The 128,459-nt window shown below is 45.6% G+C and overlaps 2 protein-coding genes and 1 long non-coding RNA gene across 7 annotated transcripts; 1 reads left to right on the plus strand and 2 right to left on the minus strand.

Annotated features, from left to right (window-relative positions):
- Nucleotides 1–17,273: 17,273 nt before the first annotated feature.
- Nucleotides 17,274–84,786, minus strand: Psi (P-element somatic inhibitor). 5 transcript variants are annotated; one of them, XM_055064059.2, is made up of 20 exons: nucleotides 84,652–84,786; nucleotides 83,525–83,621; nucleotides 79,836–79,877; nucleotides 79,063–79,099; nucleotides 78,849–78,916; nucleotides 73,615–73,729; nucleotides 71,873–72,023; nucleotides 71,172–71,270; nucleotides 67,159–67,206; nucleotides 65,577–65,927; nucleotides 51,749–51,799; nucleotides 47,361–47,547; nucleotides 43,518–43,675; nucleotides 40,744–40,808; nucleotides 40,562–40,659; nucleotides 32,513–32,701; nucleotides 27,840–27,949; nucleotides 27,500–27,523; nucleotides 24,287–24,578; nucleotides 17,274–18,035 (listed from the first exon to the last, which is right to left on the minus strand). In XM_055064059.2, exons 1-19 carry the CDS (start codon nucleotides 84,748–84,750, stop codon nucleotides 24,309–24,311), a joined length of 2,259 nt encoding a protein of 752 aa, XP_054920034.1. In that variant the 5' UTR covers nucleotides 84,751–84,786; the 3' UTR covers nucleotides 17,274–18,035; nucleotides 24,287–24,308. The 5 variants fall into 5 exon arrangements, with proteins under 5 accessions (XP_054920034.1, XP_054920032.1, XP_054920033.1 ...); XM_055064057.2 differs by having other exon boundaries at nucleotides 73,615–73,744; XM_055064058.2 differs by having other exon boundaries at nucleotides 73,615–73,736; nucleotides 78,847–78,916.
- Nucleotides 84,787–85,028: 242 nt separating this feature from the next.
- On the plus strand, nucleotides 85,029–98,117 carry LOC126516886 (uncharacterized). The gene is made up of 3 exons (XR_008609447.2): nucleotides 85,029–85,107; nucleotides 86,386–86,521; nucleotides 98,028–98,117. It is a non-coding gene; the product is annotated as an uncharacterized lncRNA (long non-coding RNA).
- Nucleotides 97,454–109,246, minus strand: LOC126516878 (uncharacterized). Its single transcript, XM_050166966.3, has 3 exons — nucleotides 108,849–109,246; nucleotides 105,853–106,065; nucleotides 97,454–98,531 (listed from the first exon to the last, which is right to left on the minus strand). The coding sequence occupies exons 1-3, from the start codon at nucleotides 108,862–108,864 to the stop codon at nucleotides 97,669–97,671; spliced, it is 1,092 nt and encodes a 363-aa protein (XP_050022923.1). The 5' UTR covers nucleotides 108,865–109,246; the 3' UTR covers nucleotides 97,454–97,668.
- Nucleotides 109,247–128,459: the final 19,213 nt, after the last annotated feature.

A 128,459-nucleotide genomic window follows, 5' to 3' on the forward strand; every position in this document is an offset into this window, starting at 1 on the left:
AAATCTCTCTCAAAAGCTGTGGACAATCGTTACCCAAGCCTTCCCCTTCCAGAATATCCCACAAAATGTTGCGGTCTACGTTGTCGTAGGCTCCTGTAATGTCCAAAAAGGCCGCATACAACGGTCTGCTTTCTGCTTCTGATATTTCAATACACTGAGTAAGAACAAACAAGTTACCATCCAAACGCCTACCTATTCTAAAGCCATTCTGAAGCTCTCCCAAAATGCCATTATTCTCTGCCCATGCTTGAAGCTTTAATTTGATTGCCTGCATTGCTAGCCTGTATATTACCGATGTAATGGTCAACGGTCCATACGAGTCAATTCTTTCTCCCCCTTACCTTTATAAATTAAATTCATTCTACTTTGTCGCCAACTGTCTGGTATTCGTCTATCTTTTAAAGTTTTTTCCACTGCTTTCACCAGAGCTTCCTTACTTTTTGGTCCCAATTCATTTATCAGCCTAACGGTAACCTCGTCTAGCCCTGTGGCTGTGCGCTTAGGAATTTTCTCTTCCGCTTTCTTCCAGTCTAAATTTGTCAGCACCAGCTCCTTTTCCACTTGGGTCTCTTTCATGCTCTTTTTTTCTTCAAATACAACCTCGTCCTTGCCTTGGAAAGAGTCGGCTGTTACTTTTCGGATGTAATTTATTGCCGCTTCTCCTTCCAGTCTGTTTTCATCTTCGTCTAGGATATGTTGTTGTATTGTTGTTGAGTTCCTGCCGAATAATTTTATGTGATTCCAAAATATTCTAGGTGCGGCCTTCTTTTTCTCACGTATTTCTGACAACCAACGTTCATTTTCACCTTTTAATTTTGCTTGCACCAGTATTAGAACCACAGACTTTTTCTCCCGGTATATTTCCCACTTACTGGTTAGTTCATCCTGTGGCAACTGCGCCTTCTTTGCCTGCCTGTGCTCTCGAGATGCCTTCTGTCGTTCGGCGATCGCTTCTCGTATCTCCTTGTTCCACCAGCTTTTCGGTTTCTTTTTTCCTTTCCAACGAACATGTTGTTTCTCTTTCCGTATTTTTGTCGTTATTACACTTAGAAGCTCACCATATTCCCACTCCTTACTTGGCCACTTGCCAAGTTCTTCCTCAGCTCTAGTGACTATATTTGCTATTTGTTCAGCGTTCAAAGTTGGACTGGCCATTGTGCTTTCCTTGCTCTCTTTCCCAACTACACATCCCATTTTCAAAATGGTGCGTTTATGGTCACTCCCTATGCTGTTAAACCCTTCCTCATCGATGACCATTTCTCTCAACTTATCATGAATTCCTTCTGTCATCAGACAGTAATCAATGGTCGATTGCCGGTTTCCCACTTCCCACGTGATCTGTCCTTCACACTTAGCCCCTGTATTCACGATCACGAGGTTATGTTCGCAAAGGTCTAGCATTGACTTCCCGTTATTGTCGGTATAGCCATCTAAATCCTGTATGTGGCCATTCATGTCACCTAATAGGTTAATCTCAGCACCATTCCCGAAACCCTTAATATCAGCGCTTGTGCATTCCACTAACTCTTTATTATTCTCTGTGCAATTTTTTCCGGTCCACAAATACGTTACTCCTAGCCAAGTTTCTTTCCCACTCATTGTACCTGATAACCAAAGATGCTCTTGACATTGTGAATTTACTCTTTTCCATTTGGCTCCCTGATGGATGAGCATTCCAACTCCCCCTCCCTTTCTTTCAGACTTAGTTCTGTTGCACCCTCCCCATACATAATTCTCAATAACTGGCGGCTCTTCCGAGTCTCTAAGGTGCGTTTCTGTAACCGCATACACCCCTATTTGTTCTCTATATAACTGCTCCTCAATCTCTGCCCACTTTTCCTTTCTTCTGCCGCCCTGCATGTTTATGTAGCCTATCGCATGGCGAGCTCGTTTTCTTGCTTTCCTCCTTTTTCTGTTATCGACGGCGATGCTCTTCTGATGTTCCCCTAGGGGACCTTCTTCATTACTATCTACTCTGACCTCCTGAGCGCCCGCGGGCCCTCTAAAAGAGCAACAGCGCGACCCCCAAGTCGCCAGCCCACTTCTCGTGCTAGCCTGTAATTGAAGCGGCACACTGCATGGCGACGCCATCTACAGGCGGCATCTGGAATCAACATGCCTGCAGATAATAAAGGGCACCCATTGGCTGTCTCGATCCCAGATGCTGCCTGTAGATGGCGTTGCGATGCAGCTTGCCGTAAAATCCCTCAATAATTCCAAAGTACGGACAGGCTTTGATCTAGCCGACGACGCCAGCGATAGGCTGATCGGTGACATGTGACCTTGCTCCGCCCCTTTGCCGCCATGAAAGTTCTTGCGTGCCGGGCGAAGTGCGCGTGTTTCGCCTGTTGTGCTATGTACATTGCTGCGATAATTTCATTCCGGGAGGGCCGAATTGCCTTGTTGCTTTGCGGTTGGGTGCCGAAACCGGACGAACGATGGCAAGAAGTTATTTTCCATCCCGCGCGGCAACCAGAACCTAACCAGAAGAAAAGTATGGTTGCACAGAATTGGACGGAAGGACTTTGAACTGCCGGTAACTGCGCGGTTATGCGACGCAAGAAACACAGAACGATACAAAGGTACGATAGAAAGTATACACGTGCATGCGTCGAGCTGTGATAGTATTTCACTCGCGCGCATGAATGCTGATGGCCGAAGTTTGTGGATATTATTTATTTTAGTTCGTTATGAGCCCTCTGAACAGCTCAGTATGACCTAGGATGCAAAGGACCGAAACGCCTTGTTGCTGTGCGGGTGAGTGCCGAGATCAGACGGAGGACGGCAAGAAGTTATTTTGCATTCCGCGCGGCAAACAAAACCTAATAACCAGAAGGTAAATGTGGTCACATAGAATCGGACGGGAAGACAGAACCGTCGGTAACTGCACGACTATACGAGGAAAGTAACGTAGAGCGATACGAAGGTGCGAGAGAAAGCATACACGTGTGTGTGCAGAGCTGCGATAGTATTTCATTCACGCGCATGAATGTTGACGGCAGAAGTTTGTGGAGATTATTAATTTTAGTGCATTATGAGCCCGTTGACTTAGCAAGTGCAGTATGACCTAGCATGCAAGTAAATAGTGGGGCAGAAACGCATTAACTCGCTGACAAATATCCGCATTGCGTTACGTGCGATAAAAAAATAAATTTCAGCAGCGAATTCTACTTTCACACTTTCCTGTGTTTGCGCGCGTTGTTAACTGCGCTTTACAATATGTCCAAAAAGTCATTTCCAACTGTGCATATCCTAATCGTTTTTTTGTGCATTGCATATGTGAATAAATATATTCATAAGTGCCTGCATTACTCTGCTTTTAAAAACAAATACTGCATAGCCACTGCTACTGGCCATCAAATAATAAAGTGTAACAGTATAATACAATTAATCAAAGTACATTACATACAGCTGCGAGCTCGTTCCTTCCAAGTTTTCCTTACACTCGAAGAAGTTTCAGTAATCGGCGATGCCATTTTACTGATGAAAAACACGCAACTGCAAATTAGCATAAGAAAAACGCCAGAAGCGATACACGGATCGCCAGCAAAACACAGTGCAGTAATAGCTAGGCCAATCCGCGTGCGTTTCGTATAAGGGCGCCCTAATTCTTACGGGGCTTTATGTGCACGGAGGCGAAAAGGCATAAACACAACAATGCGCGTCATGATTCAAGTTTACGTGGCGACGTCGCACGGTTCACGAGAACAGTCAACCGCATTCACACACGCGCACACACTACGCCCGATGTTTGTGTGCCGCGACATTACATCGCGCTGGCAGCCCGAACACGATCGAGGAGACTCGCTGACGTGATCCATACCGCCGCTTTAGAATGTCACGACAGTTGCACTGGCTCGTAGCACTGAACCACAAAACAAAACAGTCGTCGTGTAATCGCTACACGACAAACACACTCAGCGGCAAGAAGACTGTTGGCGCACTCGTTTCCACACACATGCAGGATGTTGTTTAGTTGCCGTGAGGGCCGCATGTTTCAGCGACGTTATGTCGAAACTTTTCGGTCCAAGCCACTGTCAGCCTTCTTTTTTTTTTTCCCGAATTCTTCGTTCAAAGTAACCGCTGTGTGTACGCAGCACACTTACGATCAAAAGAATTCACAGAGCAAACAGGATTAAGCGCAAGCAATCGTCAAGGCTCGCGCGGTGATTGAGCGCAAACAAACGAAAGGTAAACATGCGGAATCGCGAGGCGATCACGCGCTCGTTCCGCTATCTTGAGCGTTTTTCTTTCAGCGCTCATTTCAAATTAAAGGACTAGACTGAGCAGTTCGGGCCCTTCTTTTGTTTTTCGCCACAGTCAGGCAACAGTAGCGTTTCATTTCCGCGCGTGTGCAGATATTTTTTCACCTCACGAATGCCGCGGCGCCGCGGTTTAGCTTGGGCGCCGTCTGCTACAGGAACTTCCTAGGGGGCGCGCGCGGCAGATGTCGCTACCTTGTTATAGAGGGACCTTAGTTTGCCGTAGCATCACTGGAAAAAATTTCGGGGTACCGCAAAGGTCAGGATTTGACTGGCAACACTGAGCGGCCACCGCCATATACCTTCCAAGCCGACTGCGTCGCGGGAAGGCAGCCGTGTTGGAAGAGCTTGATATTCGGTGACACATCGGGTTGAGTGTTAACTGAAGTACAAATAGTTTGTGCCCGGAGATAATGGTTGCTAAGAACGAAAATGCAATGTTATTTTGTGCGAAGTAATGCAGCCGGTGGTGGTTTTGCACGCCGATCGTGCCTACTGCTGGAACTGTGCTACGATTGTGGGCAGCAGCTTAGCGCTGCTATCGGGAGCTTATGCACGCGTTTTTCTTCCCCTTCCGCGGAGCGAGCTACGAAGGAAACATTTCGTCACTTCGAGCCGGAATGAGGCAAGCTTGTGCTTTTGGGCATGAACACCGTGGACCACCGTCGGCTTCTATTGAATGTTTCCAATCAGGAAACATTCAATAGACAGTGTCACAGGCACGTACGTTCATTGTATGATTACACAAGCTAAATTGGATAAGAATAATTTAGTTTGTAAACGGATACCGCGCGTTCTCGATTCCGCCGGGCCACTTCATCCGCCGTATACGCACGACACACTGCGACTGCCGTGTGCGCACCGGTGTTTGCGCCGTGATTGTAACACGATCTGTGCACAGCAGGCGTAAAAACCAACTTCGATGACCATTTTGCGCACTAAATCTTGGGGAAGGCCAATATGAGCCATTTGCGTGATTGCAGCAGCGTACATGTACTTCTGTACACAGATTACGAGCGAGAGTTCGCTACATTGCGATTTATGAACGCGGCTGTCTAGTGCGTTCCATGAGCGGCTACTCCTCTCAACTCATTTATGACTGTTTTCTTAGACTGCCAAGATTTGCTGCCTGTGTAAAAAAAAAAAAAAACTGGAACGCCCGCTCCTGACTCAGCAAATTTTTTTTTTTCAAAGTTACACAGGCAATGTATAAAATTCTGGTGCTTTTAGCGCGGTTTACGTAACATTCATAGTGACAGAGTGAAACTAAAGCTACTGGGCGTTCTGTTTTGTATTTCTTGTTATGCATCAAGCACAACATTATTTGGGTATGCACCGTAGCATTTCAACATAAAACATGTATGCTGACTTCAGTTCATTGCATCTGCTCGGCTTACAAGCTCAAAATTTGAAGCATGTGTTGTTAATATCACCTGGCCATTGGTTTCAAGCTCGAAATGCGTATGTATGAATGAGTAAAGGATAAGTGGAAAAAAGGGAAGTATCATGGGCCTCGTATTGACGAAGTTTTTATTGACTGCGATCGTCACGATCTGCGAAAAGCAAGTGCCATATGGCTCGAGTGACACGAGGCGAGAGCGCGCTCACGTGCGCGGAGAAATCATGCGAGTGCCTGTGGCACGCGAGGACGCGGAATTCTCGCGCAACAAGTGAGCCTTCGCGTGCCACGAGCACGCAATAACCGCGTGTCGAGTAAAACGCGTACCCGTGTGCCCGCGTCAAACGTGCAAGACGCGAACGATCCCTGCAATGAACTCCTATTTTCGTAGCATCGCTAACACCGCGTGCACTTCGCTTAAATATCTTCTAAATCAGTGCCGAAAAGCACAAGCAAAGTGTACCTCGCACACGCAGGTGTTTTTTGTAGGCTTGAAGTTTTCCCGGCCAATTCTGTGCAACTGCGCAGAACGACGCCCTCGGTCATTTTTCCCGGTCGGAATCTAGAAAGAAAGTCTTTACAGACTCAGTTCGGTTACTGCATCCGAAGGCGCAGCAGCCAGGCACGATTTCCTTGCAGTCGAACGCGAGCGCGACAATCGGAACACCAAAAAACGTAGGGAACCTGCGCTGCCTGCGCTCTAAACTCGGCCGGCCCGCCCGGCGCTTGGAAGTCACGTGGTACGGTTGGGCCAATGAACGCGGCGGCGGCGCGGGGAAAACGAATGCGGTACTCTCAAATTTTTTACCAGAGACTAGTTTGCCGTAGGCTCCCGCTGCGTGGAGTATACCACTTTTGTTGGCGCCTGTACCTTAACTTATGCTCTCAAATACACATGAATCTCGGAGACAACGCACGAGGAAACAAGTCTTCAACGGTCAGCGTGTTCCGATTCCATCGCCATAAATCGTGGCGATTGCAATTTAGTCATTGACTCTATTGCCAGTGGCCCGTCCCTTGGAGATGCCCCTTCAAGCCTACGTCCACATTTTGAACTGTCGCAAGATTTCTCTTAAATCTACAGGAACGCTAGCCCGCCATCAATTGGACATGAAAGGCCTGTTCGATTAGCCTGCACCACTCAAGTTCACGAGAAGTTTAGGAATTGTGTAGTCGCTTTTTTTTTTTTTTTTTTTTTTTTTTTTTTTTTTTTTTTTTGCCCAGACTAATGGGCAGGTGTGCGCAAGTTTGGGAAGTCTCTAACTTCTGGCATCATGGCGCATCATCCTTTTCAGTCTCGAATTCTCCTTAGTAGTGCTTTCAGCCAATGAGCGTTGCATACGACTCTGACAGACTGCGACTCAGGTTTGACAATAGAAGATGGCCATTGTGCAGCACCCCGTGAACTAGTCCAGGAGGTGCAGGCGAACCCAACGTACCTGAAGCTGCAAGAGGGGGGAACACTGCAAACCACGGAGAACTGCGACGCCAATGCTTACGCAGGCTGCCATATGGAAGGTGCAAGCAGGGCAGCCAGAATGGGAATGATGGGTAGTACACGGCTCTGCCTTAACTTCCCTATGGCTACAGCTAGCTTCGAGACTGCGAACCATGCGGCTTTTGTCTCGAAAGAACCATCATTTCGCATTCCCTTGTAACGCTGCGAGACCTGCACTTGCATGTCACGAATGGCACGCGCGTTATCCGCGTGACGCAGCATTCTCGACAGCAAAGCAGCGAGCGCAATATTTCAAGAAACGCAACGCGGACTACTTTCGCTGCGGGACAATTGTCCCACGCCAGGCTACACCTCTAGGAGATAAGCCCGATGTTGAAATCATTGTGCCACGGACAAGCCGAACCGGTGCAATTAGTAGCGGTTCGGCTTGTCCGTGTTAGGCGTGTTCAACGCATAGTACTTCTGCAAGCTGCAACTTATCTCTGAAACGGCATGGGGCCCGTCAAATTTCGGCCAGCATGGAAATGCACCAAAGAACACTCGCATCTACTAGAAAACCAATCCCAGTATGGGAAACAGAAGTGCCATTCCACAGCACTGCGATTACGTCAGTACCACGTTGAATTTACACACTGCCATTCGTCATCTGTACGCTCCATACTGTACACATGCAGACACCCATACTACTCACCATTGCAGTTACGCATTGCGCTCCAAGGACGGCGAAATCTCGGGGTCAAAGGTAACAGCACCCAAGAAAATAGCGAAAAGTGAATAACTGGTCCCAATCCCATTCAGCTCAACCCACGTTCAAAAAACACGACCAGAGTATCAGATCAACTCGTTTATTCGGTATATCAAAACATCACTCATCCAGAGCCCATCCCATATGCACAGTACCCCAAGGAAACTTCCACCCTTTAAATAAAAGCTTTCTGCTCGACAACTTACTGCCACGTGCTCGAAACGCAGCCAACCCGTTCCTGTCGAGTCACTTCTGGCTCCGATTAGTCTCGTGTGCCTAAATCCTTTCACAAAATAAACATGGATGCATAAGGTGCGCCCTCAATGCCAGAATGGTCACACGGAAAACACACAAACGGACCTTCCAACAGGGTGATATTTAAAGCAAAATAAGCTTCCTTCGAAGAAAAAACTGCGTGCGCGTGTGGCGCTAGTAGCTAGGCGTCGCCACGCCATTGCCACGAGTAACAATACGTCAGCTGCAAAAGAAAAAGGAAAAAAGCTAGGAAATAACGTGTATACACAGGGAAGGTCCTTCAATTAGCTGGGGGAAAAAAATTAAATGGCAAATAACCATCTACGCAAATCAAGACACTTAAAATATTAGAGGGAAGGTCATTTTTTGATAAGCCGCGGTAATTGCCATTTGGTACTTTCGGGGATAAAAAATCGCCCATTCCCACCTGCACTTTTCTGCCACACTACCTACGGCAGACACGATTGCTATAAATGTGACATGGGGCGAAACGATGGCAGTCGGGTACCTTGGCGCTCTCCCGTTACTCAAAAAACACCCCTCACCCCTCCCACCCAAGCTCCCAATTCTCCCACTCACACTTCACCAAAGGCACTGGCATGTGAAATACCATCCTCAAAATGACATGCCCGGCATTACACAACCAAGACATGGAAACTAAGCTACAGCTGGCATCCTCTATGTGAGCGTATAAAACGCTACCCACACCAGAGCTATTTTACACGTCTCAACCCCTTACGCACCCGCGCTTTAGGCTGGCTAGAAGGCTCACACGTGAAGGAAACACTGTCGTGGGCCTGCCTACCACACGGCTCACGGCAAACTTTTTACTCCACCCGACTTAAAGGGCCCCTCACCAGGCCACAGCGTATTTTCGTTATACGCCGGCAACTGTCACGTGTCTTCTAGAGCTAAGCCGCAATAATTTTAAAAGTACATTACTAGTAACGTATATTGAAACATTTGAAGTGGCGCGAACCCACAATTTCACGAGGCGCGCGCGTCACCGCAGACAAACTCTCTCCTTGCCTCCGCAAACGAAACTCTTGCCCGCCTCCGCAAACGAAATTCCTTCCCAGCGTCCTGCCACACCGGAAGATCCCATGACGTCAGGGATGTGTGAGCACGATGTGAGAGCATCATGAAAGAGGATGATCGCGGCGCTGGAACACGGCAGAGTTTCGTTCTGTGCGCGCGACTGCACGTCGTCTGGGAAAACGCAAGCAGACGAACTGGTAGTGCATCTCCGAATGCATGCGCATGTTTGTCTCGACCTCAATTCGTCTAATGAAGCTACAGGTTACAGCAATGATCTTGCCCAGCAATTCTCGCAGCCACGTTACGCTACGAGTGACGTGACAGCACTGCCATGTACGTAGGCGCACTTGCGATATTGACGCGGACTCTATGGCTGGGAGCGCAGCGCCCGCGAGGAAAAACTGCGTTTGGTTTGGAAGTCGCCCTTTCCGCGGCGCCTAGCATGCAACAGATAGTTATAGCTCGGCGAGCCAGCGGGCCCGCGCGTAGATTCCACTGCGTATGTGGTACCGCACATGCGCACTGGCTTCTACGCTGAGCCGAGTACAGAGCTATAACCCAGCGTGTTTACGGACCAGCGGAGACGGCAGCTCAGCGCCGCACGAAAGGAAGTTTTCGCTCAGCGATCACTCGCTCGGGCGAGCGCTTTGTTGCTTGCGCCACCTGACAAAAAAGGGTTGGAGTTAATATTACGAAGCGGCAGCTCGCGGCCAAGCTCTCGCTTCCGGTTTCCCACCGCAGCCATCCATCTCAAATCGTCGCTCATCGGCCTCGTTGCTGAAACACATCTGACGGTTTATCGCCTGCAGGCGAGCCAGCGCCGCAGACGAGATGCTGCTGTTCGTGCGCATGGTCGCCATTCGCTTCGCGATACGCTGGTCCGCTGAGCGCGCTCCGCTGGAGGGAAGGACATCGGCAAGCTAGCTACGCTCTCCGTAGAAACGCTCGCCGCTCAAGCGTACCGCACATGCGCAATGGCGTCTACGCTGGCCCGCTGAGCTCTCTTAGCAGACACGATCATTAGCGAGCATTGTATGCACTGCGCTAGCTAATAAGTTGAAAATGGCCGTACCTGGCAAGGTGCCCTTTAAGGAATGTGCAAAACTTATCCTATCTCTCATTCCTAGCAATCAGAAATCCGCAACTTCACGACTGGGCTCATTTGCAAGTTTGGACTAGCATTAACGAAGAGTCGAGTCCGAGCATTTGACATAAGCTGGTCCAACAGTTTTTAGTCTGTGGCTACATAAAGCCTAGCATCTCAAAACCAAATGACATTTACTAACAGAAGGCGACAAAGTAAAATTGCTGGCATCCCAATTCTCAAGAAATAAAGCGAAACCGTCACTTCGCACTTAAAGCTTTCCTAGCACTAGTCAACCCTACATAAAAACCTACTAGCAATAATGTATCCTCAAGCTATATAGGTAGCGAATAAAAGCAAGCATGCAGCTGTTTGCACTACGTGGCCATCGTTAAGAGACTTTTTCCTACATAACATTTTAGGGGGGACTCTCACTAGTGTCTATGGGGAACTGCAAGCATGGCGGTTCAGCCAGCACGGGAATGGTCGTTACACGGATTCGCCTAACCTTTGTTCTTGCTTCATACGGCACGACTGCAAATTTAACATCGTTAAACAAATACTGTTATAATCAATTCTGAATGAATTTACATGTGCATCGGCTTATTCCATTTTTCGTCAAAAATTAACTTCGGGAGTTTCATACGTGCCAAAACCACGATTTGATTATGGCGAACGGCGTAACGGCCGACTCCGCCGATTTCGACCACCTGGGGATATTTAACGTGCCCCCCCCCCCCCCTCCCAAGTACAGCACACTGGCGTTTTTACATTTCGCCCACACCTAATTGCGGCCAGGATCAGAACGCGCGACCTCGTGCCCAGCAGCGCAACACCACAGCCGCTAAGCCACCACGTCAGGAATAGCTAAATAAACTACAGCTTGGCCTAATCCATGTACTGCCATTCCCATGGCAGCTGAATCATCACTGCTAGAGTTGCCTCCTGGAATTTTAGTAGTAAACTCTACAATCATAAACCTGAAAAACTAGCTCAATTCATTGGTGGGTTCTAATAGAAATTATATATTAAAAAGCTGACAAATTTACGCAAAGCTGCAAAACCTAGCTTCCGACTGTCATGTTACACTGGTCCACATAAATCATGGGGATGTCTTGGCCCGTGTAAGCATCACCACAAAAGCTGCAGGCTTGCAACATAAATTTTCAAGCACATACAAGTTGAAATTGAATCCACTGGCTTGCAAGAAATAACTTACGAAATAACTTAAGTATGTCTCACAGTGGGGAGGTGAACTCGAAGAAACATCCGCCGCATAGTAACCCATCACCCACTTCATGGCTTTCAAGGTGATCCCACCGTTGGCCATCTTCAGCCGTGTATTGCAGTGTTCAATATTTCTTCGTGTCTTCAAAAAATTCTGGCGTCATCTTGAACACGCCACGTCGCACTACTATAGATTCCCCCCAGAGTCCCTTCATGATGAGCATCAGCATGGCAGTTAAGCAACACAGCTGCAATGAACGCATCACATGCTGGCACAAATTGTGACCCAATGATTACACCCCAAAAGCAGAATGAGAGGCAATCACTCCCAGCCAATGATGCAATGAGCAATACTAAATCCAAGCCACAATTAAAAATTCTCCACAGTAAATTTACAACTACAAACAAAGTACTTATTGAGATATTTACAGGTAACCCATTTAGCTGAGAAAATATGGTCCCAAAACAAGGCGATGCGATTAACACGAAATATCAGTATTAAAAAAATTTGGAAACTGCAACGTCAACATAAATTCAAGTGTCCACGTTACATCTGAGCAGACAATGAACAAATCGAGAAGCATACTACAGCACTAACTTTTCAAGCACAAAACTGTACAGGCTGTAAAACCATTGCAGCGAGAGCCACTTTTGTTCAATCTCAAAGCAACACACAAAAATGTATGTAGCAGCTTCAAGTCTAGCAAACATGGTTTTGTTCCGACAGCCATTTCAAAAATTTCCTCCTTGCACCTCATTGTGTCCATGTTTGCGTTGACAACTCTGCTCCACAATTTGATGTGCTTGAAAAAGTTAGTCCAACAGAAAAGCAAGAGGTGCAGATGAAAAGGTCAAATACAGAAACCCTCACCAATGCCAGGCAGGCAATAGCCTTCCACAGTGAATGCATATTAGCTAGTTGGAAAACAGTAAAAGCAGAAATCCATGCTCAGCGCAGGAGTAGGGCTATCATTACACTATGCTACACGAAAATGTTCACAGAAAAACATTGACAAACAAAATGAAGCAAACTAAACCACAAGATATATCTCAGCCTAATCCCTAAGATTAGCTCACAATCAGTAAACATGAAACAATGAGATCATGTAACAGGTGCACCTTACTCTGTTCTTGGCTGTTAAGCTCCTTGCCACCTATAAAGCACATTTAAAGACACGAGTCGGCAATAGCATAAAAGCACGAGATCGCTGTTTTCCCAAAAAACTTCTATAAATCCCAAAACCCAGTAATACATTTAAAGGGCCCCTAAACCACCCGGTTGAAATTTAGTTGTGGTGTTGCAGCAGTGCACGAGTCTACAACCAACTTGTAGTCGGGAGAATTTCTCGAAACAGTGCCGTAATAGCTGCTACGCGCTTGATCGAAACGCAGCTTTCACTCGTTTCGCTCCGCTACGCTCAGTTTGTCGGCTGATCTCGGCTTCACTGAGTGCTCCTCCAAATGACACGTGACGTAAGTCACTGCTAATCCTGTTTTCTAAACTGTCCACTTCCGGTTACCGCAACTCTGACCTTCTCGGCAACCCGCTGCTGCTGCCGCGCCAGCCCATGCTTCTGCGAAGTGTGCCGCTATCTACACTCTGTAGCATGCCAAGCATACCACAAGGCATCCTCATGAGGCAGCCAGTGTCACGTCATTTCATTTTTTTCCATTCGGCGATTTTGCAGCCAAGCACCGCAGACGGATGCCTTCAAGTCATCGGACTCTGTTCTCGCTACTACATTGACTACGAGTGCATTGGAGCGAGAGATTTGACACGTGCTGTGGGCCACAGTTACCGATTCGCAAGTGCGCACACGAGAGAAACAGGGAGCTCGTTCACCTACTAGCAGACTAAACTGAAGTTGTAGGCTCTTGGTTCAACCAATAAACAGTGTCTGCTCCTGGCGACATCGCCTTAAGCACCCTGGTGACGTTACGAGCGATGGCGACACCGTAAAGGCCTGAGGAGCACGGGATTTTGGTTGGCATCGTTCATCTTAACGGCATTCTGAACTCAATGCGCAGCATGTTTACAAATATCGGAGGTAGTTTAGGGGCCCTTTTGGAAGCAAGCACCAACCCTATACTAATAGCTGTTAATGTCACAGCTGCTGCTCTGGAAACGTAAACATGCTAACGCAAATATGAAGATAACGGCGGCACTGGAACCACGCAAAAAGCATTTCAACGACAGGCAGCTAGTTAAGCTTGTCTGCTGAGCAACTGGAGCTGACCAACAAGGAACATCTTAATCCGAGATTCAACCCTCGCAGCAAGAATCAAACCAAAAACCAGATCAAGCAAATGAATCATGTCAGGTGACAAATAAAATCTGGCAGTTATCATACAAACGCAACACAAACGGATATTTAGTCCCTGCCCTGCGCAGGAAAAACTTTGCAAAAACCAGACAAATCGGCCATTGACAATTGTTGCTCAAAATGCAAAGGCCAAGCACTCAAAGCTTGAATAGATCCTTCGTAGCGAATAATGTAACTAGCAAAAACGCCATTAAATAACATCACACACATTCCGATCAGATGGTAAGAACGTATGAATTAGCCGATTCCTCTGCACACAAATAAAAATGACATACCTGGTGTGAAAACGCTGTAAAGGCACTGAAGTTCTAGAATTGGTGAATGCCATTCTTTTGTGTCGACGATTGAAAAAAAAAAAACCCATTACCCAACTCCCAAGATCTTGCCTCCTAAGGATGGCTCCTAAAAATGGCAAACATGACCAGCACTTTGCGCAATTTGGTTCACTTTCCTATTGATGAGAACTGTACAGCACTTCACTTTGCCAGGCTGCACATTACAAGTGCATATCCTAGAATGGAGAAAAGCCAAAGCTCACTAAAACCAGCGAACACTATACTCTGGACCCTTAAATACCCACCCTGTGAGCCAAAAGCAACCAAATCTTGCATTACACCAGCCATTCAGCTTTCGTGATACATTACATACTGCACAAGCTGTTAGCATGTACTATCTTTTCTATCTTTTGCCACAAGTTCTCCAATCAATGTAACTTATCGAAGCATTTAGTTAGGTTAGGGTAATGGAGCTGCACTGCCGATACAATCCTGGCAGTCTCGGTGGCTTAAGAATTTTGAAGACCTGTACAACAGTGGTTAGTAGCCTACTGTCCAACCTATATTTAACCTTTGCATGTGTCATTGCATATATTTACATAAAGCAATACGTTCGCTATATTTTGCACATACAAGTTTACTAAAATAAATATGTTTGGTATTTTATCGATCTGTGCAAGAGCAACGCATGCAGAAGTGAGAAAAATGCATTCCTGCACCATTTTGTAGCCAACCGTGCATTCCAATGAAGCTCTGAGGCACCCTAACAAACAAGTACATTTTGATCCAACAGTGTCTGCTTAATCTGGCTGTTTGTTGTCCCACACCTGGGCATATTTTCATGCACTAATGTGGGCACAGACGACTTATGAACGCAGATGTGCTCACTCTATTGCTACCTTTGCAGAGAAAAGTTGCGACAGCAACCGTCTTTCAAGCTTGGCATTAGCAATTGATCTAATCAAGATGCAGCACAAATAGTTATGAGGCGAGCAACGAAACAGGCTATGTGTATCGCATACAAGACAAAACAGTGCAAGCACGCAAACAGAAGCTTAGTGCTCTATTTTTGTCAAGTCCCAAGTACTCGGCTCTTTGCAAACTGGTTATCATTTCTATGGAGATAAGTCACTTGTATGGTTGGAATGAATGCTTCGTTTGTCAGTTTGCGTTAGCATCTATACGCACGAATTACATCACTGTAGTACTATTACTATGTTTTGATGGGCACAAGCATCATGGCTTGATTTGGCTTAAGTCACTGTCTTTGGAATTTCAATTGCAGCATCCATATTGCGAGACCTCAAGTTCATGCCATGGCAACAATGCACAACTATACCTGCAACTAACATGGCTACAACAGGTTGAGGGTGGTCACTTCAGTCAATTATTGCCACAAACTGCCATAAATTACCCAGAAACTTACAAAAAGGTGTTCACTGTGATCTGCAATTTTGAAATACGTAACCTGAAGAACACCTTTGTGAAATGGAGTAATTATTCAACTTGAGAGCAAGTGACAAATACTCCGTTTCATTTAGATATCAGGCACCGCTATGAAGGCTAGCAAGACCTCTTGCAATTGGTAGACGCTAAGTGTGAGACTTTAATGTCAAAACATACTGCAATTATTAAATGAAAGGTATCTGATGTTAATCTATTGGTGTCACATTTTTGCAGCCAGCAGCCATTGCATCACCCACAGACGACCACATCACAGTATGTCATCTATACTGGAAGCTCAAATTTGACGTAAACTTGCGCCCACAAGTTGTAGCTGCGATATATGAAGTAGACCTTCTATACAAAATGTTGCCGGTCAGGAAATTGCCTGGCAAAGTGCGCAAGGCAAGGACCCCACTCGCACAGCTTCCACAGCGTTGCCTACAACTGATGAAACGGAGTATAAATGACTCAAAACAGCTATCAACTTCACTGCACGCAATTACCGATCAAAATAAGAGTGAAACTGCTCAGCGTTGGTGTGCACGGCACTTGGTACAATGGAATTGTTTAAATATGATAACTGCGTAAGCATTCAGTCTAGTTCAAGAAGTCACTAGAAGTGCACAGCATAAAGGTATTGACCAGAGTCACAACATGCACTTGAAGTACTGTAGCCTTTAAAATCATTGCATTCACTGTGATATCTCATACTCCAAAGTAGTTTGGTCCTAATTATTCCTTAAATGTTTCGCACACACATGCTAACTTTGGGACTGCCATCCACAAAACAAATACCCCTTGCAAGAACGTATATACCAATAACATCAGTTTTCGAAAGATAGTGGAAGCTGCAGACAAATTGTAAAAAAAGGTTGCCTTTAAGAGAGAGGACGTCAACGTAGCAAAGCACGAAGAAAAGGGGGCAAAGAATTCCACTGAACCCACGCAAAAATTGCAACAGTCTCTTAAGCACAGTACCCTAACTAATGCACTGCATTGTAATGGGCAAAAACAAATAAAGCACTGCACGTCATTCATAACAGGGCCAAGAATTCATGTCAGAGCTCTCAACGCAATTTCATGTTCATGAAGGTCATGAATATAAGTGCACTATTTAATTTGCTGCATTGAATGATAAAAATATAAAGAGCACTTCAAAAAGGTAGTCAGTTGCATCAAAGAGCATCAATCACGTTAGCAGCAATGGTATGCAAGTGAAAAAAAAAATATGGTCACAGACGGCAGAGCAGTGGCCCAGGAGGGGGACGTATCACCTGATTGTGCTATTTTGCGAGGGTTCCTTGCGAAGGAGAAGAGTGAATGGCACCCCCTAGAACATAAAGACGGGAAAACGTGAATGCAAGCCGCATCAGAATGAGAAGAGCAAAGTGCTTGCCATGAAGAATGCGCATCCAATGGAGTTCATTCACCAATATCTCCCCAACTGTCCTCAACGCAGCATTACCCTAGACATTAGCCGGAAACACGAACCCACACCCATATATACCTGAAGATCGCCACTAACTACAGGATGCCTTATCACTCCCTATCTACTTCAAATCGCAACTACAAGTGCCTCATATTTCTTAATGTCTGGCAGAAATCAAGCTGCACAGCTCACACATCCTGCCTATTCAGTGCTTAAGGTACTACAGAGTCATTTCAGCAGTCAGGTGATTGCCTTATTTCCACTTTGGTGCCCGTGCCCCAAAAACATCACACACATGCACACACACTGCTGCACAGAGAAAAAAAGCACTTCTCACATACAAGTTTATTCCACAGAGTACAAAATGGGAACAGGAGCATACGGAAGGGGAGAAACAGAAAACCCCAATGGCCATTCTAGTTGCGTGGCAAAATTATATGAGATGGCGCAGAGAGTCTATGAACTGTACAATAAAAGTGTGTGAAGAGGTAATGAACAAAGAAAAAAGATGGCTCAGCTATTGTGTTGCCTGAAGAAGCAGTGTTACTGAAGCTTTTGGAGAATTGTGTGAGCATTAAAAAAAAAAATGACATGCCAGATGTGTTGAATTTAATGCGCACATGCAGTGTTACACAATCATACTTTGTCCGCACCGAGACACCGTCGAAGGAAGCCACAATCACTTGCCCTGCAAGAGCAACATGTCGGAATGTGTCTGCCGCTGTGTTGCCCGCTACGTGCCTGCCTGCTCTCTTACGCCCAAACCTTACGATTCCTTTTTTTTTTCCACGATGGCGAGAACTAAAAACAAGCGAGGCCATTGGAGCTGTGCACTAAGGGTGTGGTGAAGAGCACAATAACGCAATCCAGCAGCAGAGGAGGACTTCACAATGCCAATTTCTTGATAGCAATGATTTCTCTTATGTTATTTTTCTCTCTCAGGGGCCTGCTCTGCATTGTGCCACACCGCCCCGGAGCGTGAACATTCCCAAAGCATCATCCCGACCATCAAGATCATCATCATCAAGAGGACCAAGGGCAAGTAGGCAAGAGGGTAGTAGTAGCACACTTCTAGGGCAGACAGCTCAAAATCTGCAAGAGACACAAGGGGGGAGAAAAAAAAGACAACACAACACACAAGGTAACCTGAGTGATTGGACCTTTACACGTCAGTTATGGAGCAACAGAAAGTGGGCAATGACTCACCTGAACTCACCTGCAGTACACCAGCCCTTCGTACTTCAGTCATTTACATAAGCATACCCCCACCTGTCCCCAAAAGTATAAACTGCTATCTAGCATGCACAGCTTGCAACTTCAAGCCAAAGCCCAGATTCTCTTAACGCTGGAATTACCTATTCACCCTCATCGAATGCGGCCCTATCAGCCAGAATTTGATCCTGCGACCTCAGGCTTATCAGTGCAGCACCAAAGCCACTACGCCACCGTGGCATGTGCGTTTTAAACATGGATGTTTGCATAAAAACAGGTGTTGCAAGGATAGTATTAATAATACAACTGCAGCCTTTTGAAAAAATGACTTAAGCCTGCTTTTGTGCTTCAGTTTACACTTACAAGAGTTCACTTTTTTATTTTTTTTATTACAGAAATGCAAAGCCAGCCAATTCATAATCACAGATTCTACTATAATTTATATGAATTCAATGTGCCCCTAAATACAGTACAACTTCGCCAATTCAAATTTCACAAAGCCAGACGATATTTTTTTTGACCAATTCAATCACGAAAACAAGTTCACTGCAGCAGCATGCATTGTCACGTTTATTAGCTTTACTTTTGTTTCCACAACACTGAAATCAAGTAAATTTTGTGCTATGTCCCTGGTACGTGCTTTTAAGGGTGCGAGTGACAGCTCTTAACATTTTTCTTCATCTGAATACACTCAAAGTTAAACTACGTTTTGCGAACCTGCCATATTAGTGACCTTGCGCATGTACAGGTCATGCCAAAAAAATGAGGTACTGTTGGTAACGAATGGTACAAAGATGTTTTGCCAAGATCCGTAAATAGAGCAGTCTCAAGAGCACAGAGTACCCCCTTCAACTGCCGCAGCGTAGCTAGACACTCAAGCAAGCAGAAACATTGTTCACAATCCCTCACAATTGTCAAGACTAATGCTGCGGAGATATCCGTTGCGTGCAGCGACACAACCGCCCACACTCAGTCATGACAACTCTGTCCCGTGTGCATTAAGAGAGTACTCTTCGCTTTTGCAGTTGTGAGCTAGCAAATGCACGAATTCTGGCAAAAAGTGGCTGCTTGAGTATGGGAAAGGAGCCTTCAAACACTTAACCGCAATACGAAAACGTTGCTGATCTCTACACAAAGATCCATATACACATGAGCCAAATATTTTTGCTCTGCATGCAGCAGAAAATTGTCAATCCAGTGTCAAAAACATTGACAATTGCCCTTTCCTCTACAATGTCACCAATGCTACGTAGCAAGTGGGCCTAAAAGGTATTGGGGGATTTCATGATCATGAGAACATTTTCAGTATGCTATCACTAATTCTTGGTTAAAGGAACTGACAACAGATTTTTAATGTCCTAGTTTTTTATGCCACAATGCCTCAGTAGTGTTTACACCTGCAGCAGTTGCTTCCAAAGGCGCCTGGATGTTTTGCAAGCAGAATTTTTTTTATCTGAGTAGCCTCTATGTAAGAGACCCTCTTCGAGCAACACTGCGAAGTGAGAGCGATGTCGATAGCCAACGTCGTAAATTGTGAAAACCACCCATCGTTCTGCTTTCACAGGAGTGTAACTATGGCTAACCACCTAAATTTTGGCCTTTTCAACTACTTTTGAAAATAAAAAGCTGATGCAATAAGTTCACATTGTTGTACAGACGGTTCTTGTATTTTGTCGATACCCGTTATTTTGTCGATAGACGAGCCAAGCCAACTTGTTGGCACTGCCACTTTTCTACTCACTACGAACAAAGGCCAATCTGTAGATAATAAATTAGGGAGAAAAAAAAACTCAGAACAAAAAAAGTGTGCTGCATTTCAATACTAATAAAAAAAAACCAGGAACTGTGTAGACTCATATAACAGAACCTCGATATATCAAATAGCGCAGTGAACACGTAACAGCTCGATATAGCGAAAATTCAATATATAAAATCACGTAAAAAATGCATCAAAAATTTGTACGAATCAACGAACGAACCAATCGCGGTGCTGTAAATACACCCCCCGTCAACAATGGCAACGATGATCAAGGAACGAGAAACGATCATGAAGTTGCTTCCATCGAGTCACAGCTTGCTCCCTCAAGAAAACACTTGCGGCTTGGCAATTACAGTAAAACCTCGTTAAACCATACTTGCTTAAACAGTAGTTTCGTTTTAAAAGTAGTAAATCCCCAACTCAGCGGCCATTGAACCATCATTGCCTCTGTTGTTGCCGAAGTGTCGACTAGCGACAGTGATGAGGACGACATGGAAAGTGACAGCACGGGCTATTCAGGCCCGACTGGCAGAAGCTGCGCGTTACGCCAGCCTCATGAATGCAATATTCGCAACGAGAACCGGGGCGCGATAACGTAACTATTGCAAACGAAAAGTTTTCCGAACTCCGGCACCCGGCAATGAAAAAGGCGCCCCGGGACTTATGCAGCACTACTGCGCGCGTGCACAGAGAATACCCCCCCTCCTCTCCGCGCGAGTGTTTGCGGAGAGGAGGGGGGGTCGGCTGAGAAGCTGGCACGCAGCTTCAGTAATTTTGAGGCCGCTGTCGTCGTGCTAGGCCGCCGCAGCATCAAACAAAAATAACACTTACGTCACGTGAAGTCTATACAGTGAAAGCTCGCTAATTCGGAAAATTGGATAATTTGACCTTCGCGCCTGGTCCCTACAATTATAGATAGGAGTCGATGGGACGAAACTCTCGTTAATTCGGACGGATTCCAGCCCACCTCGGATAAGTCTGACGATTTCGGGCAGCCACCAAGCTCAAAAACGAAAATACGGCAAACGCAGCACAAAAGTGATACCCAAACCAACGCCTCGTTGCCCAAACGCAGCATCGCCATTGACATCAAGTGGCTGAAACTTGGCCAACCCAATCTAATTGGCTCGACTTGTGGCTGGATGGGTGCTTTTCCTTGTTTTTGCATGTGTCGGCGTTATCGACGGGGCCACTTTGTCGCTTTGTTGCTGCTGGTGCGCTACATCCTTGCACGCTGTTTTGCAGAGGACCGCTGGATTTAGCGCAGCTCAGTTATTTAACTTTATTGGAGCTTTTCTGTTGTACACCCGTGTCACTGCATTCTCCGCCGATGGCAACGCCAGCGAAGCGGCCGAAATACAAGGCGAAGGACGGCTACCAAGGTGGAAATTTTGCGGGCCCTGAAGGACGGACTCTCACGACAAGAAGCCATGAAGAAGTACGACGTGAAAAGAAGTACCTTGAGCACGTATGTGAAAAATGAAGACCAGATTCTTCAGGCGTCCGAAAGCGAGAAGTTTCGAGCGTCACAAAAGCGTCTGCGAACAGCAGCTCATCCAGAGTTGGAAGAGTCTTTGCTTCGGTGGGTGGTCCACTCGCGTAATGCAAATCTGCCATTGAGTGGACCCCTCATCAGGGCGCAAGCCGAGGTTTGCACCGACGATGCATATCGATGCATTCAAGGCATCAGAAGGGTGGTGTGCGCGCTTCAGAGCGACATGGCCTCGTTTTTAAGACTGTGTGCGGCGAAAGAGGCGCTGTCAACGAAGACACTGCCAACAACTGGAAGAACGCTCAGCTGCTCGAGCACATCGCCGCCTACGATCCAAATGACGTATTTAACGCTGATGAAACAGCACTTTTCTTTAAGGAGGTCTATGAAAGGAGATCCGTGCATCGGTGGCAGAAGATCCAAGGAACGCGTCACCATTCTTTTAGCCGCCAACATGACAGGAACAGGGCACTTGCCGCTTGTCGTCATTTGAAAGGCACAAAAGCCACGGTGCTTTAAGAACATACCTGCTCTTCCGGTGGAATACCGAGCGAATAAAAAGGCCTGGAAGACGTCCGAAATTTTCGTGGCTGGATGCAGAAGTTAGACCGTCAGTTTTCCGCAAAGAACCGCAAAGTGTTAATGGTGCTGGACAATTCTAGTGCGCATAACAGTGTCACCGGACACTGTTGAGAAGTTAGACCGACAGTTTTCCGCAAAGAACCGCAAAGTGTTAATGGTGCTGGACAATTGTAGTGCGCATAACAGTGTCACCGGACTGGACAACATAAAAGTTGTTTTCTTGCCGCCGAACACAACATCGGCCCTCCAACCGATGGACCAAGGCATGGTTCAGTATGTCAAGACCAAATACCGTAGGCGCGTGCTGGAACGGATGCTCCTGTGCCATGAAGTCGGCAAGCAGTACGACGTGAATCTTTTGAGCGCGGTCAACATTCTTGCCTACGTTTGGCACAACACGCCCGCGCACGTCGTCGCCAACTGTTTTAGACACAGTGGCTTCGTTGTGCGTGAGCCTGGCGATGATGCAGTGGTCGAAGTGTCGCTAGATGACAATGGAGATGACTGCGAGGATTTTGGAGTTCTGCCGGATGCGGTGACACTCGCTGATTACGTCGGCATTGATGACGGCGTTGTTACAGCCGGCTCGCTTACCGAAGAAGAAATTGTCAGGGACGTGCTGCACGGCGAAGATTCAGAGGAGGAAGAGGAGCCGCGAGAGGAAAGGCCTCGGCCCCCTCGCACTGTGAAGGAAGCCGCGGAGGCCCTCGCTGTGTTGGAATTTTGTTAGGACACTGCAGACAGCATGCGAGCTGCTAAGCACCAGGAAGGACTTCGTAAAATAGTATCCGCGCGGGTTTCTGCTCGAAAGCAGACGAGCATCCTCGATTACTTTGCGCAGTAAAGGTTTGTTGATGAAAGTCGTGCATTTATTGTTTTTGTTGTCCGCTCGATCATTCGGACATTCGGTTAATTCGGACATAATTTACGGTGCCTAGAAGTCCGAATTAACGAGCTTTTACTGTAAATACTGCACGTTTTTTCCCCTTTCATCGCACCCTCTCTGAGTTCCGTTTTCGACAGGTAAGTGGACGATCTCATGCGATTTCGCTTAAACAGTACTACCGTTTAGTACGTACTTTTTCCGAGCTCCGGTCGACTACAGTTTAACGAGGTTTCACTGTACTACCGTTTAGAACATACTTTTTCCGAGCTCTGGCCAACTGCGGTTTAACGAGGCTTCACTGTACCAGAACGTACACGCCGTTTCCAACAAACTGTTTCCAGCTCGGATGTTTTAATTTTTTCCAGAAAAGACGCAATCACTCCTCGGGCACTGTAAAGATGTCCCCGATGACATTCAGAGGAAGGTTTAGGATGTGCAGACTTCTTCAAGCAATAAATTGTAGTTAAGCTGCGCACAGCATTCTCTATTATTATTTACGTACAAACACGCGCATCTGCTTCAAAGGTATGCAATTTTCGTTGTTGCGTTACATTACTGACATGAAAATATTGATTTTTCAGTACTCCGATAATTCAAATTAACTAATTAAATTCAGCGGTCCTGCGAAGTTCGTTGTAACGAGATTCTACTGTATATATGCAATAATGCGATAAATCCGTGTTCAACATATTGAGGCTTGACGGCAGAAGGTCTGTGATAGGGCTCATACAACTTCATGTTATTGCCCCATAGAGCGAAAAAGGTCATCTTTCGCGACTTTTAGAAGAATAAAAAATATACATCTACGTTTAATCAGAAAAACATGGGTGATTTTAACCTCTACGACAGGCAATCTTTCAATCAGCAGGTATATCTCGATTGGTGTTCAGAGTGGTTGTCTGTCCCTTTAAATGAATGCAATATACACATCGCTAATTTCAAAAAGACAAAAGTATACGATCTTTCGACTTCCAGTCTATACACGACAGTTGCGCATAGCTGTGTGCATGCCGAGATTGCATCAGCATGCTGCACAACAGATATCGCGACGAGCACACTCGCCAGCAAAACGCTTCGGAAACCATGTGCTACGATTAGCCACATGCCCGCAGGTATGCATGAGCAGACGCGAGAAAGCCAAAGTGCCCATTTTACATCGAGAGTATGCCCAGTAAGCCTGCACCGTTATCTCCAGTGTAGTTTCCAGTTTCTCAAGTGTAAGTGTTCAGTCTCAAGACCTCGTTCAGCACTTGCATTCTACAGAATAAAGTTACTGTAGGCAAAGAAAAAAACAAAGAAAATAGCACAACACTTATAGCAATCTGACAGAGCTGCCAAGACTGAGTGCAAATGGCAGTATAACTACAGAACATGCATGCGCGCAAGTATACACGAACGCAAGGGGAGCTCACCAATCATCCGGCAGAAAGGCCACTACTGGGGAGCACCCCCATAGCCTGGATAGCTGTAACCTGGGTATTGTGCTGTGGCAGCTGCAGCTCCACCAGGGGGAGCCCCGTACGAGGGCTGACCAGCAGGGGGAGCCCCTGCAGGGGGCCCCTGCTGCCCAGAGTAGGGGTAGCCCTGCGCCGGTGGAGGGGCACCTGCCGCCCCCGGCTGGCCTGGTGCTGCACCAGCACCTTGGCCTGGCTGCTGCTGGGCCCCAGGACCACTGCTACCCGGAGGGAATGCACCGGTCTGTCCCTGCAGGCAGACAAAACATCACTGAACATACTCCCTCGCCTAAGCATATGCATAGGGTAAAGTATACAGCAATGCTTCTGCTACACTGCAAGGGCCCTGCAACATCTATCAGAACCGATGCACACACCATGGGTCTGGCATTTAATGGGCCCCTCACCAGGTCTGGCCATTTTGAGCAGATGAGTGCAGAGCATTTAAATTTCAAACCTGATGCCGTTTGTCTTCGCAGCAGCCGCGCTGCAAGCCAAAGGGTATTAGTAATGGGCCAATTAGAAAAATTTTAGCAGCAGAACGCTTCCTAGAGGACACGTAACAACTTCCAGCATATAACCAAAATTTGCTATGGGGCTTTGAGGGGCCTTAAAGGGAAGAAAGAAGAATTTTTGTTTCCTTCTTGACAGGATGCTGAAAATCTGTTCATGCAACTTGAGCCTGTTGTCATAAATGCAATCATTTTGGTAGCTGCTCCGACCTAATTTTTGTGCATGGTGACACGCATTGAACGTGGTTTAGTGCAAATTTTGTTTATTACAAATCACAATGTTAATGCACCCTAGGTGATATTTTAAAATGTTTTTTTTTTTACTGAATTTTTCAGTCACTTGTGGAACAGAGCATAACCGCAGTCCTGGAGCTGGATTGCTTAAGGGAGGACGCGGCCCTCGAAAACCAAAATGTCGTGAAGTCCATTTTTAAAAAACAATAGCTTTGTGTTGTATATCTCATAAACTACCTGTTCTGTAATTATCAGCACCTAATTCAACTGCAAAGTACAAAAAAAGCTACTTTTGAGGCCACCGCAGCCCGCAAAACACACGCAAACACCGAAATGAAGTCAAACTTCGCGCGGGCGCCATTCCCGGCCCATGCAGCTTGGTGTCGTTTTGACCGCGAATTCTTTATCTGTTTTATCGCCTTGCAAAGTGGCATCGTCGGCGCGGTTGAGGCGCTAGTGGAGTTTACCCGCAATCCGGAGCGCTGATTGGTCAGAGCAGCGCGTTCAAATCCCGTGGGCTAAAGCGCGCCTGCTCCTTTTAATGCCACGCCCGCCCAGCGCCCTCTAGGCTGGCCCGTCGCGCTCGCGTCGTTGGCCCTTGCTCAGTCCGCCTCAACAGACGCTTGCGAGCTGCTCATCGCCTTGCGCTATCTTTTAGATCATTTTCACAGCCTTTTTTTTTTTTTTTTTTTTTTAGCTAGTTCTTTGCTGCACGAGATGCCGGCAAAGCCCAAGACAGTGCAGATGTTCGGCGCGCGGGAGCGTGATATGGGCGTCTTGTACGAGCATCGAACTTCCTATCTTCCGCAGAGAGTGCCGACTGCATAGACTTTTCAGCGGCGGAACTGTGCTATTGGCTGCCACCAGTCGAAAATCCAACACATTGAGTGTGCCTGGAGCCGCAAGAGCTAATTAGAAGCTCCCCAGGAGCTTTCCAATAAAAAACGTGTTCAACTTTAAGGCCCGTTTTCTCGGAATGGACTTTTTCGCTGGCAGTGGTGCTGGGGAAGGCGATATCTCAAGAACCGCTCTTTAGTTTTGTATGCCGTTTTTTTTACTCTGTTCCTGAATGACTTTGCAAGACGGTAATAGGCTTTCTTTTTTTTTTGAAAGCTGGTGAAGTTAATTCATAAGCAAATATTTGATGAATGTGGACATTACTGGTTAAATCAAATTCAAAGTTGTATTAAAATTTTTTGGAGGGAAATTAAAGAGAAGGGCTCTGTAGGCCCCTGGGATATCTATCAAGGGATCATCACAGTGAATTTCAGCCTTCTACGATGTCCTGGCATTTCTCCAGGCTCTTCCTCAAGCATATACATGCAGTTCCTCATAGCTCGGTGGTGTGAATGTACCCAGAAAGTTTCATCCGGATATCATAAAAAATAAGAAAGTTTAGTCTCCAGGATAGACTCCCCCCTTAAAGCAATGAACATGCACTATAATTCGAGATGCAGAATGAATAATTAACTCAGTACAGCACATATTGCAATTTACGAATTGTAAACTGTTTATACTGTTGTACTAAAGAGATAGCAAAATATTTTTCACTTAATGTAGTGAAGCAACACAAAGTCAGGTTAAAAATGTTCCACACCATAAACAAAAACGCACAAGTAAGACTGAACATCCAAGGGCTTAGATGCCCATTGGCAAACTGAGGCCAAAAAAATACAGGTGATGGCTGCATACGTTTCAGGCGGCATGGGCATGGAGACAGCTCACCGCAATAACACGTGCAAGCAGTCGGTGAAGCATAGATTGCTGTTGCGAAGCCCTCCTGCACACTAGCAGCAAAGCATGAGAACAAGGGGTGCCCATAATACATGTTTAGCAGTGCGAGAGAGAAGCACATACTGTTCAGCGCATGCAGAGGCAGCACTGTGCAGAGAACACAGGAGCCCTGTGTAAACATGCTACATACACATGCACACAAGAGGAAGCACTTCCAGGAAAGCCACCAACTTAAGACGAGACCAAGGGGAGATTATATTTTTCTGGTACACTATGCAGTTATTGCATGAAGACAGCACAGGGTGCACAGCAATTTCAGTGGTGTGGTGGCAGCTAATCGTACTCCTGCCCGTAAATGGGGTACCGCTAGTGCACACAAAACGAGGGTCGAAACTTCAGCCGCTTTGAAAAGAGAGCGGGTGATCACACACAACTGTATGCTCCCTGCTTAAACTACAGGAATACAAGTCACCTTCAGACATTACGGTGTCAATAGAGGGCAGGTGCACTGCTGCAGGGGCCCTTTAAGTTCAATGTTTGTTTGAGCAAACCATATGTTGTCAAGCTTGGTTTGCAGCAGTGCTTTGCAACTGCTGGACTCATCGGTTTGGCAATCAAACTACTTTTAACGGAATGTTACCCTCGTTTCCTACATCACACAAAATTGCATGCAGCAGAAAGAAATACTTGCCTTATTCAATGGTTCAGTAGTCTTCTAGAGAGGGGGAAAACAAAGGACATATATGCAGAGTCTTAAATTCAGGGCAGAGGAGGCCACAAGAATGACAAGAAAAGCAGCAGCATCCGTGAACCGCACTAGCACGTGACAGCATGCATAACAAAATTACACCGAAGCCCATGCATTATAAGTGCACTCTCACCAAACGATTCTATAAGTATGGCTGAATAAAGGTGCAACACATCCGAATAATGCATGCCCACAAACAAGGGGCCGCGGAGGATATGGGAGCTGTCAATGCAGCCAAGGCAACAGCAGCAAACAGCATCACCACTAGAGCAGTCATCCTCACCTGCTGGGTTTGATTACCCCGAGTTTGCTGCTCAATCATCTCTGCTTCTCGGAACATCCCTAAGGACCGGTAGTACTCTATCCAGGCTTGGCTGTAGTCAGGTTGTGCACCTGTTAACCAAACAGAAGGCACGAGCCACAGGTCAGCAAGCACTGAAAGCAAGACTATTACAACAGTGAAGGCCCAAAACAGGCATTCCAAGGAAATTAACAGCTTTTATCATCTTGCTACTGTGAAACACCATTGCCTAACCATGGCTACTAGAGGTGATCTCACTTATAGCGGTACAGTGAACTCTCGTTAAGACGAACAAGGTTAAGGCAAAATTCTCGCATAGCACGAAAATGGGAACATTTGTTTGGTTTTCCATAGACTGAATGCAAAAAATAAAAAATCCACTTACAACAAACCGCCTCAGGCGTGCTTTTCAGTTAGGACGGACACTCAAAGTCACTCAAAGACACCCACTACTCAAAGACACCCGCTACCGATCCTGGTGGCTAGGGTGCCTCGATGCGCACCCAACGGCGGCACACATCGAGGCACCCTACTAGAGGGCTTGCGGCACACACCGCCCATGGACAGAGGCGAAAACAGGCGGATGAAAGAAAAAAAGTTGGCAACGCTTCACTTTGTGATCACGGGTGACGCACAGGCATATGGGTGCTATAGCGCACACAATGCTATAGGCCCTCGATGCACCTATATGCCTACACTGTTATCATCGCAGATCTTACTCAAGACATGGCTCGTGCAGCCGCACCAACGCAGCATTCGCCAGAGTAGAACACCTTATAAACATTCACTTAGTAGCTAAATTAACAGACATGGTGTCAGCGCACGCAGGCAAACATGGGCACTCGATGACCGCGGACACTCCGTCGAAACACTGCCGTGAGGAATCTCAGCAGCAGCATCGAGCGAAGTGACCCTCGTGGTGTATATCGCTTTAACACAAATAGAAAAAAAGAAATAGTTTTCCGTGCCAAAATCACAATCTGATTATAAGGCACACCACAGTGGGGGAGTCTAAATTTGAACCACCTGGGGTTCTTTAACGTGCACCTAAGTACACGGGTGTTTTCGCATTTTCCTTCCATTGAAATGCAGCCGCCGTAGCCGAGATTCGATCCCGCAACCTCATGCTTAGCAGTCCAACACCATAGCCACTAGGCAACCACAGTGGGTTGCTACAAGCCATCAGCCCACCTCGAATGTGCCCCTCAAGCAGATTCAAAATAAAACCCACACGACCAATGTACAATGCCCCCTCCTCCCCCGGTGCCCTTCCCCCTTTTCCTCCCTTGCGCTCAAGAGATTTAGCCGCCATTGTCGGCTCACCATCGCACGCTTTCCCTGGCACATACAGCGTAGATAGAGCGCAGGAATATGAGTATGTCCGTATCGCAAACAAAACCTCTGGCGGACCCGATTACATAGGCACAGGGGCACGATTACGTTACGGTCTGGCTTGGAGTGCGGCGGCCGTGAGTAAAGGCGGCGTTCGAATCGAAATTTTATATCTGTACCCGACACGGAGCGATGCAATACTCTGCAGCCACAATTCGTATCACGCAATGTATACTCTGCACTTGTCAGCTAAATATGGCCAGACCTGGTGAGGGGCCTTGAAAACCGAAAAATCGCGAAAAGGTCGATTTTTGAAAAACCATATTTTTGGGTTGTATGTCTCATAAACTACCTGTTCCGTAATTATCAGCACCTAATTCAACCGTAAAGTACCAAAAATAACGCTACCTTTGAGGCCACCGTGGCCCAAAAAACACGCGCAAATGCCGAAGTGAAGTCAAACTTCGCGCACGTGCCATTCCCGGCCCATGCGGCCTGCCCGCGCCATCTTGGTGTCGTTTTAACCGTGGATTCTTTGTCTCTATTTTGCAGCCTTGCAAAATGGCATCGTCGGCGCGGTTGAGGCGCTATTGGCGTTTTCCCGCTATGTGATGCGGAGCGCTGATTGGCCGGAGCAGCGCGTTCAAATCTCGCGGGCTAAAGCGCGCCTGCCATTGGCTGCTGCGCAAGCGGCGGCGGCTGCTCCCTTTGATGCCGCGCTTGCGTCGCTGTTGCCCCTTGCTCCGTCCGCCTCAACATGAGCTTGCGCGCTGCTCATCGCCTTGCGCTATCTTTTAGATTATTTGCTCAGCGTCTTGTTTTTTTTTTGCTAGTTCTTCGCTGCACGCTATGCCGGCAAAGCCCAAGACAGTGCAGATGTTCGGTGCACGAGAGCGCGATGTACGTCTTGTACGAGCATCGAACTTCCGATCTTCCGCAGCGAGTGCCGACTGCGTAGACGCTTTTCAGCGGCGGAACTGTGCTTTCGGCTGACGCCAGTTGAAAATCCGACACACTGAGTGTGCCTGGAGCCGCAAGAGCTAATTAGAAGCTCCGCAGGAGCTTTCTAATAAAAAAACACATGGGTTCAACTGTAAGGCCTGTTTTCTCGGAATGGATTTTTTCGCTGGTGGTGGTGCTGGGGAAGGCGATCTCAAGAACCGCTCTTCAGATTTGTATGCAGTTTTTTTTTTTTTTTATTCTGTTCCTGAATGACTTTGCCAGGGAGTAACAGGCTTCTTTTTTTGAAAGCTGGTGCAGTTAATTTATAATAAGCAATTAATTTTTGATGAATGTGGTCATTACTGGCTACATCAAATTCAAAGTTGTCTTAAAATTTTTTGGAGGGGAAATTAAAGAAAAGGGCTCTTTAGCCCCCTGGGATATCTATCAAGGGATCATCACAGTGAATTTCAGCTTCCTACAATGACCTGGCATTTCTCCAGGCTTTTCCTCAGGCATATACATGAATCACCTAGTTAGACCTCAGTAATTCTGGAACAGCACCGAGGAGGAGTCGGTGCGGCAAATGTAATGCGCCGTTGACATTATCCAGGAGGCATTGCATTGTCAACTAGCCAGGCCAACGCGTGCATACGCCGCTACATTCAAATGACGCCCTCGGTGCGATAGCAAGTCAGGAATGCCCATCGCGCTACTGCTATCTTCGAGGGTGTTGTGGGAAAGCTCACTGCCTGTGAACAGAGCGCAGATGGCCTTTTATAGCGGAGTTCAATATATCCATGTTACGTCCTAATCCATTTGAAATAAAAAATTAAAAAATGCAACAAAATTTTCCAGTTGATATAGAAAGTCTTCGATATACGCAGCAATTAGATTATATATATATCCGTGTTCGATATATTAAGGTTTTACTGTTAAGAAGCTTGTACTTCATCCCAGACTAGTATGCTTCACCATTCCACTTCCTATACACAAAAGCTTGGATTTAAGGGGGGACGCGGCTTTCACATCATGAAAAATTCCCGAGAAATAGATTTTTTGAAAATCACATTTTCAGTTTGTATAACCCTTTTTCTACCCGATACTTAAATATCACTGTAAACCATTTAGAAGTGCTCTAAAACATTCGTTTTGCCAGCCAAGGTGGCAAAAAATCTCGCAGAAATCAAGAAAGAACAGCGCTTTCAAACCGCAATATCTCAGGAACGGCGCGACCGAAGCCATAATCTTGGTCTCGTTGGAAAGCGCACTTCTGCGTTTTCAAATTTGCTGCTTCAGCGATCTCCTCCATACGGAAACAAGCGCACAAAAAGCAAATGATTGAAGGTCGTGCCAGAGTCTGCGATTGGCCACGCCCGCCACGGCTGCTGCGGGTACAGGCTGCCTGAATGTACACTGGAACTATATTCATGCCCACACAGAGTTATGCAGGTCACTTGGTTTGAAACCTAGGCACCATGCTCTTTGTAGAGCAGCAGCAGCAGCAAAGAATGCCCTATAAAAAGAAAAAGGGGGAGGGGGAAACCATACGAGACCAGAGGCCACATGTACAAGAAGCCCCACATCACAAAATCCCCCAAAGACCACAAATTGGGTGCCTTCTAGAGAACTGAGGAGAAGGTGAAACTTTGAGAACCGTTTTCTCCAAACTGTTTTTCTGCTCAGTTTCTGCAGCTGATTTCTTAATTACCGTTCAACATATTCCGACTCCAATTTTATTTCCCCATTCCTTGGGCAGCAGTGCAGGTCGTGGCATTCTCGCTTTCTTATCTTGATCTTTTGCAAGTTTACAATATTTCTATTCGTCTACACTGAAAGTGTGCTTGATGTGAAGGTAACATAAAATATGGCACTCCAAAAAACTTGTGTGGCGAAAAAAAAAATACTAGAGTGTCACGACCTTCAGCACGCACTTAGCTATGCAGTCAATACTTAACAAGCAATCTACAACGTTTTTTGAGTTCTCCAGGCCCTCCAGAAAGTAAGAGGGAGAAAAATTCTGCTCAATGAAATTGAATAAAATGTCCTCAAGATATCTCTCTGAAACTTTCATGGAAGCATCAGGGAGACATTCTAAACATTTGTGCCAATTTTCATCAAAATCCATGAAGAAATAAGGAAGTTGATTTTCAAAGCCACGTCCCCCCTTAATCTGGTTTCAGCTAGCTGCCTAAGGCATAATGGCAATTATGATGCAACAGTGGTGTAACGGATGTGTTAGTAGGTTTGGGGCAGTTTTTCTAGAAATTTTTGCCCGCATCCACAGGGCCTGGAGAATCTGTCATAATTTGGGAGTGTCCCGAATAAATTGGGAGAGTTGGCAGGTGTGTATGTGCATGCACAAAAAAAGAAGGACCAACCTGCAGGTGCCCCTGCTTGTGGAGGCTGCTGCTGCGGCTGCTGCTGCGGGGCTGCTTGATTCGGCATTGCTGGAGCAGTGCCTCCTTGTGGAGGCTGGGGTGTCTGTGGAGGCTGGCCACCCTGCTGCCCATAGTATTGTGCATAATATGCAGCCCAGGCCGCTGCATTGGCATCAGCGGCTGCTTTGGCTGAAATGAACAGTGGGTTCACTTATTTTTGGACCATTGTGGATGTGCGAAAATGCACGTTTTCTTTTTTTTAGTTAGAAGTTAGCAATATTACGTTCCCCATAGCAACAATCTTGTTAAGCTACGAGTAGTCTAACAAATTGCAGTGCCTGGTTTGGCTTGCACAAAATTTTCCGACAGAAGTACAAATTCCCAGTTCTCCCCTAATATTTTTACCCTATTCAAGATTGCTGAAAATTCGCCGTTTTCCCAGTTGGTAGACACCCTGAACTATTGTTGACATTTACGCAATGCAAAGCGTCACGCAGATAGCCGAAGCGAAACATGATGCCCACATGGTGTTGCCTGCAGCAGGGAACAGCGGCGCGCTTGGATTATCACCTACAAAAAGCGTGCAGTACGCTACCAATGGCACTAAGGACCACACATTGTAGAGCAGGTCGGTGAAGATGCTTATCACAATTAGCGGCGAGAAGTTGAGTGCCCCTCTCGCAAGTGATGTGACAGACAGGACGCCATTTGCTTGGCTGCCGCACACGCTGGTTTATTTCGTGCATGCTTGGGCGATCGGTGGCTCGAGCCTACTTATTGATGGATATGTCGGCATTTTTTTCCGCTGCAGTGCCTGAACCGCAGTTTCTTGTTCAAAAGCACGCAAATCGAGAAAACTTGCAGCTTAAGTATTGGAAGCTATATGGCATTGAAGGGGTCTACTGGTTTTGCAATGCATCTATGGGCTGTGCCTGTCCACAAATATAGCGTAAAAAAAATCTGAATTCAACACGCCAAGTTGTGTATGATGCTCGGCTAAACACTTAATAGGAACATATCGAGGTTCTATTGTATTCTAAATAGGGGGGGGGGGGGTATTCTGTTTTTCTGATTATTCTGGTTATTTCGGCCGCTGCTGATTGGCTAGGGCCTCTCGTACAGCTGCATCCACTCAGCAGCAGCCGAAATGGAAAGTCCACTAAGTGGACTCTTACAGAACACACTCCCTGCTATTCAGTTTTTTTAACACCACAAGCTTATACCAATTTTTAGATCACAAGCTCATACCAATTTTTAGGTAACGAATTCAAACTAGTACATATAACTCACTGAATTCTGTGTCAAAAATCCTTGACACCATAATGACACCAGCACAGCCACATGCACTAAGGCAAAAAACTACTGTCACCCTGCCATGAATCTGTCACCAGATTGGCTGGAGCAGGGATTAAAACAGGGCTTTTTTCTGTAGCCTGAACCAGGATTGAATGCGAGGATTTAGTGACATCCCCCATTCTGCCCAAACTGGTAGGCATGAATATGCACATTCCATAGCCCATACAAGATACCAAAAACATTCATGAGTGGCTATGTAGAGAAATCGAGAACCACCTTGTTAAGAGGAGAAGATGCTCATCGAAAAGAACTATTCACCTAGGATACCTTGAAATTTTGGTCACTAGTGGAAATTGTGATGCTGATTTCAAAGCTAATTAGTTTGATTGTATCTGTAATAGTTCCCAAATTGCAACATCTGCAGGAACAAAATATAGGGTTTTTTATGGGCACATATTAGCTTAAAACTTTTCACAGAGCATCATGCCCCAACTCATTTTGCTGTAAAGTCTTGTGTGTAGAAATGTGCGAGTGCAACAAGCTATAGAAAATGTGCAAATAACACTACGTTTTCAGCAAAAAATCAACAGTACCAGATGTATAGTTTATGTTCCAATATCAGCGTTTGTAGCGGGCATCAATATTTTAGATACTTGCACTCTACATTGTCTGGACACAAACTAAATTACGTTAAGATCTCACAACTTTAAGTGCATGCAAGTTTCCATGCTACTTGTCAAAACTGCCTCTAAATGCAAATTGAGAAGAATACATTTGAAAGTAGTATACATCGGTAGGAAAGTAGGAAACAAGTGAAACTAAGCTCCGTTTTCTCAGTTTTCATTTTTTTGCAGTTGCTTTCAGTCATCCCAGTGCCATTTCCAGCAAATGAAGACAAAATGATTCTGTCTTTAGCACTTCAATCTTGAAGCATTGATGAGTGCAATAAAGCTGTCCATTTTTAACAGCTCCTCAAAAAAATTCATGGGTTTTTGCAAAAGTTGTTAGTAAGACAATATGCATAGGAAAGCTAAAAAAATCTTTTATGCTCATTTTGGCATTTAAAAAATAAACCAATAGCTTAATTGCAGAGAATGGGCCTTTGTGAGAATGCGGATGTGAAAATCTTAGTGAACTTAGGTGTAATTAATTTGAGAATGAACGTTAGAGGCTGTCAATTGTAACTCGAAAACTATAATTGCACAGAACTACTGTATTTACTTGCATAATGATCACACTTTTATGTCAAAAAAATTGACGCAAATTCAGGGGTGCAAAAAAAAACTATTTTCATCCTGCGTTTGCTCCGGGATGAGAACAGGTCAACAAATAGGCAGCCGGCGGAGCACGCCAAACGCGACGAACGCCATCTTTTTTCTTCGAGAGTACATTTCGTGCATTGAACAAGTTTCTTCCTATCAGTAATAATATAGCTAATATCGGCAAGTTTGCAGCAATAACGTAGCCGTGTCCACTCTGAGGGCACAGAAACAGATGGGTGCACCTAGTTGCCACTGGCAGAAACAGATGATGGCCACGCTGCGGAAACTGCAGCATTTGTCTTCACTACAGTGCAGTCCACTTATAACGATACCACATATAACGATATATCGGTTATAACGATGGGTCGACATGAGAGTGTCATTTTATGCATTAGGTCTATGGGGAAAAAAACCATTTATAACGATAGCTTATTCACCGCATATCGGATATAACGATCAAAATTTTGCAGTCTGGACGGCGTTTTCAGTGCCAAATAATCGTAACGTTTGCGTTGCTTAGTTCCCTGAAACGAACGATGTCGAGACGAGGCGATGCTTACCTCCGTAAGTTCGTATCTGCCGCCATTACCGCGCAGCGCGTCTCGCCCCGCCCGCGCACGAGTAGGCGCAGCCAACGTTGGCGCAGTGCGCCACAAGATGGCGCTAGCTGCTTCATGCGCATACATGCGCATCGGCCACAGTTGCTCCGATAGAGAGAGAAAGAAAAAAAGAAGCGACAAGCAAAGCGGCGCGGTGGCGCCCGTCCCGCGTCTCTCTCGCGATAGCAGGCTGACGCCACCGAAGCAGCGTGCAACAAACGGTTCAACCCAGTTCGAAGATGGCGCCGACAAAGCGCAAAGCTGTGTCGCTTGACACGAAGATTGATATTTTGCAGGACTCTCGATGCGGCTTCAAGGTGAGCGCCCTCGTGAAGAAGTATGAGCTTGTTCAGTTGACGATATCAACCATCTTGAAAACCGGGAGCACCGCGATTGTGAAGGCAGGAGCTATCAGCGGCCATTCCGATCAGCGGAAAAGGGGTTAGAGACTCTTTGTACGCCGATGTTGAAGAGGCGCTTTACCAGTGGTTCATCACCAATTGCTTCAAGAAGGCGGGCTTTGTCCGTAAGGACGAACTTCCCCAACCCGCTGAGACCGACCCGGTGGAATTCGCTGACATAACCGAGCTCTGGGAGCTCGTTCCTACTGGTGACACAGGTGGTGTGTCGAAGGAGGAGTTTTTGACTGCAGACAGTGCTGCCTCGTTCTGCGATGAGGTCACCGACGAGGCGATCGCCGAAGATGTGCTGTTTCGACAGACGCAAAGTTGTGCGACGGTGGCGACGGCATCAGCGACAGTGACAACGAGATTGACAGTGGCTCCTTGACCCCGACCACGATGTCCACGCAAAGTGCACTGTCGTCGATCGACTCCTTAATTGATTTTATGCATGCTAAAGGATTGCCGCCAGTGTTCGCGCAGCAGCTGGAATCCATGCACACCGCGATTGTGAAGCTGAAGCTGCCGCAAAAGCAAGTGCAGATTTCGGACTATTTCGGCGCGCCTAATCCTTGACACGGTCATTGGTGCTAGAAATAAAGTGTTTTTCACGGCCTACTGTATACATCATCTATTCTTTAGAGCAAGTAGCGAATTCGAGTTCAGAGCTGCAAAGGTAAAGAGCGCAAACGAGTTAAAATTTTTTTTTTCTTTTGGTAACTGCAGTCCAGATATAGCGATCATCGGTTATAACGATCATATTTTTCGTCTTTCTCGATATCGTTATAAGTGGACTGCACTGTACTATCCTAATATGGCATGTTTCCTCTAAGGGTGAGTGAATATCTTAGCTGTGTTACAAACGACGGCGTATGAATAGGGTACACTTCTAACGTATCAGTGTAAACGTGGCTACTATCGTTGCCACTTGCGATTTGTTGCGTGTCCACGAATGCAGACGAGAGGAATCGGAAGGCGCCTTTTTTTGTTGTTGACCACAACCATTACAAAGCCTACAAATAACAAAGCCAAGGCAATTTCGGTTGTAGCTATTTTTTTTTATGGAAGTACAGAAAGTGGTGAAAGGAATGAACTGGGGCATCTGCTTAAGAATCTGTTCGGTGCATGCAGAACACTTGGTATGTCTTTAAGAGTCATTTGTGTAGCGTTTGACAGATGGTAAGCGCGACCAGCATTAGCTAGACTTTGCAGACAACATATTGCTGCGGCTGCTGTGTTCACTACACGGGAAATTCTTAAAAAATTGAATTTTGATGACAATATTCAGGGGTGCGTTCATTATGCAAGTAAATACAGTAATTTCAGTTCCGATATCAGCATAACAATCTCAATTTCTCTATTCGACAGAAATACGAAACTTGAAGGCGCCTCGTCTACAAGAATAAGGCGTTCTCAACCTCTCCAAACTGCAATGATCGGCAGAGCTGAGGTTCCAAGAGGCGGGCATTCAAAGATAGCCGACAAGCACATAAATTTGTGGTTTCAATAGCCACCACAACCGATTCAGATTTTTCACTAATTTCTTGTTTGAATTCAGCCTTCATGTTTTAGGAAAGTAAGAATTAAATGACTAAGGATATGAACTGAAAACTGAGAAATCTTGCAAAACCACTTTTTCTAGGACCATCTCCTTTTAATTCGGATTTCATGAGACTTAAGGGGAGACGCGGGTCTTGAAATGTCAAAAAATCGCAAAAGAGTCGATTTTCGGAAAAGTGCGTTTTCGCTACGTTTATACATTCAAGAATCCCTCCGCGAAATCTAAAACCTAAATTTAATCGGAAAATAATAAAAAAACACACTTATACGGGCCAGGGTGGCCGCGGAATTAGCAAAAAATCGCCAAAAATGTTCGAACTTCGCGCCGTCGTTATTTGCGAACGCGTTGGCCGGCGGGCGCCATCTTGAGCTTGTTTGGAAGCTGCTTTCTTTGTGCGTATTTTGCGCCGGTTCAATATGGCGTAGGTGAGAAGGAACCGACGCTATCGCGTCATTTCTGAAGGATGCGCCCGTGCCGCTGATTGTCCAAAGCACGCACGCCCCCCGCGCGCCTCGCTCCTATTGGTCCGGCGCCGTTTGAGTGCCGATTCCCGCGTTCCCGACAGGCTGGTCGCTCTCGTGCGCGCTGCGTGTTTGTGTCTTTTCATCGCGCCGCTGTGAATGTTCGGCCGCTCGCTTCTCGACAACGTTCGATAAAGTGTCTTTTTCGCTGCCCGAAAGGCTGGAGGAGACCGTCGTATGAAGACAACTACGCGTCAAGCGTTCGGCAAGGCGCGAAGGCGGCCGTGGAATGCGCGACGGAAGACGGATGCTGTCGTGTACCCGGAGTTGCCGGCTGCTGGTCTGCCTGAAGATTCTGCCGGATGGAGTTGCGAGCTGCAACCCAGTACGTCTAGCATCAACACTTCGTCCACCCACGCCTCGCGTGTTGGCGCAGACCGCGTAGATACCGTTTTCTTCACGACCGAAGAAAGAAGCAAGCGCGCAGCGATCGCCGATAAGGCGAAAACGCGCCTGGCGTCGCAGTCTGCAACGGAGCGAAAGTTTGAGCTGCTGGGTGTTGACACGAAAGAGGACGTCAGCGACAGCGGAACGGAACTTGCGATCGTGGATTTATACGTGGTGCAAGACTTTTTTGGACTTATACCGTGTCCCGTGTGCGCCAAGAACACGCTGATGCTTTCGAAGGACCTCACCAAGGTGTACGGGCTCTGTGCCAAGCTTGTGCTGGAGTGCTCCACGTGGGGCATGCGCGAAAGGATCGCCGGAGGCTTCACATGTCCAACAAGGATCACACAAACAGAAATGCTTTGATAAACAAGCTTTCAAAGAGGCACAAGCCACCAACAGACTCTGCCTACACTCCTGGGCTTTTATAGGTATAGGTGTGACCTTTTGCTGAATGCACAATTGTGAGAGTGTGCAAGAGATAATTTTTTTTTTTAAATTTGAGTTCTGGGATTTTAAGTTCCAAAACCGTGATATGATCCTGGACCAATTTTGACCACTTGGGAAGCGCTACAACACAAGCAAAGGAACTTTTTTGCATTTCAGCTCCATTGAAATATGGCGACCACCACTGGGATTTGATCCAAATTTTTTGTTGTAGCCATAAATTTTGTGGAAGGGACATATTTTGTTGTGGCCATGAACTCTGGGCAACCTTATTTGCATAGGGATGCCATTTGTATGCCTTCTGTACAACAAGGAACTAAAATAGGAATGTGAAGCTTGTGGTGCTAGCTTCCTGGCATTGCTTTCAATGACTATGCATGATTTTGCAACCAATATCTCAATGTTATTTTTTCAAAATGGCCATAATGTCATGAACTTGTTGCTGAAAGACAGGGCTACATGGTGGTGCAATTTATATTGCCATATTGTTAGTCCATTAGAAGTTATAGTGAACTGAAAGTTCAAACTCTTTTTTCTCAGCTTCATTTTTTTGGACACCGCACACTGCCTTAGGGGGATCTTCATATGTTCTAAGTACCAGCAAAATGTTTGGTATCAATATATTTGTGTCGAATGGATCTAGCCGGTGATGCTATTTATTTAGTTCTAAAGTTGCCAGCTAAATTTTAATTGCCACTAAATACAAATTAAAATTAGCAAAAATATTGAAATTATGTTTACAGCTGGTATTTTTGCATTATAATTGCACTGAGAACAATAAAAATAGCATCACCGGCTAGAGCTACTCTCTGGCGTTCTGGCCGTAGACTGTTTTTCCTTTTGACAAAGTTAAGTTTTTGAAAAGTCCCGTAAGAAATTGATTGAATTTCTGTATTAAAAACTTTGCATCATTTGTTCTACCGAAGATATACAAAATCTAATTAGATATGTGCAATCAGCAGAAAAAGCTGAACAATACTGTTAAATCCCATTCACACTAAAATTAACAAAGTTGGTTTTAGGACCCACGTCTCCCCTTAAAAACGTCCAATTTAACCGAACGTACAATAGAACCTGTGCCAGCGGAAACGGCAGGCGTTCTGATGTGACATGGGCGGGCAAGCACTGCGGATAAGCTGCTGCAGCAGGTGGCTACTGTTCTCCGCAGCATGTGCCTCACCCCTTTTCATGGAAAGCATATCATACAACCGCAGTTTGGCAATGTACTCATGTTAGTGCGGAGAGACGCATTTTCCGGCAACATATCAATTGCAAAGAACTGTAGCTGTATCTAGTCGTATTTTTGTGTTGTGTTTTCCGAGCCGAGAAACAGTGGCATGATGAGCACCGCCTTTCCATGCAAGCGAAAGGCAGCTTCCATTTAACAAGATTTCACTACTTTTACAAGGCATGAAGAGACATTTATCAAGCAACATAAAATTCCTAAATAAAAGTATAGAACGAGGCACAAGTACCAGGCATGCGTGTTGCAATGCACTTAAAGCAAAAGAATGCCCATGGCATGCAACCCAGAGAATGGCCCAAGTGTGCTTCTCAGGGGTGGCAAGTACTCACAGGGGTCATTTGGTGGCGCACTCTGGTTCTGCCAGTGCTGATAAGCATTTCCCCAGCCCTGCGGTGCATATGGCTGGTTGGGAGGCGGAGGCTGTTGGCTGAAAGAGAAACAATGGGAACACATTCTAAGTACATGCAGTCTTGCAACACTTGCAACCAAAGTACGTGTGCAGAGTACTTACTAAGGCTGTGGGTACTGTGTCGGGTAATTAGGGGGACCCTGTCCATTGGCCGCTCCTGGAGGAGGCTGTAGAAGGAAACATGCAAATTTATGCACGCTGTGATCACTTTGGAAAGGATGGCACAAAATTCCATAAGTCAAGCATGGAATCTTGCCGTCATATTTCCCAATAAGCCAAAAGTTTAAAAGCAATGACCTATATATATTCAAAATGATAGAGTGGGAAGAATCCAATTGTATTGTAAATGAGCGTTTTCAACAAGCACCAATCGGATGCTAGAAATGCAAATAAGAATAGAATTTTTCGGCTCCAGACACTTCAATTTTTCACTCACCGTATTTACTCAGGCAATAAGCGTACCCCCAGATTAGTAACCAAAAATGAATTTTTTTGTGTCCTCACAGAATGAACGCACCCCCAACTTTGCTACTGTGCAGTCCCCCAGGATCGAATGGCCGTGCTGTAGTAAAATGAAATGCTGGGGTAACATGAAATGCACAAGTCGGCGCGACCAAACGACTGCACGGGCTGTCACACGCGTGGAAAAAGTTTTTTTTTTTTTGTTTTTACTGAAACTTTGGCTCGTATCTAGACGTCACTGTTGCCTAAAATTAGAAATTTATGCAGGCTCAAATACAGCCAAAGCCTAGCCGAATCCACACAACGGCTGCTGGCTCAATCCTCACTAGAACACTGGTGCGCCTGTGACTCACCATGCGAGCTCTGACCTGTCTTTATTTCTTTTGTGTGTTTTCTTGTCTACTACCGCCACAAAACAAACGAAAAGTTTCTTTCACTGGAGCAGAAGGCTCAAATTCACTGCCAATAAGCGGACGGAGCCAGCGGTGGTGGGCAAATGACGGTGGTGGGGGTAAAATGAAATACACAAGTAACTCAAATTATTGCCGTGGCAGCAGCAGGAAGATAAAAGAAGCATTGCCGAAGATTGTCAATGATACGCAAGTCTGAAGCGGGCCTCTCAAACGTACTAGTGTCAGGCACGTCCACGCACACAAGAAAACGACCCAGCCCATCCGTGAAGACCTTGAGAAGGCAGTTCATGCGTGGTATTGCGACACAAGGGGAAAGAAGATCCCGATCAGTGGTGGTACGATACAGTAGAAGGTGCTGAACTACGCCTGCGTTTTAGACATTTGTGACAATTTCAGTGCTGAGTGGTTGAACTAGCTAAGGAACACTACGAGATCGCCCGCAAAATGTGCCGGAAGTTCGCTTGTGCAGACTACGAAAGTCAGTCATCGACAGACACGGCTTATGCACAAAGGCTCACCGAAAGACCGATCACCACGCGTGGCTGCACTGAACATGACACCACACAATATACTCATGTCATGTCAAGCACATTTTGTGATAAATTTATGAAGTTCGCAGGCAGGCAGGCACACTGTAGGCTTCTGTGCCAACTAATGCAACGAAACTGCCCCCCCCTTCCCCTTGCACACACACTTCTACAGCAGCCAAGCATGAGGAACCTGCATCAATGTCACCCTGACATGAATCTGTCACCAGATGGGCTGGAGCAGGGATTAACACAGGGTTTTTATTGTTGCCATGACCAGGATTGAATCAAGGAAGTGTACGACATCCCCAATTCTGCCCAAACTGGTAGGCGCAAAACTTATGCACAGTAACTCCCTGAAGGGAAGAACACAGAAATTGAAATCAAACAAAATGTCCAAAATGTACAGCAATTGTCCAAAGATTGAAAGTAGGGTGAGAGGGCAACATCGAGTATGCACTTTACATGTTATTTAGGTAGCCCCCATCAACTATGCTAAACAATGTGCAGAAGGATATTATTCGAGGCTTCTTTTTCATCTGGCAGAATCCTTGAGCAACCTGTGCCACAGTAGTACAAGGAGTATCGAACTGCACCCTAAACAGCACCAAACAACCACAAAACTACAGTACATTGCAACCTCAGCAATGGAGGAACATCCGATGTGGGCGCGCCATTGACTTTGTGGGGATGCACGACTCTCACGCGTCCCCTGATATGTTGGTTTTCCCGCACGGCTCGCGTGGCCTGGCGCCCGCGTCAGTCGGAGTGGTTGCAGCGCAGTACGAGAGATGGCACAAGTGTTGCGCTGCTAACGCCGCCGAAAGACAAGGCGGTTGCTCTTCTTGAGTTCGGGACAGCAAGCAGTACGGACGTGCCGTGCTGCGCCGATCCATGCTTCTGCGAGACCGTCTCGCGTGGCCGCCTTGGAACGCGCCACCGTTCGCGTGACCGTACATGCGAACGACCAGGCGTTGGGATCCAGCATGGAGCGAACATATTCGCTCGCTATCCGGTCGCGGTGAGTCGGACTTCTAGATTTGTCGCGCATTCATTGGCATGTTTTGGGGATAGCAACTCGGCTAGCAGGCATTGATCTATGAAAGGTGCAATAAATGCCCTTGCGATTGTTTGCACTACTGTGTTGTCCTTCCTTTGTCCCAAGAGTACGGGAGGAGAACCCCACAACTTCCAGGATGACAATAACGGGCTTTAAGCTTTCGTTTCAATTTTACCAGCACTGCAGCATCAATGACTGTAAGTCGACGTCCCAGTTCAGATTTTCAAAATTTTAAATATAGGTCGACTTACAATCCTGTAAATACGGTAGCTGTTTCCACTACTGCGTTTTTTTTTTTTCCAAGTAAAATTTTACACTCAGATTCTCATGAGCAGAGCTAAAATAAAAGCGCACAAGTTGCAGAGCTACTGCACTCGACCTATTTCCTGCTAACCGCAAAAAAACTCCACTTACCCCACCTATCCGCTCATTGATAAGTTGTTGAGCATGCTCTATCTGCTGAGGATTTCCCCGAATGATGAAGACTTTTTCCACGGGGTTTGGTGGGGGCGCCCTTGAGAGTTCCACATGGGCACCAGACTGCTGGTTGATCTGACGGATGGCCTCTCCACCTGGACAATGGAAAAGCACACATTGTTCATGTGATGCCTCATTATTGTGTGTACTTCTCAAATGCGGCTCAGTCACATGCATGGCACCCTGTATTTTGTTGCACTGCACGCTCCTGCTTTAACCCAAAATGGCTCTTTTGAGGGACTAGTACAGTTATTCAGGTCAACAAGTTATAGCCCTTGTGCTGCAGTTCATGTGCTAGTTGTATGTCAAACTTGCACTTCTATAGCATCAAATCTCACTACCCAAACTGACCTGCCCAGACTTTTCATTCTTAAGCACCCCACTTATTCAAGCATTTCAACACCAACCAAAATGTCCACTCTGGAGCCACCCTCCAAGTTGGCACACTCGCCATTTCAGGGGGGACATGGGGATCAAAGCTAACTTTTTTATTTACCAGCAGATTTTGATGAAATTTTGCACAGGTGTTAATAACATCACATAAACAAAACTGTGAAAATATGGCTGCAATATTTGAAGTACTTTTTCGTTTACAAAATTTTTCTGCTTTCATTTTTGCAATATGCCTGCACACCTGTATATTGATGCTAGGAGTTCAAGCCAACATTGATAGCACTCCTATATGTATCCTCCACACAGTGACATTCCTGAAATTTTTTTAGCCTAACAGATTTTTTTTTATATTCTCATTCTTTGGTAGCTACTTCATCTGCATGAAAATCTCGACTGTGAAAACAAAAGATAAATTATTGAAGCAACTATTTTGAAAACAAAACATGTCACTGTGTGCAGTGGTGCACAATGAGTGTAACAAAACAAACGGTGTAAAAATATTCATAACAGTGGCTGAGATATTGGCTTTGCAAGTTGACCTTGGTGGTAGAAAAATGTTTTGAGAAAAAGGTGTTCAAAGTTTTGGGCCATGTTTATTCGAGTAGAAACCACTGTCCTTGTAGGTGCAGGTGTCAGGTTGATCTCTTAGCTTCTTGGATCTTTTATGCTTGCTTTCATGTGCTTTTTGTGCCCTCTTCTTGCTCAAGGCATCTTTCTCAGCCGCTCGACTCGCTTGAGTCCGTCGCCACCGAGCATGCTCCTCCCGCCGTAAACCCTATCTTCCGTTCGGTTGCCGGCACAGTACCAAGTGACGCGCGAACAGTGGCGGCGGTCATATTCAACACCTCCGACAAGATGAATTGTGACTCAGGATGCGACTGTATGGTGCGACCGTTGCTGATGCACGGTTCGTCTTCACGGCCGGCAGACGCACGCGCTTGGACCGCACTTTCGTCGCTCATCTCGGTGACGGCGGTGGCACAATCGGGGTACGTCGCGGAGTATTTACGCGACGTCGCAGGCCCGGAAGCATCGGAAAAGGCCGTTATTAGTTCGGTATCATCACCACTGGAGCTCAAGGCTGCAACAGCCTGCGAACTGCCCGGCAATGCGTCGACAGTCTCTCTCGCAAGCTAGCGCGCGGACACATCTCTGCTAGGACTACTTATCGTTCGGATGTTCGGCGGCTTGCGCTTGCGGCTGCCGAAGCAGTGCTTGGTCGCGTATTTCGTCGTCCACGTCCGCCCAGTCATGCTCGAAATCACAAAATGAAATAGAAAACTCAAATCCGAATAAAGCGATGAAGCGGCGGTGTACCTCGAATATCCAACACGTAAAGAAAGGGGCAGCAGCCAGCGCGCGAAGAAACAGGAGAAGCAGACGCCGCAGCAGCTCGCTTCCAGAACCGGCCAATGGGGCGGCTCATAGAACGCACGTGACGGAGCAAGCCAATCGGCGGCCGTAACAAGCAGCTCCGCGACCTTCAGACTTTTTATGTTTTTGTGCTTGCTCTTCTCTCTATCAGGAAATGAAAGAAGGGCGTCAAAAGGCGAAGAGGCGCGCTTTTCAACGGTACCAGCATGGCCGCGCCGCGTACTGCCGTTCCGGAGCTAGGGGCGCTCGAAAACCGCGACTTTTCCGCCGATTTTCACGAAATTTTCGCTGTATTGCCTGATGTACATATTTATTTATGGTGCTTAGCAGTTGTTTTCAGCGGAAATACTTGGAAAACTTGTAGAAAAGGGGTCAAAGATTCGAAATCTGCAACTTTCTAAAAAGTGATTTTTGGGTCGTTTTTCCATGGTTGATCCCCGCGTCCCCCCTTAACAGGCAAGGGCAGTACGCAAATGCAATGACAGCAGTGTCAGCAATGTAAACTCATTCAGTAATTTTTTAAACAGGGACAAGGCCACAAATACCCTAATTATCAGGCACCTCTAAAAACTAATTTCAGCAGTAAAATGAATCCTCGTCTTTTGCAACAGCAGCACCACAAAAAACAGAAGCTTTGCCCGTTTTTTTACTTAATTGAAGATCTCCATTTGAAATTCATGATGGTTCAAGTAGAAATTCTGAATATTTCGCCTTGACAGCACACAGCCCTCTTTTGCACATGTTCACTTTGCAGCTTTATGCCCACAGGCAAGCTTATGCTGCTCCAACCAATAAAAGGACAGAACATCAAACTGCACTCTTCAGCTTCAAGCCTAAGACTCTAGCATTAGCCTTACATTATGAATTATTGAGGACAACAATACACAAGTCAATATACACTAGGCTTAACCTTGAAGCAGTAGACACCACACATGCCGCTGTTTTAGAATTATTCATTACAATCTACTGGCACCAAAACCATCAGCATACTTTCCTATGTACTTAAATAACTCGCTACTCACTCTACACATACTGTACAAAGCATCAACCATGGTAACTCCTACAGAAGGAGCCACCCTTCTCATTGCTCTGCACTTTGCTGTAGCACAGGATTCCTTGCCCTCAAGCCCAACAAAAACCAATGGCCTGGGGTACGAGACTGTGCAAGCTATAAACGCACAACACTAAATAGCACGAGTTGTATGTAGAACCTGATCTGCCTTACAGATCAGTTAAGGAGCGACACTGCTATTGAAATAATGTTCGCCAGCTTTTTCATCGCAAATGAACTTTTTAAGATATTTGTGCCGACTTCAAATATATATTTAGTTTTGCCTTGCGCTATCTTTTAGATTTTCTCAGCTTTTTTTTTTTTCGCTAGTTCTTTGCTGCACGCGATGCCGGCAAAACCCAAGACAGTGCAGATGTTCGGTGCGCGGGAGTGCGATATGGGCGTCTTGTATGACATCGAACTTCCTATCTTCCGCAGCGAGTGTCGACTGCGTAGACGCTTTTCAGCGGCGTAACTCTGCCGTCGGCTGTTTTTTATTCTGTTCGTGAATGACTTTGCAAGGGGGCAACACTTTTTTTTTTTTTTTTGAAAGCTGGTGCAGTTAATTTATAGTAAGCAAATATTTTTGATGAATGTGGTCATTACTGGCTACATCAAATTCAAAGTTGTATTAAAATTTTTTGGAGGGAAATTAAAAGAAAGGGCTTGTAGGCCCCTGGGATATCTAACAAGGGATCATCACAGTGAATTTCAGCTTCCTACGATGTCCTGGCATTTCTCCAGGCTCTTCCTCAGGCATATACATGAATCACCTAGTTAGACCTCAATAACTCCGCAACTCGTAAACACATCTTCATGAAACTAGAGTTCCTCATCGTTTGGTGGTGTGAACGTGCCGTGAAAGTTTCATCCGGATATCCTAAAAAATAAAAAGTTCGGTCTCCAGGGTGCCAAGATGATAGGCCTATAGTAAGCAAAGCGAGCACTAGTTATCTACTCACCTTTACCAATGACCAAGCCACACTTGTTGGCAGGCACAGTGTACTGAACCTCGTGAACGTCGTCTCCACCAGGGCCACGGCCCCGACCGCCACGACCCATGCCAGGACCTCCTGGTGGCCCAAACCCACCATCAAAGCCCCCTCTACCTCGACCCCTTCCACGGCCCATGTTTTGCTGGTCTCTTGCCTGCAGGTGAAGAAAAAATAATGATTACACTTGTGCACAGGTGTTGGTCTTGCACAGAGAAGTCGCTCAATACTGCAGAAAATCAAGACCAAGGTTCAGGACCAGACACACAATTTCATCTTGCGGCAAGAGAGACAGAAGGAGAGAGGCAGGGAGGTTTACCAGAAGGGAAGATCCGGTTTGCTACCCTATGCTTGGGTAGAAAGGAGAGAAAGAGAAAGCGCAGCAAGATACACAGTCACAGTCTGTCACTGCATACAGTAGCACAGCACAGTAGCACTTGTAAATGTTAGTGCAGGCTGCAAAACTTAAATTTGGAGTAATTAACAGTTAATTAGATAATTAATTTGTGGTAACTGCTAAATGGACTAGTGATGGTATGCAGCACGCACTACCAAGGTTACAAACGAAAAAGCCCATCAGTCAATGAAAGAAATGGGCCTGTATAAATGACCACTGTTCTTGCAAGAACAGATGAACTACACTTCTCCAGATAGTAGATCGATCTCACTTTACATATGACCAATTGAGTTATGTAAAACAGATGCTTTAATGTCTGAGAAAATGCTATAGGAGCCTACAAGTCAAGCACAATACTTCTCAAACTGACGCAAAGCATCGGACAAAAGATTAGTGCAATGGCATGTTGAGAACTCAGGGTCCTAAATGGAACCCATTTGACGGGTCTATAACTGTGGGTTCAGTCCACAAGCATGAAAAATACTTCTGTACATGCTGGCAGAATCAATGCTGTAAATAGTAGGCCAGATGCATGGGGTAACAGCTTAAATAGGATTTGGAGCAACTTTTGCAGCAGGTTATGGGGAAAAGAAACACCATTCTGAAGTACAAAATTCCAAATTAGGAACAGACAAATTATGCAGAAACCATGGCGAATGATTGTCAATGCAACAAAAAGCCCTAACAAATGGCAGAGCAAGCCTTAGTGTACGATTTGTAATACCCATTTATTAGAAACCACTTCGATATTGTTCCAGCATGTATGCTACGACTGACGTACACAAAAAAATATCGAGGTGTACCGTCAATAATGCAAAAAAATCTAACGTCAGCTGTATTAAACACTAGTTGTACACTCCCAACCACCAGATGCACCTTCGAACATGCCAGTCCTGGCAGAAATTTCTAAAAATAACAAACAGCTTATTGCATGCCAATCAGACACCTCCTCGAAATTGAAACGTTTGCCCATGTTTTAAGCAACTACACGATCCAGAGCAACTTCTTTAGGTAGGTTGGAGTTGGCTATGTTTGCACTCGTGAGGGCAGATTCAGAAAGCACCAGACAAGTGTTCCCAAGTGACCTAGCATGATTCGGCTATCACAGCTCAACTTTGGTTACAATGCCAGGGAATGAAGATTCAGTGCATGCATCGGCTATTTTCATCTGTCTGTTGCAATAGCACAACTATGGTTGAGATTCAGACTGACCAGGTCACAAGCAAGCAAAACTTTGGCTACGTTCTCAAGCCATCCCATTCAAGGATGCTTTCACTTTGATGTCACCAAATGCGTAGACGGGCAACAGACGGTGTCCGTGACACTGTGCCAAGAATGCCACCACTCATAAGACGTCAATGCGTTGAGCGCTAGTTGTGCAGAAGTGAATTTTGCCCGGAAAGAGATTATCCACAAGTATGTCACCTTTTCCGGCCACTTGTGAAATAGTGAAATAGGTCCCTTTTGTCTGCTAAATCCCAATATTTCAAACCACGCCTTTTAGGCAAATATGAATCCTTCAGAGGACAAGCTGTTTATAGTATGTTGTGTTTCACAGGACGTTCACATTTTATAACGTGTTTCCCAGGTATTACGTATATTTTTCTTCTCACGGTCCCAGGAAAAACGCATTAGAGGGGTTCTGTGTATTTGGGTGCACCAGTGAAGCAACTAATCCCAAGATGATGTACACTACAGCATAAATTCTGTGCCTTGCTACATGGGGAGAACACAAAATTAATGTCACACTCTAGCATTATTGAACCATTAATTGCTTTACCATTTATTTTCCCAATTACGTTAACCTGTTGTGCACACACACTGGGCACCCAACGACTGTGGGAAACACCACTTACCGAGCAGAGAGCACGCATAGGCTGCGGAACCTAGGAATTAAAACACCACCTTCCAATATATACAATAACGTGCCTACATTCTAACAGATACATTTGGATTGATAGTGCGTGAACATACTAACGAATTTGAACTTCTCTGCCTTGCAAAGACCAAATCAATTCCTACAATCGAAATGGTGTACAATTACCACCATGCAATCAAAAGAAAGCCTGTCCACACCCTATCATCAAGTATCAAATTATAACTATGACCCAGTTTACCACTTATCAGTGGATCAGTGCTTATGTAGCACTAGGAAAATTCAGTCACTAAGAATTCTGCAACTTGTACGTGTGCGACATCTTGATACAAGAGCAGAACCGCGAATATTGAATTACGTTCCGCAAAGCAAAATGGCTGTTCCCAAAGGGCCCGTGTTGAATGGCACTACTGAAGTTTAAGACCATTATACATGGTCCACAGCATCTTGGCAGCCATTACAACACTGTCAAACCTAAACAACCATATCTATGAGCTTACAAAAACCATATATCCATCATATCATAAGAAGCCGACAAACACCGACACCATATATGCACATATATGCATCAATGAGATCAGTGTTCTGAAACGGCAATGACAGTGCACAGAATTGTGTGAACAAATGCTGTGGCTTTAGCATGTGAACATATTGTACATGCAAAGTGTTACAAGTTATGCTGCACTGCAAGATAGTCAACTTCCATTCATTAAACATTGTAGTTGTGATACACACTAAAGCAGAAAAGGTGGCCACACTATTACAAGAAAAACTTATTCTAAATTTTCATGGGCACCAGTTAATTTACAGCAGATAATATTGCAAGCTGGTTAATTAGCAATAATGGTCATACAAAGGGCACAGATTTTCGTTTTCACTATGATGCCTACAGCAATAACTTTCTAAATCAACCATCCTATTATTAATAAGAAAAAAAGTCTTACATAACTAACCAAGACAAACACCAAGGAGGTACTGTAGTGAAAGAGTTAAAAAACTACTGAAGATGTTCAAAAAATTGAAATTATGTATTCATTGAATTCAATGACATCTGAAACCATTTCTCAGCATGCCATATCGGTAGAAGTAATGGAAGTTGACTATAACATTCACAGAGAATTAGCATAACAAAGAACCACATATGTTACCAAGGCCTCCCATTTTCACACAGCAATAGACAATCTGCCAGAATGAGGTGTTAGTCAAGTGCACCATGTTCCAGGTAAATAAACACTGGCGCTGCCTTCAAGTGACCAGTATAATGATCCAACACACTGCAAGCAAATTTGTACTACTGAACAGACACCTGTTAGAAACTTAAGCACTGTGCATCATATGCCAGCATCGGGTCCATGTGACAAGTGCATGCAAAGAGAACAAAAAAAAAGTTGGTAAAAAACGAGTGGACAATTCATGCGCCTGACAGCCAAGGTACACACAATGCATGCCAAAGCAAAGCACACAACACCAGCCACTCAAAAGCCCTCTTCTACCAGAATCATGAACTGTCCACAGGCAAACATAAGCCCATCATGCAAAGGCATGCATTTAAACAAAGCCAAATGAAGGTACTGTCCAATGCAAAAACCATGCACCCTTAAACGGCATGCATAACAGCTAACATACCATAATCCATTCGACTGCTACAGTATTAGGGGAAGTGTACTATCTAGAGGTGCTATAAGAATTGCTGGTTAAGTAAACAGAAAACCAATATTAAAGGGTACTATAACAAGTACACCAATGTTTATTGAAAAATATGTTTTTACTTTGGGGACCAGTAGCAGGTTTAGAAAAACTTGCTGCACAGCAGCAGTGCAAATACGGCAGGGTCTCACTTGAACTTGCCCAGCAGCCAACACTAGTGGCCAGGGTTATGCACTCTACCAGTTGGTGCTTCACTTTTTACAATGGTGCCTCCTAAAGTCTTCATGAAGCTGCCACAGCCTTTGAGGTTCCAAAAACGGAGGCAACTTTCAGTACTTAACAAAAGTGCACCCTTCACCAAGCGCTCTCCCCTCCCCCAAGAACAGGCCTCCGTTGAGAGAGAAAAATAGAATGCCCACGGCGAAAGGCTCGACTCACGAAAGGTGGCGGAAATCCAAATTGTCTGTGCGGAGCGAATCCGCTGCGGTTCTGTGGCGGACAGAAACGAACAACACACACACAGAGGCAGAGGCACACAATTAGAGGAAGGCGCCACCACCGTATTTGCACCGCACTGCAGCCCCCTACAATTGCACTACGCTTCTCTCTGGCCAGTCAACGTCCCCCTCACACTGCCACGTACGACAGAACTGTGGAACCTACTCGCTACACATGCACTAGCACACAGCAACACAAGGCAAAGCTTCAGCACATCACACAGACTGATCACAGTCGAGAACCACTGCAAAGGACACCTCTACAACGAAATGGCCTGTATAACAAAGGAATAATTGCACCCTGGTCCTATTGTGAGCGGTGCATGAGCTCTACAACTAAGTGAGCTGTATAAGGAATCATTTTGGAGGCCCCAAGCACTTCATTATAAAGGCGTTAAACTGTGTAGCTGTCCCAGAAATTTACCTGGCCCACTGATAACCACACCAGACCTCATGCCCGCCGGCGCAAAATCTCTTGTGACCACACCCTGCGCTGCATTGTGCACAAGTTGTGCCATTTAGGCTCATATGGTGTACCTTCCAAAACATCACATCCGTCCGTACGAAATGCACGCACATTAATCAATTTCAAAAGTGAAAAGATCTGGAAGCAACGGTGAACTGTCAGTGGCTGTGCAGCTATTTGCATTTAGAACCACTGCTGGATTTTGGCTGTCGGTGTTAATGTAAATTAAGAGAGTTGATAGAAATTTGCGTAAAAATTATATACTTAATTCGAGTTTGTGGCCGAAACCTGAAATACCACGAGCATTAGCAAGAATGGCAACACTCATCCTTCCCGCTAACCACGATTCTGCCGTCATTGAGCTGCACATCACACTCGACAAATGCCACCACACTGGCCTTTGCCCTCTTGTGCATCCAGCATTGGCCACAAACTGTGGGACGAGACACCACTATCAGTGGGTTAAATTCCGGGGTCCTGAAATTACACAGCGAGTTATAAGCAACATTACTATTCTGAACAACTGAACCGAACATGCAACTAAATCTAAGTACACAAGTGTTTCTTAGATTTCGCCCCATTAAACAAAGACCTGGTTTTTAGAGACACAAATTACACAAAAAATGTCGGAAATGTTATTTTTGGATTCTACAGCAACTAATGCCCTACTTTGGAAACTTTGAACGTCTTGAGTAAGTATTTTAATTGAAATAGCATTTTGTCAGGCTGGTTAGCTTAATATTTACTGATGAACTGCAATAATAGTCTTTCCTCACTGTGCAGCTGGTGTTGAAGTCTCCCATTGCAGCCTTTTTGGCCACTATCGCCTTTCTCTGCCACTGGCTGTTCATGCTCACCGACTTTCTAGAAAGACACACCATCCGAGCAGCACCAACACGCAACACACGACTGTTTGTTAGGCACACATGATGGCAGGGTACCACCAGACTGGCCAAGCAGTGTTACTCTGCTGCACAGTTGGGTGTATGCCATGCTATCTTGGCGCAGTCACTACTTCCACACTAAGCGCAATGGACAGCAGCTGTATGCCACGCACGGCACAAATTTTGCAGCCACATCGGCTAAAACATAGAGAAGCGAGACCACAGAATATGTATGCTCTGGCAATGGAACGAGAACGAAACTTTCTTACAGAATGCACAGACACCGTGTAACTTCCATGCACCACAACAATGTTAACCACTGCACGTTTGAGGGCAGTGAGAGCATTGCTAGTGGTTGCAAATTGAAAGATATAGGACAAAGTAAATAGGGGCAAGGTAAACAGAGGAATGACGTTGCCATTCAGCTTGTGTGTGCAGCTTATGAGGAGACGTCAGTGCAAGACTGGCAATCAGTGCTAAGCGACTAACAAGCATCAGGCATCCCGACTTCACGCATACATGGCAGGTGTGTGAAACCCACCGCTAGTTTACAATGCATAATTGGTAAGGATCAGCATTATTTTGTGGAATCGGCAGCAAGAGTGTCCACCGAAAATAGGCAACGGGACTTGAAAAAGCGGCACATGGATGTAGACAGTCAACAAGGCTATAGGTCTAATGTGCACATTCTTTTTTATATCTTATCAGAATTTTTTTTTTAATGATTGCTTTCGACCATGCTGATAATTTGCTGCAGTGGCATACCTGGACTTGGGTTAGCAGTGCAAAAAGCAGATTCAATTCTCAGAGTCAAAATGTGTAATTTCGACATTTTTGCTGCTCCTTCATTGTGCTGTAAAAGCAGCACTGATGAATTCTAGTATGAATTCATGATATAACTCTCAGAAGGTTATATTATTGATTGAGCAACCAATACAGGGCAATTATTCATCTAGGAAACTACTTTTAATTGGATGTTTAAATGAAGCAGTAGAAACTGAACAAGCCTGTGTAGTCTATGAAAGTTGGTAAAGAAATAAAATACTTCCATAACCCATGGACCCCCAGTAACATGTGGCAGCCATGCCAGGGCAACCTCATGCCCAATAGCAGATTGCCTCAGTCATTGAGCCACAATGGATCATTAAAACAAGCTTTCACTGTAATGGCTTATTAGTGTTTTATTGTTAACAACATTGAAGATTGTTCTATACATTGTTGAAAAAAATGTATATGTTGCTGAAGAAAGCGAATGTAACCAAAAAAGATCATTTTACTTATGTTCCAAGGCTAGTGACCAACAAAAAAAATTGAAAACCTCAATCGTAACGCGCACCCGTTTTCCATGACAAAAGAGAGACAAAGTACAATAACGCACACCTTGTGCTTTCATATAGGAATACAATTTTCTCTCATTTGGAAAAAACTGATTTATTACCAATACACTAAAGTTGCGATGAATAAAAACAAATAGAAGCGGCGTACCTTGCCACAAAGATTTTCAGTGCGCTGGTGTGAGTTGCGTGGGCCAATAGATATAGATTGTAGTCGCTATCAGACAAGTCCTTATCGCTATCAACAGACCAAAGCATTTCATCCTCGGTGCCATCCATGGCAATCGAAACCTCGCCCTTTTTATAGGTGGGGGGGGGGGGGGGGGGGGGCCTGAGCCTCGAGCACTACCATTATTGATATTGCTGCTAGAGGAATGAAATTTGTAGGTAATATGTACCGTAAAAACGGGAATATAAGTAGAACTTTTTTTAAAAAAACCATTGCGAAAAGTCGACCCTCGTCTTTATATACCGGACATTGGCAGAAAAACTACGGAAGTCTTGCAACAATGGGCAGATGAAGTAAAGAGCCGCCTTTGCCATCAGCAGCAGCGCAGCATGGCGACATTGTGGCACCGCCAATTTGCGTTTACATTGTCACAAAGTTATATTGGTTAAAGGCTGCTTTTTCACATCTTGTTTTAAAATGAGCGGAAGCCGATGGCAATTCACCGTCACCTTCAAGAAAAAGGCAATTGAGTGCGCGGAAGCCCACAGCAACCTCGCGGCACAGCACGAATTTGGAGTACCCGAAAAGAGCATTCAGTACTGGCAGAGGCAGAAAACCAACAGAAAACGTCATTTAGTGGGCGGACCGCAGAACTGGAAGACAAGGTTGCGGAGTTCGTCCGGGAGATGCGTGGAAGATCCCTGCCTGCGACTGCCAAATGCATCCGTATGAAAGCGGTAGAGACCGCACGCGCCTCTGGACTGGGCAGCGAGAAGCACTCGTCATCCGACTAGTTCGAACGACTCTGATTCGGAGTAGCCCTTGCGCACTTCCTGCCCTTTTGTGTACTGTACACCCTTTTGTGTACTGTACTGTACAATTTTTAACAGTATCGCGCGACCATCGACCCGTGTGTTTGTCAGCACCTTACACGGCACAGAGCGGCGAAATAGCGAAAGTAAGCGCACGTGTACACATGCTCGTATCTCGTTTGTTGCGCCGCTCAGCACCATTAATAAGGTGCTGACAAGCACGCGGATCGATGGTCGCGCATTACTGTTAAATATTGGCCGGTTGCACATGCGAGCAGCATTTAAATAAATACTGTCACTATTGTGCATGACTTGCATTTTTTTTAAGATGGGCGCGCTTAGCTGCCAGTGACAGAAACCCATTTTTAACAGTATCGCGCGACCATCGACCCGTGTGTTTGTCAGCACCTTACACGGCACAGAGCGGCGAAATAGCGAAAGTAAGCGCACGTGTACACATGCTCGTATCTCGTTTGTTGCGCCGCTCAGCACCATTAATAAGGTGCTGACAAGCACGCAGATCGATGGTCGCGCATTACTGTTAAATATTGGCCGGTTGCACATGCGAGCAGCATTTAAATAAATACTGTCACTATTGTGCATGACTTGCATTTTTTTCAAGATGGGCGCGCTTAGCTGCCAGTGACAGAAACCCATGGCGGCCACTCTGCGGAAACTGCAGCATTTGTCCTCACTACTATCTTAATACGGCACGCTTCCTCTATGGGTGGGCGCGTATCTTAGCTGTGTTACAAGCGTCGGCGTATGAATAGGGTACACTTCTAACATGTCAGTGTAAACATGGCTAAAAAAAGATTTTTCATTTTTAGAATTCATTATTTGGGGGATCGACCTATATTCCGGTCCGACCTATAGTCCAGTTTTTACGGTAATTTAATGTGCTTGTTGCAAATACGTAATTAGTTTTTCTCTATATAATGAGAAAAATATTTTATACAATCTTTCCTGTTCCCATGTTTCGGGATGATTGGCAGAAAATGTTTTGCAGTAAAAAATGCAAAAGTATTGTGAAAATATTCCTGAACGCTGAAGGATTGCAGTACGCATTGTCTCGTGTTTCTACCTTTGTTCTATATAAAGTTACAAAAGTTCAGTTGTAACTTGACATGCAATATATATTTTTATCTAACTCAAAATTTCAGTATGTCAAGGTGCAGAAATGTGGTGTTATAGACTTATTGCACTCCCTGGGAGCGTAGCTATCAGATAAAGTAAAAATTATTCAAATTGGATGATTAGGCAAGTAACTATGCCTCCTGGAAAATTGCTGATTACCAAAAAAAGCGTGTGAAAAGAAGTGTGCGAGAAAAGTGAAAAAAAAAAAAACTAGCCACCATGTGAAAAAAGCATTTTATTCTCCTGGATGCATGAAATTGTCATAGCCAATGGCTCGGACGGCTCTGGATGGGGATTTCCTCGCTGCCTCTGCTTTACAGCTGCTTGAAAAGCTGCCGAGGACATTCGCTTGCTCTCCACGCTAACAACGCGACGACAGTTTTTCAGGGGGGACACTGCTGATATAACATTCATTTCTTCACCAATGTTCACTGAACTTTCCAACCTTACTAAGATTCTTGTGATGATTTTGAATATGTGATTCTTTTTCCAATAGGTCCTTTACTTCTCAAGATAAATGAAATTCATTATTCATCATTTGCAGAAACAAGAGAAGAATACCCGCACTACAAATATTACTACTAAGATGTGTTTCGCTATTTTTTCGCCTCAAGAGCCATGTCCCCCTTACCTAAAAGAGGAACAAATGCCAGCTGCAAAAGTACAACCTTCAGATTTGGCAGCTTGGGTGCAGTTGGTGCATTGTCGATAAATTAAGGGGGGAGGCTACCCTTGAGACCGAACTTTTTTATTTTTTAAGATATCCAGATGAAACTTTCAGGGTACGTTCACACCACCGAACTATGAGGAACTGCAAAGTTTCATGAAGATATGTTTACTAGTTCCACAGTTATTGAGGTCTAACTAGGTGATTCATGTATATGCCTGAGGAAGAGCCTGGAGAAATGCCAGCACATCGTAGGAAGCTGAAATTCACTATGATGATCCCTCGATATATATCCCAGGGGGCTAAAGAGCCCTTTTCTTTAATTTCCCCTCCAAAAAATTTTAAGACAACTTTGAATTTGATGTAGCCAGTAATGACCACATTCATCAAAAATTAATTGCTTATTATAAATTAACTGCACCAGCTTTCAAAAAAAGAAGCCTGTTACCCCCTGGCAAAGTCATTCAGGAACAGAATAAAAAAAACGGCATACAAATCTGATGAGCGGTTCTTGAGATATCGCCTTCCCCAGCACCACTACTAGCGAAAAAATCCATTCCGAGAAAACAGGCCTTAAAGTTGAACACGTGTTTGTTTATTAGAAAGCTCCTGCGGAGCTTCTAATTAGCTCGATCTTGCGGCTCCAGGCACATCAGTGTGTCGGATTTTCGACTGGCGACAGCCGAAAGCACAGTTCCACCGCTGAAAAGCGTCTACGCAGTCAGCACTCGCTACGGAAGATCGGAAGTTCGATGCTCGTACAAGACTCATATCGCGCTCCCGCGCACTGAACATCTGCACTGTCTTGGGCTTTGCCGGCATCGCGTGCAGCGAAGAACTAGCGAAATAAAAAAAAACTGAGCAAATAATCTAAAAGATAGCGCAAGGCGATGAGCAGCTCGCAAGTTCATGTTGAGGCGGACGGAGCAAGGGGCAACAACGACGCGAGCGCGGCGGGCGCGCCATCAAAAGGAGCAGCCGCCGCCGCCCGCGCAGCAGCCAATGGCGGGCGCGCTTTAGCCCGCGGGATTTGAACGCGCTGCTCCGGCCAATCAGCGCTCCGCATCACATCGCGGGAAAACGCCAATAGCGCCTCAACCGCGCCGACGATGCCATTTTGCAAGGCGGCAAAATAGAGACAAAGAATTCACGGTCAAAACGACACCAATATGGCGCGGGCAGGCCGCATGGGCCGGGAATGGCGCGCGCGCGAAGTGTGACTTCATTTCGGCATTTGCGCGTGTTTTGTGGGCCGCGGTGGCCTCGAAAGTAGTTTTTTTTTTTTTGTACTTTACGGTTGAATTACCGTATTTATTCGCGTATAACCCGCACCAAAATGTGAAAAAACGCGGTTAAAAAGTGGGGGTGCGGGTTATCTGCGAATTTTTTCCTTGGGAGGGGGGGGGGGGGGGGTCGGCTTCACCGCAATGTGCGGCGGCCTCCCCGTGTAGTCCGCCATCCCCATCGTCATCGACGCTTGTCAAGCCGATGAAGGGCCAACGAAAGGCCAGCATTGTTGAGCCTCGCGTTAGGCGCTGTTTAGTGTACTTACCCCAGTTTGCACTGTTTGCCTGCTTTGTTTTGGCATCATGAGTGCGACTCGACGGCAGTGTTTCACAGCGAAAGAGAAGCTAAAGATTATAGCCGCTGCCGAAGAAATCGGCAACAGAGCTGCTGCAAGACAGCATGACGTCGACGAGTCGTGCATTCGCTACTGGAGGAAGAAAAAAGAGTCTCGAAGCAACGAACCGGGACAGGCGAGCGTTTCGGGGTCCGAAGACTGGCGCGTAGCCCCACCTCGAGACACAGCTTGCGAAGTTCATTGAGGAGCAGAGAAGTCGTGGCCACGTTGTTTCGACTGAGATGGCGCAAATGGAAGCCCTGAAGTTGGCCCGGGAATTGAACATTCCACGTGAGTTTCGTGCAAGCCGTGGATGGCTTCAGCGCTTCATGCGAAGACATGGATTTTTCTATGCGGCGGCGAACAACCATGTGCCAGCGGCTTCCTGAAGCCTACGAGGAAAAGTTGTTCTTTCAACGATATGTGATCGCACTTCGGAAGGAGCACAGCTATTTGCTGTCTCAGGTGGGAAATGCTGACCAAACACCTGTGTACTTTGAGATGCCGATGGACACGACCATTGAAAAAAAGGGCTCCAAATCAGTCAGCGTGCTGACCGGCGGAAATGCCAAGCTGCGCTGCACAGTCATGCTATGCGCTTTGGCTGACTGCACGAAACTGCGCCCGTATGTCATTTTCAAACGCAAGACGCTACCTAGCATTCCACTGCCCCCAGGAATCGTTGTGCGTGCGGAAGAAAATTCGTGGATGAACAGTGGCCTAGTCGGTGACTGGCTTCGAGTAATCTGGGAGCGAAGACCAGGTGCCTTGCTGGCACGCCGGTCGATGCTCGTACTAGATTCCTTCAGAGGCCACTGCACTGATGCGGTGAAGGCTCGCCTTGCCGAGACCAGCACCGACCTCGTCATAATACCTGGCGGCATGACGTCCATGGCTACAGCCACTCGACGTGTGCCTGAACAAGCCGTTCAAGGCACACGTGAAGCGGCTGTATGCCCAGTGGATGGCCGACGGCATTTACGCCCTCACACCGACGGGACGCGTGCGAAGGCCTGATATTCCATTGCTGTGCCAGTGGATCGTGGATGCGTGGAAAGCGATACCGGCCGATTTGGTGCGCAAAAGCTTTAAAAAATGTGCGATCAGTAATAGTTTGGATGGTTCCGAGGACGACTACGTCTTTGAGAGTGGCGATGAAGCCTCGGATGGCAGTAGTGAGAGCGGCGACGATTAAGAATCGGATAACCAGTGACGTGGTGGCGGTCGTTTGAATAAATGTTCTGAAAACGAAATAATCACCGAGTGTGAGTTGCATCTTTCAGTTGCATCTTTCTAGCGCTCATTTTTTTTTTCAGGTAAACGTGCGGGTTATACGCGAGTTTTTTTTTTTTTTTTTTCCGCCGAGTTCAAAGTTAGGGGTGCGGGTTATACGCAGGGGCGGGTTATACGCGGGTAAATACGGTAGGTGCTGATAATTACAGAACAGGTAGTTTATGAGACATACAACCCAAAAATAAGGTTTTTTAAATATCGGCTTTCTCGCGATTTTTCGGTTTTCAAGGGCCGCGTCCCCCCTTAAGCTATTGCCATCCATAGCTAATAGCACCCTTGAATAGTTCAGTGTCGAGGAGGCACTGGCAACATAATAAATGCAGTGCTCTTTCAGTTTGTCTCCATAGCATATGGTAATGCGGGCAGAGTCTGAAATATAGAATGATGCACCTTAAGGGGGGACCTGGGCCTTGAGCAATACCATTATTGATATTGCTGCTATAGGAATGAAATTTGTAGGTAATATGTAATTTAATGTGCTTGATGCAAATATGTAATTAGTTTTTCTCTATATAACGAGAGAAATATTTTATACAATTTTTCCTGTTCCAATGTTTTGGGATGACTGGCAGAAATTTTTTTCCAGTAAGAAATGTAAAAGTTATGTGAAAGTATTCGTGAATGTTCAAGGAGTGCAGTAAGCATTGTCTCATGTTTCTACCTCTGTTCTATCCAAAGTTACAAAAGTTAGAAGTTGTAACTTCACATGCGATACATATATTTTTTTACTTTCCTCAAAATTTCAATATGTTTCAAGGTGCAGAAATGTGGTATTATAGACTTACTGCACTCCCTGGGAGCCTAGCTATCAGATAAAGCAAAAATTATTAAAATTGGATGATTAGGCAAGTAACTATGCCTCCCGCAAAATTGCTAATTACCAAAAAAAACGTATTGAGAAAAGTGGAAAAAACTAGCCACCATGTGAAAAAAGCATTTCATTACCCTGGATGCATGAAATTGTCATAGCCAATGGCTCAGAAGGCTCTAGGGGAATAATCTGGATGGGGATTTCCTCGCTGCCTCCGCTTTGCAGCTGCTTGAAAAGCTGCCAAGGACATTCGCTTTCTCTCCACACTAACAACGCGACAACAGTCCTTTTCAGGGGGGACACTGCTATTGATATAATATTCATTTTTTCATCAATATTAATGAAACTTTGGAACCTTATTAAGATTCTTGTGATGATCTCAAATGTGTAATTATTTTTACCATAGGCCAATTACTTCTAAAGATAAATGAGATTCATTGTTCATCATTTGCAGAAACGAGAATACTACCCACACTACAAAAATTCATATTGCCACATGCCTAGTACTAGAAAACATAGGAAACACAATGGTAGGAGTACCTTTTTGATATAACTAATATTAGTAACTCTATAGCAATTCAATATCCACTGTTCCAAATGTGAGTTCCCCACTGTGATCTAAAGCAGAACTGAAAAAGCTTAAAGCATAAATTCCAATATCTGTTCCTACCATTGTGTACTTTGCACACTCAGCAACAAATAAGCCACAACAAAAACTATGGCTCTGTCTGCCTTGAAGGCACAGATATCGCTGCTGCAAATCAGTACAAATCAGCAAGTAAAAAATCTGTGTTTTGGGAAAACGAGAAAAAAAGAAATACATGCACTTTTAACCAAAAGTGCAGAAATAATTGTGCACTATTTTGCAGTGAAAGTGGCTAAAAGCCACCAGGAATGTAGTCACTCTGACCGCGGCCACCCAAATGTGCCAAAAACATCGTTTAGCGCCGTTCGCCGATTCCCGGTGGCTTGCATCGCGCACGCGGCAAGGTTGCCGTTCACGCGGGTCGAGCTCCACGCCGACGCGATATCGCCGCAGCACGCGCACATGATAACAATCTTTATGGCGAGGCCATATTCCCGTTCGCTTTTGCCTACTGCGACGTTACCGCCGCACACCCTGTGCTTGAGAAACGATTAGTGCGTTCACGGGGTCCTACTCATGATAGCGTCGACTGGTGGGGCTGCAGTGCCGTCGGCGCGAGTGAGCAAATCCAACTTCCGCTTTGACGCTGGCGTTGACGCAAGAACTTGAAGTTTTTTTGAACATTCATCTCCCTCTGCAGCAAATCCGCACGCTGTAACACTGCAGTGTCACGCCGAACGCGGCCGCTGTCCGGTCACTCGTAGGCGAGCTACCTAGGCCTACTTCGGCATCGTTCGCGGCTACGACATCACTTGCGGATAGCGGCGGACGATTATCGATGGTTCTCTGAAGAAATGGAACGCATTTGAAAGTTATAAGCTAAACGCTTCTTTTTTGTCGTAGTTGTGCCTCCTGGCGAACTTTTCCAGTGGATCGGTCATCGTTCCGCATTCGTCACAAACCTACGAGACGCGCCGTCGCGTCGCCTGCGGCATGGAGCAGACGACAGGAACCTCGCGCAGCCAACCACAGCACGCGTTTCTGATCACGCGCGCTAGTCGACGAATGGGATCGCACGTTCGGACTTTTTTTCTTCGCGGATTTTAACGTCACCAGCGAGCCGACGGAGTTACTTTTGGCGGGAAATTGAAGAAGAAAGGCTCCTCTTTCCAACGAGACCAAGATGGCTGCGATCGCGCGCGTAGGAAAAGGGCTACGCGCCGCGACAAAAAGGGTCATTTTTGCGTGGAATTCAGTTCACAGGGATGTTTTAAATTGATATTGCGGGCAAAATACTCTTCCGCGAGATGTGAAACTTGGTGAAATAAAGGAACAGTAGTTGTAGGTACTGAAAATGTTATTTTCAAAAAATCGATTTTTTTCGCGATTTTTTCGCCTCAAGACCCGTGTCCCCCCTTAAGGAGTCCGAAATGTCAGTCGTTAACACCAATTTAACAAGTGGCAGTGCATGGAAACTGTACGAACAACCAACAACATCCAAAGTATAATTCGGCTGTAGTTAATCTATAGTTCACTTGGAACAATATCAAAAAGAGCAAAACCAATTGTTATAACCAATCATTGCTATATCTGGAATGCCCTAAAAAGAAGCTGTCGAATACCTCTGTGGCTGCAAACCCAATTTGCCACTTATGCTAAAGAATTGACGCTGTAGAAGTATAGAACATTTAGTTGTACCTCGAAACAGCATGTCAGGAGTTAGGAGCGCCGATTTAAAATCTGCAGTTTCAGGTTTACAACCATGGTGTGAATCACGTCCACCCACAGCACCATTAGCGTGCATGAAATCAGTGAGCGACTGTCGTCGAGTCTGTCAAGGCCATCTCTTTACAGAATGAGGCAGCACTACCCGCACTCAGAAACTCCTCCACCGAAGCAATACCCGTTTTATTGTCAGTAGCGACATACTCCCAAAGCTCGGTAATGCGCGCAGCTTCCACCGTGCTGGTTTGACTGTCATGGGGGGTTTCGGTTGGGCACGCAACGCCCTCCTTTACGAGTTGTTTACAGTGGAAAACGGTCCCTAACTTGTTTACATTGACCAGTATTGCTACTGGCTCCCCCACCTTCATGATCGCAGGCGCGTTTAGTTTTAAGAATCATAAATACAGTGCTCGTGCGCCTTCCGACTACAAGCGATAGTTCATACCTTGACATCATCTTTTACAAACTGAACTGGACGTGTACTGCACATATCTACAGTTGAGCGCCTCTACAACATGACCTGTATAATGGACTAATCTCCCAGTTTTATTGTGAGCAGTGGAATGAATGACCTTCAAAACAAATAATTAAGGAGGCAAGCATTTCGTTACAAAGGCATTTGACTGTAATATGCGATAACCCATACGCACTGCTCGTTCCTTGTGCAGGCAGCGCGATGCGAAAGTCTAGTTTTGCTCTAGCAGCATAAAATCCAGGCATGGCCAACTACCGTATTTACTTGCATAATGATCGCACTCACGTAATGATCACACCCCTGAATTTTGTCAAAATTCGATTCGATTTTTCCCTTTCCCGTGTTATGATCGCACCCCGAACTTGCAGCAGTGGTGTGTTGTGTGCCAAGTCTAGCTAATGATGATCGCGCTTACCATCTGTCGAATGCTACCAAATGCTATGCAAACAACTCTTCAAGACATACGAAGTGGTCTGCACGCACCAAATATTCTTAAGCAGATGGCCCATTTTATTCCTTTCACTTTCCACACTTCCATTAAAAAAAACTATAACCAAACTTGCCTTGGCTTTATTATTTGTAGGCTTTATAATGGTTGTAGTAAACAACAAAAAAGGTGCCTTTCGATTCTTCTTGTCTGCACTCAACAAATCGTGAGCGGCACCGATAGTAGCCACGTTTACACTGACATGTTAGAAGTGTACCCTATTCATACGCCGACGCTTGTAACACAGCTAAGATACACGCCCACCCATAGCGGAAGCGTGCCGTATTAAGATAGTAGTGAGGACAAATGCTGCAGTTTCCGCAGAGTGGCTGCCATGGGTTTCTGTCACTGGCAGCTAAGCGCGCCCATCTCTGTTTCTGTCCCCTCACAGTGGTCAAGGCTCCGTTATTGTCGCAAACTTGCCGACATTAACGATATTATTCATTACTGACACGAAAGAAACTGTTTCAATGCGCGCAACATACTCGTGAGATGAAAAAAAATCGCATTCGGCCCGCTCCGCCGGCCGCCATTTTTGTGTTGGTGTCCCTCACTGTTACAGCGGCAAGCGCCTATTTGTTGACCTGTTGTCATCCTGCAGCAAACGCAGGATGAAAAAAGTTTTCTTTCAGCGGAAAATTTAACCCGCGTAATGATCTAAAGAAGCTGCTGACTTGGGTCAAATTTTAAGGACATATGCTCGAAGTCTAAAACAATATGTATCCTGGGCCCTAACCAGCTTGGCACATGTCGGCAGCTTGTGTTGCAACAATTTGTGCAACGCTTTACATCTTGTAATGTCAACTAGAATTGAGTGATAAATTTTTCATTAAATTCAGATTGCGAGTTCTTGCAGGTAGTACATTTCTGTCCGTCTTTTTAAAGCTTATGAACAAGGTACTACTATACTCATGCATAACACCTTAGTCTATGCCACAACAATCATAAATCCAGTACAAAAGTTACTTGAATTGAAATGTGCAAAACCAAAATGTAGCTAACACTTAAGTTCGATGGCCATGTGTGAATGTATGCTGCATTCCTAAGTGTTCGCAGCACTCACGCATGCTTACAGAAGCAATGTGGGGTAAGGTAGTATACATTGTCGGCATTTTTCCAGTGTGAATGTTGGCCGAGATCATGTACACTGTCAATCACAGCCATAGTGTGATCTAGCTCCAACTACACCAACACCATTTCTTTGAAGTCATTATTGGGCTACCAAGGTGCCTCGCTTCTTGTTACAAAGCCTTGCACAGCACCAGAGATAAGACATCCCCCACAGTCACACCCTCCACTCACCAGGACACTCTGGATGAGCTCGCCAATGAACGAGGCAGCGTGGTGCACTTGGTCAGGACCGCCAGTGAGCAGACAGACGCGGTCAGGGGCATTGTCATCTTGTGGCTGCTGGAACTGGACACGGGCCCCAGTCTCCTGCTGGATGCGTTTGATCATGTCCCCCTGCTTTCCAATCACCACGCCTACTGCCTGCTTGGGCACCAGAACTTCTTGGGAAGCACCGCCAGGGCCTCCTCCGCCAGGACCACCTCCAGGGGGCCCACCATATTCGCCGCCGCCGCCGCCTCCGCCGCCGCCACCACCACCACCGGGTCCACCAGGGCCTCCCCCACCATAGCCTCGGCGCACATTCTGAGGAACCGCCAGAACGAAATAGCCCGGACATTTAAAATCCTCCTGTTCACCGATTATGCTGGCTCCTGCCCATTCTGAACTATGTGCAATAAAAAGATTCAGCCCTAAACAAACTGGCAAATTCAATATTCAGGGAGACATGGCAATTCTCGCTAACTATCCTCAGATCTTTATGTTCAGCAATATTAAGAAGAAATAAATTACAACTATTTAGAGTGTTTTTGAAAACTGGACAAGGAAGTGCAGTTTCAAAGCTGACAACTTTTCCAATGATGCAGCACCACCATCTTAGTACAGCTGTAAACAGTAGATTGATCCTTCAGATAGCTGCAGCGCCATATTTCCTAATGCGAAAAACGGCGAGCAAAAGGAACGCTACGCAACACTGGTTAATGCAGTGAAGTGGCACACAAAAAATGCTTTTACTAGTCGACACAGATGTCACCATTGAAACGCTTGTTTCAAACCTATTTGGGCAGTGGGAAGTTCAGGGTCCCTACAGAATATTACTCAAAATGAAAGGACAATTCAAATATTTCAAGGATGCCGAAGCCCCAAAATTCATGAACGGTAAACAAACCTTAACTGTGCACAACTGGAAAATTGTGAAATCTCCTTCGCCTTAGACAATTTAACAGCTGCAGAGTTGTACACATGCTTCAAGCTCTACAGGTGGTTTTTCAAAGTTTAATTTCCCTTTGTAATGATTTCAATGGCCTTCTAACATGACGGTTAGTGGTGTCCAGCCTCAGTCAGATACTGTGGTAAAGCCAAATGGCTGAAAGTGACTCAGCGAAGGGCGGGCGCCACTTCGCTTCATGTTTTTTTTTTTTGCTCTCCTCACGCCTAGCTCGATTGCGAGCAACGCGGACACGAGGCGGCTGGCGCCACCTTGAGGCACTATCATAACGTGCTATCATGAGATAAAACCAAAAGTGATAACGAGATCATATCAAAAGTGCTACCATAACGAGTAAACACAGTAGTTAAGACAACATGACCTTTATTGGGGCTGCTAAAATAAGCCCATGTGGCACAGGGTTTTAGTGTGCCCCGCAATACTTTCAGGCTGAGCACACAGACCATGCCCTGTGGCTGCAAATGCTGTACCTTCCCTTGTCAGGGAACAGGGAAAGCACACCACTGATCCCTAAAGATGGAAAGGGGGGGGGTACATCTGGAGGAACAATGCTCCTGCGTGGAAAGTAAGAGAAAAGCTGAGACTTACTTCCAGCTCCTTTTCTGTGATGAGGTCCAGCACAAGGCGCTTGGCGTACTGGAACAGAGTACAAAGACACTCTTGAGGGCACAACTCTTGGTATGCACATGGCGATGAAAGCTAGCTTCAATATTTATGGAACTAATTTAATAAACTGATATCACATCTGATATTTTTGTGCTATCTGTTATAGCTTTTAATTTACGACAGCTGACACCCTCTGAATTGCGAGACCATAAGTAAGGGGGGACTCTGCCCTCGAAAACGGAAAAATCACCATTTTTGATAAAACAATATTTTGGGTTGTATGTCTCAAACTACCTGTTCTGTAATTATCAGCACTTAATTCAACCGCAACGCAAAAAGAAGCGCTACTTTTGAGGCCACCGCAGCGCACAAAACATGCGCAAATGCCAAAATGAAGTCAAACTTCGCGCGTGCGCACGCCATTTCCGGCCCGTACGGCCTGCCTGCTCAATCTTGGTGTCGTTTTGACCATGCATTCTTTGTTTTGCTGCCTTCAAATCAGCGCATTCAAATACCATGGGCTAAAGTGCGCCTGAAATTGGCTGCTGTGCAGGTGGCAGCGGCTGCTCCCATTGATGCCCCGTCCGCCGCGCTCGCGTCGTTGCCTCTTGCTTCGTCCACCTCAACAGGCACCCGCTTGCAAGCTGCTCATCGCCTTGCGCTCAAGCTTTTCTCTGCTATTTTCTCAGTTTGTTTTTTTTCGCTAGTTCTTTGCTGCACGCGATGCCGGCAACGAAGCCCAATACAGTGCGGGTGTTCGGTGCGTGGAAGCACAATCGAAAAGCCAGTCGAAAATCCGACACATTGGACGTGCCTGGAGCCGTAAGGGCTAATTAGAAGCTCTGCAGGAGTTTTTTCATAAAAAACACGCAAGTTCAACTTGAAGGTCTGTTTTCGCGGAATAGATGCTCGACAAAGCCAGTTGCATGTCTGGATGGGTACTATCTAACTCCCTTCATGGGGCACGAATGGGGCCCTTGGGGCGTCAGCGAAATCCTCCAACTCATTATTATAGCACTTCGTCAACACCTCCCAGCTCTGAAATGCTGCTGGAAGGTTATGGATAAGTGCAGGGAACAAGTAAGTGACCGTCATAGTTATGCGAATTCTAATGGGTGAAAACGGCCAACAATTCGAATGCACAAGTATTTGTGACAGTTAAATCAAACAGTATTGAGTTCCGAAAATGCTCTCGGCAGCACGCCAAATCATGCGACGCTACCTCCAACCAGAATTCCTTTGACCCCGCCATAGAGGAAGAGCTTAGGAGACCCCCCACCCTCTCAACGCTGCGCGCGAAGAAAAAAAAACGTGGCAGAAGTTTCAGCACAGGCATGGGCAGGTGCGCATTACGGACTAGTTCTGTTAGTAATAGGTGTCCTGTACCGCGAACGACCGATTTCCAAAAGCCGCAGTTTTTCGAACATGCCCGATAATTCAGACGCCTTCACAACACTGCCATGTACAGTAGAACCCCGCTGTTACGTTCCTCACTGCTGCGTTTTCCCGGCTTCTACGTGCTTCCATAGGGTCCAATGTATAAGGAACCCCGCTGTTACGTCGTAGCTGTGAAAACATTCCCGCATGATGCGTCGCAACCCGAACCCGCCTGGGCTAAAGTAGGCAACGCACTCCAACCGCCATTTTGGCTTTCGACGAGTTTTGGCCGGGCTTGGCTATGGAACTGGCTGCGAAAGCCGCACGGCAGTTTGAGAGGCCGCCACTAGGTGGCCATTCGTGAAAAATACTTTCACTATCATCACTGTGATTACGGTCACCGCATGGTTTGTTGGACGGGTCGACTCACGGAGGAAGGAAACTTGGGAGAGGCCCTGACGTCACTCTTTGTGAAGCTATAGCTAAAGGGAAGTCGGAAGTTGGCGTTGCTCATGGCATTGCTCCGCCTATCAGGCCAGCTCTCCTCTCTTGTTTACATTTCTCGCGAAACCACGCCGCACTGCGCGCAACCGGGCTGCTCGAACGCGCGCGCTCCGCAGCAATACTAAATAATCGTTAGCACGTTAGCATGATTACGCCAAAGAGGGCAACATTTCCCGCAGATATTCCTTCGTCCGTTGCTATTGTCGTGGCGCGGTGACGACGAGGAGCACGAGCCGCATGATGCCGGGGAGTTGCCAAATTCTAGCTTTGGAGAAGCCGTCGCGGCTCTGGACCTCCTCCGCAGGTATGTCGCACCTCTCAGCGACGCTGACAGCAATGCGGCCTTCCAGGCTATTGAGAAACGTGTGGTGATTTCTAGCGAGCGAAAGAAACGGCAAGCCACCATTCCAGACTTTTTTGTGGAAATAAATAGTCTATAGTTGAAGCTGCACTTTTTTCATTCATTTTCGGAGCATTCCTCACTGTTGTGTTTTCCCGGCTGTTACGTTTTTTTTCCTCGGTCCGGTGAAAAACGTATGAACGGGGTTCCACTGTACATCATAGTCAGTAAAAGGAAGTCTTAAATTTCGGATGCAATAAGCCTTAGCGATACAATTTTCTGGACTTTTTACCATGATCACAGGTCCGAAACAGCATTAATTGAAGCCACCACCACCGACATTTTAGTTATCGTTTAGTGTAGAATATAGGTCGAGGTCTTTTCCAAAAGATAGCACTAAAAAGACACCCCTCAACGTATATACCGGCCCTTAGCACAACCTGAATAGTCTTGCAACATGTGAGAGCCACAGCGTTATCGCTTGCATGTTGAACAACGCGGCCCAACTTTGACGCAGACCACGCAGTTGGACCGACGACATCTTCCCTTTTTCTGCAGCAATTTTAATGTTCATATATTACGCAGTACATTGTTCAATATGACCAGTTTAAAGTCACAAAGCCATTTTAAGCCAAAAGGACGAAGTTTAGGCAAATCCATGTAGTACTTCCATAATTCCCATGCTGGCACAACCGCTCTCGCTGCAGCTCTCGTAGGCACTAGCACCAGAGTTCCCTCTAGTAATTATTGTAAGAAACTGTGTGCTGGTACTGACTTCAGTTCACCGCGTTTAAAAAGTGATCAAATACACTGAAGTGAATGGGATGGGATCATGTTCTTGCAGAACAAGCTTTCGCAGACATTGTATCGGCGCACAGTGCAACTCAACACTGGCAGAAATACAGGTGCACTTCGGTTGCACATAAGCGGAAGTGCATGCAACAATGCCTCAACCACTTCTTCCTTGCACACGGGCCTTACGACCTAAATAAAGTGATCTGTTTCGGTAACATTCGTTTCTTCAGACAGTCAAACGTAAATAAACTTTCCTAGTAGAGTCCAAATGATCGCTCGTCAACTGTGTTTTGGAGCCTGCTAGCCTTGCGCGAATAGGTAATATGCAGGGTTACTTTCCTGCAAATTTTGCAGACATCTCGTCGCGAGATACGAAATGCACAGAATCCTATGGGCATTATTCGCCAGGGATATAAAAATATTTCGTTGTTGCAGGATTTCGTTATCACAAGTTTCAACTTTCAACGCCATAACGCTCTCTGGCACGGTGCCGAAATGATGACGTTGACGTGGCTTTACGCACAAGTGCACAGGGCGCTTGGAGGCCGCTCTCATCTCCGAGGCTTTTTGTTCTGCCAGGAGACGATGGAGAGGATATATCGCAGCGTTTGAGCGACGAACAGTGGAAACGCTACGTGTTAAGAGATGCGTACGCAATAAGCTGGTATGGTTTATGCGGATACCAAACACATTATGTTCAATGGCCGCTAAATCTGGGATTTGCCCTTACTACACTTACAACGAAACTACTGTTTAAGCGGGTACGGTTTAACGACGTTTTACTGTAGTATGGGCTTTGATGACGTGCAATTTTTTTATCAGGCTTATATATGTATATTTAGCAGGCCCTATATCGAACTGACAGGAGTTCATTTGCAAGTCCGATATGACTGGGTTTGACTGTAGAACACTTCTGAAGATGGGTTACAGCTGTATTCTGCACAACCAAAGATTGGTACAAAAGAACAGCCCTACTCACCTCGCATTTGCTCTTTTCGCCGGTTATGCGGAGGGGCTTGTCCATCATAGACTGCTGGGGGCCATCTTGGATCATCACCATCTTCACATTGGCTCGCTCCTGCACAGGGCACCCAAGTTTTAATCGTACTCTCATTTTTCAGTATTTGTGGCTAGAGTGATTGCATGCTGTACGACATTGGCAGGGAAAATTTAAAGTAACATGAGGCACATCTGCAAAACTTTCCATACACTACAAGTATGTTAAGCCGCAATGCACTTCACATAATGCAAGAGCTGGATTACAGAATTATGGAGATGACAACAAACCATTTCCGAGCTTAGCTTTTTAGAGCTGCGGCCCTTTTCAGTTCACAATGCACAATCTGCATTAAGAATTTTACAGTTGGCATTTTGCTTGTAAAGTGAGTGCTAAGTGCACTTTATTTCTGGCCATGGGAGACACTTCCAATATGCTGCGCTTCTGTACCAAAACCTAATATGCTACAGCTCACAGGCAAGCTGCAGGTGCCAGTTAAGTTTGGTAGCTGAGCAGCCTGCTTTTGCATCCTTGTTTCACCTTCAGAGATGGAGCACCGCAGAAGGCTCAAGTGGACGCACTTCGAGCAGTCCCACCGACTGTGGGACTGCTCCACCCATTTAACAGAGCTCCAGGGGAGCAATTCAGCGATACTGCACAATGTTCAAGTGCTAGCATCATACCTGCAGCCCCCGGATGGTCTCGCCGCCCTTGCCGATGACCAGGCCCACCCGGGGCCCCGGCACCATGAGTTCCACTACGACGTGGCCATCATTTAGCTGGCTTGGATCCCCTCCACGGCTTATTATTTGGTTGATCATTTCTTTCGCCTTCCTGCACAAAGACACACCAGCAATGACTTGCCTGTTAGACAGCACCATCTGCCTACATTTCTTAACATGGCTATAAGCTAGCCACAAGCAATTTATAACTTCACAAAGCCAGAAAAAAGAAAGATAAGCCTGGACTCTCAATCTTGAGTTGAAGTTTACAAAACATCTATTTGCACTAATGGCTCTAAACACAGAAGAGATCCATTACCTCCCTATCCTTTGTATCTCATAGATAACAGGCATACATTCGCAAGTATGCATCATCACTTTGGGTGTAAATACTTTAAGGGGGGACCCTGCAGTTCAAAACTTTTCAAAATCTTGGATCGATTTTGATAAAACTCACAAAGTTGATTTCGATGTGCTAGCTTTAACTATACATCCAGTTTTCTTCCAGAGTAAATAACCTTCCAGAAATTGAAGAAATTCAGCTTTATTGCATAATTTGCTTGGAGGTGAGTGATCTACCAAACTATACATGACATAATAAATATCAACATATGAAAATGATGTGGAACTAACAAAGAGTGCAAATAAGCAAGTATCATGTTCTAACTCAATGTTATATCAAATGAGAACTTTGCAAACATCAGTGAGAGAAATTATCTAACTGCCAACAAAAAAAGTTTTTTTCATTTTTTAATACATGCAACGTTATTTCGCTTATTTGCACACTACATAGCTTTGCCTTTCTGGGAAAAAAAAGAATCACAGTGATAGCACAGAACGCACCTCCAATACAGCATCAGCACCAAAATTGTGGTTTTGGGAAAACAATGAAATACATTTGACAACTGATATATTGAAATAAAGTTTGAAAAAAAGTATACCAGTAGGCACTAGGTATAATACATGGACATTTGGCCATTGCCGGTCGACGACATAGCATGCACTGAGAGTACGTTCAGTTTAGAGAGACCGTAATCTTGATCACTCCGCAAAGCTACAAAGAACCACCGCAAGAATTACACGAGAAAATGCCGAGTCACTGCTGCACGTCCAAGAACAACGTACGAAGTAGTTGTGTTTAACCAAGTTACGGAGACAGGCACAGAAACAAAAGCATCACATCCCCCTCTTGATAGCAGCACGATGAAACAATTTAAAGTGTGTTTAGCAGTATCACAGGAGTCCCTATCAATAGTGACTCGTCTCATTTGCCAAGTCTTTCTACAGCACACACCTGAAACCATAATTGCCATTTGTTGCAGCTGCCCTTCCACGATTGCTGAAGACAACACAGAACAAAAATATGTAAAGAATTCCTGCTTTGTTCCTAAAGTAATAATTTCAAACAGCACACTGCACCTACTGCCAAATTATGTCCAATTTAACAGATAATTACTAGTACCATGCAGTCTTGGCATGTTAAACTTACTTGTCTGCCTTGACTGCATTGAATAACTAGAAAAGTGAGACACTACAAGCGAAACTACAGCAGCTCAGAATTGAAGGCAACAATCCCACAACAGAACTTCCGAGATGAGTAGTCTTACCACTGGTGTCTGCTACACAAAAAGCATTACTTTTTGCAAACCCATAATCAATATGCTAGTAAAGGTCACATCAGAGCTTTCGAAAGACCGACTTACTCAATGGCATGCCGTGGTCCAGTCAGGGTGCAGGGTCGCTCTGACATAGCCCCACAATCGGGGGCCATCTGGATCTTGCACCCAGACTCCGCTTGCAGCCGGCTGATCTGCTCGCCTCCCCGACCAATGACTGCACATCAGCAACACAGTAGGCTGGCTTGACTAAGCCACAAGAACTAACACTACCACTTCAATGTGCACAATAAAACCTGGACAGTAAGCAGCATGAATGCAGTCAAAGGCCGAGTGCAATGAAATTTCATTTTGACCAAAATGGTTATGAGTAGTCTATACAGTCGACTCTCGTTCCAACAGACTGATAATCCGACATAAAACATCCGTTTTATCCGAAGTCCATACCGTACTTACTCGCATAATGATCGCACTCGCGTAATGATCGCACCCCTGAATTTTGTCGTCAAAATTCGATTTTTTTTATTTCCCGTGTAATGATCGCACCCTGAACTTGCCGCAGCGATATGTCGTGTGCCAAGTCTAGCTAATAATGATCGCGCTTACCATCTGTCGAATGCTACGCGAACGACTCGTCTGCACGCACAAAACATTCTTAAGTAGATGCCTCATTTCATTACTTTCATCACTTTCCGCACTTCCATGGCAAAAAGACGTACAACCAAACTTGCCTTTATTATGGGTAGGCTTTGTAATGGTTGTGGTCAACAAAAACAAAAAGGCGCCTTTCGATTCTTTTCATCTGCACTCGTGAGCACGCAACAAATCGCGCGCGGCAATGATAGTAGCCACGTTTACACTGATACGTTAAAAGTGTACCCTATTCATACGCCGACGCTTTTAACACAGCTAAGATATTCGCCTACCCTTAGCGGAAACGTGCCGTGTTAGGATAGTAGTGAAGACAGATGCCGCAGTTTCCGCAGCACGCCGGCCATGCGTTTCTATGTCACGGGCAGCTAAGCATGCCCATCTCTGTTTCTGTCCCCTCAAAGTGGACATGGCTACGTTATTGCCGCCAACTTGCCGATATTAACGATATTATTCATCACTGATACGGAAGAAACTGTTTCAATGCACGTAATGTACTCACGAGAAGAAATGAAAAGATCGCGTTCGGCGCGTTCGGCTTGCTCCGCCGGCCGCCATTTTTGTTTTGGTGTCCCGCACCCGCAGCAAACGCGGGACGAAAAAAAATTTTTTTTTTCTCGCGGGAAATTTAACCCGCGTAATGATCGCACCCCTGAATTTGCGTCAATTTTTCTGAGAAAAAAGTGCGATCATTATGCGAGTAAATACGGTAATATCCGAGACTCCTCACTTCCAAAACTTCCGTCGCTATGTCTAACTTTATTGTAAAAAGTGAGCGATGACCGTTTCGCCCAAAAGGCTAAGCATCGATCACGATAGCAAATAAAGCAAGCGAGGCAGCAGCCGCGAGTAAACTGACCTGCATGCTGTCTCTTGCTTCTACGTGAATGTCAAAAGCATAGCGCATACGAAGCGAGCGGAACTGGCCGCATTTTGTCCACATCACAGATGGCCTTCAAGGCCGCCGCGCTGTAGGCGGCAGCAGCCAAAACCTCCCCCCACCTCTTCGCGCACAAGAAACGACTGCGTTCCAGCCTGCCTTCCTCCCTCGCGCTCTCGATTCTGCACTCATCGGGTGACCCTCGCAAGTCGGTCGTCAGCTCGTGTCGACACGGCAAAAGTATGTTTTGAGCACCCGATTTTGAACATATAGGAGACAAGGTAGTAGCACCCGAGCTATAGCTTCCTCTTAAGCAGATGCCCCATTTTACTCCTTTGATCAATCTCCATACTTGCATGGAAAAAAAAAAAAGCTACAGCCAAACTTGTCTGGGCTTTATAATGGCTGTGGACAACAACGAAAAAAAAGGAGCCTTTCGATTCTTGTCTGCACTCGTGGGCACGCAACAGATTGCGAGCGGCAACGATAGTAGCCACGTTTACACTGATATGTTAGAAGTGTACCCCATTCATACGCCGACGCTTGTAACACAGCTAAGACATTCATTCGCCCACCCTTAGTGGAAATGTGCTGTATTAGGATAGTAGTGAAGACAAATGTTGCAGTTTCCGCAGCATACCCGCCATGTGTTTATGTCACTGGCAGCTAAGCACGCCCATCTCTGTTTCTGTCCCCTCAAAGTGGACATGGCTAGGTTATTGCCACACTTGTTGATAATAACAATATTACATTCATTACTGATACAAAAGTAACTGTTCCAATGCGCGTAATTACTCACGAAAAGAAAATCTCATTTGCCACGTTCGGCTTGCTTCGCCGGCCGACATTTTTGTTTTGGTGTCCCGCACTATTACAGCGGCAGTCTCCTGTTTGCAGACTTGTCATCCCGTGGCTAATGCCGGATGAAAACATTTTTGCCTTTTCGCGGGAAATTTAACCCACGTAATGATTGAGAGCCTGAATTTACAGCAATTTTTTTTACAAAAAGTGCGATCATTATGAGAGTAGATACAGTAGATCAATTCAACGTTGCATAGCTTGTGATATCCAAGCCGGAAATTTTCGACTCACACACTTTTGAAGAAGGAACTGCAGTTCAGGGATGGTGGCAGGAAGAAGCCAACACATCTTTCAATAAGTACGGCTCAAGCCACCCACACCTCAAGCATGCATGAAGGGAATGAGCGCAAGCGGCAGCCGAGCGAGCCGGAGCAAGCTTGCTAGGTTTGAGCGGAGGACCCCGCATTTTTTTTTGCCTTTCATAATACAGGATTCCACAGAACTGATTTGCCATTATTTAAAATATTTTTTTTTGCGTTGTCGCCGAGCAGCCGCACAAACAAAAGGAGGCTCTGTGCATCTCACAGGAGGTCTCCAGCTACAAAGCTGCCTCATATTAGGCCTCTGTTTTGACACCTTTAACATGGTTTGAAGTTTTTTCAATTTAAGATTTTGTTCCACCGCATGTTACACAAACTTTTACAACTATTTTTAATGAACATATTGATACGAAATACATATTGCGCACATGTGCACTCATCTCCCAGAGATATATGCAACTAGAACAAAAAAAACATACAATTTTTGCATTTACAGTTCATTTTGCAAACAAATTTGGTGAAAATTGACAATTTTTTCACTTTTCTTAGTTTTGAGCTATTCCTTTAATATTTACTACATTGCATTCATCCTACTTCATTGCACAGGTCTGCCACTTGGCTACATGAATGCCAAACCTCCACTCCATTCAGCAATTGATTAGAGCACTGTTCGTGTGAGTAGAACTTTCATCACACTTTATTACAAAAATTACTTGCTAAAAATAAAATGAACCATTTTCTGTAAACAGTTGAATAAGCTAAATAAGACATGCTTATTCAGAAGTGAATCCTGGCTCCTCATATTAAGAAAATTTCTTTGTTTTTCAGTGACCTACCACCTAAAGTACCCAAGAACAATTTCAACACCCCCTCCTCCCCCTCAACAAGGAACGCTTAGAAGTTGCACCTCAACATCCCCATCGTCACTCCCCCTGAAAGAGGAGCAGAGTTTGTTCTAAAACGTTTGGAAAAGAAACTTTTTGGTTGGAGCCACTAGAAAGTCAATTAATGCTACAGGCAAAGTCTGTCAATATGTTTAGCTTCAAATCTCACTCAAGCCATTGCAGTCCTTGAACAGGCATACGGTGACAGCACTGGTAGACACGGGCACACTTGGTTGCACATAAGCCTAAGTATGTGCAGCAACGTATCGACCATTCTTTCCTGGCACATGTCCTTAAAACAATTTTTTCACTACATTCAATAGTTTGGACTTATTTACGTTCCCCGTGGGGTCCGAATTATTGATCTGCTCTACTTGTAGTCTCTGCTGAGAAATACAAAAATTAGCTAATACAAAAATTATTGAACTGCACCTAGAGAAAAACGCACACTGACATTAACTGCAAGTCTAAATTATGGGTTTGCTTATCAAAGTATACGTTGCATGCCAGACAATGTACACATTTTGCATGCAAAGCATGTTCTGCTCCAAGAAGTCACCATGGCGGCTACCGTAAAAACCGGAATATAGGTTAAATTTTTTTTCAAAATACCATTGCAAAGTTTACCCTCGTCTTACATACCAGACATTGGCGGAAAAACTACAGAAGTCTTGCAACAATGGGCAGACTAAGTAAACAGCCACCATCGCCATCAGTAGCAGTGTGGAGACATTGTGGCACCGCCATTTTGAGTTTCCATTGTCGCAAAGTTATGTTGGTTAAAGGCTGCTTTTTCACATTGTTTTAAAATGAGTGGAAGTCGGCAGCAATTCACCGTCGCCTTCAAGAAAAAGGCGATTGAGTACGCGGAAGCCCACGGCAACTTGGCGGCACGGCGCGAATTTGGAGTATCCTATAAGAGCATTCGGTACTGGCGGAGGCTAAAGCAGCATATTACAATTTGCAGCAACCAAAAGAAAAAGTCATTTCGGGGGCGGACCGCAGAACTGAAAGACAAGGTTTCGGAGTTCGTCCGGGAGTAGCGTGCAAGATCACTGCCACTTGCAGCAACCAAAAGAAAAAGTCATTTCGGGGGCGGACCGCAGAACTGGAAGGTTTCGGAGTTCGTCCGGAAGTAGCGTGCAAGATCGCTGCCTGTGACTGCCGAATGCATCTGTTTGAAAGCGGTAGAGATTGCACGCGTCTCTGAACTGGGCAGCGAGAAGCACTCGTCATCCGACTAGTTCGGACGGCTCTGATCAAAGGCGTTGCTCTGACTGAGTAGCGCTTGCGCACTTCGTGCCTTTCTGTGTACTGTACACCCGGCCAATTTTTAACAATATTGCGCGATCATAGACCCGCGTGTTTGTCAGCGCCTTATCACGGCACGGAGCAGCAAAATAGCGAAAGTAAGCGCATGTGTACACATGCACGTATCTGTTTCGCTGCTCAGCTCTGTTAATAAGGTGCTGACAAGCACGCAGATCGATGGTTGCGCGATACTGTTAAACACTTGGCCAGGTGCACATGCGAGCAGCACTTAAATACTGTCACCATTGTACAACCGGCTGAGTCACATTTGTTTCAAGGCAAGGGTGTCTTTTGGTACTTCTGCCATTGAAAAGGATTTTTTTCCATTTTTAGAATTTGTTAGTTGGGGATCGACCTATATTCCTGTCCGACCTATAGTCCGGTTTTTACGGTAATCTGCAGCAACCACAGAGCTGCTTTTAACGAAGGATCAACAATGACAGTGTAGGACACTACGCAACAAGGGTCACTCACTTAGTCCAACCATTTTGTCAGGTACACTCCACTCTTCAACAGCCGGTGCAGCGTTTGCTAGGGAACCCCTGAAATGGAAAGTCGGTTTCTGAGGCAACAGTGCACAAAGCATCAGCCAGATGTGTCGCTATGCACAACACTATGAAGATAGAAAAGGAACGTCAACCAGACAGCATGAATTGGACCTTAAAAAACGCAAAGGACAGTCTCTTACCTCTGTTGAGCCAGTGCCGCTAGCTGTGCTCCAAAGGCTGCAACAAAACAGCAATATGCTGAGCATTCCCTCAAAACCACAGTACACATCACTTTCTTAACCCAAATGCCTTCCCTCAAGGTATTACACTTGCAGAGCCTGATAATCCGAACACTATAGGATAAACAATATGCAAAGTGTACCACTTAACTCTTTTCATGCCACACTACTGTCCCAAATACAGACGAAAAATGACTCATTTTTAAGGTCTCCACTTGCCAACATCTTGCTCCACTTTACTGCCTCAGAAAGAATAGTATCACTTCCACTTGCACTATTCCGTCAATTGTGTGATGCCATCTACCAAAAGCATGACTAAGCACCAAGGTAATACTAGGCTTGTCCATAGCATTGCTAGGAAATGTAGAGTACGGCTGATGCGCTGATCTCATCCTTGGCAATTTTTATGAGAAACACATGGACGAATCCAGTTCATCCAAGGCATGGAAGAGGTTAATATTCTAAGGCTCTGTGCAGCCAGTAGATTTCAAGTACAAGTGCCCTGCCGCAATAAGAAGGTTCCCACTGCAGGAAAATTTGAGACTCGAAAAAATATCTTCATGATCACTGCCATTACAACTGCACATCATGCATAAATAGAGAACTAGTGTACACAGAAAAAAGTTAACCATGCTTTGTGTGAAGAAATGCCTTCTTGGCAAACCCCAATTTTTTTTTACATTATTCCCATTTTTCAGACATGAAGGCAAAAATAGTGACCAAAGAAAACTTACGGTCATTCACGGCGGCCAGTTTCTTGGCGTCTGGTGAGCCATCTTAAACAGAAACAAAGAAGAGATGTCCACAAATGCGCACATATACTGTCTAGAAACAGGAGACTTCACAGAATACCTCAACCCTAAAGCTGAAATACCTTGCCTTGTTGGAGCATCCATTTAAACCCTTCCACAAGCCAAAGGCCCTCAGGGTTATGCAAGGATGCACAAGCAGTGCTTTGGCACTGTTTTTACACCCTCCAGTTGGAATAAAGTCACTGGAGGGCTCTAGCCAGTGCACCAAGCCAGAATAAACCAATGAGTTATTTCCCTTGTCGAGCCTCGTTCAGTGGTTGAAGCAAACCACCCACCCACATTACCATCTGAATCAGATGATCAAAATGAAATGTCAAGGTTTAGCGCCCCAATTGAGCACTGCCACCACGAGATGTATAATATAGAGTGCTCTGAATTTTGACCACCTGCGTTTCTTTAATGCTCACCTAACCCTAAGCACTTTTGCATTTCACTTTCATCAAAATGTGGCTGTCGCACTAAAGAATAGAAAGGACTCCTTGTATTATATTGGCCCAGCATTCAGTGTCTGGAGAAGCGGCTTAGTGTTAATGCTGCACACTTGCCGGTGACGCCAAACGCGTTCCACTTAAGCTTTGAAGATTACTGGCAGAGAAGCCCTTGTTTTATAGTTGCCCTGTAGCTTAATATGTGCAGTCTCGCTATGGGAAAATTACTCAGTTCGGATTCCATGGCGTGTATGAATTCCTTCAAACAAAAAAAGCCCAGCACCTGGGAGAAGATTTGAAAGTTTGCTCTACGACATTTTTTAGGTAAATGCTAAAAACTTCAGAGTATCGTTACAGCAGCATGGGATTTAAGGTCAGTTGAAGGAAGCTGCATGTTTGTAGCCTGGTTGCTCAAAGCTGCATAAACACAGTAAAATGTTTCTGTTCTATATATATGTAGTTGAATTATGTTGATTTCCAACCATTTGTTACCAGCTTTTGGAGTTTTAAAGAGGGCAAAACCGCTCCTTCCTAATGCAACTACAGCACAGTGAACTGAGCGCTATAAAGCTTACAGTAGCACTTTCACAACCATTCCGACCTAAAGCCAGAGTTCAGATAAATATGCGTGTAAAGATAATGCTGGAAGTACAAAATCTTAACAGACCTTATTAAATTTTACTGGCATGTTTAACAAATGAAACTGTAGGATGGTTTCCAATTATCTTCAGAGCTAACTATAGGACGGTTTTCAATTATCTTCAGAGCTTGTGATGACCGGGAACCTTTAAAATTTTGCACGATTCCACGAAAGAAGCTTTCAGATGGGGCGGTGCGAACAGGCGTCCGAACATTGAGCCCACTCGCAGCCCCCCAGCATGTATACAAGTTTCTCAAAAGTATAGGTACACGTATAAAAGAGAGCATGCTTACTTAAAAGCAGCTCTCATGAACTACCTGCAACGTGCATACCAAGCATGATGAAAACATGAGAACACACTGGCCAACAAACCCTGCATGTAAGCACCGTTGCACCAAAATGCATGTTGAAATTTTGCTAAAACACATAACACAGCATTTAATTTGTTCTCTACTAACAAAAGAAGCAACTTGCAAACAAACTACTTTGCCAGTCAAGGAAGTTGTAAATAGAACTGAGCTATTGTAGCTCCCGGGCACGGCTCACAAAAGCAGTTTACATTCACCCAATTATTGCACAGTAAATAGAAAATCAAATGGCCTGTAGTACAAGAATTAGCTGCAGGATTTAGAACACGAAGGCTAGCCCGCCATTGCCAGAAATTGGTGGGCTGGCCTTCTGCGAGATAAAATGTACCTTTTACACAAGTAGCAAACAAACAAGTTGCATAAACCTATGCTAGCTGCTGGCTAGCCTTGATGACCATGTCTTTAGTGAATACATGTTCGTTGTTCCCATTCAGTTTTGTCACACCTTGAATACAGGCACAAAAATCAAACCGCCAAAAAGCAACAAAGGAGCCCTTGAAAAATGAACTTTAAAGGGGCCCTGAAACACTTAAAATAATCATAGAACGGCTTCATCTGTAAAGTACATCATCCCACAAATGTGCCAGAAAAAAATTTTCTGATTGTTTAACTAAAAGGAGTTACTGCAGCAATACCAAGCTTTCTTTTCGTCTCCGCTAGCATGCCGGAAAGCTGTACAGCGGAGAACACCACTGCCGTCTCAGATGCCAAGCTCAGCAGACACAGCTAGGTGCAGTGCAAAGATGCGACGATTTTTCCATCGTTGAGATCGCAGACTAACTAAAAATTAGCAATTATGTATAACTGAGAAAGTTCTCACAATCACGAAATTAGCCAAGGGCACTGGCTGACCAACTGCTTTTGACATGTTACTGTAAATTCAATGCTGCATGCGGCGCAATATTTGGCTCGCATGTTCACAGGAGCCTCAATACCTGCTGCAGCTGCAAAGTAGGCTACAGTGTCTGATGCTTGTACCGAGCTTTAGCATATGAAACTTGTTCCATCACTCAGTTTTACTCATTCAGGACATCTAGATTGGGTCAAACCAATGTAGAAGTTTGTTATTTGCAACACACACTAAAGCCTACAGGAAATTCCCCTTTATCTTGCACCTTCTGCTAGATATTTTGACTAAGTCAAAGGTGCAAAAATAGGCAAAGGTAGCAGATAGAAACAGAAAGTAGGCCTCAACCCGAAGCAACATTTTGAGAAGTTTCCTTGACCTTGTCAAACACTGATGAAGACAAGACACCTTGTTGAAAGGTTGGCTCCGCATTGAGCACTTTATACAACCATACAGATAAATAACTAATATGGAGTGCAGTTGACACCCTAGAAGTACATTAACAGCAATTGTTACACTGATTCACGCACTAGTTGAGGACCAACACTACAATAAACGCATCACAGTCATTCTCTAGAGCAGATATACATAGTTAAAACCAACATCTCAAGTCACACCAAAAGTTTATACTTTACCCAATTATACTGCATGTGTACCACACATGGCAGCCAAATTTCCTGCACTGCAGTTATAGATGAAAGAATGAGTTCTCAAATTATTTGTCAAGGCAGAAGTGTGCCCGCACATTTTACCTATATGCATACAAATTTCATGCTCATTTGATCACAACTGTACTATCGGTGTTCCAGAAATAAGATGTCACGCATTTAAAAATCGTACCGCTTGCAAGAAAAGCCAGTTACAGAGAAGCAGTACAGTGACACTGAATTCACTGCCTGCAACTGCAGTGACCATAGGATTCTAGTGCACAGTGGCAATGAACACAGGGAATCAAAGGCAGTCACGTCAATTATCCAGGTCAAATCGTAAGGCTTCTAAAGAATGCGTGTATCATCTGCTCACGCCATAAGACGACTATAGACGCATTTCAACCAGAACTTTTTCATCTATCAGATCAAATGCAAGTTCTAGCTTAATATTCAGCTGCTCATCTTTTCGCCCTACTTTAAAATCAATGCGTGTAAATGCACACATTACTACACCAGGACGCCGCGCTGTGCACGCGTGTGCATCAACACAAAGGCCGCCACGTGGCACGAGCTGGTGGTACCGGCGTCGTCGTCCAGGCAGCCATTTTGAAGGCACGGATAAAGCGAAAAACGTGCACAACTCAATAAAACGCAGCAAGCGTAAACGGGCAGGCTTACCATTCCTGTCCATGCTATCCTCTAGAGGCCGCTTGGTTCCACCGCCAGGTATAGCGCCCGCTTCGGAATTTGATGGAGGGTTAATCTTTGCAGCGATCTGCACATAACACCGGCATCGCCGTTCATAAAAGAATCCGACAGACAGGCAGTCGAGCATAACTACGGCAGGGCTCCGTGCGAAAAAACTTTAAAATACGCGACCGAGATCCACTTAAACGAACGACCCATTCTACACGCCGCCCGGTATCACAAAAGGTCGCGTAGGTTACTGCTCTACAATAAAAAATCGCGCAGGTTAATGCTCCGCAATAAAAAAAAATCCTATAAAAACAGACGTGGTACGTTATCATGCTACTTTATCCGTTATATTTTGCGAGCGCCAACTAGTTGCGGTCGCCCATGGTTCAAAATTGTGATGTGATCCGATCTCAGATATGGGCCTCCGTTTTAGGCCTCATTAGCCGCGCTCCAAAGAGGAAGGATAATCACCTAAAGACCAATATTTGCCAGTTAGCTTATTAAAAGCAATACAATCACTTTTTCAGCCCACTAACCATTCTCTTTCGGCTCGGGGAAAAACGCCGGTACGGCAACAATGTCGTTTGCTGTACACGCGTTCGGCTTAGCTCCCACAGCATGCCATCTCCTATCTAGCAACAATATGCCGGTCATCACTAAATCATCCGAGTACAAAACAAAGAAGTTTCAGCAGACCAGCCTTCATGCAGAGCGTATACAGTCGTCTATATCTGTCTACGCGACCGACATAAGTTCGAATACTTTGTCTAGTGCACGGCAAAAAGCTTGAGTTGTGACGCCGCACAATAACCGACCACACCATTAGGCTTAGTAATGCAGACCAACTATATCTTGCGCTGCCCGTACAAGACGTAACTTGAACAGAATATTTCTGCAGTACTTTACTCATTTGAACACAGCGGCAGCGCAAAGATGCAGGCATGACGTTATTTTTCACTGCTAGCTGCTGAGGCCAAGGTGCCGGTACGCCACGATGCCATCAACAGCACGTAGACAATGAGCCGACCCCCCTCTCGAACGCCAACATCAGTAACGTAGTCTTTAACCTGATATAACTCATAATCGGCCAAAATTGTAATTGTACTCACCTGTCGCGCTCTTTGCACAGCATCCGCGAACGCTGCACTAGGATCGTACCCACTAGAAATATTTGATTGTGGCGGCGCAACCGCGGTAAAATCCGACATGCTGCAAGACCTCAAAATGGCGGTTGCACATTTGTCACGTGATACAATGCTCCACGTCGCAGGAAAACCCGAGAGAGAAAAGACGAGAAGCGATCAAGGCTCTGATTGGTCGTCTTGCAACGGCACGCAAAAAAAATAATAAGTTCTTAATTTTGCTTGCCAGCTTGCTGAATATCACAATTCTTGCATTGTATTGTTTTATTTCTTTAAATTTTGATTTTATTCAATGTTTTGTTTACTAAACTTTTGAAGTCGTTTATTATGTGTGCCGTAGCGGGTTTTCTTCGATATCAGCGTCGTCTGGTACAGAAGCATGCCGCTGTGGACATGCTGTAAATCTATATTTGTGTTAAACGAGTGAGTGTCAATTTCAAGTGCGAATTTTGTTTTCTGGAGCTGTCGCATATATATGCAAGTACTGTGCGAAACTCGGCGCTGAAGGGGGTGACATGAGACGTCTGTAGTTCACAATAGTAATGTTCCCGTGTTGTCGGAAACCATTGGTTCAAGGTATATAATCAATGGTATAATGCTCGATGGTGTTTCAGGAATATTGAGCATATAGGGAATGAGTAATCGCAAGTGCTTCAATACTAATTGTCTTCGTTGTGTAACTGTTTGACCCCGCTTGGCTGCTTCGTTCGACCCTCCATGTCACATTAACCATCCTGTACATCCGATTGATTCATCAAGCTTAATGTCTCATGACAACTGCTACGGAAAGGAGGTCTGGGGCTTGTGATTAATGATGGCCACCCGGAGTTTTTTAACCTTGACGAAAATCTAAGTGCACGTTTGTTTTTGCATCCTCCCACTATCGGAACCTAGTGGTTGACATTGTTTGCAAGTTTGAATAAATGCATTGCTAATAGGCCCATGTTATTCAAAATCAAATGCTTAATACTTCCCCTGCCTGAAGGCCTGAAGCCGATGTACGTGTGTATCTGGGACCTCCTGTTTACTGTATTGTTCTTAATATACAAAATGTTAGGCGGGGCGCGTGCTTTTGCCACCCCATCGGAACGTAATATATATTTATATATATAATGAAGAGATCAATTGCGCGGCTAGGTGTTCGACACGTGGACGTTCTGCATCAAAACAGCGTACAACAGATAATAGAAACCAGTAAATGGTAAGAAAAATTAGTGGTTGGAGTTATAGCCAAAACAAAAAGTTGTACCCTCTGTGCCGAAAATGCTCGTGAGAGATTTGATAGACGACATGTTTTGCTGTCTAGTTTCCCTGTACTAAAGGCTTTAAACCCTAATTGACACTCTTGTGATGGCATATATTGTTCACAGTTGTGCGTGCACATTTCTGTGTTATGTCTACGACTGTTCATGTCCACAACTGTTGTAACAACATAATGCGTAGGCATTACACATCTATCAGAGGGAGTGAGAGAGAGAGACTAAACTTTATAGAAAAGAGCACATGAGCGTGGGTAGCTCTTCCGTTGTGGAGTGGGTGGTCCTCTCAGTCCAGGAGTTCAGTGGCCTTAGCTGCCCTTCTCGCTCGGTTTACCAGGTTGAGCAGAATTTTGTTAATGTCATCACTCATAGGACATAAAGTGGGATACAGTGGTATTTGCGACAAATGAGGGGCAGAAGTTGACAATGCTTCTTTTTACAGGGCATTTGTCAGGAACACGAGGTGTGGAAGTAGGACAATGTGCATTTTCGTCCTGGAAAAAAGATAAAGTAGGAATACTTCCATGGTCAGCTAACAACTGTGGTGGAAGAAGGATCCTAAGAAAGTAAAAGCAGCAGTTAGTATGTCTCTCACTCAGGGTTGACCAGGAGGAGAATGGGAAAGGTTGAAGAGATTAGTGGGGCAGGAGAAAAATACTGTTTAGTGAACATGTCTTCTGCGCTTGTGGTGGAGCTGTGGCATATGTTTACACATGCACACACAGACCATAGTGTTCAAAGCAGAGTCCACTCAATAGTTTGTCCATGCACCATCCTAAGGCTTTCTTGAAGCGGAAGGTTGAGAACAGCAAAGGATTTGCCAGGGTGTCACCTACAGCAGGTTCTCTCTGCATAGTGTGTATGGCACTGAAATATTGTCTGTGCCCATGTGTCATCTCCAGAACACCCAGTGCAAAAGAGCTGGACAGGGGTCGAGTGGGGTAATGGGAAAATCAGAGTTTGGTAACGATTCTCTCTTTCTTTTTTTATGCGTTAGCATTTATTTGCATGCTCTCACCCACTTTACTGTATCTGACTAGTTTTGTGGTCTTGAAGCTGTACTGACATCAAATAAGAAACAAGAAATCCTCACCATTCGTTCAGCTCGCACCATGAACCCATGGCTGTGATGTAGGCATTCTACCACTACTCCACAGCCACATTACATTGCCCGCAAAAAAAGAAAAGTTTTGTTTGTAAACCATACTCTCTTAATTCACATAATGACTTTAACTGGTCATATTAAAGATCACTACACAAACATTAAGTCCCTTCTTTCATGATGCAAATTAAACCTCAGGCTATATCCACCATCAAGAACTGGACATGTAATTGATCACATATTTCTGAAAGGTAATCAAAAATTTGAAATTGGAAAGGTGGGTAACATACTCGAGCATACACCTCCTGATACTCGCCGTCATGGGCAGTGAGTCGTCTGCAAATAAAGCCCCAGAATTGCTTATGAGCATCGTAGATCTGGTCAAAATAAACATGAAGAAAAGTCAAGGTGGTGGGAGGTTATTTGTTATTCCCTCCTAGTGATATTGCTTTCTGCAATCCTTATTAATGATCTTGGAATTTGCCACAATTCACGGGGAAGTGTGCCTGCACTTCAAGCTCCACTTCAACATTTATACCATATGCACTTCATTCTCTTACTTCATTACAACCTCTTTTCGACATCCAGCATTCTATTTGCTTGTGCCTATACAGGTAGAAATAACATATCTGCGAAGTTCATGACTCTATTGGTAGTTCCAATTCACATACTGTTCAATATGCCTGTGGCATAGCTGTGTTTGCTAGGAAAAATCTGTCTCACAGTCTCACCAGGTCTGAATTATACATGGCACATCTTGAAATTCAGGTCGCTTGGCAACCATTGTTAATAGACTACCAGTAGAACATTCTTTGCAAAGTGTGCCTGTGCTTATTTGGCGGAAAATGGTTATTAGTGGGGAAACTGAAGGCCTGACTTACCTTTCATAAATTTCGCACATGAACTGCAGTGCCAATTAAATCATGGCGACGTTGCATTTTCACGTATTTGGGCTGTTTTCATGCTGGAAGAGTTGCCAGGTGTCACCAAGGCAGAGTCTGTTTGCTTTCAAGCAAAACTTCATCATCTTCTTTAATAACGATCACGCACACCCAAGGTGATGTAAAAATCAGAAAGCCAGCTGGTGACCTGCTGTTGTCTTTGTATTGACAAAGTACACTGGGTGCAGCTCAGAGAGTTCTAGGAAAGGGGATGCAGTACAAAACACTCAAGTACTTTTGTGCCCTATGTCACTGACAGTGGCATAGCCAGGGCGTGGTACACCAGGCACATGTCCCAACTCCCACCCCCCAAACATTCTGTTAGTATGGGACCAGCCCTGTGCCTTCCCTACCCCAAAACAAACAAAAAAAAACATTTTGGCTTCATCACTGGTCACTTGTGCCCCATTGACCGGTGGCAACTTGCATGTTGGCCATGCGGTTAGATGTTGTAGCATCCATCTAGAAGATTCCTTGCTTTCTGTAACAAATAATGTATATTTCCACCTATGGACAGTGCCATCAGTGTTGTAAGCATGGTAGGGAATGCGAAAAATAAGAAGTTACAGAGGCTTTTTGTGCTCATGTTGTTTTGCCTGAAGAAATAAAGGAATGTCATGTCTAAATTATAGGTCCGTGACAAAGCAAGCAATTTGAAGTCGGTGGTTATCGCGACAGTTATTACTCATGCTATTCAAGCCCTAAGTATGTGCTACTGTGTTCTTGCTTTTTTTGTTTCATGTGCGACTCCTGTATAAAACCAGCAGCTGAGCCATAAGTGCCCGAGATAAGAGCACTGTGTCCTGTCCTTTGTCCTTCCATTTCCTGGCGCTTTCATTCCACAACGAATCCCACCATTTGCATAACCAGGAAAGGTAGGGTCAACCCCCCCTTTTCCCACAGAACAGAAAGTTTCATGAAGCGGGCACTAATTTTCCTTATCAGCAATAAGAAAGAGCGACATGGATGAAAGAGAAAGGTTGGATGCCAATGCAAGTAGAGGGCTAGTGGTGGTAAGAAAGGGGGAGGGTGTCATGGGTGCGATCCTCTCTCCCAGGAACACGTACAAAACGTCTTTGCCGTCACGCCATTAACAAATAGGATAAAGGTGCGGCTTACTACATGTTTGCATCAGCTCGCGAACGGCAGTGGGAAAATTGACTACATTTGTGGTTGTTGGAAGAAAGACAGAAAGAATTTTGCTGGCTGCACTGGCAATGGCCGACACCTGAACCCTGACCAGAAAAGGGGGGGGGGGGGGTAGTTCTAATGAAGAGGGAACAGAATTGTTTAACGGGTTTGCGTCATCATGTTTACATCAGCTCACGAACGATAATGGAAAAAGCGACTACATTTGTGGTTGTTTGAAGTAAGAAGGAAAGAATTTTGCTGGCTGCACTGGCAATGGCCAACAATGCGCATAGAAGGTGCCAAGAACAAATGTGGTAAAAAATTAGAGAAATAGGAAGAGCGTCTCGTCACTTCCCCATCCCTTGACACCAGATGGCCGTGGCCAGTCGCCTCGCTGAGGTTCACCTACCCCATCATAACGCGTGCTGCTTGCTGCTGAGAGCCCATCCAAACAAAGCATTGATCTCTGCAGTCTTCAGAACAGCCAGGTATCAGGAGGCAGAACACTTTCAACTCTCTAGAACCTGCAATCCCTTATTTTACTGCTAACTACGGATGCTGAAATTTTGACAAAGGCTTCTTACACAAAAAGCAGCCGTGCTTTGAACTGTCTGCTATTTCAATTCCCGAGTGTGACCAAATAATAATGTGCAACTAACAATATGTGTTGTGTGACAAGGACCACAATGCCATGATCTCAAGTTCCCTCCAAACATCTCTTCAAGCATTTCACTGAAAGTAAATGAAACTTGCATCATATGGTATTGAAGTTCTGGCGCAAAGCTTTATTCCTGTATTTTAAATGTAGAAGAATATGGCATGGGCACAACTCGGGAAGAGCAATTGAGTAATAGGTGACTTGCAAAATAGTGCACGCCCTTTTCTGTACGTAGCTGTGGCTTAACCACTTGCTAGAAGATCTGGTTGGAAAACAATGCTTATCTCCATTGTTAGCTGGGCTGTAATGGGTCTCTTCTTGCTCTTTGCCTTTCTTATCAGCACATTTTTTCCCCCTTTTCTGCATCAAGCAATAATTGAAGGAAACGCCAGTCCTTTTTTTTTCATTCACAAAAAACGGATAGATGGAGGATTTTTATAAACCGTTTGCAAAAATCCGAGTTTGTTGTCTTGCCTAGCAGTTTGGCATTTGCTTACCAAGAACTTTCCTCCACAGGCTCTATTCCACCCTCAAGTCGTTTGAAGCACCACTGAAGGTACTAGGTGTACAGAGGCAATATCTTTCCACGGCAGAATATAGTTTACTGCATAGCTTTTTGATTAATGGCAGAAGTTTTGTTTTTGCTTGGCACAAGATACGTTACAGTACACTGAAAATTCAGCAGCTGCTGAGCACGCAATGCGGTGGGAATGAACACATCTCGAGGGGCATTCAGCCTTCTTATTGGCTAAAGAGTCCTTCAGCTTCAATGGTGCTGCAAACAACTTGCGAGATGGAGTATAGAAGATCAAGTAGTGGGTTTTTTTAAGTGGTAAAGGCGAAGCTGTTCAATGGTAACAATACATTGTTCTGCTAGTCTGTGGACGGGAATATTGTGGTTGGAAAATGCATCTCTTGCACATGCACAGAATATATCTGCAAATGGTGGCCACGATTGGTTACATTGTTCATTATAAATTCGTAAATGCTGCTGCTTCTATAAATGTTTGGAAAAACAAACAGCACTTAAAGTGGGACTAAACAAGACAGAAGAGAGTGCACTGTCTTGTTTTTGTTTGGTCTCATTTTTACCATTGTTTGTTTTTACAAATCGTGCACCAACTAGCTCATTAGCATACATTATATAAATGCATCAAGTTGTAAAAAAAATGTTAGTCTTTTTTCTTTTTTTAATAGCATCATTTTTAAAAATAGCATAAGGAGGATAGCATAATTCGATGCAAAGTGCCTGAATGCTGGAGCAGTGAAAAACCTCTGTCAGGTGTTAAGCGATGCTGTTTCTGCAACATAAAAACATGCAGCCTTGTTGATAATGCATGCTTTTCCGTAGAGTGTTGGAAGTTTTTATGTTTGCGTGGTGTACTGGTAAAAACAGCTCAAACATGCATTGTTGCTTTCTAGTAAACTCACAACCGCTTCATGGGGTTTAAGGTCCCAAAGTAACTTTAGCTGCCAGGTACTACCTTTGTCTACCAAGGGCCAGCCGCTATATGTATGTATGTATGTATGTATGTATGCATGCATGTATGTATAGAGAGAGAAGAGAAAAGGCAGGGAGGTTAACTAGACGCACGTCCGGCTTCCTACCCTGCACTGGGGAAAGGGTATAGGGACGGAGTGAGAGAGAGTATATGTGGCCGAAGAAGAGTGGTAGTGGCCGGCTCTTGGTGGACGAAGTTAGTACATGGCTGCTGAAGTTACTTTGAGACCTTAAACCCCATGAATCTGTTCTCATTTTACTAGAAAACAACAATGGACGTTTTAGCTGTTTTTCAGTTACTTCAAACGGACATACAAGTGCACACATGACTGTTTTCAAGTGAACCGTTTTCCCTTGAGCAAGTCAGTTTCATCTAGGCATTTTAATAACTTTAAGCGCACGAGGTTTTAAGTCATGTCTTGCCAGCACTGCCATTCTTGCCAGTAATATAGCGAGACAAAAGTAAAGGACACGTTGGTGCATCTATGGGGAATGCCTGTTTGTACAGCCTGTTTCATGCTTGTCGTGTTGTTAAGGACAGTCCACTTCCTTATTTCTTTTTTGCAACAAGTAAGTTTGAGTCCAGCTTGTGCACAACAAAGCACTTGTTAATCATAATTTTATAGTTCTTGCTCAAATATAATGAGCAGACAGGCTTCTAGCTTTTAATGCTTTAGCATTCTTAGGGTACTTCATCCACTTTGCTGGGGCCCTCTATCTATGTATGCATCTATGTATGTTTGTATCTAAGCGTTTTCACACCTACCTGAGTCAATGGGTAGTTCATTGTCGAATGGGCAGCACATCGAGCTCCTGTGCTGAGGTAACAAGGTTCAAAAATAATCATTGGACCAACTTGGGTCACTGAGTATGTGGCAATGTATCATACGTGCCGCTCTTCAGCGAACCTCTCTGGTGCCATCTTGGGTCACTGGGTAAGTGCCAGTAGGTGTGTGCCACTCTTCAATGACCATCTTTGTTGCCGACTTGGGTAATTAGGTATTTACCACTGGGAATGTTCCACTCTACAATGACGAAAAATATGCCCTAAATTTATGCGATTCTGAGCGGAATCGAACCCACGTCACAAGGGTTCCTCAAGGACAGCAACCCGACACATCAGCAGGCTGCGCAGCAAATGCACTGGGTGTGTGCCGCTTTTCAGTGAACCTCTTGCCAACTTGGGTCACTGAGTGTGCGGCAAGCGAGGGAACAATTCTTGGCGTCGCTTCTCATCTCGGAGGCCACGCGCAGACTTCTTGGTGGCGGCGCTAAATGGCATTGAGTGTTCTTAGGGAAGCACGAAAGAGGAGTCCCACTGCAGTACCCGCCTTTTACAAAACTCATTTTGATGGTGGCAATGCATTGTGTCACTATATCCATTCAGTGCTAACTCATTACCACCGGCAGTCATCGTGAGATAGGTTCTGCCGCAATTTTTCACTGATGCTTTGCTCTAAAGAATGTCTGACCTCATCTGAATGAAATGCCTCGTATCTTATGTAGGTATCTCTTTACTATTCTTACAGTAAGATGGCAGATCATATGAAGACACAGAAGATCAAAAGTATATGTCTCAAGTGTCAAACATTTGTGTGTTCAGCCAGTCACCTAAGTCTGTTGCAATAAATACTTTATTGTTTTATATAGTCAGGCAGCATCACTTACATCGTACAAGCAGCATGGTGTATTCAATGCATCGTGTCCGTTGAAGAAAAGTTTAGGAAGAGGCAGTAGCGATAAGCTAAAGTGTCAAGACTGTATGCTGATTCACACATACGGAAAAAAAAAGAAATTGTCTCCACCAAAACTATTTCATACTTGATGCCATTATGTAGGGAACACATCCTCACATGGCTACAGTGTGGATGAAATGCAAAAAGGCTGGCGTAGTTAGATTTAGGTGCACGTTAACACCAGGTAGTAATCAAAATTAACCCAGAGCCCTCCACTATGGTGCCCCTCATAGCCCCAGTGATGCTTTGGGACCATGCTTCCACAAAATACAGTTGAAACTCAATTTAACGAAGTGATGACCATGCTCAAATTATTTTGTTAAATCGGGAAGTTCGAAAAAATCGAGTAAGAGATTTTTCAGTCCTTTGAAATCCAAAACTGTAACGTAGCAACACCCAAAAGATACCAAGGAATTATATTTGCCACTAACCCACGCCTGCGCATGTAAGAAGTCCGCGAGGGGGGCCAAATACAGCCGCCCCTAGCATCATCTGGTACTTAAGCAGCCTCGTCAAAATGAAGCTAGGGCCGTGACTACAGTGCCAAGACATTTTAACACGAAGGCGTTAGAGTGCACGCTCGAAGAAAAACCCATCTGCATCAAAATTAGAAAGAAAACACAGCTTTCTTTACTCATTTATTTTAGGAAGAGCCTCACTAAGTATGCTTAATGCAAGCTAGTTTCGATACTTTGGGTTGATGACAACATTGAACCTTATAGGTACTTGCCGGGGCATTGAAATTGCTTCGTTAGACCAAGAACTTCGTAAAATCGGGTTTAGATCAATGAGTATTGGTGCGTGCAAGGAGAAACTTGCAAGTCATCACTCAGGACATTGTAAGAGGTGAATTTTTTAATGTCACAAAGGCTTACAGCAATGCATTGCAAGTCAGTAGAACAACACACAATGGCAGAAAGTTTTCGACCGCTATTTCCGCTTGCAAAAAATTAAATCATTCAATCCAATGACTGCAAATTTATTTACTAAACTTCCACTAATCTGTGATCAGCAATAAAATTCAGCTGTTCCACATTTGTCACCATTCCACAAAAATATATGTAAAAAATATTTGTTTATTTCTGACTATGTCATAAAGACTAAAATATCTATCTGCCAAAATCAAACAAGTATGAGTATATTCCTTAATGCCCACTGTACTGCCAACAAATTGTGCGCAATAAAGTGAACAATCATACGAGAGCTTTGCCAACTAGTACATAATAAAAACAATGGCCAAAAAAGCCATAAATGGCATTAAAGAGCTAAGCTAACTTTAAGAATTTACAAAAAGAAATGTGCACGAAAGCATTTGCAGTGCACAGGTAACTTCAAAAACAGAAAAATAAACAATAATAACATGCCAAACAGTATTTACAGCACATGGATGAGCACAAATCAAATGGGGAAGCAAAAAGCATTGCACACGAAATGAGGCAAAAGCCAGTAAAGGTTACACAAAATTCATTAAGCTTAAAATCATGTCACTGTTTCATACCACTTGTGCATTACCATTATTATGTGAAAAATTTCGGAAGCATGACGGTGAGTGCTTGCCTTACTGCTGTTCAGGGAGCAGGAGCAAAGAAATTACAAGCACCTTCACTATCCAGAGCATAGATGTAAACTGCAGGCACTGTGATTTCAGTATCGTATACACAGCTGCTTACGCATTCTCATTAACAGAGCACGAGTTTTACTGGGCAAAACATTAACAATTTTCTGCAAGCTCCAGACAGTCTGCACACGAGTTAGTGGCATGCACTGTTTAAGTTTTTTTGTGCCTTGAGAGTCACTGCTGCTGTTTTGCCCTGCAAGACCCAGTCAGGAGACAACTTTCTCCTTTAGTCTTGGCTCGTAGGCAATGCAATGTATTGCCTGCATAAGTGACTAAATTTCAAAGAAGTACTGACAGATATTTTTCAATTTTTAGATGTATGTACAAACACTGCTCATGAGTCACAAGAACCTGCTGTGTCAACATGTGATACAGCTGATAATGCCTCCAATGCTGCGGTTCATTCTTTACAACATCGGGGCGCTGAAAATTTTTTCAGCAAGCAAGATGCTGCTGTGCTCAAACTAAACTGCTGTTCGCTACGATCACAAGAAATCTTCAGTATGACTTATTGTTACATCAGACTATAGACGCTTCTTACATGTATGAAAGTACCACACTTCGCAAATATTAAGGTTGGGGAAGACCTGTACAATATTTTAATCTGATACTAAAGTCTCGAGATGCCAGACTTGGCGTCATCGACAATATCGTGAAGTCAAGATTTCTCACGTAGCAATAAGGCTAGTTATGATGGTGATGCTCATTAAAAAACATAATATTGAACTAGAGTACTGTGGATTTTTCTGGCTGCGCTCGCTCGTGGCAGCTGCAGCAATCGCAGGAATGGAGACAGCCACTGTATTGTCGCATCATGGTGTATTGACCTCCTCAGTACTAAAACGGGATTCGGTTTCGATAAGCAACATTTATTGTAGTAAATTAGGGTGCTCCCACGCTTGCCAATATTTTTCGTAAGCTTTAAAGTGTTTGCACCTTCATCTAACAAAAAAAAAGTAAAAGAAAACATTCAAAAAATGTAATCTCAGTACCCCTCTAACAGCAGGTGATAAAATTGGAAACCAAGTTGTCCTAAAGCAAAATGATTGTCACTCAAGCTATCGTCTGCAATGCAGTCAGACACTGTGAGCTACAAAGGATAAGATTTTCCATTGTGCAAGAGGTGGAGTACAATTGATGCAAGCGAAAGCCGAGCAAGAGCCTGTGGAAGGAAGGCATCGCAAATGATCCCCAATCTCGTAGGTGTGCTCGTTGTACCAACGAGATCATTATATTCACTGGGGACTGCGGGACTGCCTGTGGCATGCAGAAGTGCCAAGTAGTGCCACCCAAGTATGCAGAAGCTGGTAGGGAGACCAGCGGCAAAGATGCATCGAAGGGGTGACATCCAGCATCCCATTGAATGGCCTTTTAAATGCAGCTAGATGCATTGTGGCTCTGTGGCAATTATTTCAGCAGTGTAGACTGGATGATAGCTAGTATATTGTGTTTTTGAAGGCATTTGTATTACAATTGGAGGGCTGGTCCGAGTTTATATTCCGACAAAAAAAATCATGGTTGTTGCTGATCTTTCATCGTGCCCATAAATTTGAAAAGAGCGAGAAGAATAAGGGCAACCAAGGGGTTCCTTTTCATTTGAAGCCAAGTAACAACCATATGAGGTTCTCATTACATGTTGGCTTATGTATAGTCGTTACTTGACTATATATTGCAAGTACTATAGCTCCTTATCATTGCATTTACGAGGCTTAACAAGTTTCAAGATTGCCAATGCACAGGCACATGGCATGTAAAACATGTTCATAATAATTTGTGCAAATTATTTCATCACTGTGCATATGGGGAAGCCTATATAATAAAAAAGAGTACACACTCTCTCTGATACCACCATTTCCCTTCACTGCTTGAACAGCTTGAGGCTGGCTTGCAGTCACATCATATGTGTTTCTGTGACATCCCACTAGTCCCTGCTCTGGATGCAGCCACTGAATTTACAGCAACGTAATAAATCTCAATGTTACATGTACCTTTTTTTATAGTATAGTAGCAGGCATTAATGTTATGGAAAAATAAACTCAACAACCAGAAAAGGTTGTGCGTTTTCCAGCACTGATGCAAGTTCTAATATCTGCAACTAGCAGATGCTTATGACGTACTGTACTGTTCTTGAAGGAAATAATACAACCGGCAACCACTCGCAGTATTTACTTTTGCCTTTGATGAAGATGATGACTCTACATGTTGAGTTGATGCATTTGCGTGCTTTCTGAGCAGCATAACTCCCGTAGTTATTTATTGCATGTAAGACTTGTTTGTGGGAAACAAGATGACTTAACTTTGTTTACAGGAACTTGCCATGTCATGACAAGAAGTGAAGGAGGCTTGTGGCACATGACAAGAGATAGAAAAGAGAAAAAAAGACAGGAAAGAACACTCGTTTTTGTAAGCGCTCATATGGGCTCGCACCCCTCAGATGAACTGACTGCTTTGCTCAATCATTCTAAAATGCTGAAGCTCAACACTTCAGATATTCCACAATTCTTCTGGCTAAATATTACGTAACAAATTTTCATGCTCCACGTAGCTACAGGCACCTTTAAAAAACATCTTCCTTCAATGCACACATAAAACAATGCTATAGATTATGATGATGTCTTTCTGTGCAGCCTCAATGACTGGTTTCAACTCTGGCACTAGGTTCTGTCTAAATAAATAAATAGTAATATTACTATATATACTGCCCTAGGTGTTCGTACAGCAATGTGCATTTAAGTGCCAAAATTTGATTTAGCACCAGGTTAAAAAAAAGCTGTTCACACAACTCAAGATCGACACCATGAAATTTAGTTGCTTCCCCCCCCCCCCCCCCCCCCCCCCCCCCGAGTAAATTCACGCCTGTAGAATTTTCGCAACAAATGCCTTTTCAGAATGTATCAGACTTATTCTTCATAACCCACCAAGCTCCTGCAGAGCAAAAATTGATTGCTTCAACCCCGTATACCTATCGAAACACAGCACATTTGGTTGGAGCACACACATGTAACAGTACAGCCAAGAGGATGGAACCCACCACCTTCCTACTCCCACATAGGAGCCACATTCTGGAGCATGTGGTGCTTTGCATCCACATACTCCAGGAATTGGCTGCCCAATCGGGCACAAATCTCGGCGAGTGCTCGGCTGTCAGCCTCTGCTTCGTGCGCTGAGGGCATCTTTGTTCCCACAACACGCTCATAAACACTTCCAAGGCTGAACCTCACTTTTCTCTTACTCTTTGCCGAATGGAAACTGCCATTAGTGCTTGGCACTGTCGGTGCAGCGCCATACGAGGCCAGGCCATTGCTTTCTTTGTGTAGCTTTGAGGAAGCAGCTTTGTTTCCATTCACAAATGCCCTGTTTATTGCCGACGTTGATTGGGCATTACTGCCATTTGCAGGAGCAGCATCTGGAAAATCAAGTCTCCGCACCACTGATTGGTGAAAGCACTGTCCAGTCTCTTCACGTCTTTTTTTTGCCAGAGGTGGGACGCCATGAGATGCTGAACCTTTATTCTGTGGTGTCCACTCCGTTGGCCTCTTCGCAGGCTGGGACAGTAGCTCCTCGTCACTGTCATTCACAGACATAACATCTGCAGCTTCGAAGGCTTCCCAAAAATCCTTACCAAGCTTACCCAGTGCCGTCACCTCAGTCACCTCCTGAAGGTCGGCAGCATCACCCAAAATCTCGCGGAATGCTGGCAGGGAGTCACAGCAGAAGAAAGCCGTCAGGTCAATGCCGGGAGAGGCGTGCTTCAGCTCGGCTCGCAGCAGCGGAAAGTCAAACTTGTCGCCATTGTGCGCCACAAGACAGATGGGCGGTTGCAGGGTGTACAAGAACTTCTCCAAAACCTGGGCTGCTTCCCCAAAGGATGGACACCACTGCAGCTCCCAGTTGTCCAGACCTGAAAAGGCAAGCAAGGCAGTCAGCGACAAATGTGAACTGAATTTCCGTGTCTTGTCACAGATCGTGGAACAGCCACAATCTGAGACACCCTTTATTTTTCCTAGGCCCACTTGTATTCTATTAGGTGTTGCAGCTTGTGTCATGAAATATTTCAACCCTTTAGTAACAGCTCCAGCATGAGCTAACACTGGTGAATCTCCCGCACACCTCCATCATTTAAAGCCACCAGGTGAACATATATATGTGGCTTGTGCTCCAGTTCCTTATCTTTAGTGTCTGTAGGGAAATGATAAAACTATATAGAAAAACAACTAGCATTAAATGTGCAGCATTCGCTATGTGCAGACAGTTCACATACACACGAGTACTGTATGTGATAAACTAATAGTATGGTACATGCTCAGGAGACATGCACCCAGTGGGGCAAGCATGTTTATGACATAATAATAATACAATGTTATGCATTTGTCCTACACATGCAAAGCTCACTATATTAGAGGCACATGCAATGGTGAATTTTGCTTCATAGGTTCTAAAATAAAATCTGCACTATAAGAAAGCTCATAATTTTAATATGAACTGGTAGCAAGCATTAATTGCATGCTTGTTGCCATACAATATACTCTAGTCAGTCTTCTTCCCAATTCTTTAAGACCACACTGCGAAACAAAAAACTAAAAAGACAAAGACGATGCAGAAAGACCACTTGTGCTAGTCTGGGTCATGTCTTTGTTTCATCTTTGCCCCCTTCTGTGTGCTGTGATTTTTTTTATTCCTCTCTGCTGCTTTAAAGCTTCTTACTAAGCAGCCTTCACAGCTGTGTCATTCTGCAGAACCACAGAAATAAATTTTGTGATATACTGCACACACAGAAAGATAGTGTGTGAACAAAGGTGGCATATGGCATCTGAAACCCATACAAAAGAGTCCTCTCAAATAATTTCAACTCAACCACTGCCATTTCCAGTGTTAAAATCGCTTTCAAATGACCAGTAGGCACATGCTGTGTCAATGATACAGAGCCTAGCAGGGCATAATTCAGAAGTTGCACTACAAAATGTTACCTGAATGGCTGGCACTTTTGACTGTCCGTGCTAGGAATTCTTGTTCTCCACAATGGGATGGGTGACACTTCGGCTAAATAACCATGCTTTGGCATGATTTAGCCGAAGCATGGTTTGGCATTTTTTTGGCATGATGCAATAAAATGGAATTTGTTTGGTCAAGCCATGTGCAGCATTTTGTAACTTCTGTACATGTATGGTATGACAGCACATGGTTGCAACATGGGGGGAGAGGTGACAAGCCTAAGCTGAATGGCATCGTCAGCAATTATCTGAGGAGGGATGAGAAAGTTTGCGTTCTAGCATATGGTGTGGTGGTTGACCAAAGATGGAAACAGCAGAGTGGTGAAGGCAAGAGGGCCAAGGATCGAAATTTAGTGCAAAGCAAGAGGAATGCCAAGCACTCTCCAAGTACTTCATGGCACCTTAGACTATGCCCAGAGCAAAGCCCTTCCCTTCTCCCACCAAAGAATTTGAGCAGTATGTTCTGCAGGATCGATTCCGATATGTGTGCGACTACTTGTGGTTGTACAAGTTAACAATGTCCCAGCGTTAGCCAATACACAGTAGTTAATCATGGTTGTAACGGGAGAACAAGAATAACAGTGTTTATCGCAATGCAGCGATCGAGTGACAGTGCAGACTTGTCAGCCAGGGTTAATGCTGTAATTTCTCCATGCAATAAAAGAAGCCCATTTTTTTCCACAATTTCCATTTGTGTTTTAGGCTTTACAACAGCACTGCTTATAAGATGAGTCCTCTTCTAGTCTGAGGATCATTCTACCAACTTACCTTTATTTGCTTGCTTGCTTTTTCATTGATTCATTTAGTTATCACATTATCTTACAGGCACTGAAGCACCGAAGTAAATCAAAATAATCAGCTCATAACAAAACCTAAAACAGCTTTAATGTGACAGAAATCAAGTTTGATAATATAACAAAAGATGCTTTACCCTGTTGCACAAGAAAGCTAAGTCTTTTCAGCCACAGGCTCTATAACCTCACAGGAGAAATGGTGCAGCTCGATATTTTGTGACACAAATTCACTTGGGGCAATTAGCATACCAGAAGTGAACAGGAACATGAATCTGCAGAATTTAAGAGGTGTGTTATGATCATGTATGAGAATATCAGTACCGCACATGTTGTATCTTACAATTCTCATATCGCATAACAGCGCACTTCAAGCATAGAGCTGTATTCCACTCATTTTTCACATGCTTGGCACTGGGAAAACAGAAAGGAGGCACAATCACAGAATACAAGAATGGTATGCAGGCACAACAACGACTGGGAAAATACTGTAGTCACAACACATAAGTGGAATTAATCAGGTTCACCACAGGCATGGACTAAGATGGAATTGAATGTGTGGTGTTTAGTGGGGTATGGCCAAAGAGCACCACGCCAGTGTTAATGAGTTCGCAGTGGAGATGAGTTCTGTGAGGTTGATGTGACATGGCTGTAAAGGGGCCTAAAAATGGTTGCTGCAAATTGCGTAAAATCTACTTGTAGTAAGATTATGGCAATGACTAATGACTTGTGCTATGAGCATTAAAATGCATTGCAAAAGAATGATGCAATATACAGAATACGTAAGATGCTAACATTGGCTAGAGCATTACTACCTCACCGGAGCCCTTGAAACACAGGGGCCTGGAGGCATGGGCTATACAAAACAACTATCACAGCGGCATCCTCTGGAAAGGGGATGCGCTACGAAACTATTGGTCTTATAACATGTAGGACAACATCATTCAAGAAAGCGAGGACTGCTTTGGTCTTAAAAAGCAGTTCTTTAGCAAGGAACATAGCCCTGATGAAAAGGGACACGATAGCGTTATGCAAGAGGAAACTGTTTCTTCCTCTCTCTTCCGGCTTCCCGACACTCCAGAAAGACGTGGAGGACGGTCAGCCTGTCACCACATCTACCACAAGTTGGAGGCTCGTTACCAGTCAACAGAAAGTTATGAGCGCCAAATGTGTGTCCTATTCTGAGTCGAGTGCATAGGACATCTGTTCTTCATGTTTTCATAGTTGGGGACCAGAAACCTAACTTCAGCTTAATCACATGGAGCTTATTGCTCGTTTCAGCATCCCACAAGCGTTGCCAGTGGCTTCGCAGTTTGTTTCATAGGAAAGGCTTCATGTCTGTGGCAGGAGCAGGAGCAGAACAAATACCCTGCGATGCTATTGATGCGGCAATTTTATCAGCAAGCACATTACCCTCGATTCCTCAGTGGCCAAGAACCCAGCATATTACTACATGTCTATGAGATAAATAAATGTTGCACAAGAGTGAGTAAAGTTCAATAAAAACAGGATTTGTATGCTTTTGTAAAGGCATTAAAGCTTTTACAAGACCAACGAGTCTGTGAATATTATTGCTATCTCAAGGACTAAGATGGAATGTGCAGGCTGAGGTGATACACACTTGCAATGTGGAACTTCTCTACTATTTCGAAAGTGAATGTCGCAGTTCCATATTGCCTGGTCACCTTTTTGCGTAGGAATCGCCCCGACCCAAGTATACCAAGGTTTTCATTTTTAGCGCGACAGCATTAAGGGCCCCGCATCGCAGAAAATCCGGTGTCGGCATCGGCGGAGTTGTCCATGAGCGAAAATTTCTATATATTTCGACATATGTATACTATATAGCATGCCTTGATGTATGACATACGGTATATGTGGCTTATATTGCCACACCATTCTATCACTAAAGTTGCTCATACCTTGTCTTGAATTCTTGACAAAGTTATCTCTCAGAATTTTGAGAATGACAGCCCACAAACGTCATGAAACAAAACACTGACAGCGCATGCTTTTTATGTCAAATCTTGTCACACTTAAATATTAAAAGTGTGAAACAATAATAGAAACCTGAAAATTATGCAGTTTTTTTAGCGCGGCTGTGCATTACCTCCAGGATCGGCTCATGCAAGAAGCCACATTTCTACCAGAAAGCTCGCCTTCGTGCATAGCGTTTACTGCCACCGTTTGCTGGTAAACATTACGGTTACATAAGCTGCAGTTGCCAGGAAGCGCGAGAAGCAGTCATGAATCTTTTAATGCTATCACGTTCCACTCTTAAAGGCGAAGCTTAAGCGTCCTCCAAACGTTTTTCATTTTCCACTACTAATATGATGTTGCATTTCTTCTTCATTTATACAAGTGTATGTACTACATTTAATTTATGCCTCTTATTTAGCTTTGTTACAATTGCTTGCTGTGCTTTTGTTAATGTTATAGAATTCATTAATGTTCCTAACTATGTCTTTAGATGTCGGAAATCCTATACCATATTCTTTTTTATTAAGGACTGTGTAGCAGAAAACATGCCCATTCGTCGGCAATTTATATATGCAGAGTAACCAGCCACAATAGCCCAGTGGCCATGGCATAGCACTGGTCAGCTCAAGGTTGTGGGTTCGATCCAGGCCACCGCAGCTGCATTTTGATGGGACCGAAGTGCAAAAATGCTCATGTACTTCGATTTAGGTGCACATTAAAGAAGCCCAAGTGGTCAAAATTAGTTAACTACAGCATGCCTCATAATCAGATCACACTTTTGGCACACTAAAGACTCAGATTTTAATTAATTCACTTTGATATCTTAAAGACCCCTTGATAGCGGTATTACATAAGGGGTGGGAATACATCACTACATTGAGCACACAAACAACAAGAGAAAGAAAGCAAAATGTATACGAGCTAAGTGTTAAATACATAAGCACAAATATGTAGACCCAAATTATGCAAACTAAAGGTGCACAAGCAGATAACTATGTTAACATAAGCCACAGTTTCTTTCTGAAGAGTGCGCAGCTGCACTCTGGCACTCTACGCACCTACTTCTCACAAACAATGTAGGAATTGTAACCATGCCCTTCCATACAAGTATACCATATTGTCAGTGACAATCTAAGAGGGTAGTGGCAAATGCACTGCTACCTAACTTGAAGGTAACTTGTGCAGACGTACCAGCCAATTATGAATGCTCATTGCCACTTATCTGCCGAATTTTCTGTGAAGTTTACAAATTCAGCTTCTTCTAAGATTTCACGACTGTTTCTTCAAAGCATTATGAAAAGTTAATTGCGTATGCAAAAACGTTTTGCCTGTCTTCTGATTGTGAAGGAACATACAAGGGGTGCGTCGAGCAAGTTCCTGAAGCAGGCCAAATTGTAAACAGCAAAGTCACTTCAAAAATTTCGGTGACCTAAGAACAGTTTGTTGGTTGCCAGCTTGTGCTGTTCAAAGCTTGCTGCTGCTTGTGTGCTGTGTCTAAAGGTAAATCATTCTTTATGAAGTGCGTATACTATATGACACAAAAGGTGTGTACTCGGGGCCAACTATCTTTCTTAAGCTGCACTGCCCCCCCCCCCCATCTCCTGCTTTCCCGTGTTGTGTCCAAAAGATGTTTTACTAGTTTTACGGCTCACAGGTTGGCAGATGTGTTTCCATGATGTAAAAGAGGTGGCAAACTCTCAGAAACTAGGTAGCCTTAGAGTGCAGAGCAGGTGCAGTATGGTTTTGTTGGTGAAGCTTGTACTGAATTCTCAGGTTGTCACCGATCACATAGTACGGGTTTGCTTCACCAAATGAAGCTACATCTATAAACATGCCACCTGATTCCCATCCTGTAATGAAAGTGTATTATGTATGCAGTCAACCTGTCTGCGGTTCTTTGTCAGTGGCCGTGGCTACGCATGGCATGACTGAGCACATATGGGGCCCGCACGCCCCATCATGTGCAATGTGCAAATGCTGGGTGAGTCGAGATGGCTGGTGGTTTGATGCGCACCGTCTTCCCACATAATCTCCAAGTTTCAGAGACACGTTGCAGCTAGAGGGAGCATGACGTGTTCACTCCCCGTTGCCAGTGCTCTTCATTGCTCCAGCGTTGTGACAGTGAGTGTTTGTGGTCATTAAGTGATAGTATCTGCATGTTTGCCTATGTGCACATGATACCGTGATTGTTAATATAATTAGTAAGGAAACGTTTACTCCAATTTATTCAACTGATAAAACTACAGATCTTACTTTATATATTTGTATAAAACATTGCAATCGCTGTAAATGTGCCTTTCCAGGTGAAATATGACTCTCTTATTTTCACACTCAGAAACAGCTTCGGTGTTGCTTTGTGTGCTGGTGCTGATGTCTGCTGATTGCTAAAAAAAATACAACAATAATTCAGCTCCGCCGAGAAAAAAACTCATTCGTGGTAAAAGGTGTAACAAAGAATGTATCATAATGCACGCCGAGTCACATGCTGAAAGAGTCACATTTAGACGATAGAAGGGTGGAGATCTTCAACCTAATTTGCAACTTGGTGAACATCCAACCTGAGATATGACTTCATTCTGCTAAAATTACAGTGCAATAAAAAAAAGGTGGCACCGGCCTTTTTTGGTCCTAGTTCTGCCAACTATGATTTGCGCTATGTCAGTGAAACTAGTGCATGCTTAGAACAGATGCCATTATCTTCTACTTTTTTGTAAAGAACAGCACAAATGGGCTGTCTTTTGAGTCAGTCCTCTCTCTCTCTCTTTGATCAATATTTTGGGGGTTTGCCACAAAGAATATGTGGTAGCAGTAGCAGTAAACTTTACTTTGTCCGAGATGGGGTTTAGGGAGGAGGGGAGTGGGAGGTTGTCCTCTTCTTCCTCAGGTGGTGGCCAGGCTTTGCACTTTGGGGCTGCATGTGTTGATTTGATGCTGCTTTAATTTTTCTACTACATGTGCCTCGTTAGAGACTGCACTGCTCAGCTCAGACAAGGCATATGTAATCAAAAAATTAAAGCAGCATCAAATCAACACATGCAGCCCTTTGTGGTGCAAGTACTGCAGCAATGAGTTTGCGCATTTTTTTGTTCGTTATCCAACGAGTACAGTCCTGTAGAACATGAGGCTCGAGTTTAGCCTTCTTAAGCATTTTGCGCCCGATATCCTCCACTTTCAGTCCTTTTTGACAAGCTTCTTAGTCCATGTGCGAGCACTTCTTCCCATAGCCTGACTGTGCACAAGAATCTGGCACACATTCAAGTAATCTGCAACAGAGGCATCGTGCACTTTGTGAGACATCTTTGCAACCATCAGAACAGTGTTTCACCATTGTGATGGGTGAGTGAGTTGGTTCACTCCAAAGCCTTGGTTGGAGTGAACTGACTTGGCAAAAAAAACGGAAGTGGCACGAGTGGGTCCCCAAGCTAAAGTAGAACTCTGTAGGGAAGAGGTTAAAGGACCTCACCGCTGATTTGAGCAGCCTCCACCGTAACGGCACTCTGTGGCTGCACGCAAAGAGTGAGTTTATGCAGGCAGCGCAGTGGAACCTGCAGAAGCTTCCGTGGCACAGCAACCAGCGACAGCTCAGTCACGTTCACCTTGCGCCGTGGCATATACTCTGGTAGGCCGGTTGTCTCAAAGTCCAAAAATACCAGGGTCTCAATTTGCCGCGGCTGCCCTGCACCACGAAAGTAACAAAAGTCAGTGCTGAAGACTTGCAGACAACCAGGCTGCTTGAAATAAGAACACTTCGATTGTTAAAGGGATATTGAAGCAAAACTTTAAATCAGTTGAGACGGATAAAGCATTCTTTGACAATTCTGTTGTCGTTAATCTCGAAATAATGGGTTGATTATTAGAAGAGAACACGAAGGTGAAAGCTTCAGTTTTTGAATTTCACGTCGAATCTTCAACGCCAGTACGTCACTGTGAAATCACAAATTTCAAAGCATCTTTTTCGTATTTAGGCTGCATTGGCCCAGCAAAAGTTCCCGAAATTCACCATGTTCAACCTATGGCTCCTTTAGAACACAATGTAGTCTATCTTTACCACTAAACAATTAAATAAGTCCTAGAAAATGCTGTCACAATCCGTGGTGTAACAGCGAGTACATCAAGGAGGTGTTGCCACCTGTCTTTTGTTGCTGCACTTTTTCTGGCTTGCTAAGCGTCTTATCGCGGTAAGAGTGGTGTTTTTGATATTGTAGAAGGGTAATTTACTGATACAGAAGAAATCATTTTTGTCTTGAGCGAATTTTGGTTATATGCTGGAAGTTGTTACGTGCCCTCTAAGGAGTGTTCTACCACAAGAGTTTTCCAAATTAGTTCATTAATAGCAGAGATAGAAATATTTGAAGTGCTGCAAATCCGCGATTTCAGGAGGCAAGCGTCACCGCCAACATGCACTCTTTCCACTTGCCCTGTTTAGCCTCCGAACCCATGATTTCAGGAGGTGAGCATCATCGCCAACATACACTGTTTTCACTTGCCCCGTTTAGCTTCCGCAAGCAAAATTCCTTCCCTGCGTTCTCCCATACCGGAGCTGAAGGATCGCGCTATGAATACGTCACGGGCCCTGCCTTTCGACAGTGAAGCTGTATGTGACTAGGATCCTGGGATGTCTTCGCCTCCATCAACAGACAATTCAACCAATCACAGCAGAAGGCGTGCGCCACTGGGTTCCTTGCAGCACCACCAGATGGCACTCTCCGCGGCAGCGGCGGCACCGGCTGTGCGTGGGAAAGAAAAAGAATCGGAAACCTCACTTTCGCGCATAGCGTTCGCCACAAGCATTTCTTGCTAACTATTACGGACGCATAAGCTCCAGTTGCCGGGAAGTGGCAATTGTAGCATACGAAGCAGGGAGTGATGTGACTACACCTTCATATGCAAGAAAAGAACTCGCCTAGCAACTGATTTCATTTGTGTTGTGATAGCGCTTTGGAAAGGCTACGCATAGGACTACCGAAGAGCAGCATGAACACAATGAGTGGCGATGGGAACAACAACATCATAATGCACATCAGCGTCGTGCTCAGGCTAGCCAGGACGCAGTGATTCCTGGCCAAAGGATGCCAAGCACAGTTAGGATGCCTGAAGAGCAGCATGAATATAATGATCAGCGAAAGGAACAGCAATGTCAATATGCACAACGGCGTCGTGCTCAGGCTCAGCAGGACGCAGTTCAAGGCTACGTCACATTGGTCTACAGGATCAGGTGATACGACAGCTTTGCTGGCCAACCACCTCAACAGCATGAATTGGAGCCCAGTTTTTTTCCCTCTCTCGCATTTTTGCTGAGTGGCGAAATTCCGGTGACAGTCTCGTGCACAAACTGTTGCGTTTGTCTCGTTTCACACCGCTGCCAACTTTGCGAGCTCTGCACAAGAACACCTGATTAGCAGTATAAGCCAGTGCCACAATCACAAGCACTGAGGCAGACACAAGAGGATGAAAGAGCATGATCGCAGCGCTGCACGACGTGGGAACACGCCGAGGCTTTGATTTCCCTATTCCCATCACCTTACAATGTTATAAGAAAATTATTTCACCAAAAATCTGAGAAGTGGAGAACATACATGCACAATATATCGCAATGCACAATTAGTCATTAGCTCAATAATTTATAACTATATTAGGTTGCGTATGTGTTGCAATCAATATATATATATATATATATATATATATATATATATATATATATATATATATATATATATATATATATATATATATATACACAGTACTGAAGCACAAGTTTCAAGATTTCAATCACCAAAATGCGCACCACAGTATAAAGGTACTTTCGTGTGGGACAAAACTGCATGGAACGCCAATGCTTATCGCATTTCCAGGATGCCTGCCGGGTCACGCCCCGATAGCTGCTAGGGTGCTAGCTGCTAGTCGTTATAAACGACTAGGGTTTATTACAATTTTAGCACATGCCTTAAGGTGACTATATATTTAAAAAGTTAAATGAGTAAGATTTCTTTTTACATGTACACTCTAAGCAAGTTTGTATATATAAGGAGCAAATGTCGATCGCCTTTGTGTGTGATTTATATTTAGATCGGGATTTCAGGTGTGCGATTAAAATTGGTGACATTCATTACAAGACACTGCGCATTCGTCTGGCGCAATGACTCGGGTTTCTGTCTAGCCTTGGCTGTATCTTGTCCTCCGAAGCCCTGTACTGTTGGGCGGCGTCACCGATTCCAGAAGCTTGTAACTGCGTAGCCTTGAGTGTTGAAACGAAATGAGCAGCCAACAGTTTTATTTGCACGCGTACTTATAAAAATTATCATCATCTGCTTTGAATCTTGCGTCGTCGGCACACATCGCGATGCACTGAAATGTCGAAGAATGGCCAGGCGTACAGCACGTTTGCTGTTATCAGGCAAGCTTCGTAAGGCCACGCAGGGCCCTCAAACAGCCCTCAATGAAACTGGTGATCAGACATACCCGGCGGCCTGTCCATGACGCTGTAGTCGGCGACGTCCGTTTCGAAGCCGATTGTGTCCAGCCCGGGGGTTCGTCCACGTGCTTAAAGCAGCGTTGAGGTCTGTCTGCGACGACCTATCACCCGTTGCCACTTCCGCACGCTTTACGTACGGCCGCGCGCGCGGAACCCCAGCTCTCGGAGTCCCATCGCGTGCGCTTCGCGACCGAGCACGATACAGGTGGACACACCGCTTCGCTGTCACCGCGTTAAAGGGCTCGCATAGAATTATTCCCGTGCATCGAAGCCACGTTACCGACGCTGCAATAACCAACGCATTGGGGCGGCCATGTTGTTTACGCCTAATCGCGTTGACGTCGGCGACGCGCGCTGACTTGCCGACTTGCTGCTTCCGCTCCGTAGTCCGCAGCCGTTCGCCGCTGCAAGTAGTTTCCAGAAGGAGCCGGCGATCAGCACGGCAACAGTGGACGTAGACAAGCGTAACAAGGTGTTGCAACTGTGTGAATGGTCGATTGCTCTTTATAACCAACTGTAGTTTCGTTATGCGCTGTTATGTTGGTTTCGATCAAACCGCAGGGCGCAAGACGGATGTATTCAACCGCACGTTGCGATCGGCTGCAGCGCGAAATACAAAATTCGTGGGGTCTGGAAGTTTGGCAAGAAATTAATTTTAGGAGGCTAATGCCGTACCCGCACTTTTTCTCATTGATTTACAGCGTGTGGGCCTCATTCGAAGCACGCCGGCGTCGGCAGTTCGCGTCTGACGAAAGGGAACACCGTTCTTTGTTCTATGGAGCACCCACTACGTACACGACGGATGAACAATGGCCAGAAAAGGGAGGGGCAGCTCGCCATGACGTGCGTCTACTAAGTGCTGGTTAGTTATTTACCGGTAAAACTTGACTACGCTGTGTGCTAAGTGAACCAAGGCCAGAACATGGCAAGTTTTGGGAACTTAACTGATTCAACGAGGTCCAACCAGAAAAATGAAATACTTCGAAATCCGTGACGTCACCCTGATGCGCCGGCCTTGGGGTGTCGAGGCAAAATTAAATAAAGAAAGAACTTTGACCTTCATTTGCTCTTCTAGTAATCAACCTATTATCGCGAAATTAACAGCAGTAGGGCTCTCAAGCAATACTTTATCAATCTAAACTTATTGAGTGTTTTGCTTTGAGGCCTGATTACACATACGCCCCGGCATCGCCGTCAGCTTCCGTCTAATTCTGAAAAAAAAAAAAAAAGCGAGTACTTTCCCCTCTCTCCTCTGCCGACGCGTCTCGCGATGGGAGACGCCCGAATGGCGTCCAGACGTACCCATACCCGGGAGGACGGAGGAGACGAAAGCTAGTTGTATATGCGCTTCTAGAAAGCCTCCGCAGTGGTCTGTGAAGAAAAATGGGGGACCCTGCCGATTCCTGAAATATCACTCCATCCACAATAGCTTGTGGGCACAGTGGCACAATGGCCTATCCTTCAGGTTAGCTTGCATGCACTCATGTGTACCCTGAACAATGGGGAGTGAAATGTCCCGCCTAAATTGCGCTAATATACGCTGTTGTAGACACTGTATATACGTATACAAATTAGTATCTCATTACTTTTCTTCTCCTTGTAATTTACTTTCCGTTATTATTTTACCTTTCTTTTTTTTCTGCACCCCTTACTGTATATCACCTACCTCAAACACCTACCTACCTGTGGCTAAAACCTATTACTGACGCAGCGAAAGATAGTACTATTTCTGATTATAACCCTAATTTAGCAAGCGGAATTTTTGCAGTTACTTACAGTCAACTAAACGAATAAGTTTTTGAATGTTCTTTTTCTTAGTATTTTTGTTTAATTTTATTTTTAATTGAATGTGTAGTACTTGAAAACATTAAGTAAAAGTTTCAGCACGCAATTCTTGGCCAGTCCCCCATTGTGGGTATGAGCCATAGTAAGAGGCCACCATCAACAACTGCAGCAGAGAAAGTACGAGCGTTGTGGGTACCGAACCGTGTTTTGAGGCAACAACAACGAGTGTTACGTTTTACTGGGGACCGGCAGTATTGTGTGTGTATTAGTATATAGGTTGTAACATTGCTGCTTTAGACGTTTAAAGAATGAAACTTGTTCCAGGTGCCAGGTCAAGGATATATAATCCTACGCAGCCATAGAGGTTAGAACGATTCTGCTGACGTCCCTACGTGTTACACGTCAGGCGCGTCCGCCTCTCACGCCATGGCGCCTACAGTGTCGTGGACTTCCTCGAAGGCCCAAGTCTTCGATGCTGTTGTCCATACTGGAAATAGTCTTATCCAGCTTTTCTGGAGAAGTACCAACTAGCGCCCCAAGCGGCCCCGGCACGAAGCTAGCGCATTTTCAATGGAAGGAGCGGGTTTTTCGCGAATAACTAGAAGCTGCTTGTCAATTATTGAAAAAGGCAGGTGACAGACATGTTCTGGAAGATAATCCAAACGAGCCAAATGCAGTGATCACGCTGTGGCAAGCAAGAATTTCGTTCCCAGAGCGGTTATAGATTCAGCAATGGAAGCCTAAGGAAACGACGAAAAATTGTACTTGATTTTCGAGACAAAAACGGAAGCTGTAATAAAGCTACGGCTGGTATCGTAATAGCCGCTACAGCCAGTGGCGTAGCCAGAAATTTCGTTCGGGGGGGGGGCTCACTTTGCAGCTCGGCCTCCTCCTTATCGAATTAGTCGAGGGATCTCTCTCTCTCTCTCTCTCTCTCTCTCTATATATATATATATATATATATATATATATATATATATATATATATATATATATATATATATATATATATATATATATATATATATATATAATCTGTCATTCAACAACCTTGTTTACATTTTCGTACATACACAACGACCAGGGGAAAATCTCAATGACGCTGTCCTTTGTTAGAATGTATTGCGCAGGAGCAGCTGTCACCGCTCGTGTATTGCGAGCAATTGCTCCGAAATTATAGTCGCAACAGAGAGCACATGTAAAAAAGCAGGAGTTCAGCAAAATATGCGAGGGCGAGTCAAATGAAAGTGAGCCAATGCGAATATATGATAAACGGGGTACTTTATTCAAAAGTAGTCACCATGAGTATTTAGACACTTGTCCTACTAACGAGTCGCGTAATTCCCGTCTCATAAAACTCCTTGGGTTGCTGCCTCAAAAATCTGTAAATGACTACACGTCATCTTCCGACACGAATCTGGTTCCCTTGAGCAGCTTTTTTCAAATTTTACCAAATGTGGAAGACGCAAGGCAGCAGGTCTGGGCTGCATGAGGAATGTTGCAACGTTTCCCACTTGAACTTTGCCAGTTTTGTATTAACCACATCAGCGACTTAGGAATGGGCAATGTTGTGAAGCAAGATGTTCCCAATGCTCAATTTTCCACGTCGTTTGTTCTTGATTGCGACACGCAGCCGATCCGACCTTTCACAATATCTGAAACGATTTAGAGTCTCTCCAGGTTTAGAAAATTCTATCAATAATGGCCCCTAACTATCTAAAAAGAAGTCAACACTTCTTTTCGGCAGAAATTACGGCCTTTGTTTTCCTTGGGAGTGGTGAATTCAAATGCTTCCACTGTAAGCTTTGCCGTAGTGATTCAGGCTTGTAGTAGCGGCACCATGAGTCATCCCCGGTCACAATTGCAGACAAAATGTCGTCACCCTCATCTGGGGTTCTTTGACGTGCACTTAAATCTAAGTACACGGGTGTTTTCGCATTTCGCCTCCATCGAAATGCAGCCGCCGTGAGCGGGATTCGATCCCGCGACCTCGTGCTCAGCAGCCCAACACCATAGCCACTGAGCAACCACGGCCTTTTCAATTGTGTTGGGGATGATTGCATGGTGGCTTTGGCCCGGCCATGGATTGTCTTTGTAACTTTCATGTCCTTCTTTGAACAGTTTGCAACAATGCTTCACAGTGGCCAATGAAACGCAATGTTCAACCCATACAGCAGCCATAAGGCGAATAATTTCTTTTTGGGAAACATCTTCATTTGTCAAAAACCTCACGACACCAAGCTGTTCTACTTTTGGAGTGTCCATTATGTCACGTAACTCTGTTCAACCCAGTGTATGAGAACATTAAAGAACATTTAACCTCACCTCTGCATGTCACTTGTAAATGAGATGCGTATGTGCTACGCGCATGCCTCGAAAATAATGAACCGAACCATTATTGCGCGGGGCGGCTTGTCTCACTTTCATTTGACTCGCCTTCGTACATTAGAAATGCGAAGATACATGGAATATACAAATGTGAAGATACAGCGTGATACAGGGCAAAAATTCGCACTGGAAACAAAGTTCACTGCGCATATACAGAAAACCTCGCAACAAGATGTTTAAATATACGTATAAGTCTCCAATAAATCAACGTACCTAAGAAAAAGTCACTAAATATAATGCGTCAAACAAGGCAAATAAACAGGTTGCGCAACCACAGATTCACAGGTCACAGCCACCCCCCCCCCCTCCCTCCACTCCCAAAATGTATCGCGTGCGACAGAAGGCGGCGCGCTTCCTCCCCGCTATTCTCCCTTGCGCACACAAGCGAACGCGTTCCAATCCGTCGAGTCCCCGCAGTGCTGGCGGCGAGCGACTATGCATTGTTTCTTTTTCTCGTCTGCTACACTCTAAGAACAGTTTACACCCTTTGGCTTGCCCCTTCTGCCACACAAAAATAATCGTCATCTGCCTTGATGCGTTTCCTTTCTTTATCACTGCGAGCCCGGAACTTTCCAGTAACGAACGGCACGCGCGTTATCAGCATAGAACAGTTTACACCCTTTGGAGTGCCCCTTCTGATAACGCGCGTGCCGTTCGTCATTGGAAAGTTCCGGGCTTGCAGCGATAAAGAAAGGAAACGCATCAAGGCAGATGACGATTATCGTTGTGTGGCAGAAGGGGCAAGCCAAAGGGTGTAAACTGTTCTTAGAGTGTAGCCAGAAAGCGTCCAAAACTCTGCCAGGTGAAATTGCAGTCGGCCAGAGAAAAACGAACGCGCATCCAAGTGCGCCGCGCGGTTGTCGATGCAGCACGAGAAAAACGCATGCGCTCTGGCTGGATCGGCAGCCCACGGGTTGCAAGAACAAAAAAAAAAAAAAAAAAAAGATGAGAAAGAGGCCTAATGTATCCTCGCGAATAAAAGTCTAGGTAGAAAAATAAATAACAACTTAGTTACAATGGTAGCTTTAGTGTCTTGACATGGATGCTTTGGCGCAGGTGAAAAAAAATTCATATTCTTTTCTGTGACCTGATGGCACAAATGAACCACCACAACGCTTTGTCTCATCGGACCTCGCTGCGTGCTTTGTCAACTTGTATCCCGTTGTACGACTTTAGAAAGGTCGATGCACCTTTGGCGTCAAATGTTTACAACAGCATTAAACCCACAAAGTTCCGGAATCGAACATCTAAAGCATGACTTTGGAAATGTCAATGCACCTTTCGCATCAAAATGTTATGAGAACTTTATACCCACAAAGTTTCAGAATTGAAATCCAAGCGCTCCGTAGATTCCGCGGCCTCCACGAGATGCCGAGACAAGCCCGCTCGCCATCAAAACGCCCTTGAAGTTTTGTGCTCGGTGGGGCTCCTTGCGTTACGATATGTGACTGCCGATGCATGGGCGTTTCCGCGAAATCCAGCCCAATTTCGCAATGTTCGCGCTAAAATGTCTTTTCGAGCGTGAATTCAGGACATTCTAGACAAAATCGAGCGTGATTTCCGGCGCCGAGAGTTGTTTTTGTCGGCGGCGCATGACAGCGCGAAAAAATTTCGGGGGGGGGGGCTCTACTCCTACTACTCTCGGGAATTAATGGGATATAGAGTTTATTTAAATCCATTTTAAATCGACGAAACAAGAACGAATAACACTGCACTTGTAGTATTATCTCTTTCTGAAAGCGAAACCAATGCAAAAGAAAAAAAGAAGTATGACCGGCGAAGCTGTGTGTGTGGGCCCTGTTGTGCCCGGCGGCCGTTCAGAGCGGGGACGTCACCCCGGCGACTTGCAATTGTCACGCTTCACGCTACGATTCTTCACACCTGTCAGCAGCCAAATTAACCTGTTCACGCCGGAGTGAAGGTCCGTACAAGACCACCCTTCTTGTCAACTGTGAGACTCACAAACTGGCATGACCACGCCGGAGATCGGAGTCAGCGTACGTCCCCTCTACTTTCCGTTTGTGCCCAGTGGTGTGCGTGCGTTTCCGACCGGGCGCACCGAAAGGGGGCCCCAGATCATCGATAACATCGGCGCACCGAAAGTGGCAACCAGCAGCTCACCCACGCCGGGATTGGTCTCCTGACGCCATCTGTCTCCTGACGCCGGATTGGTGGAAACCAGGAACAATGACGACGCAGGCATAAAAAGCGGATCTGGATGGCTGAGGAGGGAGGACGCTCGGAAACAGGGTGACTCGGACAAGACGCTACCATAGCGTTCTCCTTGTCTGTCGCACATGTTCGTCTTTTAGTCCGCGTCTTCGTAGCGTTCTTTTCTTCGAGTATGCAAAACCAACTCGCCCACGTCAAGCTTCTGCTGCTTCCGATAGTTGGAGCTAGCCGTTTTGTAATCTCAACCATATACCTTCTTGAATATATTCCTTTTTCTTCATTCTCTTAAACGTTGCTAGGAACACTTTTTCCCGGCACCTGGCGCAGCACCATCAATGGAAACTTCGTTGGCCGCACGGACCCCCGACTTTGCAACAGTGGTATTCAGCGGTGAGATTGACCTCGCGGAACTTGGGACGTACTGATCATCGCAACAGCCCCTTAATGGCGAACTGCACCTCCGCCGCGGGTCGGCCCGGCATTGCACTATGTTCGGGATTTTGTTCTACACGCGGACACGATAGTGGGGAAAGTAGCCCTTAACAACTTCGCTGTCAAAAAAAAAAAAGAAAAGGAAACGCCTCAGCCGTGAATATCGCCGCCCCAGATTTCGTCACGATGGCACCGTCGGCACGGCTCCGTGAGCAGCTACCAAGCTGTTCACTTTCGTTATCTTCCTTCCTTCGGCGGCAGCGCATTGTGTTGATGCCAGCGACGCGCTATCTGCACCATCGTTGCGTCATGCATCGCTTGTGCGACCAAGCAAGCTTTCGGCTGCACATGTTCGCTGCTATATTGACACTAATGCTATCTTCGGCTGGTCGTTTCTGAGCCCTCTGCAGCGCTCTCGCGAGCGGCGTTGTCTTCGGCTGGTTGAAAGAGGGTGCGCGCCCTGCGTTCGGCTGGTTCTTCTCGATTGCTCTCCTCCATCTTGGAGCGCTCTGAGGCGCTCCGAGCCCTGTCGTCGGAGCAGTCATCGAGATTGAAACGTCATCGCAGCGCCGCGTCGTTGCTGTTGGCGACGGCCCGCCGTAACCTTGGCAACCTAGGCCACTGCATGCTGGCGTTTCGACGAACGCTCGTCCCGCCGGCACGTCCGCCGGTTTTTCCGGCAGCGCCGGGAGCTTTGGATAGGCGAAACATCGGACGTTGGCAGTAGTCACGTGGTTTCGCATCAGCAATTTCCTCCTCCGAGAGCGAGTCGCACGTTCGGCTTGCGCGCTTGTCCTCTACCTTTGAGCTCGGGAAACGCCCGATCTACCTGACTCTGCTTCGGGGCATACAGGCGACCAGTCGAAGATACCATAAAACTTTAAACTGCTTGCCTTCGAAAGAACAGCGTGAATACAAATTGAAAGCGGACTGGGCACAAGCAACATGCTCACGGGGCCATACTATTGATGACATCACACAAGGCTATAGGTGCGGTCAGGTTGACCTTACAGGTTTACAAGGATTGACTGACGGGCTAGTTGGTTCATTATCACAGAAAGAACAGCGGTTCAAGTTAGCGCAGTGTGTGTGCGGTTCCTCCTTTGTCCCGTCTTGAAGCGCTGTTCTTTCTGTGATTTTACAGATGTTCTTTTTGTGCGTCATTACGCTTTCTAAGAGCGTTTAATTGTAAAATTTGTGTTCGCATAGCTCTTACAAAATCATGTTCAATCAGAATTGCTTCGCTCGGCTATATAATCTCGAGGACGGGCTCCAAACTACTAATTTACTTTAGCTATACCTAAGATCAATTATTGAAAATTTAGTTAACGTAGCTTCGTTAACTACGCATATAACCTCTCAACTTATTCCGCATCTATAGAGGTTACCAATCTGAACACTCGAATGATAAAATGATGTCACCAATATTTGTATTGCGTTAATAGTTTTGTTTGTTGCAGTTAAAAGCAGCCGGCATATTGATGGTGCAATAGGCTTCTTATAAAGCAAGTAGGAAAGCTTGGACAGGTTATCTTGACGCAAATCAAGTTCGTGAGCTTAAACGCACGTGTCCAACCGTGCACTTCTGCCTTTACAACCGATTCTCCTACATCATACAAGAAGTACTTCAGCGCTACGGTACATCACACAAGGTGTGCGAGAGCATTGTGCGCTCTCCCGATTATATTTCTGAGCGTTGGTGGCATCAGGATCGGTTTCCTGCATAAAAACAGTTGCTTGGGGGAAAGCATTGGATACATTTTCAGTACTTTGACATTTGGATCAGCGGGGACATGTACGTCAGAACGAAAAGTACTGAAATATTAAGATGAGGGTTTTGTTGCTTATATTTTGGCTGTCTAATCTTAAGATTTAAGGAAGAAAATACTGTGATTTTGGGACAATTAATGCTGGCATACGTACACTCACTTGAAATATGAGCTCCGACACAGTTGCCGTAAAGTTGAACTGGCCCCTGGACTACAGGGGGGCTACATTGAACCATGAAATGCTGGTTTGATAAATACCAGTAATCGGAAAGTATTTAGCTCTTGAATTTTTGGTATGTCGATGCCGCTGTCCAGTCTTGGGGACCTTTTTTATTAGAGGACGATGTTTCAGCTGATATTTGAAGCAATTACACTATTTTCTTTTCTTTTTTGGGTGAGCTTTCTTTAGCGTCGAGCCACTGTTTCAAGTTTATCGCTTTGCTCAAGACGTGCCTGCATGCATTTCAAATATCCATAATGTTGTCACGGATTCAATAGCGAAAGAGCGTTATCTAATCAGATTGCGCGCGTGAAGCGAATGCTGGCGTAAGTACATTCTCGATTACATTTGAGCGCCCGAGTTTGCGCTGCTATCTACGAGCATTCCAATCTGACGAACCGATGCCTTGATCCGTAGATCAGGGGCCGAATCCTTTAACGCTTCTGTTGGGGAACCGTTCGTTCGGCCTCACCTGATTGGCCAAAATTTTGGTTACGTCGCAGGTCGTCAGAGGCAGCGGGGCGGAATCGCAATTTAAGAATACGTCACGCATCTGTCAATCATCTTCAAAGCGAACCGGTTATATATGAACCGGCGAAGGGGTAGTCCGCTTTGGGTTCCGTTGCTGTGGCTTGGCTGTTGGCTTGCGACCCTGGCCGCGCGCGCGTGCGTTGGTTGCTTCGGAGGCTATTACTTGCCGTCGTCGTCTACTTGGCGTTGCTCTTTCGGTGTCGACCACGGCTGGAAGTGCGATACGCGTTCGAAGAAGTGACGGATATTGTGAGTTGCACCGCCCTTGCTTGCCGGCTTTCTAAGTAGACATTTTGCAGGCTACGCTATCAAATGGAGGAGGCTCGGGTGCAAGCGTACCAGTGGTCATTCCACGCAGAGGAAGGAATAGTGCGCACTGCGGTTCATCGCCACCGGCCTGCAGCTCCCAGAGGTCGGTCGGACGCGAAGCATTCATCGGAATGGCCTAGATCTCTGCTGCCGGCATTGTCCACAAAGTTGCTCTCGCAATTACTGTGTTGGCCGTATTAGGTTTGGTGGTCGTAATTGTAGGAAGGAGCTTTGACTTTTCGTCGGGACTTAGGCGAGCAGGATTTATTAGCAGTATTTACATTTTGAACAAGAGATACATTTACACAGTCTATGCGTGACTCCCAAATGGAGCCCGCAAGACGAACATACAGCACACAGCTTACGAGTACACAGCTCACGAGTACATTTCGAGTACAGAGCACGACGACGAGACCCCCTAGCAGCCGACAACAGCCGCTTATAACCACTCCGTTCGACGTCATCGTTCGACGTCATCGTAGAAAGTCCTCGTGGTCGCCTTTTTGAGAAGGGGGTAGGGGTTTTACACACACACATGCCGCACACGTTTCAGTGCTCTCTCCGAGGGCCGACGACCTTTGCAGCGCAGTCGTCGTGGTATCCATTGTCCGGCCTCCCCGTAGTCAGGTGGTCACACCCGAACCCAGCCGGCGCCTCTACATTCCAGAGCTGCCGTAGTCCGCAGTTCTCCAAAGGAAGTTCACGGTTGGTTAGCGCTGTCCTCGCTGGTTCTCTGAAGGGCGCCACCACCCAGGATTGATCGACGCACCTGCAGCGGGCTGAAATAGCTGCAGGCCGATCCTAACAGCCGGTAGAAGGGCTGGGTCAGCTTTCCCGTGACCTCCGCTTCAAAGCCAATGCCAAGGAGATATTTGCATGGTGAGATCGAATTCCCAGTGCTATCGCCAGCGTGAATAGCTCGCAGATCGCCGTTCAGCAATCAGAAGGGTTCAACCTAGGCTGGTTCAGCGCTTCCTTCGTTCGGATGATAAAACTATACTGTCAGGATGGGAAGATATTGTGGAGATCTCTTATTTGGCTGCCCTTTTTTCTATAATTCCCGGGAGCGCCACACTTTGTTCCTCAATTTCACGCCACAGCGGGCACCGTCAGCACCACCCTCTTCGATTTTACTTCGCGCAGGCAATGCAGGGCCCGTGTATCGTAATGTTCGATTTCAAGTTCCATTGCTTCTATCACGCGACGCGCCGTGGGGCAGATCGCAGGGATAGCGGCAGCGCGGCGGCGAGCGAGTCACGTCCGAGCCGATGACGCTGGGCGAAAAAAGAAGTAAAATTGATATAGTGGGCTAGTAAAGGTGACCCTAAGAACCAGTTCACGGTTTCCTTGCGCTCGCTACTTAAGAAGTGCTGGCAGCGTTCCTGTTGCGTGCATCATGCGAGCTCCTAGTAGCAGACGACATAGCACTGCGCTCTGCCAGCTCATTTACGCTTGCGATGCCACACCGGTCGGCTGAGAATGAAAAATAATGACATTAATAAATTCCTTCTGCATTGCGTAAACGCCCGGCACCACACGTTTATACTTTAGAACTTGCCGTATAATATTTAATTTATATTTTACATTTATTTAGCAAGCAGAAACATTCTGCAATTCCTCGATTAGCTCGTCATATAATGACGTACACTTCAGAGGTGGCCCCCTCTCATCTATTGGTCGTGACCTCCGCATCTTCCACCACCGGCTTGGGAGTGGCACATTTAGTGACGCAAGCGGCGAAGCGAACGGTTCGTATTCCGAACAGTTATAAGATTCGGCCGGGACGATATTTTCATTTGAGGGATCGCCAACCGTTTGTGCGCAGGCGCGAGTAAGAGCGGGCGCGAGAGAGAAAATCTGGGGGGTTTAGCTCCTTGAATATATGACTCTGCGTAGGCACTACGGAGGAGGTTTCTTAGCGAGTGTTGTATGCGTTTGTCCCCTATAGGCATGCCGGCATTGCGGAGTGCGCTCGAGTTCGTTTACGCTCCGCCGCTGGCTGCTCGCGTGGTGAGGCAGTGGGCACGGACGCCCCATTTGGTGATCGCCGTGTCTGAAGCGGCAAGGTTCTGACTGGTGTTTTATAAGTCGCGGGTCGCTTTTTTCGTCGCGACGATATATTGGACTTTTACAAGCCCTGCTCCAGGAGTGCACATGTAACCGGCAAACCGAGGCCTCAGGAGAACATCTGAGGTTATACTAAAGCAGGCGGCGCAGGTTCTCCGGGGCACCGGGGTAGCGGGGGGATCAAAGCTGGAAGCAGGGCGGCCCGTGGGTGGAGGCCGCGAAGGCTGAAGCGTGCCAGGGGGCGTTCGCATAAAAAATTGCCTATCCGCGATAGCGGACAGCCTATCTTAGCACACCTGGAAAGTGCAGGCATCGGCGGCGTCCTGGAGGCGTCGTTTGGTGTCCCGAAGGCACCGCAAATAATGCGAAATAATGGCACGTTGTTACAATTAGTAAAAAACACAATGGAATAAATATAAATTCGTCCAGCCGCCAACTTGTGATGCTAAGTTCAGCACCACCGCGCCCCGCGAATTATGCAACACCAGTCAGAACTGGTGTTGTTGGAGTTGTCGGAACTGGCGTCGGAGTTGGGCCCGAGCTTTAGCTCGGGCCCAACTCCGACGCGGCCTATTCAAATACATATAAAAACACAAAAACGTTTTTCTGAGATAACCCCTGGACCGATTTTAATGAAATTTGTTGCATTTGAGAGAGAAAGTTAAATTCTAGTGACTGTTGGAAGCGGAATTTTGATTTAGGGCTTGAATTTTGTTAAAAGGATTTTCAAAAATTCGGACGTTTGAAAAAGATAGAAGCACGAAGTTTACAAGCTAATAGCTCTGCATCAAGAACAGATATCGCGATTCTGTAAACGGCATCCATTAGACCATTCAAAGCGGACAAATTTGATATGTCAGTTTACATCTTACGTGAATGTGTTACGTTGTTTACGAGGGTTCTGCAAAAGTTGTAATTACACATTACCCCATTTTTAGACGTTCATGTGTAACATATCAATTTTGTCCGCTTTAGATGTGCTATCAGGTACAATTCACAGAATTGCGATATCATTTTTCTTGCTGAGTTACGGAGTTGTAAACTTGATAGTTTCGTTTTCTGAAAATTTGCGATTTTTGCCAAATTTTTATAAAAAGTTGACAACCTAAATCGAAAATTCGAAACCAACAGTCACTAGATTTTAAGTTTTTCTTTTAAATGCAGCAAACCCCGTCAAATTTGGTGCTGAGGTTGCCGAGAAAAACGAATTCTCCTTTTACATTTATTTAGATAGGAGCACCCGAGCTAAAGCTTCCTCTTAATTTGAAGGTACGTCGGACAGACTTTCTCGCGCCTGCTGCGCTGGTGCCGGATCAGTCATTGTCACCGGCAGTGGCGTAGCAACGGGGAGGCCGGGGGGCCGTGGGCCCCGGGTGAAAGGGGCCAGTGGGGAGGGGGGGGGGGGAGGTGTCATATATACGTCTGAAGACACACGGAAATTGTTGATATCCTCGCCTTTCTCGACTACACCCGGGGAGGGGGGGGGGGGGTGACAGAAGACCTAGGGGCACCGGGTGCCAGACGACCTAGCTACGCCACTGGTCACCGGCGGCCTTTCAGCCACTTGCGTTCAACCGCGGTTGCTAAGGCGCTCTGCTTTGCCTTCTAGATTTTCAATATATATGTGGCCCAGGCTCTACTACAGTTGCTACTGCTCCCAGAGAAGCATCTGTGATGTTATTTACAAGGTATATCGCCGTAAGGCGCGAGAAAGCTACGATCCGCCCGCCCACTGCTTCACCTACTTTACCGCGCCGGCAGCCAGCGTCCGAGCGTAAACAAACTCGACCCCACTCCGTAATGCCGGCACGCTTAGGAACAAAAGCCTGCAACACGCGCTAGGAAGCCTCCTCCGTAGTACCTATAATGGTTTTGCTCCATCACTTCACCCCATGCTTCACCCCCCGTCCGACAAAAAACGCAGCGACACGGTACACGAACACACCCGCCGCTAACAGTAGGCACCAGTCTTTGGCAAACATTTATCGTCGTGACTTTACTCGGGAGTGAAATAAAACAACGTGGAACAAACACGCAGAATGTGTGTTCGTAGCGGTCGCCGCTGTTTTCAGGCAAAGCGTAGCGCAGCGTCAGCGATGCTCGCTGCAATGTTCCTTCGCCGGATCACGGCTCAGAATAAACGCACGCGGCACAAATACCGCATCGTAAGCTCGCAGTAATATTTCCGGCATCATAGACCATCACAAACAGTTTTGGAATTCACTCTGACGAGGGGCTGAAGCACACAGCTGACGCGACTTGGGCCCAGCTAGTTCGAAGCGCGGGCGGCCATCTTCTCCGTCGGCGGGGTCACCGGCTCATGACGTCAGTCCTTAGTGCGTATCCAAATGTAAACTTAAAAAAAGGAACGGCTGTAGAATAGAACAATTTGCTAAACTCGTAACATGCAGGGGTGATCAGGCTCGTCTAGAGCCTCGAACAGTGTACGGCGGAGCAAATGAACTGAAATTTAGCGTAGCTGTTTGACTAAGCACAAAGAACTTGTGCCTGAACGGGTTTCACGTCTTTCCACTTGCGTTTCGAGTTGTTTCCTCGCAAGTCGGTACCTCCTTTAAAATTTGCTTTGTCCATGCGCAGAGCTCGGCTCAGTCGCTGTGGACAAGTGGGATCACCTCTGTACGCAATTCAGTGTCATGCAAATGTAGTACGAGCTTCGTAACGAGTTCAACTGCCTCAGGTCGTTACGTCTGTCTTGAAGTACATTTTAAAGATACCTTAGCAGTGAACACTCGCTACGGCACGGTTTGAGCACTGCGGCACGCTGCACGTGTGATTACTATTCCCTTTTTTCCCCATCGGCGCGTCCATGCACACCGCCAGACTGAACCGCCGAAGTGCGTCGCATATTCCGAAGTGATCGCCGGGTGACTGCTTCGGAGGAGGGCTGCGGGGCGCCGCCTGTGTCGCTGGAATGCCCGAATAGCAGCACCCGATGCAACCGAAGGGAGACGTAAGGAAGCCTTAATTGGCAAACATGGCGCCGTTCGTTGCCTGCTGCTGTTCGAACGATATCTCACGACTCTCACCGATCGTGCATCGTGCGCAGCAACACTTCGAAGACGAAGTCTTCTGTGTCTTTAAAGACAACAGTTTACGTCCTGGTCTTCATTTGCGCTAATTAGTGTAGTCATGAAAATGTCGCCCATGTCATCCACTTCTGTGCATTTTGGAAGCGTGTATCATTAGCACATCAATAAAACGATGTCAATAAAATGTTGTAATACGCCTTTGTTTGTGTGTGTCTTGGCGCAAGATGGCATAATCGCTAGTATCGTTCGTGCTCTAAAGAAAATGCTGATCCCACGCACTGTGGGAATCGATGTAAGCGAAGCTTTGTCTGCTGTTTGCGTTCATCGACGTTATTTGGCGGTGATATATTGGCATGCGACAGTTGCGACGGGATGTGGAATGTTACCTTGCCTGCTCCGCTTGTGTTTGTTATTCTTGCTCCGCTCGACGCTGCGAGCCTTCGTCTTGTCGGCACTAAAAAGTGCACGCTTCGGCGCCATTCTGAGTTGTATAGCGTTGTAGCTCACAAAACTGCCTCCTCTATCTCTATTCCCTCGCTAACGTTCTCCCCACCTGCTCCCTCTACTGTCGTTGCTGTTGCGGATGAGCACGGAGACAAGCGCGGCATCTCCTGTGCAGCATTTGTGAGGGGTCACGCCTAGTTAGGCGTCCAGAGGGCACTGTGCAGACGCGACGCGGCGTAAATCTTGACAGCAGCTTCTCTGGTCGTCTTTCCTTTGTGCCACACTCCTGTCATGTACTAACGCGATAGCGTAAGGGCCCGTTGTCGCAGAAAATCCGGTGTCGACGCCGCGGGCGTCGCTTGGCGAATAATCATCCTGAACCACAACCGCGCGGGTCCTTCACGTGGCGCATACCTTGTTTTACATTCTTTACAGAGTTATTCCTCGGAATTTTGAGAATGACAGCTCATAAACAACTGTCATGAAACAAAACACCGACAGCGCCTGCCTTTTATGTATTAAAGCGAAGCTTTCTTTGCCTCTTCCTTTGACTTTCCCACTGCTGCTGCTGCTGTGGGCTGCTGCTGGATGGTTCAGAGCGTATGACAGGCGCGAGTAAGAGAGGAAAGGCGACAGGAGAAACTCGTTTTCACTCCACTGCATTGAATGTGCACAATGCCGTCGTCACCTTAGCCGCTTGACAGCTGTAATTATCCGTGACTCCCCTAAGAAGCATTGCAGAAACTGTAGGGCTTCCCTTTCTACTAACGTGCGAGGCCAGAGGGGACGCAGATAGAACTGTAGAGAGGAGAAGGAGAGGGAGGAGAAGAGTCACTTCCCGTATAAGAGAGGGGGGAGGTGACGTGAGAAGGCAAGGAAACCCCACTACTATAAATACGACAGCGGTTGCGGGGGAACAGGATAAACTTAAGTTCAAAGTACAGTACAGTACGTTGATGCTATTTCTGAAAAATAAACGCCATGCAAATATGTCAAGCGGGCAACTTACGCAGGGCGTGCAGAAGCAGAGCCGCATTAATTAAAGCGCACCGCAGGGTCCAGGAGACACTACGGAAGCGCTCAACCGTCAAATCAACACTTCTATGCCCGCCGCGTTAGCTTTGCGGTTAGAGGTCGTGGATTTGATCCCAATCGCGGCAGCCGCATTTCGACGGGGGCGAAATAGAAAACGCACGTGCACTTAGATTTTGAGACACGTTAAAGAACGCCACGGTGTCAAAATTAATCCGGAGTCCGCTACTACGGCTTGCCTCATAATCAGAGTGTGGTTTTGGCACGTACAGCCCCATAATCCAATTCAAGTTTAATAATGCCAGAATGCTATGTGCCATATGAGGAAATGACAACGCTCAACACTATCAGAGGTTATAAAATATGGCGTACAACAACGCCTCAAGCAAAACCTCTCCCTGTGTGTTCTGTGTAGTACGCAGACAAACAACAGTGGTACACGCAAGGTCACGTTTAACATCAACTCACCACTCTCGTGTTAGCCTAAACGTTGAAGAAATTAAGCTTTAGACGTCGATATCACTGCTAATTATCGTCGATCAAAGCATCCAGCAGGGGAAGCTTCGCTTACATCGATTCCCACAGTGCGTGGGATCTGCATAATTTTTTGTGACATGGCACGTCCCGACGTGGCCGGCGTTAGTGGCGTGCGTCTTAAATACGTCCTGACGTGGTCGGCGTTAGCGGCGTGCCGGACAGCTGCAGCAGCAGCAGTGGGAAAGTCTAAGGAGTAGGCAAAGAAAGCTTCGCTAAAAAAAACAAAAAACAAAAAAAAACGAGCTGACCGTTTCGAGCCGCTTAATAAGTTGGCCGTTTTGCCCATCTCTAACCTCAGCAGCTGACGCCGCGGACGAGCGTGGCCATCCTCCACAGAACACTTATTCACCCCCCTCATGCCACCCTTCCTCCCCCCCCCCCCCTCGGTAGCGCAGATGAGATCGCCCACGCGGCTAGGCAACTCAGCGTATGTACAGGCTGTCTCCGCTCCGCTCCGCTCCTGCTCCACTTTCCTTCTGGCGCGCTCTTCTTTCATCTGCAGTTGCGCTCTGCGTTCGCTCGGTTACGAGATATAACGCCGAGGCACGCCGATTAAGAGCTGGGCTCTAAAACCATCGATATTCACTAGTATGGCAAGAAAGAAATTAGACAATGAAATGTGTACGATAACACAAATGGAAGCGAGGCCTTGCCACTTGAGGCGGGAGATGGTTGCCTAAGAACAAAAACAAACCTAAAGCATATGTCTACTGCAGCAAAAATCCGGAGGCAACTCAACACGTCCTGCTTCCATGCGAAGCAGAAGTGCGGAGTGGGGCCCCTCCTCACCCCTCCCCCCCGCCCCATTCCAGAGAGTGAAGATCCCCGTAATTCCACTCGACCACGCATTCTCACTCCCGATGTGGCTGAGCTTGTCCATTCCATTCCCCAAATTGCAGCAAATCAAACGCGTTCTGTATAATTGTTTACAGCTTGCGTTCCCCGCGTGGCTTTAAAAAGAAAAGCAACTACATATTTCTGAAGTCTTGTTATTGTTGCGTACAAATTTTTTGGATGAGGACAAACACGTTTTGTGACCGCTCATCTCTTGAGCTAAGGTGTTGTTGCCTGTAATCTCCCCAATTATTAACCATTCGAATAAAACAGAGTACAAAATTATCGTACACCGTGTCCTGTATAGGGTGCGAGCAATTATTTGAAGATAAAGCATGACAAGGGAAATTAGTATGGTGATCTCCAAGGAGCATGCTGCTGTCGCAATAAATGAGCTACGAGCGGAAGGAATCGTTAACATCTGCTGCCTTTTTTTTTTCCACATTTATGGGCATACTAACGCGCACCATTTTCCAGCGCGCCTCTCTGGCTGCCTGCTGTCGTGCCTTCTGCACGGTGTAATGATTGGGGTCGGGCATGAAATAGATGGTAGCTGCCCCATGCCGTCGTCCAACTTATCCACGCTGGGGACGTTGTTGAAAAGAGAGACTTGTTCTCACCGAGAACGTTGCAGTTGATCAGTCTAGCATGACTGAACGAGAATGCACCCTGAGGAGCCGCCAAAGGCTCCTTACCCGCCGTGGTTGCTCAGTGGCTATGGTGTTAGGCTGCTGAGCACGAGGTCGCGGGATCGAATCCCGGCCACGGCGGCCGCATTTCGATGGGGGCGAAATGCGAAAACACCCGTGTACTTAGATTTAGGTGCACGTTAAAGAACCACAGGTGGTCGAAATTTCCGGAGTCCTCCACTACGGCGTGCCTCATAATCAGAAAGTGGTTTTGGCACGTAAAACCCTATAAAAAAAAAACGGCTCCTTAAATACACTCTGTCCTCCCTAGATCCCTAGGTGAGGGAAAACGGCCGTTCGACCAAACGGAGCGATTAGCACATTGATTACTGATTAGCACAACTGATTAGGACAAGCAGGCTAGGTGACTATTTGTCACCGCGCTGTTTCGAAGTTACGCCAGTAATATAAATCAAGCGCACGCAGCATCACGTGCTTGCACTAATGGAAGCACTTAGAGGCCCGACAGCTCGCCCGCCGGCGCATCAAGAACCAGCAGAGGACCGACAGGCGACACTCCAACCTTCAACGACGCTTCGTCGAGTACCAGCCCGGCGACCGTGTTTGTGTTTGTACTCCAATACGCCGACGAGAACTTCGCGAGAAGCTATTACGCCGCTATTTCGGACCCTACAAGATCATCGGACGCATTGGCGCCCTCGACTACAAGATCGTGCCAGACGGCATTTCGCCATCACAGCGGCGCTGCTCATGACCTGAAATAGTCCATGTTGTGCGATTTAAGCCGTGCTGCAAACGCTAACGAACCTTCGGGCTTTGCATAGCTGAACTTTGGACTTTGTTGTTTTGTTGCTTTTGTTTAATAAGTGTCATTTTGTGTTTCGCTCTCCTGTTGTGTTTGTAGCATCGGGACGATGCTTTTTGAGAGGCGGCATTGACACGTGCACTTGTTTATCTTTTTCGGATGAGCGTTTTTCACCGTCTTCGGGATCAGCCCACGAAAACGAAAAAAAAAAAAAAATTGCACTCGGACAAGGCGCCACCTCATCCGGGCTTGACCCGTAAGGAGGCGGTTTTATATCGACAACTTCAAACGGGCTCGTTATTCACCCCGGTGCTGATGAGGCACGTGTGTCCAAGGGTTTATGAAAGTGACCTGTGTTGTGTGTGCCGAAAGGAAAGAGCCACTGCAGCTCACATCCTTTGGGACTGTGCTAAGAATCCGCACGAAGCTGCAACGATAACAACGATCCCGCCGCGGCTCGAAACCGCAACGAGGTGCTATGATCGAAATGTCCAAGCCCAGGCCGTCCAGCAGATCTCGGCGGCCCTCGAAAGGTAACGACCGAGCGAAAGCGGAGGGAGGCTGCCACCCCAA

The sequence above is a fragment of the Dermacentor andersoni genome, chromosome 1 (assembly GCF_023375885.2).
Source record: "Dermacentor andersoni chromosome 1, qqDerAnde1_hic_scaffold, whole genome shotgun sequence".
Lineage (NCBI taxonomy): Eukaryota > Metazoa > Arthropoda > Arachnida > Ixodida > Ixodidae > Dermacentor > Dermacentor andersoni.

What these genes read in the sequence shown, in the direction of transcription:
- Psi (XM_055064057.2), bottom strand. Translation starts at nt 84,750, where the DNA reads ATGTCGGATTTTACCGCGGTTGCGCCGCCACAATCAAATATTTCTAGT. An exon ending in CTGTGCAAAGAGCGCGACAG is followed by an intron (nt 83,622 to 84,651) that starts GTGAGTACAATT and finishes TGTTATGTGCAG; the next exon opens with ATCGCTGCAAAGATTAACCC. An exon ending in TCAATGAGCGGATAGGTGGG is followed by an intron (nt 40,809 to 43,517) that starts GTAAGTGGAGTT and finishes TTCCTTCTACAG; the next exon opens with CCTCCTCCAGGAGCGGCCAA.
- LOC126516878 (XM_050166966.3), bottom strand. An exon ending in GGAGGCTGCTCAAATCAGCG is followed by an intron (nt 98,532 to 105,852) that starts GTGAGGTCCTTT and finishes TTGCCTTTTCAG; the next exon opens with GTCTGGACAACTGGGAGCTG.